This window comes from Dipteris shenzhenensis, chromosome 31, assembly GCF_047967505.1.
Source record: "Dipteris shenzhenensis isolate YYH24624 ecotype China chromosome 31, Dip_SZ_1.0, whole genome shotgun sequence".
NCBI lineage: Eukaryota > Viridiplantae > Streptophyta > Polypodiopsida > Gleicheniales > Dipteridaceae > Dipteris > Dipteris shenzhenensis.
This window is the reverse complement of record NC_141626.1, coordinates 15,494,792-15,638,970: the sequence shown is the minus strand read 5'-3', so window position 1 is coordinate 15,638,970 and position 144,179 is coordinate 15,494,792. Positions and strand designations below refer to the sequence as shown.

Here is a 144,179-nt window from a genome sequence, read left to right as displayed (position 1 = left end):
GACATCTATGTCTGACACTATGGATTTGAGTAATCCATGCAAACGAAATATATGTCTAATAAACAAATCCGCCACTTGTGGGACACTAACAGACTCTCTAGTTGGAATGAAGTGAGCCATCTTGGTAAGACGATCAACCACCACAAGGATAGAATCATATCCATCTTGTGTCGTAGGCAGACCTACAATAAAGTCCATGGAAATGCTCTCCCACTTACTTAGTGGTATCTCCAGGGGCTGTAAAAGTCCGAGTGGCTTTACCCACTCTGCCTTACTTACCTGACACGAAAAACAACGTGTCACATATTCATGAATATGCTTTTTCATCTTTAGCCAAAAGAAATCTCGCTTTACGAGATCATATGTCTTCTCGACTCCTGGATGTCCCACACATGGGCTATCATGGCATTGTCGAATGACTCTCTGCCTGAGATCATTCTGATTAGATACTACTACCTTGCCATTTCTTTTCAGCATACCATCCCTTATGGCATATCTTGCATAAGTTTGGCCTTTCTGGATGCCAGGTCATCCTTTTCCCCGGGTTTTAATACATGAGCCTTAGGCCAAAGGCTCTGGACAAACTCGTCCATCTTTTGAGTTTCTCTAATCTCGGTCATTAGAGCACTCTCTAACACCGTAAAACTCATGTTATGCATAATGCGTGACAATGCATCAGCAACTTTATTATCCTTCCCTCTTCGGAACCGAATCGTCAAATTAAACTTTTGCATGAGTTCCGCCCACCTAGCTTGGAGGCCTCTCAAGTCAAGTTGTTTACAAAAATGTTTCAGAGTATCATGATCAACATCCACATAAAACTCTGATCCATACAAATAATGTCTCCATGTTTTCAAAGCATGGACAACAGCATACAACTCTAATTCATGAGTTGGCCAATTTCGTTGAGAGGGAGAAAGCTTCTTGCTTTCAAAGGCTACTAGCATTCCCACTTAGAGGAGGACTGCTCTTACCACAATGTCACTTGCATCGGTTTCATGGAAAAACGGTTTCTGGGGATCAACTATTTTTAATACCGGTCCTGAGACCACAGCTTGTTTTATGGTGTTAAAACTTTCCTCTTGAATCTGTCCCCATATAAAAGGTACTTTATCTGAGGTCAGATCAGTCAATGGCACTATATCCTTTGATATGCCTTCGATAAAATTGGACAAATCCCAAGAATGATTGCAAAGCGGTCAGACTCTGAGGGATTAGCCAAGTCAATATCGCAGCCACTTTCTTTGGATCCATTTCTACCCCCTTAGAAGTAATTATGAATCCTAAATATTCAAGTCTTACCATACACAGTATAGTTTTCTTTTTATTTACATAAAGACTGGCTTTCCTCAAAGTATTGAACACTATTCTTAAGTGTTCATAATGCTCAATAATATTCTTACTGAATACCAGAATATCGTTAATAAAGTGTACTACAAACTTTCTGATATACGGACATAGTAAATCGTTCATAAGCATAACGAATGTAGCTGGACCATTGGTAAGTCCAAAGGGCATTACCAAAAATTCATAATGTCCAAACCTGCTTCTAAAAGCGGTTTTATGCACATCCTCGGCTCTAATACGGATCTGATGGTAGCCACACTTAAGATCTATCTTACTGAAAATTATGGCCCCATATAATGCATCTAGCAAATCATCGATCCGAGCCATCGGATACCTGTGCTTAATAGTGATATTATTCAATGCTCTATAATCTCTATACAAAGGCGAAAAATATCATCTTTCTTCTTCTTTAATATCATTGGCGAAGCAAAAGGTGAGAAACTTCCCCAACTTGAGGTATTCTTCCACTCGTCTTCGCACCTCCGCCTCTTCAGTAAAACTCAACCTATAGGGAGGTCTATTTACAGGTTCTGCCCCCAGGATTAGTTCAATCTTATGCTGAACATTCCGCTCTGGAGGTAACCCATAAGGTAACTCATCCCTTAAACAATCAGAGAACTCCTCTGTTATTTGATCAGCCAGCTTGGCCATCTCTCCATTTTGAGCAACATCAGTGCTAGTTGAAGAATCATCAACCGGCTCTACCGATGCTGTACAAAGAAACAAAAACTCTTCTTGAGCTTTTCGGATTTCCATCACGGAAACCAACGGTCCTTGAGGTATATCCCTCTCACCTCGTAAGACATACAGCACATCATTCATCTTGAATTGATAAATGTGCTTTTTCCAATCTATGGCTGGATTCTTCCTAGAATGCCAAGCCTTACCCAGGGCTATGTCTGCATGAGCAAGCTTGGTCATTTCAAAATCAAGCTTCTCAGCATAGTCATGAATTCGAAGCTCCAACTGGGTAACCCTTTGGTCCCATACTTCAGTTGAACTTCCGTCTGCCATCCTGACTGTATATGCATAGTCAGATGGGCTAGTCTTTAGTTTCAGCCTCTTTACGAGCTTGGAGTTAATTACATTGTGCGTTGACGCTGAGTCAAACAACACAATGACATCATGATTAGCTACTTGCCCTTTCATCTTAATTAACTCCGTATCACTAAAGGCTGTATACCCCGTTGCTGCGGGCTTTGACAGGATATTATCAGGTGCACTAGTTATGAACTTAGCAATAGACACACATTAAAAAAAAGGTACTAACCTTTGAGAAGATCCCGCTAGCTGAATCTGCATCTGTTCTGCTCTCGGACTTCCCTCCATTTCCACGTCGCATTCTGAGACCATCATCTCAGCCATCCGACGATCTTTGTTCCGTGGACAATCTTTCCACTGGTGAGGCTGAAGGCAACCAAAACATAAGCATTCTCTCCTCGCTTTTTCCCTTTGCTTTGGGTTTAAAGAGGACTTCCGGGCTGCCATTGGTGTTACTTTTCTTTTCATTCCAATGGTGGTACTTGATTTAGGAGTCTCAACTAGTTTCGCCTGCTTGGCTTGACCACTAGACTGTGAGGCACTCCCTTTACTAATCCACTTCTTCTTAAACCCAGTTTTCTTCGGGTACCCATACTGATTCCCAACCTGCACAAACCCACTTGGTTTGTTTCCTTTTGCATCTTCATAGTTCAGGGCTATGGCAATTGCTTTATCTAGCGTGTTCGCATACTTAGCCCGAACTTCCATCTTTATCCGATCGTTCAATCCAAAGATAAAATCTTTTACTTGGATTGACTGAGGTAGGGGTTCATCAACCTTCATTACACTTTCTCTAAACTTATCAGTGTATTCTACCACTGACAAATTTCTCTGACGAAGGTTTCGATATTGATCCCAAGCTCGGGATGCTTCGTCAGGAGGTAGGAAGTGTTTTCTAAATTCCTTTTTAAAACCCTCCTAGGTAGTGGATGCTACTCCATCTTTCTGCTGTTTTATCCACCACCTATTTGTTGCCTGATTAAACATATGAGTGGCCTCGTAACTTTTCTTCATATCATTCTTGATTTCACAAATGACGAATACCTCGTCCCATTTGTGTAACCAGGTATCAATGATATCAGAACTAGGGTCAGACATCCGACCAGAATACTTTTCTGGCCTGTAATTGGCAATATTAGGCACCTTAGCCCTCCTAGGCTCAACCGTACGAACACTGGACTTCGGTTACTGCCCTACATTTGTTTGTAACTGCTGCGCCAAAATTTGTTGCAAGGCATCCTCTAACATTGCAATTCTGCCAGACAGTGTATGACCTACTGGGCGCAACACCTGCGGGGTCGGTCGGACTCCCGACTCTACGGGATCCGTCCTGGAAGCTTTTTCTTCTACTTCCATTCAGGTCAATGGGTGTTTTTTTTTTTTTAAATAAATAAAACACCGCTTAAAACTGGAATTACAAATCGAAAGTCCAACTTCCAACTTTACAGCTGACAAAGCATATATTACACTGTAACCAAATCCGCTTTTCCCTATACTAGGGAAACTCCTGCAATCTAAGAAACCTCAAGCCCTTAAATCCAAAAGCGTAAATCCAACTCACACACCTCAAAACTTCAGAAATTTAACCAAATAAAATAGAGGGAATAAAGAATCGAAAGCCCCCTGGTCATTCACGCAGTACAGAGAGATCATGTTGTTCTTGCTGTGGCTCAGCTACCCCCTCGTCGGATATCCAATTTGAATTTATATTCTGTCCTGCATAACTGATTTTTTTTGTGCCAAAGACCTTAAGGTCCAACGACCTTAATCAACAGGTCCTCTGTCGATCGAATTTTTCAAGCAGCCCCAATGTCAACGACCTATTGCGAACTACAAAAGACCTGATCGTTTACCACGTTCGTAGGTCTTTCACCCAGCATCGATGATCACATTGAAGGACCTCCACGTAATGCAAATATCACGGGCCAAAGTTCCCTGGCCCTAAGCTAACTGTGAACCAGCGGGTGTCAAAAACTACGTTTGCCTTCCGTCACCTGCCTACGCGAACCGTACGCTCCTGCGACAGCTAGTCCCGTGACCACCCGATAGCACAGCTGCGTCATCACCTGCGGCAACTAACCTCGTGACCACCCGATAGCACACGTCACGTGCCGTTCATCCACGCTACCCAGACTTACGTGAACCGTACCATCGTCCATCGTCAAATGCCCCATACAACCTGCTCGAATGGCACGACCTACGTCTTATCTTTGGTGCATCCTGAATTACAGACTCCCTTTCGTACGCAACTCGTATGCCAAACGTATGAATCCCATTATCCAGCCTGAGCGCTCTGATACCAAATGAAGCATTCAAATCTCTTTGCTTCTAGTTTTACGTTGAATCACGAGCGAAGGCACTTAGTCTATCCTCCCAACCAACCTCGTTGGTTACAAGCTTCTCTGTTGTAAAATCCCAAAAAGATTCGTTTCATCAAAACTCTCTGCTTGCTTAATTCCAACGAGCCCCAAACTCCATAGATGGATCTAGTATGCCACATGTCCTCAATTTAGGGTCCTTCCTTAATGCATCATTTACCCCTCTCTTGGGATATCTTTGAATTCATCTGCCCCTAGGCACATTCAATGCATTAAAGTCCCTTAGCCTTAGATCCACCTAGTCTAGTGCCATGTCACCCACACCAAGGACCTTAACCTTATTCCTTTTTGATCTTTTACATGAAGCCCAAACAAATATAATAGCAAACATTGATCCTTTAAAGGAAAATGTCGACTGACCCTTCCGAGGTCATGTTACCTCGACTTGAACGTAACAGGTCATGACTCCATTTGGGTCATAGTTGACAATCTGACAAAGATGGCTAAATTCTTACCTACTCGATCGACTATATCAGCTATTCAGTTGGCTTACGAGTTTGTTGACCAATTGTTTGAGCTATATGGTTTGCCCTCCGGCATAGTCAATGACCGGGACTCTAAGTTTACAAGTAGCTTTTGGACACTTGTTTTTGAGAAGTTGGAAATGAGAGCCTCAAATCATGCACAATCCGATAGCAGTACAAAGAAAGTTAACCAATTGGTTGAAGATATGCTTCGTGCATGTGTTTCTAAGAGAGTCTTCATGGGAAGATCATCTCCCCATGATAGAATTTGCTTATAACAGCAAGCATTCAAGTACAAGTTACAGTCCTTTTATGCTTATGTATGGGTTTCAACCTAAGTTGCCAGTTATGTTTGGGTTCAAGGGAATAAACAATGATGCTGCAAGGATATTCTTACCCAAGGAGTCTATTAGAAGTGTGCCCAAGATCGGGCCAGATTTTATGTTAATATGTTATGCTCTAGCCGAGATAGCATGACCTCGGATAGATCGGTGGGCATTTTCTCTTAGATGACCAACTTTTGTAATAATTAATGTGCGTAATTAAATGGTCAAGAGAAGTAACTGCCAAGGTCCTAGGTGAGGGCGTAATGGCATTGACTAGATAATTCTAATAGGGCTAGGGCCTAGGTGCATCTAATGTGTAAATTGCCAAGGGGCAATTGTTTTAAAAGGGAACTCCAAGATAGGGGTGAAAAAGGATGCATCCAAGTAAGGGCCTAAAATGTGACATGTGGCCAAGAACTATCTAGGGAGATTGGGGTCTCAAGGATAAGGATGAGAAAAGAATAACGAAAAAATATATATACGTAATAAGACGAATCCTATCCTGTGAGTTCGGCTGGGTGGATAATCAAATTGCCATCGCCCGTGAACGTGATGATTTAGAGTGCACAGCTTTAGTGGCAGCAAGGAGCCGCAGAGCGGGAAAGAGAGTAGATGTCTAACATTTGGTATCAGAGCTCAGGAAGGGAGAGTCGACGGGCAGCAAGGGGGAGTCGACGCGCAGCACGATAGAGGTCGACGAGTAGGAGATGCAGCCGAGTGGTAGGACTGGCTATTTGGCAGTACGTGCGTTAAAAAAATGGCGACGTGACTGCACATGAACGGAGGAATTAACCAAGAAAGGGGTTTAACATTTGGTATCGTATGGTGGCTGTACCTAGAGGATCGCCGTGACGACGGAGAGCAGTAGATTGAGTGGCGCCTTATCGCAGGGCTGCTGACCAGGATTCGTATACGCACCAGCCACTATTCGTCGTCACTCAACCAGTCACCAAGCTTTGTCTGCGTATCGTCATCTCCACGCAAGTGACGAAGACATGGAATAATCGGTAGCAGGACCTACTGTAATTCGGAGATATCTGATAAAATCGGAACTGACGAAAAGCCCAAGGAGCATCTTTTCCGTTCGTTTGAGTTTATCATTTACGCAGAGTGGAAATCGAAAAAAAAAAACTGTATATATATTTTACTTTGGAGATTGGCGTGTAGAGTTTTTTTTGAAAAAAAAAAAAAAGAAGAGACACAACCAAAAAAAAAAAAAAAAAAAAAAAAAATCCCTTTCAACAAAATGGAAGCAGAAGGGCAGAGTTCAAGGGTGAATCCTAGTGAGTCTAGAGCTCAATCAACACAACCAATGTCACATCAAGCAGCACCTACGTTGGCTGGTAGGATTTCAATATTAGAGGATGCTATACAGCAGATTATGAACCAGCAACTTCAGGCGAATGCTGGTCAAAATGAGATTAGGGAGATGGTGCAAGCCTTGTCGGCTAGACCGTCTAGGATTGATAAGGGCAAAGCTCTAGCAGAGCCAGAGCCCAGTGTACATTCCTTAGAGCGCGCAAGGGTCAAAGTACCTAATATCGCTAATTATAGACCGGAGAAGTACGCTGGTCGGATGACCGAGCGCAGCTCTGATGTGATCGAGGTTTGGTTGCACAAGTGGGAAGAAGCCTTCGCCATTTGTGAGATTAAATCCGATCTAAAGAAAATCCGCGAGGCCACACACCTGTTTATTGAGGCAGCGGACAGATGGTGGATAAAGCAACAGAAGGATCAAGTTGCTCCAACCACCTGGGAAGGGTTTAAAGCTGAATTCAAAAAACACTTTCTCCCACCTGATGAGGAATCCCGAGCTTGGGATGCTTATAGAAATCTTCGTCAGAGGAGTCTGTCAGTGGCAGAGTACACTGACAAATTCAGGGAATGTGTGATGAAAATAACAGACCCTCTCCCTATGTCGGTTCAGTTAAAAGACTATATCTATGGACTGAACGACAAGATCAAGATGGAAGTTCGGGCTAAATATGTGACTACACTAGATGAATCTATTGCAGTAGCCCTGAACTATGAGGATGCCAGAGGCAGATCTGGTGGATTTGTGCAGGCAGGGACTCAGTATGAGCACCCGAGGAAAGGGGGATTTCAGAGGAAATGGGTTTCAAAGACAAGTGTCTCCCAATCAGGTGGCCAAACCAAGCAGGTGAAGCCGGTTGAGGGACCAGTAAAGACAAGTACCACCGTTGGGGTGAAAAGGAAAATAACTCCAATGGCAGCCCGGGCTTGGTCAAAGTCCTCGTTGACCCCTGAACAAAAAGAGAAAGCTAGAAAAGAAGGATTGTGCTTCGGCTGCCTTCAGCGACATCAGTGGAAGGATTGTCCACTGAATAAAGATCGTCGCACGGCTAGTATGATAATATCTGAATGCGACGTGGAAATGCAGGAGAGTCCCAGTGCGGAGCATATGCAGATGCAACTGGCGGGACCTTCTCAGAGGTTAGTACCTTGTTTGTTATGTGTATCTGTTGCTAAGCTAGTGACGAGTGCACCTGATAACATCCTATCTAAGCCCGCAGCAACGGGGTATACAGCCTTCAATGATACGGAGTTAATCAAAATGAAAGGGCAAGTAGCCAGTCATGATGTCATTGTGTTGTTTGACTCAGCGTCAACTCACAATGTGATTAACTCCAAGCTCGTGAAGAGGCTGAAATTAAAGACAAGTCCATCTGACTATGCGTATACAGTCAGAATGGCAGATGGAAGTTCAACTGAAGTATGGGACCAGAGGGTTACCCAGTTGGAGCTTCGGATTCAGGACTATGCTGAGAAGCTTGATTTTGAAATGACCAAGCTTGCTCATGCAGATATAGCCCTGGGAATGGCGTGGCATTCTAGGAAGAATCCAGCCATTGATTGGAAAAAGCACGTATATCAATTCAAGATGAATGATGTGCTTTATGTCTTGCGAGGTGAAAAAGATATACCTCAGGGACCGTTGGTTTCCGTGATGGAAATCAGAAAGGCTCAAGTAGAGTTTTTATACCTTTGCACAGCATCGGTAGAGTCAGTGGATGAGTCTTCGGCTAGCATTGATGTTGCGCAAAGTGATGAGATGGCCAAGCTGGCTAATCTTATAACAGAGGAGTTCTCTGAGTGTTTTAGGGATGAACTACCTTATGGGTTACCTCCAGAGCGGAAAGTTCAGCATAAGATTGAACTGATCCCGGGGGCAGAACCTGTAAATAGACCTCCCTATAGAATGAGTTTTACGGAAGAAGCGGAGGTGCGTAGACAACTGGAAGAATACCTCAAGTTGGGGCAGATTCAACCAAGTTTCTCACCCTTTGCTTCACCAGTGATATTAAAGAGGAAAAAGGATGATACGTTTCGCCTCTGTATAGATTACAGAGCATTAAATAATATCACTGTTAAGCACAGGTATCCGATGGCTCGGATTGATGATTTGCTAGATGCATTACATGGAGCCGTGATTTTCAGCAAGATAGATCTTAAGTGCGGCTATCATCAGATCCGGATTAGAGCCGAGGATGTGCATAAAACCGCTTTCAGAAGCAGGTTTGGTCATTATGAGTTTTTGGTAATGCCCTTCGGACTTACCAATGCTCCAGCGACCTTCGTCATGCTTATGAACGATTTACTACGTCCGTATATCGGAAAGTTCGTAGTACATTTTATTGACGATATCTTGATATTCAGTAAAAGTGTTACTGAGCATCATGAACACTTAAGAGTAGTGTTCAGTACTTTGAGGAAAGCCAGTCTTTATGTGAATAAAAAGAAAACTATACTGTGTATGGTTAGGCTTGAGTACTTAGGGTTCATAATTACTCCACAGGGGGTAGAAATGGATCCGAAGAAAGTGGCTGCGATACTAACTTGGCCGATCCCTCAGAGTCTGACCGCGTTGCGATCATTCTTGGGATTTGTCCAGTTTTATAGAAGGCATATCAAAGGATATTCCGGAATAGTATCGCCATTGACTGATCTGACCTCAGATAAAGTACCTTTTGTTTGGGGACAGAATCAACAGGAAAGTTTTAACACCATAAAACAAGCTGTGGTCACGGGACCGGTGTTAAAAATAGTTGATCCCCAGAAACCGTTGTTCCTAGAAACCGATGCAAGTGGCATTGCGGTAGGAGCAGTTCTCCTTCAAGAGGGAAGGCCAGTAGCCTTTGAAAGCAAGAAGCTTTCTCCCTCTCAAAGGAATTGGCCAACTCATGAATTGGAGTTGTATGCTGTTATCCATGCTTTGAAAACATGGAGGCATTATCTGTATGGTTCAGAGTTTTATGTGGATGTGGATCATGATACTCTGAAACATTTTTGTAAACAGCCTGACTTGAGGGGCCGCCAAGCTAGGTGGGCAGAGCTCATGCAGGAGTTTAATCTAACGATTCGGTACCGAAGAGGAAAAGACAATAAGGTAGCTGATGCGTTGTCTCGCATTATGCACAACCTGAGTTTCACGGTATTAGAGAGTGCTCTAATGACCGAGATAAGAGAAACTCAAAAAGTGGACGAGTTTGTCCAGAGCTTGTGGCCTAAGGCTCATGTGTTAAAACCCGGGGAAAGTGAAAAGGATGACCTGGCATCCAGAAAAGGCCAAACTTATGCAAGATATACCATAAGGGATGGTATGCTAGTTAGAAATGGCAAGGTTGTAGTACCTGGTCAGAATGATCTCAGGCAGAGAGTCATTCGACAATGCCATGATAGCCCGTGTGCGGGACATCCAGGAGTCGAGAAGACATATGATCTCGTGAAGCGAGATTTCTTTTGGCCAAAGATGAAAAAACATATTCATGAATATGTGACACGGTGTTTCTCGTGTCAGGTAAGTAAGGCCGAGCGGGTGAAGCCACCCGGACTTTTACAGCCCTTGGAAATACCACTAAGTAAGTGGGAGAGCATTTCCATGGATTTTATTGTAGGACTACCTGCAACACAAGGAGGGTATAATTCTATCCTTGTGGTGGTTGATCGTCTAACCAAGATGGCTCACTTCATTCCGACTAGAGAGTCTATTAGTGCCCCGCAAGTAGCGGAGTTGTTTATTAGACATATATTCCGTCTGCATGGATTGCCTAGATCCATAGTGTCAGACAAAGATGTCAGGTTTACCGGTCACTTTTGGACAGCGGTATTTGAGACACTAAGGACTGAGTTGGGAATGAGTAGTGGGGATCATCCTGAGACGGATGGTCAGACGGAGAGAGTCAACCAGACTTTAGAAGATATGCTGAGGGCATATGTGTCATTGAGGCAGCATACATGGGACAAGTGGTTGCCATTGTTGGAGTTTGCCTACAATGATAGGAAACATTCATCTACTGGGTTCAGTCCGTTTGAGCTGAACTATGGTTATAGACCAGCCAATCCGACTATAGTTGGAGTACCTCAGAAAGTGCCTAGTGCCGCGAACTTTGTAGTTCAGATGCGGGAGATGCTAGCACTTGCGAGAGCTAATATCCGTCAGGCTATGGATAGAGCCAAGGTGTATGCGGATGAAAATCGGTCTATAAGAGTATTTGAAGAAGGAGAAAAAGTTTTTCTCAGAATTCCTTCGCACTCGAAGTCGTTGACTTCAGGAGAGTGTGCTAAGTTATCACCTCGATACTGTGGGCCGTGGTTAATTCTGAAAAGAATAGGCAGTGTAGCCTATAAATTAGAATTGCCACAGGGGTGTAAGGTGCACCCGGTTTTTCATGTTTCACGTTTAAAGAAATTTTTACATACTGGTGACTCACTAATCGAAGGTGTGGTTTTGTTTCAGGAGATAGAGGATATTGCAAAGCGCAAACCAACAAGAATCCTGGACCGAGAAACAATGCAAATACGAAATCGGAAGATACCCACGGTGTTGGTTGCATGGCATGGTTAGCCTCTATCGAAAGCTACCTGGGAATCCGTGTACCAGTTGCGGAGAGCATTCCCAGATTTCATCATCGAGGACGCTGATGCTTGAAGAGGGAAGGAATGTTATGCTCTAGCCGAGATAGCATGACCTCGGATAGATCGGTGGGCATTTTCTCTTAGATGACCAACTTTTGTAATAATTAATGTGCGTAATTAAATGGTCAAGAGAAGTAACTGCCAAGGTCCTAGGTGAGGGCGTAATGGCATTGACTAGATAATTCTAATAGGGCTAGGGCCTAGGTGCATCTAATGTGTAAATTGCCAAGGGGCAATTGTTTTAAAAGGGAACTCCAAGATAGGGGTGAAAAAGGATGCATCCAAGTAAGGGCCTAAAATGTGACATGTGGCCAAGAACTATCTAGGGAGATTGGGGTCTCAAGGATAAGGATGAGAAAAGAATAACGAAAAAATATATATACGTAATAAGACGAATCCTATCCTGTGAGTTCGGCTGGGTGGATAATCAAATTGCCATCGCCCGTGAACGTGATGATTTAGAGTGCACAGCTTTAGTGGCAGCAAGGAGCCGCAGAGCGGGAAAGAGAGTAGATGTCTAACATAATAGACATCGTTCACCTAGAGAGTTCTCTAAGGAACGATGGTATATTTGCGAATTCCCAAGGAATCCAAGAGCCTAAGTACTTGTTTGGTTCCGAAGTTATCCCCCAGATATTGTGGTCTGTTCAAGGTTATTAAAAGAATTGGACCAATTGCATATTGACTAGAATTGCCTCCTGATGTTAAAGTACCTCCAGTATTTCATGTCAGTAGACTGAAAGAAGTATTGGGTGCGGATGATTAACTTGTTTCTCCTCAAGAAATAATAGAAGTTACATATTTGACTTTTATTCCACACGAACCTGAGTGTATTCTTGAATTTCGTGAAAGACAGATTCGTAATAGAACTATCACGGAATACAAGATCAAGTGGAAGGATCGTGTTGAGGAGGATGCAACATGGGAGACATTATAGAACCTCCAGAGGACATTCCCGGGTTTTTTAGCGAACTCAGGAGTGAGTTCTTAGAGGAGGGGAAGTATGTCATGTGCACGGATTGGTATCCGACGTGTACTAGGTACACAAGACTAGCTCAGGTAGCCTCGGGAGGCTTAGAGCTAGGCGGGCTTGATTCTCGAGTTGAGTGGCAAGGGTACAAACTAGATTTAGGCCTTTGCTATCTTTGGCGCATTAGACCCGAGCCTATGAAAGGGGCCCAGAGCTTCAATCTACAGAGAGCCGATGGGAGCAAGTCTAGTTCCCTAGTGCCAGTTCTGATCCTGGATTGAGTTGCAAACGCGCGCTTGCATCTTAGCGTAGCCCAAGGCCCAGCATGGTATGGGACACCAACACTCAGCTCATGGCTCGGAGGGGACATCTCTAGATTTAGGATTGTATCCCATAGGTGTCTAGAATTGCCTCCTGATGTTAAAGTACATCCACTTTTTCATATCAGTGATTGAAAGAGTTACCGGGTGCGGATGATCAACTTGTTTCTCCTCAAGAAATAATTGAAGTTACTGATTTGACTTTTATTCCACACGAACCTGACAGTATTCTTGAATTTCGTGAAAGACAGATCCGTAATAATACTATCACCGAATATAAGATCAAGTGGAAGGATCATGTCGAGGAGGACGCAACATGGGAGACATTACCTAACCTCCAGAGAACATTCCTGGGTTTTCTTACAAACTCAGGAATGAGTTCTTAGAGGAGGGAAAGTATGTCATGTGCAGGGATTGGTATCTGACGCATATCGGGTTACACAAGACTAGCTCAGGTAGCCTGGGAAGGCTTAGGGCTAGGCGGGCTTGATTCTCGAGTTGAGTGGCAAGGGTATGAACTATATTTAGGCCTTTGCTATCTTTGGCGCATTAGACCCGAGCCTATGAAAGGGGCCCAGAGGTTCAGTCTTCAGAGAGCCGATGGGAGCAAGTCTAGTTCCCTAGTGCCAGTTCTGATCCTAGATTGAGTTGCAAACGCGCGCTTGCATCTTAGCGTAGCCCAAGGCCCAGCATGGTATGGGACACCAACACTCAGCTCATGGCTCGGAGGGGACATCTCTAGATTTAGGATTGTATCCCGTAGGTGTCATGGTTGGGTGGTGAGCAGCCTGCTCAGATTCCTCATGTTTGGTGTGTTCTTGTGTTTGCTTGCAAGTCAGAGGTTTCAAGAGTACTCGGGACATGTCAATGGAACGTGTCAAGAGTGTCGTCGTATAATGAAGGATGAGTCTGAGTCATGTCCCTCGAAAAACACCTGAGGGCTAGTGAGAGATAACCATGCCACTAATCCCCAAGTCATGAAGAAGGGTGCTCTATGAAATATGCTAAATATCCTGGCAACACCCTTCCAGATCGTCCTCGCCTGTCTGAACTCCCAAAGGCAATGCTAAACTGACTCAACTAATGTGTGGCATCAAGAACAAGTAGGGTCAACCCCGAACCTGAATCTCCACAAGTTCTTTGCAATCCCTCCATGAATAGAAAGCCAAAAGAAGAGAGTGACCTTTCTATTTTTGAGGGATTTCCAGAGCCTCCTCCAAAAGTTTTTCTGCAAACTATCCCAATGAGGAGCTCTGGAGGGCCTCCAACCTCTACTGCTAAGCTAAAATCTCCTGGCATTTATGACTGTGTAATGAAAGAAGGGGATGCTCTTCTCTCGGTGCCCTTCATCAATCCATTCCCACTCCCCTAGGTCCCACAGCAAGAAGTTGGGTTAAGGAGTCCAAGATAATGATATGGTTCTAGGACATCGATCCAAAAAAATGAGTAGTGCTCTAATGCGGATCTGGAAAAGACTTGATTCACTTTATACAAGATAATAGGGCCATTAATAGTAGAGAAGACATGTGGTCTCATAGTAGACACTGTCAGGTCATCCACGACCCTCAACCATAATCATAGCCTAGCCTCTCGAAAAGCATCACGTGGAGTAACACATGGAGAGCTCCATTATATATCATGTGCACCGAAAGCATTACATCCTATATTCTAGGAGAAGATCACATGCATGATCGTTGTACTGTGATCTATAAAGATCACTTTGTATCTTTCAATCGGTGTGCAAATTGTTCTGTTTTGCATTAGTTCTCTGTTATTGCTATCAGAGTATTCTACTGTTGTATTGCTTAGTCATTGGTATCAGAGCAGGCTAGGATGTCAACTGCTACGTCAACATCAGTCCATCGACTTGTTCCTGTGTTTGATGGAACAAGATTCAACACATGGAAGAAGATGATGATCCTATACTTGAAAGGAGAAGGATATTACTCGATTGTGTCTGGCACGGAGCAGAAGCCAACTGTTGAAGCTGAAAAGAAAGCTTGGCAGACTCAGGAGGACAAGGCTTTGGCAGCAATTGGCCTTAGCCTCAAAAGAGAAATCATTTTGGAACTACCTTGTGATACGAGCGCTGAACTCTAGGAGTGGCTCATCCAACGGTACGAGAAGCATTCGGAGATGAAGATACTCCATATCTTCCACAAGCTGGAAAATCTGCGATACACTGAAGGAAAGGACTTGCGTGCTCATGTTCGGGACATGAAGGATTTATTTGATCAGCTGGCATGTTGTGGCGATGCATGCAAGGTTCCTCTTGAGAAACAGAAGCTTAAGCCTTTCCAATCGCTTCCTAGTTCATGGCATAGCGTAAGAAGTACGTTGATGGCAAATAAAGGGCTTACTTGAAATTGCGGATGCTCTCTTTGAAGAAGACATGATGAAAGTTGACCTAGGCATGCAGTCTTCAAGCAGTGAAAGTAATCATGCACTTGTGACACAAGGTCCCCAGCCAATTCTTGGTGAAAGAACGCAGAGATCTCCCTCGAACTTCAGAAGCAATCGACGGAAAGGCAAGTGCTACTATTGCAACATAGATGGACACTTTGAATTTGAATGCAGACGAAAGCTTGCTGATTTGGAGAAACGAGTCAAGGAGCTGACTATGAATTCTTCTTCATTTGACAAACCTCGCATGCACAATGTTCAGGAGGTTCCATCTTCACGTCAGCCATCAAAGGTACAAGCAATAGAAAATCTCATTCTCGATTCTAGGGCAAATCAGCATATGACGTTTCATTCTGATTGGTTTATTTCTTTCAAGCACTGTCATTCAAAACGAACAGTTCAAATGGGTGATGACACTGAACACTATATTGAAGGAATAGGTGATGTAGAATTTCAGTTAGCCACTGGTGATGTTTTTCGACTGTGTGGAGTTCTTTATGTTCCAAAATTAAAAAGAGATCTTATTTCAATAGCAAGGTTGACAGATATGGGCATGTCAGTTGAATTCACAGCAGATGAATATCTCATTTGCCAGGAAGACACACGTGAGCTTGTAGCTAAAGGTATACGTCGTCATTCGTTGTATTTACTGACGGATACCTCTGAGATTCAAAAGGTTGTCTTCTTAGCTACAAGCACAAGCAACACTGATACATGGCACAAGCGTTTGGCTCACGTGAACTTCAAAACTATTCGTCACATGCACAAGAAACAGTTAGTCAATGGCTTAACTTGCTGAAAGTCCAAGGTTGGGAGCATGTGAATCATGTATCATCGGAAAGCATTCCAGATGCTCTTTTCATCATCATGCTCCTCGTTCTACAAATGTTCTAGATTTAGTTACATTCTGATTTATGTGGACCTATTTCAATTCTTTCTAAAGAAGGCAGCAAGTACTATATGACCTTTATTGATGATGCAAGTAGATGGACAGAAGTTTATTTTCTAAAGACAAAATTAGAAGCATTTCAATGCTTCCAACAGTACAAAAGCATGGCAGAGCTGCAAACTGGTAGAAAGCTCAAGGCATTACGATCAGATAATGGAGGGGAGTATCTTGCTCATGATTTCCAGATGTTTTGTCAACAAGAAGGCATTCAGCGCCAACTCACTATACCATATACTCCACAGCTTAATGGAGTCGCTGAAAGAAAAAATCAAACTTCCGATAATGCAGCTCGAACCATGTTGGTGGAAAGTCATCTAGATGCAAGTTTCTGCGAAGAGGCAGTTCACACAGCCATTTATGTGCAGAATCGATTACCCACTGTAGCATTATCCAATTCAACTCCCTATGAACAGTGGCATGGTTCCAAACCTGATGTCTCCACACTTCGAGTATTTGGTTGTCAGGCTTTTGCTAAGATACCGGTTTCACAATGTTCAAAGTTTGATCCTCGCAGCCACAAAGCCATATTTGTTGGGTATCTTACAAACCGATGTGGCTATAAGCTTTGGGATCCTTCTGCAGCGCGCATGATCCTAAGCACTGATGTTATATTCTCTGAAAATATTTTTCCAGGTACAATGCAAGTCTTCCCATTTTGAATTTCCAAGCGTACCTCTCGATCGTGCTATTCCATCTGGTAATGGACTTCATGACATTCAGCTCATTGGTAATGATGATCTTCCTGATCTTGCCATGAACGATGATGATGTTTTGCCTGAGGAATCTCATTCTGACACTCCTATAGCTCATGCCGAATCCTCAATTCCTGACCAGGCTTCCTCTGATGTTTCCTCTTCACTTGATTCATTTGAAGCCGCCTCCTCCATTCCATTAAGTTCAGCAACAGATTCTCCTTCCCCTATTCATGATGCTTTTAATGATGTTTACCGTGACATGGATGATCTTCTCCTGGTAGAGCCCGATGCTATACCACTTGGTCGTCTTCCTCCTTGATCACGAAAACCATCTGCTAAGGTAATCGAGAATGCCTGAAATTTTTATGCAGGAGAGTGCCCTTGGTTTCAAGCTCAAGCCTATTGTCATCTTGACAATGGACCCGAACCAGCTTCATTTGATGAAGCTATCAATGGCCCAGAAGCACAATATTGGAAACAAGCTATGGACGAAGAATATGCTTCTCTCATTCGCAACTCCACTTGGATGCTTACTGAATTACCACCTCAGAGGTCACCAATTCCTTGCAAGTGGATATACAAAAAGAAATTTCATGCAGATGGCTCTCTCTCTAAATACAAAGCTCGACTAGTGGCCAAAGGGTATTCTCAGGTTGCCGGCCTCGACTTTTTCTCCAGTTGCCAAGCTAAGTACCATTCGAGTTTTGTTTGCTTATGCTACACAAGAGGACCTTCATATCCATCAGATGGATGTAAAAACGGCATTCCTGCATGGTGACATTCAGGAAGAAATTTGCATGCTTCAAGTACCGGGCTATGAGGACTCTTCTCGTCCACAGCATGTTTATCGTCTTCTCAAGTCTCTTTATGGACTGAAGCAAGCATCACGTTCTTGGTTTCAGAAAATTGACACTTATCTCCACACTCATGGATTCATCTCCTCTGCAGATTCCAATCTTTACATTTTTCATGAATCCTCTGCTATTGTACTGCTCACTCTATATGTGGATGACATTATTCTCTTTGCCAACGATGTCATTACTTTGGCACAAGTTAAAGATAGTCTCCATACTCATTTTGACATGGTTGATCTCGGCGAGATTGGTTATTGCTTGGGCATGGAAATTTTTCAAGATTGTGATGCTGGTATCCTCCACCTCTCTCAACATAAATATGTTCGTGATTTGCTGTCCAAGTATAACATGGCTCAATGTAATTCAGCTTCTATTCCAATGGATCCTAGTGCCATCTCTATCTTCAAAGCTGCTGCTCCCACTTCTGGTCAAGCTTCTCCTCAATTTCCCTTTCGCAGCTTACTTGGAAGCCTTCTCTATACTATGGTTTGCTGCATACCTGATATAGCATTTGCTGTCATCTCTCTTTCTCAATATAGTTCCAATCCATCTCCCATTCATTGGCAGTTGCTCAAGCGTATTCTACGATACCTTTGTGGTACTCAAGCTTTTGGTCTCACTTTCCGACGCCAGCCCTCCTCTTCATTTGAACTACATGCATATTCAGATGCCAATTGGGGTACAAATGTTCATACTGGCCGATCTGTCACTGGATGCTGTTTTCTTATCAATGGGACTGCAATCAGTTGGTTCAGCAAACCTCAGAAAGTGGTTGCAATGTCTTCTACTGAGGCAGAATACATTGCAGCCTCTGCTGCATCCAGGGAGATCATTTGGCTTCGTCAACTACTTGAGGACCTTTCTAAACTTCCAGATTCCACTCCCACACCTCTTTGGTGTGATAATCAAAGCACCCTAAAAATCCAGTATTGCATTCACGTACAAAGCATTTCCATTTGCACTATCATTACATCCGAGATCAAGTACGTGATTAAATTCTGATGGTCCATTATCTACTTACATCTGATATGCCAGCAGACATTCTCACTAAGCCTCTTCCCCGACCACGTTTCCAACTGGTCCAATCTTCTCTCGGTGTATCAAGCATTCCTTAGCAAGGTTTCACATAAACGAATCAACTCAAACCTGTTTTCACCATCCCATGACTCAAGGGTCGTGTTTGAAGGGGGGTATGTCAGGTCATCCACGACCCTCAACCATAATCATAGCCTAGCATCTCGGAAAGCATCACGTGGAGTAACACATGGAGAGCTCCATTATATATCATGTGCACTGAAAGCATTAGATCCTATATTCTAGGAGAAGATCACATGCGTGATCGTTGTACTGTGATCTATAAAGATCACCTTGTATCTTTCAATCGGTGTGCAATTGTTCTGTTTTGCATTAGTTCTCTGTTATTGCTATCAGAGTATTCTACTGTTGTATTGCTTAGTCAGACAGGTGATCTCCGACCCGGAGTAGACATAAAGAGCGGCCCGGTTCATCCAGTGTCCGGTTGAGAGCAGACACGTCCCAAATAGTGAACAAGCAGTAGACACATGGACCCAGATCCGGACCCAAACTAGATTAGATGTAACGGAGGCCAAGTTTGGACCAAATTAACCCTAACCTTCATTACATCAGACACGGACGACAAGCTGGTTCATACATCCGAGACCACATTTTGGTTCGTTTCGTACACTCAAACCCAAAGTAGATACGTTGTCCCAAACAAACCTGTACCTAGACCCGAAGCAGGCACATCCCAAACACGTGGACCTGCAGCGCGAATGTGGTCTTGAACCTGGAGACAGAGAAGGCAACCCTATTTTATGTGGGACTTGGGTCGATTTGAATAGGACATCCATATTTTTATCCCGGATTAGGTGTTAGCTCATATTATATGTGTTGTTGTCCAAAAGTTGGTGTTATCCCAGATCCGTATTGTCAGCCCTGGGACAATGTGCCCACTTTCGTTTTAGTGATGTTGTACATCCTTTTACTCATTTGATTGCTATAAAGCTGCATTATTCCCTTGTTATTTTTTGACATAATGGGTTGACGCACAGACATATTCGCATGCTTATAATGCTTCAACACCTTTATACACACATGATGCACAAAGATATTCTCATGCTTGTATAAACACCTTTTCGCGAAAGCTCGCCATTTATGGAGATTTCAAAAAAGCTTGCACCAGAAAGATTATAGGAAAATAAACTCCATAACAAAGACTAAGAGAGAGAGTGAGAGCATGTGTGTGAAGAAGTGATAATGTGTGGAGAAAGAGTGCATGGAATGTGTAAACGAGAGGAGGGGAGCATCAATGAAAGGGAGTGAAGGGTGAATATGCAGGAAAGTCTTGAATGCATTTGCAGAAATTGGGAAGCACATGGAAGTGGCTTTGCCTGAATGTTGATGAGATTGTAGGTGAGTGAATCAGGGAGTATACGGTGAATAAATGTGTAATAAAGGGCAAAAAGGATCGACTCCGTTGTTGTGATGAGATTTCTAGGTGATGTGAGTCAATGTGTGCATGCCTGAGTGAACAGTGAAGGAGTGATGAATGTGAGAATGTAATATAAAAGAATGAATGAGGGAGTGGTGAATTAAAATGTCTAAAAAGCAAATCTTAAATAACTCATAGAGGGGAAGGGGCGGATGAAAGAATGAACAAAAAAAGGAACAAAATCAAAGAGGTTGAAAGAGCTAAACACTAAATTAAAACTAAGAGAAACAAAACGAAACCAAGCTAAAGAATAGTAATGAAAGAGAATAAACTGACAAAATTCCTTGCACCACAGCGCAACTCTCAGGTGCTAATTAGGGGCGAAATGAATGCAGAGCTTCCCTCCATCCTATGAATAGACTGGAGGCAGAGCTGAAGTGGAAGAAAAGCCATGAAGAAGGGGCTGCATTGAGTAGAGAAGAGGTGGTGGGGAAGGAGATCTTGTGGGGGTTAAAGGCCACTGCACCTTAACCCCGGTTATGTACAAAACTCAAACACATATATACATGGATGACATAGAAGATTAGGGTGTTCTCCATCCACCAAAACTTGTGTGACTCTATCTTCTGACTCTCCCTCTCTCTCACCTTCTTCCATTCCGCTTCCGTTGTTGAGATCTCTCAACTGATATCAGAGCACGGGTGTTCTAACTGAGCCCGAGTGTGAGCCTGGAGCTCAAAGTCTGGTGCTACAGCTCTATGGGAGGAAGGAGAAGCTCCGATGGATGTCTTTATCTACATCCTGATGTGCAGAAACCTTGTAGAAACCTTTGAAAGGTTCTCTGAGTGGTTTTTGCAAGCCAGCAGGTGATTTTGGAGGCAAAAAGACACGCTATTTTAAACATGAGAGTCTTGTGATAAAGATATATTTTTCTAAAAGCTAAATCTTGCCCTGAGATCTAAAGCAAAGTTGTAGAAGACTTTGAGTACTTTGTTTTTCGTTTTGACATCTCTATCATCCGAGCTTTCAGTCAAAAGTTACAGCTCCTGCAAAAAGTGACGAAATTCAATTTTCTACGCGGATTTTGTATGTTGGATCTCCATATCCACGCCACCATTTGTAGTTCAGACACTCCGAGTGGATTTAGAGCAATCCAAAACTTCTATCTGTGAAGCTACTTCCCATTCCGTGAAGTTATGAAGCTGTAGTGAAGCTTTGTCTACTCCAACGTCTTCATTCCGTGATTTCATGTGTGAGTGGAAACTCAACATCCAGGCCTCCATTTGCAGAGCTGTTTGTACCGTTGGATCCGGGACTGCCTCAAACATATGTTTATAAGCTACTTTGCCATTCCGTGAAGAATCGAGGGAGTTGTGATTCTCTGTGTTTTTCCGTCGTCTCTTTGAAGGAAATTTCTCAAAGTTTCCAAGACCTTCTCATTGATTGCCATGTGGCATTTTGGCTAAGGTTAAGTTTCCTAAGATTCATTTTTACAAAGAAATGCAAAGGTTGACTCGCTCTTACTCAATCCTTGGATGAGATTTTGGAGTTGTGGCAGAAGAGAGATATTTGCAGATTGTCTTGCTGAGTTCGATTATGCAGTGACGCCCATGTTTTGAGATATCCCAGGTTCTATTTTCACTAGCGGTCATTACCGTGGGGCCGTGATTTCTTGGATATACCTTATGCAAATCACTCTGGTTGCAGTCTGAGCCGTGTGCGCTCATTTGTGGTTTGCATTGGGTTGCAGTGGATGCTTTACAGTCCATTTGGAGATCCTTGTTGGATGCGCTGATAGGCCCAGATTGCCTTGTGGGATGCTTTATTGATGGACGTTTAGCACACAGATGCTATTTTATGCTAAGGGACAGCTTTGACATATTGCACTGGATGCACAGGTCGTGCTATGATCTCTTGGATGAGACATAATTGATGCTTATGCCCATGGACGGTGTTTATGCTTGAGGCATTTGGCTCTTATTGGCATTATATTCGTCATTGTTTCATCATTGTGGGTTGACATTTTCTTTTGGGCCAGACTTGCTCATATGGATGCATAGTATATGCACATGAGTCAGATGCATTTTGATGCTTTGAGCCTTGAGTTTTGGTGACACTATCCTTCATTAAGGCAGACATATTGGGTGTGCCTAGTAGTTGATGTGATTTCTCTCTTGCACGTACTAGCATTTGGGATTTTGTTTCATTTGCATCATGACATCGTCTTCCATGTCTTAAAAATGTATTAAAAAGTTTGATGGGACAAACTTTTCTTTATAAAAAGAACAGATAAAGGATATACTTATTCAAAAGAAGTAGATTAAACCCTTGGCAAGGATTGAAGCTAAGCCTACAGATATGTCTGAGGATGATTGAAATGAGCTGCATGCATTAGCAAAGTCTACTGTAAGACTTCATCTTGCAGAGTCAGTTTATTTCACGATAGTAAATGAGCAGACTACTAAAGATTTGTGGAAGAAATTATGTGTCACTTATGAGAAAGAAATTGCCTCTAATAAAGTTTACCTAATGAAGAGATTGTTTGAGCTGCAGATAAAGAAAGGGGTCTCTTGAATGAATTCAATATTATTATCAACCAGCTTCAGGCCCAAAAGATGAATTTTGATGTGGAGACTAAGGCAATATTTCTCTTTTGTTCATTGCCATCCTCATGGGATACCTTCCGTACAGCTGTCACTAACTCTACACTTGGTAGAGTACTAAAGTTTGATGATGTTGTGGGTAGCTTGTTGGCCAAGGAGATTAGACGGAAGTCTATGGATGGCAACAAGAAGGATGCAGCCTTAAATGTGCAAAGGGACAGATCACAATTTAGGGGGAAGTCCCAAGAAAGAGGAAAGTCTCGTAGCAAATCCAGAACACGAAACAATGAGTATTACCACTGTGGCAAGAAGGACTACACATGAAAAAGAATTGCTACAAGCTAAAAAGGGAGCAAAAGAATGAGAAAAATAATGCAAATTGAGGTGCAAATAAGAAGGAACAGAGTTCAAGGGAGAACAAAGGAAAAATGAAGATCGAGGAGATTAATGCAGTCACTGATGATAGTGACAATGAAATTCTCTTCGTGTCTAGTCTACCTGCAGACTTACTTACCACTTCAGATGATGCATATTCCTAGGATTGGATTTTGGATTCTGGTGCTTCATTCCATGTTACTCCCCATAGGAACGGTTTTCTACTTATAACAGTGGAAAGACAAGTTGTGTGCATCTTCAAAATAACTATGCATGTGACATAGTGGAAGCAAGTGACATAAAGTTTTCTTTTGCAAATGGGTCTGCATTTATTTTGAATAATGTGAGATATGTACCTAAGCTGACCAAGAGTCTCATTTCAACGGATCAACTAGATGATGCTAGTTTTCAGACCACTTTTGACTTTCAGAGTTGAAAAATTCAACAGGGGCTCTATGGTTTTGACTAGGGGTGCCAAGTGTGGGACTTTGTATCCCTTACATATATCAGGGGTGTCTAATCATGTTGTTACAATAACCGAGCAGCCAGGTACTTCTTTATGGCATTGCAGGTTAGGGCACATGAACCAGAAACTCTTATACCGTTTGGGTTATGTACCGCATTTGAGTTTTTCTGACTTTGAATTTTGTGAGCATTGTCTCTATGGGAAGCAAACTAAATCAGCCCATAAAATAAGAGGAAAGAAAGAGCTTGAAAAGCTTGATCCAGTGCATTCAGATGTATGTGGTCCCACAGTCATTAGGCGGGGCTGAATACTATGTGACATTCATCGATGATGCAACTAGGAAAGTGAGGACTTATGCTATAGCTTGGAAAAGTGATGTGTTCTAGGTATTTCAAAAATGGTTGGCTTTGGCTGAAAATCAGTCACGTAGAACGCTTAAATGCCTACGGACTGATAATGGTGGAGAATATATCTCTCATGACTTTCAGCATTTCTATGATACACGTGGCATCAAGAGGGAGCTCATGTCCCCTCGTACTCCAGAGCAAAATCCATTTGCAGAGCAGATGAACCGCACCATTCAGGAAAGGTTGTAATGTATGCTTTCCCATGCAAGTCTTTCTGGTGGTTTTTGGGTTGCGGCAATGAAGACTGCAGTGCATGTGATCAATAGATCACCTAGCAAGAGTTTGGATGGGTATTCCTGAAGAGGCATGGAGTGGCAAGAAGCCCTCTTACTCTCATTTGCGTATATTTGGATGTGAAGCATATGCACATGTGCCAAAAGAGCTTCGGAAGAAGCTAGATCCTAAGTCTAAGAAATGCATCTTTCTAGGTTATGGTGAAAGTGGAAAGATGGACTATCATCTCTAGGATCCAGAAGCAAAGAAAATCATACGAAGCCATGATGTGGTCTTCAATGAGAAGAAGATGCATAGGACAACCATTAAGGATGTGAAAATGAGGAGAATCACTTTACAGGATGTGAATCCACCAGCATATGTTGATAGACAGCAAGCTGTCCATGCACCGAATGTGAAGGAAATGGTGCCACCAGGTACTCCCACAGAGGGCAGATGATGGATCATCTATTGGTGGCAATAATGAGCCAAATTTGGCTGATATGCAGGCAAGACAACAAGCTGAAATGCCCTTGAGAAGAACATCTAGAGTGTCTAGACCGCTTGAGAGATTTGTTTCAAAGGTAGACTATGTGATGCTTACTGATTGCGGGGAGCCTTCTTGCTACAGAGAGGCTATGATGCGCGAGGATTAGCGCAAGTGGGAGTATGCTATGCAATCAGAGATGAGTTCACTCATAAAGAATAAGACTCGGGACTTGGTTTCTTTGCCACATGGAAACAAAGCATTGCCATGTAAATGGGTCTCCAAGATGAAGATCACAGGTGATGATGTGCCTAAGTACAACGCCCGTTTGGTTGCTAAAGGGTTCAAGCAAGAGAAGGGTGTGGACTTTGATGAGATTTGATGAGATATTCTCTCCAGTTGTAAAGATGACCACACTTAGATGTGCACTTGGACTTGTGGCAACAAAGGATATGGAACTTATGCAGATGGTCTACAAGATAAAGGCCACAGGTGATGATGTGCCTAAGTACATGGCCCGTTTGATTGCTAAAGGATTTAAGCAAGAGAAGGATGTGGACTTTGATGAGATATTCTCTCCAGTTGTGAAGATGACCACACTTAGATGTGCACTTGGACTTGTGGCAATACAGGATATGGAGCTTATGCAGATGGATGTCAAGACAGCTTTCTTGCATGGGGATTTGCATGAGGAAATTTACATGATACAGCCGAAAGGATTTGAAGAAAATGGCAAAGAGCATTTGGTTTGCAAGCTGAAAAAGAGTCTCTATGGTGTTAAGCAAGCGCCTAGAGAATGGTATCACAAGTTTGATGCTTTCATTCGGTCCCAGGGTTCAGAAGAAGTGAGATTAATCACAACCTCTACACTAAAAGGGCTAAGAATAACAACCTGATACTACTGGCACTTTATGTGGATAATATGCTATTGGCCAGCAAGAACACTTATGAGCTTGATGCATTGAAGGCCAAGTTGCATGAGGGCTTTAACATGAAGGATTTGGGACCTGCAGGTCATATTCTTGGTATGCGCATCACGCGTGACCAGAGTAGGAAACTCCTTTGGCTTTCACAGAAGGAGTATCTTACAAAAGTATTGCTTACAAAAGTATTGCAGCGTTTCAATATAGAAGGGGGGAAGACAATAAGTACTCCATTGCCTCCATATGTGGAACTAAGTCAGGCAGATAGTCCCAAATCAGATAAGGAGAGAGTCATGATGACCAAGGTTCCTTATGCATCAGCGGTTGGGAGTCTTATGTATGCTATGATAGCTACTTGATCGGAGATTAGTGGGAGTTGTTAGCCGGTATATGACTAATCCAGGAAAGAGGCAGTTTAAGTGCATCATGAGGTACATGAAGGGTACCAAGGAGGTGTGTATCTGCTTTGGAGAGGAGAGATGCGTGTATTTGGGTACACCGATTCAGACTATGTAGAGCATGTGGATAGCAGGAGATCCACTTCTGGTTATGTGTTCACCTTTGCAAGTGGTGCAGTGTCGTGGATGTCTCGCACACAGAAGTGCATTGCTTTGTCTACTACAAAGGCCGAGTATGTTGCAGCCACATAGGGTTGCAAGGAGGCTATATGGCTTGATCGCCTAGTAAGAGATTTGGGGATTCATACAGGTGTACTGACATTGCATAGTGATTCCAGGTGGTGCAGTGTCGTGGATGTCTCGTGCATAGAAGTGCGTTGCTTTGTCTACTATAGAGGCCGAGTATGTTGCAGCAACCACAGAGGGTTGCAAGGAGGCTATATGGCTTGATCGGCTAGTGAGAGATTTGGGGATTCATACAGGTGTACCGACATTGCATAGTAATTCCATGAGTGCTATTCAGCTAGCACGGAATCCGGTCTTTCATGCGAAGACTAAACACATTGAGGTCAAGTACCATTAGATCAGGGAGGTACTTGAGGACAAGCGCATAGAACTTGTCAAGGTTCATACAGATGATAACCCTGCAGATATGCTGACAAAGAGTCTACCTAGTCAGCAGTTTGAGTATCGTCATGTTTTGATAAGCATTGGATAGTATGCTTATTGGTTGTTCTTCTTTAAAAGCACATTGGCCTTTAAGTGGGAGGTTGTGGGGGTTAAAGGCCACTGTACCTTAACCCCGGTTATATACAATATTAAACACACATATATATGGATGACATAAAAGATTAGGGTGTTCTGCACCTACCAAAACTTGTGTGACTCTATCTTCTGGCTCTCCCTCTCTCTCACCTTCTTCCATTTCGCTTCCGTTGTTGAGATCTCTCAGATCTAGTGCCGAAAGAAAACCGAGAAAATCCTGGTACCACAGCACCTCTGATCTTCCATCCAGCCTGTGAACAAAACTGAAGTGGAAGAAATACAGACCAGGAGGGGCTGCATTGAGCAGAGAAGAGGTGATGGTGTAGGACATCTAGTGGTGGGGATGCATAAGGCAGAAGACCAAGTCTGTGGACAGGAACTGACATGTATTTAGAGGGTGTGATAAGCAGTGAACTTATTGAGCTTGCTCTGCGGTTTTATTCATACTTAATGAAGTACTTTTCTTGAAAAAAAAGAAAGTGGACTTATTGAGAAGCAAAGGGGTTCGTTACAAATAGGGATAGAATGTGCAGTTTTCTATCCACTGTAGTCTAGTGCATGCTACCCCAAAACAAGACAATAAACATAATCTCAGCAAGTTCTTAAAGTGTAATAAATTGTTCAGCATTTCTATCCACCATGCATTTTCAGAGTGTCTATCTACCATGCATTTTTATATACGGTATGGTGCATGCTATCACAAAGACAATACAATGAACCATAAACTCAGCGGTTTTTTGAATGCAATAAAACGTTCAGAGTGTCTAAGATGGTGTGCTTTTTGAGGGAATTTTTCTGCCTTATGTTACTTAGGAGAGAAACGCACAAAAGCTAACAAATCTCTTTCCCTACATTAAATGCAATACTAACAGTACATTTTCGGTTAAACATTTGCATGGTAAAACATATATCCTCAAGCAAACACTATGGGATGACTGCATCGATCCTTACATTTTTCTCCCACTCGTCATCAACCTTGAAGTAGGGTGCCAAGTAGCTTTCCAAATCAGACTCATCTTTGAAGTACACAAACTCTCCATCCTCTTTCATCAACTTCATGCACCAGAAAGTATCGCATACTCAAAAAGGTTAGTGTGACATGTCAATAAAGTACACTGGATTTTCTTCCACATCCTCACTTTAATATTAAGAGAAACATAAGCATTATTATTAAAATTATGCCATTTGTTTTTGCTATGAAAGTAAAAATACTCACTAAAAAAAGGAGTTCCATCCCCCCCCCCCTCTCTCTCTCTCTCTCTCTCTCTCTCTTTCAGCTTGTTTGCTCTCGTCAGCTCCCATCATCCTCGTCCCTCCCTCTCCGTCCCTTTTGTCCCTCGTATCTCCTGCGCTAGCAAATGGTAGCGAGGAGCGCCGCCAACAAAAGGAGGGCGCTGCTGATGGGCTTTTTTTGTGCAACTGATATCTTTTTGTACAAGAAGGAAAATGCTATGTATGTCATGTATAAGAGCACTCATGCATAGGAGGAACTAGCACTGATAGGTACACATGTAGCTAAGCATGGATAGGGTAGTCTTCTATTTTTTTGAAAACGATGTTTGGTATTAACTATATATTTAATAAATAAAAGTGCTTGTATGGAGAACCCTGATTGCAGGAAATGATGACATGAACTTTGTGGCCAATTTGGTGATTGGATGCCATTGGGAGCTTGGATATAGACCTTGGAACCTCGGCATCAACGGGCTCAAAATACGAGAAAAATCCTCTAGGGAGCACTAGCAATTGAAGGGGCAATGAAATGGGAAAAAATGTGGTCACTGAGGAAGCCAAAGGAGAACCCATGCTTTTTCGGAAAGACTGTAGATAAGAAGTACTTCGTCCTCAGGTGTTTTTCAAGGGACATGATCCAAATCCAGCTCTCATTGTACGGCGACACTCAGTGGAGTCTTGCCCCCAGGATGTTCCCTTCACTCCTTTCAGAGCTGCTCATGCCTCAGTAGACACGTCGTGGGAGATTCTAGCTAGCATTGCAGATTTGGAGAGCCAGGTGTACAGAGGCGATGGAGGGTATTCAGGTTCACCCTTCCCAGGTTATGGCCAGTATTTGAACTGACACAGTACACACTCTAATGGCCATATGGGCAAGCATGCAGGGATCCTCCAGAGCAGCTATCGCCAAGAGAGTTACTTTTTCCAGAGTTTGGAGAGGATCTCCTTTCTTCTCTGAGTCTCCCTCAAGGTTGGGGTGGCATTTTCAGCCTCCGCCTTGGTTTTTTATTAGCACATTTTGAGCTGTTTTTTTCCCTCATGCATTGCATGATGTACTTCCGCATTTGAGCTTGCTCTCACGGTTTTCATTCATACTTAATGAAGAAATTTTCTTGAAAAAAAAGTACTTCGCATGTCTACAACAAAGGGTAGAGGACCACTAAAAGAGTGGAAAAGTGAAGTAAACAGAGAGACTCTCATTGGTGGAAAAAAAGGAGCCAATCGATGGCCAAGGATTTGCATGAAAAAGGAGGGATGTGGATTAGTGGAACTACTGGTTCGATCTCTATAAGAGGGGTGGACGGACCAGTTTAGGTTCATCTTCTTGCTCGTCTCACGTTGAAGAGGGCAGCTGATCATGGTTTCATGAGCTTATGCTCGTTTCAGAGGGGTTTATGGTAGAAGCAAAGGACTTTCCTCCCTGCAGTGGACCATGGGCTTTGGACTAGTGTTGCGCCGGAAGCAAAGAAAGCTGTTGTTTTCATCTTGGATTCTTGGAAGCCTCTTGTTGGCTCCAATTGATGATGGACGGCTTTTCTCAATTCGCTATGGAAGTTCTGTAGGAGGGCGAATCTTAGTGCGTGAGCAACCTTTTGCTCATATCGAAGAGATATAGGGTGGAAGACTTCACTTCACAGGCAATTGCTCTTTAAGGAAAGTCGCAGGTGACAATAGGAAGCCGGTTTGGTTGTGGGAGCCGCCTTCTTGTGCCATCTATAGTTCCTAAAGTTCGTGGACTTCATACTTGACGAGCAGATACAGGTTGTCGGCAGTGCTGGGTTTTGAGTATGCGTGAAGCCTTGGAAGGCGCATCCAAACCAATTGCGACCTCATGAGAACATGCTTGAAGAAAGCAGACAATTCTGATCGTTGATGCCGCCAAGGAGTATCGGTGAATGGTGAAGCCTGGTCTCAAGGTTGTTTTCTAGACAGCTCAAAAGCCACAGCAGCACAAAACAAAGGAGTTTGGTGATCAAGGAGGCATGAAGGTGGTTAGCCATGCTCTCAACAGCATATAGTTGCTTGTAATGAGCCAGGGATTGGGACCCATATGGTGATGTGTTGAAAACTAGCTTCTTGGCAATAGCAAAAAAAGTAAGTGGTGAATTTTTTGAAGAGGGTTCCTTTGGTTGTCTCTAGAGGAAAAAGGCAGCTTAAACATTGGAAGCAAGGTCCAAGGTTCCGTCCAAGCTTCTTGGCATTCAATCGATCTTATTGGCAGCAAAGTTCTATCTAAGCCTACACGGGGTTTTCCTTATGAGTCCGTGTTTTCTAAAAGTTCATGATTGCCATATGCTCCAGTGATTATTGTCTTTTCTGATATACAGTGGTTGGTAGTTCTTGGTGCATGGTGTTTTCCGGTTTGGTGATTTGATGTTATGATGGGATTATGTTTCTTCTCGATCTGGTTGTAAACGTGGCTGTGGCTGTGGCTATAAAGGCATTTCAGGGTACCGGTCTCATCACGTTTTTGGTGCCTCAACGGAGGATCGGTCTTTGGCCGGACCTTTAGTTTACAAGACCGAAATCATTGGTGGTTGATTATAGGAATCATGGCTCAAGATTTTCCTTTGTTTCACAGGACACCTTGTGAGGATGCTGAAAAGTCCATGGAGCAATTGGAGATCACTTGTTTAATTAAGAATCAACAGGATCCAATATTTATGCTGAGGATTTTTACACACTGTGTACAAGATGAGGCTAGGAGATGGTTCCATGCTTATGAGGCCACTCAGGCAACAGTAGAGGTGACCTTTGATTTGGCAATGAGCGTGTCCCATCAAGGAATAGCCCCCTTCTTTTATAGCCAAGAGAGGGGGTCTCTCCCAATAAATGCATCCCCCCACAAAGAAAATTTTACCCCTACTTTAACCCCTTGTAATTCATTTGTTTGGGACCCAAACTAGACCCCGTTTGAACCCAGATTTCACACACGGAAACACCACGCCATGGGGTATTTTTCCAGCCCATTGCACACCATTTTGGCAGCCCTTAGTCTCGCTCATTTGCACCCCCGTGTGGCCCTCCCCTTGTTTTTGGTTTCATAGAGTCTGCGCTAGCGCAGACTTTGGGGGCTGCTGAGCCCCCCCCTTTTTTTTGGTTTCATAGAGTCTACGCTAGCGCAGACTCTGGGGGGCTGCATAAACCACAGTTGATGAAGATTGGCTGTCTTGCCTTTTTACAACATTACAAGAGGGTAGAAGACCCGGACAAATTATGGCATGAGATCCAGAATTTTGTGCAAAAGGGTTCCCTTGATTCTTACATCCAGGAGTTCAGTCGCTTGTGGGATCGATGGTACATGGCATTAGGGAATGAGCAACCACCTTCCATGCTAAGAAAATGAGAAGTTCATAGCTCGACTCTCTACGAATGAAATTGGAATTGAAGCCTGTAGCCACTTTCCAGGAAGCAGTTGACTTGGCAAAGGCAAAAGAATGGAAAATTATCAGAATGGAGCAGCTGGCCATGGGAGTTCAACAAATGCCTAGGAGAGAGGAGCAGCATTCTATGAAGAAATTTGTATTAACTATATATTTCATAATGGGAGGCGGAGAGAGAGAGAGAGAGAGAGAGAGAGAGAGAGAGATGTCTTTGGGAGGCCTAGCGGGCCTATGAGACAAGGTACAATGAGAAAAAAGTAACTCATATAAGCTACTATGGGCTAAGGCAAAAGGCTCGCTAAGGCACTTGCTGAGTACTATACTAAGAATCTCAAAACTAGTACTCGAAACAACTCAAAACTAGTACTCGAAACACAAAAACACAAAACTCAAAAATCTTGAGATGACAAGAGATAGGATCAGGTGTCATCTATGATCTTGATGCCATGGTGACTCTCTGATTGGATGCAAAGATATTGTGTAGCTGAGATGGGCTGGACTTCCATCATGCATGCTTTGGTCACCTTGTGCATCGTGTGTGGTCTCTGTGTCTTGCTCCACAGCTCTGCTCGCCTCATCTCGCTGATCCTTTGCCCTCATATTAGCTAGCTCCTCCTCCTTCACTCCACTATGTCATGGGCCTGTGTAGAAGTCTATGACATGTCGCCGTGCTTGGCCTATCTCTGTCTCTTAGGGCACTACCACCTCCTGCTATTTGATCTATCTCAGTAAGGTCTCTCTGTGTTGCCACATCTCAATCATGTAGAGGGAGAGGACAAGCATGTTCAAAGAAACCTCAGTACAGACTGGTTGGAAGACCTGAACAGGGCGGAACAAAGGCAGCTCTGTTGCAGACAGAAAAGATAGGAAACGTTATGGAGGCCTAGGGGCTGGGAATTGAGGCTGATGATGGGCAGGCCTGTTTGGGCCAGTGGCAGCCTGCCATGTGGCCAGGCAAGGCCAGCCAAAAGTCTGCAAGTGAGCCGCCGGCTGATCCAGTCGTCTACTGGGCCTGTGGATCAGTTTTGAGGTAGAGGCAGCCCCTTAGGTGGCGAGGATGGCGCAAGAGGCGCCCATGTTGACGCAAGGTGGCAGGGGTGATGCAAGGGGCACCGATGGCCCTCGTAGCAGTGGAGGAGGCTGGTGCAGCAGCCAGCAGCCCGATGAGACAGCACACAGCCCGCACGAGAGCTTGGAGAGCCCGCGGGGCTGGAAGAAGGTAGGCCCGGGGGGGGGGGGACAGCCGGTAGGGCTGGGCAAGGGAGGGCGGGCTGGGCGGAGGGGGCTAGGGGGGGGGAGAGAAAAAAAGAAAGAAGGAAGTTTATTAGAGTCTTCGGAAGACCGATGGGTCTATAAGACTGAAAGAAAACCTGATACAAATCACAGTAAGGGTGAAGCTACTAAAACGAGCATCATCACCCGTGCTGAATCCTAAGTCTGATCATACATAATCAAATACATCTGGGTGTGACAATGAAAAGAAAACTGGAGCGGTGGAGCAGAATCCTCCGTATGTCATGTCGCCCTGGCTGGTGCATAGCCGGTGGTGGGACGCTAGCGTCCGTCAAGGGGTGCCATGCGTCTCATTCTCCTGGAGGAGGCTCGACGCAAGACCAGAGCCACCATGACTCCCATGGGACGTATCCTGGGTCTAAACAATGACGGGAGGTCCCCCAAAGCGATCTGTGTGTCCCCTCGATGTCTCGTGTGTCGCGCTGCAGTCGTCAAGTCGGGGTCTCTATCACGTCTGCGGCTAGAGTTGGACGATCAATGTCACTCAATGGGAAGAACTCTGTGATCCTGCTCTGAGAGGTGTCTGATGGTGTGGCCAAGCCCCGTCGCCTGAGTAAGTACTCTCTGTGTTGGACCCCCTCGTGAATGAAGGCCGCGAGGCATCTCTAATCTGGGTAGGCAAGGAATCTGGAAAGGAGCCTGGAGCCGTCTCTAAAGAGACAGTGGTAACGACCTCGGATCTCGTAGTACACTGGGCACCTGAAAATAAAATGCTCCTCCGACTCAACCTCCTGATAGTCGCACAATATGCATATGTGATGCTCCCTAGGGATCCCCTCTGCTCTGTCGCTCTCTATGCGGAGGTGGTGTGATGATACCCGAAACTATCCGATGGAGATTCATAGTGAGTGAGGCATATGAAGCTCCGTGTACCCCGGTGGTGTGATGAACCCCTCCTCCGAAATACGAAGACAATAATCTCTGTAGAAACTCAACTTCACTCGAAGCTCCCTTGGCTCCAACCATGTCCTAAAGGTGTGTAGCTGCAGGAGATCCTCTCGAATGACCAAGTTGGTATGTGGCCCGGTCGGGATGGTGGGTGGGAGTACGGAGGGGCATCTAAACTGTACTGAAAAGGAGGTATCCTATCGATGTGAAACCCTAGTCTCACAAACAATCTGTGAGTCTATGCATACCAGCATCGCTCGTCTCCCTCTGCTGCCAACCTCATGGAGGAATCGAGAGCCAACCATGGCAACCTCTGTCTCCCTAATGTGCAATCCCCATATGATCTAACCCAGTGTAGATATGTGATGGTCTGAAAGGCTGCATCTAGCTGAGTGGAAAAGCACCAAACTCGGCCTGAATGATGTGATGTGGTACAGATGGTTTCCCCCGAATCATCCATGAGAGCATGAGGATCTGCAAGCGCTCCACCCGTATCCACTCTATCTCTAGGTTCCCTACAAGGGCTGCCATACATACCGACTGGTCGGACCAAGGAGTCGAAGAGAAGAGCCTTGGTCCGAGGGTCCTAGAAGTGGGAGTGGAAGCACTGTCTCTCTAGCCGAGACAGTGAGGCGTATCCCCTACTCAGTCTAGCCTGCATCGATGGTCTCATCGTGAAGATCGGGCTGGAGAAGATGACCCCCAAGTAAGTGTATGAGGATACGATCTCAACTGGTGACCCACCGAAAGTGAACTCCATGTTTACTCGAGAGGTGTTAAAGATCATGACCTTGGTCTTGCCAACGTTGACCTCCAAATTGGGGATAAACAAAAAGCCTACAGTGCATCCAGGTGTCGTTGGAGCCCCTCCGGTGTAGACGACAAGAGTGCCACATCATCTGCATAAGGAAGAATCCTGATGATGATCCCGGCAAGTGAGCAACCGGTCCCTCCGGAAGCCCCCATGAAAGTCTCAAGCTCATCGATGTAGAGGCCAAACAGGGTTGGTGATAAGGGACAACCCTGTTTGATCCCTATGGTACTCAAGATCTCATCTGTCCAACCTGCACCTTTCCAAACTCAGCCTAAGACTCTCTCATAAAGTGCCATGACTGCCCAGATGATCTCCTGATCAAATCCCAGTGTCTGTAGGCATGTGATGAGACGAGCTCGAGATACTGTGTCAAAGGCTTTGCAAAAATCCACAAAGCAGCAATATACCCTCTCCTTCCGTGATCTGGCCTCCTCAATGACACTCCTAAGTGTGAGTATGTGATCCATAGTCCCATGGTCTCGCCTGAAACCAGCCTGACCCTTTGCTCTAAGCCCTCTCATCTCTGCGAACACAATGACCGACGCATCCAATACTGCTGCATAGATCTTGGATATCACATGTCCAATCATGATAGTCCTGTAGTTACTCGGGTCCATGGGATCCCTTGCCTTGTGGATGGGGATGATGGTGTTGAGTGTCCAAGTGCAGGGGAAGCCAAGGCAAACAGTGTCATTGAATAGCTTTGCTAGGATCGGGGCTAACGTGTCGATCCCATATGTGATAAACTCAGTGCATAGCCCCCTCATGATCCTTAGCTCGACCACTGTGTAGTTTCAATGTCGCATTCTTGACTCCCCTCTGGTAGACAACGTGCAAATGGTGGGACGAGGGGTGTGTGAGATCTGGAGTAGGCTGGTGTGGGACATCATAAAGATGGTGTGCATACGTGTGCCAAACTCTCGTGTCGGTGAGAGGTGATGGAGACCTACACTCAAGGAATCTCCGTCAAAAATCCTTAGAGTTCTTGCTATACAAGATGTTCAACAGCTCCTCATTTCGACGAAGAAATGCCTGCTTCTTCCGACGTACGAGACGTCGGTACTTGCGTACCGTGTCTAGTGTGTTGGAGAGGTGACATCTGGTTTCAAGTTGGAGTTGTCAGCGATAAGCCTTGCACTCTGCATCGTACCAATTGTTGCAGGGTACAGAACCAAGAGGTAATGGTCTAGTGGACCGTGTGGTGTGGGGAAAGATTTGGAGGGCAGCCTCGTGGAGTGTGCGACTAATCAGGGCAGCACGGTCCGAGGGAGCGGAGAGGCTAGCGGGGAGGCACACGCGCGCGAGAAAGAGAGAGAGAGCTACTAAACGAGCATCCACACCAATGCAAATGCAAAAAATGCAGAATGGCAGTACTAAGTCCAAAGTACAACATAGTCATGTCGGTAGTTGACTATCTCATCATCGTCATCATCATCAGGACATCAGGGTGGATGAGGCAGTGGGGGCATGAAATCGGCGATAGAGTGCTGTCGGCCACTCAAAGGTGCAGCCCTGGCACGTCTCTTGGTCATAGCTCTACGTCTAACCAGGGATACTGTGACCCCCATCGGTTGGGATCCGACTCTAAACAGGGAGGGGATGTCCCCAAGTGTGATCTATGTGTCAACCCTCTGTCTGAGCTGTCGGGTCACAGGAGAGAGAGAGGGAGAGAGAGAGAGAGAGAGAGAGATGCGTGCACCCGAGCACACACACACACATGCACATATCTTGATGTATGACACACGCATACATCTTGATGTATAACAAAAAACATAACATTTTACCTCTCTTTCTGGAGTACTCCCTTTGACACCTTCTCTCTCACATTGAGAGTCCTCCAATTTGGATATTGTTATACTTCCCTCGCCATTTTCTGTGTCGTTTGATCGTCCCAAAAATTTGTCAAAGTAGATATCAAAATCCATGATCGACTCGAACACTACAAATTGTTGCCCATGTTCTTCAATTAGCTACACACCCAAGAAACATCTTTCACTATGTTGCTGAGATTAGGAAACCATATGAGCATGATGTAAACATCCAATCCTAGTCTCGATTCCAATTCTAATAGGAAAACATGAGGCATCCGCAAATTAGCATCAATCACACAATAAGGTATACCTTAAATGGTTCACACTGAGAATTTTTTGATGTTTGTAGAGACTGGGTACTGCTTGACTTCGGATTTGCAGACAAAGGAACACATTTCCCAATTTCGTCAACATATTTTTCTGCTTCGGAGCGGGTTGAGAAAGCTTTACACTGCTTTCCTGGGAAACCCATTACCTGCAGCATCCGTATGCACTCATTAACCTGCCCAAAAGACTAAACTTCCATAACAACAATAAAGTTTTGACCAAGATTCTATACATGTAGTAAGCCAATTGCTTAACTTCTCTTTCAATAACAAGCCCTCACAAGTTCTATTTAGAACTAGCATTCAGATTAATGGAGTGGCTGGTAGTATGGGAATCCTTGATTCCTTTGACAGGACGGCTTTTTTCCATTCACTTCAAACAGACCTATGATGACTAGAACGATTATTTCCATCTAGCTGTGATCAAAAGATACAAGCCCAATCAAAGTGTCCTCAAAAAAACATGATAGATGGGATTATAAACTAGCTCAAAGTTGCAAAAAACATCGCATTGGTCTTGTCCCTGAGAGAGAGATAAGTCAATGCAATTGTGAACAATAAGGTATACCTTAAATGGTTCACACCGATAAATTTTTGATGTTTGTAGAGACTGGCTACTGCTTCAATCACACAATAAGGTATACCTTAAATGGTTCACACTGAGAAATGTTTGATGTTTGTAGAGACTGCCTACTGCTTGACTTCGTGTTTGCAGACAAAGGAAGACATTTCCCAATTTCATCAACATATTTTTCTGCTTCTGAGCGGGTTGAGAAAGCTTTATACTGGTTTCCTGGGAAACCCATTACCTGCAGCATCCATATGCACTCATTAACCTGTCCAAAATACTAAACTTTCCATAGCAACAAGAAAAGTTTTAACTGAGGTTCTATAGCTTTCTTTCCACAATTGTCGAATCTCATGCTAACTGCCCCAAGTCAAATATATATCTAGATAAATCCAAGAACATGCCCAAAATCATCGTCTAAAAACACAACACAGCTTGCAGTTTCAGTCTCATGACAGGCACTCACAAGATTGAAAACCATAAACTCCATCACGCATGGCAGGGAGAACATTGGGTATAGCCCATAGTTTAATACATATCCACATACCCAACACATACTTGAGCATTCATTATACAGAGGTCTTCGTCTTGAATCTCTGTCAGCACTCCAAAGGTGAAGGGCAGCCTGAGCTGTGACAAAGGCTAGCACTAAACAAGAAGGCTACTCAAAAAGTACTCCACGTTCTCTTCATTCAAGTTGAGATTGCTTGTGAAGACTAAACGATTTCATTTTAGTCTCTCCCAATTTCCAAATGAGCATTCTAAGCAACAAATGCTCAGACAATCTAGCTGATAGGGACCACACCACTTAAGATAGAATTTATCATAATATCAAGAAGCCACGACATTGATGAAACTTCACAAGGTGAAATTTGCATGTCTAATGAGACTACGGGAACATATATCTACACGAATACAAGAACATGCCCAAACTCAACCTCTAAAACCACAACACATTGTGCACTTCAATCTCGTGATAGTCACTCACGAGATTTAAAACCATAAACTCCATCCTGCATAGCCGACACTAGCTACTATGACATCCCCACCGACGTCATCAGCTCCCAAAGGTGAGTTAAGACCATAATATAAGCATATGCTCTCACACATGCATGCACACATAGTTGAGCATCCATTTATACAAAGGTCTTCGTCCTAAGTTTCTATTCAGCACTCTAGAGGTGAAGGGGAGACTCAGCCATGACAAGACTAGCACTAAAGGAGAAGACAAAAAGCTTAGACAATCATCGGCAAAGCACCACTTAAGATAGAAAGAATTTATCGCCCAAGTCGAAACACAATGGCTTTTGTGACCTATCTTCCACATTTGCCACAATGGAGTCGTCTTCAGTCTTTTTTTTTACTGGATAACCTGCAATTCTGTCCACTCTTTGTTTCCTACAGGGCTTCCTACAGTTCAGCAGGTAATAGCTTTTAGAGTACACTGTGGAGACATTTTGACAAGAAAGCTAACTAGGCGATGAATCCAAGGTTTCTAGCTACGTTGAAATAGCATCTCGAGATAAAAAGCATCCAAATATGGCATGCATTTTTAAGTTCGTAAGTCTCCGTCTGAAAGCTGCTAAAGAGGCCTTCGGTCTTGTACTAGTTAATTACCTCCGATTCATTAATACCATGCTACGATACGCCATCGCTAGCATGAAGGGGTTCCAAAGATAAAAGTGCGTTGGAACTCTCGTTTACCTGGCGCTTGCAATCTTCCCAATTCTCGTACACTCCTGTATTGTGGCCAACCCTCACACCATAAAAGTTATTATTCTTTCTCTTGGGCATCATAGAAACCTCAGAGCGAGAAAACAAAGGCCTCTCTTTTGAAGTGTACCGAGAGTTTTTTGTTTTGGCCACACTACGAATTAACCTATGCTCATGTTAGTCTTATTGCTCTTCCAAAAAAAAGAGGAACTTTAACTTAAGACTTGAGTTTATGTAAGGGATTGAGAAAGCCGCAATGGTATATGCAAGTGATTGAGGAAGACGCAGCAGAGCCGAGGCAGCCCAATGATAGGGCTGCCTGGCGGCGGCACTGGGTAGCTCAGTGGCGGTAGCCCTCATTAGATCCCCAAGGGGGGTAGAGGCACGACAGGTGCCCCTAGATAGAGTGGGTGATTGTGTTTTTTTTTTCTTTTTACGGTAGGCAGCCTATGGGGAATTTTGGGTTTCTTGGCCTCTCCTTAGCCACATGTTCTAATATAAGCCTTGGATTTAATTTTGATCTAAAGGCCTACAACACTTGATGAAAAGTATGCTTTTGGATGAAAAGCTCTGGATTGAAGGCATGAGCGTTTTTGAAGGCCTCTAAATCTATATATTTCGCACACTTCAACTCTTTGGATCGTCTAGCTGATGTTGGCTATGTCGCCCTCTCTCTCCAACATCGCTCACATCGAGAAACTACTTCGGAGGTAGAGCCAGGATTTCCACGACAAATGACAAAAGAAATCATGACAAGAATTTGGTCGATGATCGAGTTGGAATACAGATACACTCATTGAGATTTAGGTAATATGCCATTCTCTTACATATTCACAATACTCAATCTCGACACTAATATTCTCGGCGATTACAACCTCAACGCACGGGGAAGGGCCCGTTCCCTCGGATTATAACTATTTGGGGAAGGAAGAGCGCTGCCTCCCTACCCACACTATGTGTGGTTATATAAAATATATACATATCTATATATATATATATATGTTTTCCATATCAAGTTTTGTGTTTTCTTTTGCTTTTGCATATTCTAAATTCTTCTTTTTCTATTTGTGTGCCAAGGTGTTCGCAAGAAGGGAACGCTTAAACACATACGCCATTTGGTCGGGCCTGTTATTGTAAGCTTAGTTTATAGTCAAGTATGATCCAGCTTCTGCAATCCTTTTTGAGGACGACTTAGTCATGAAATACTATCGTGCACATGATGCCTACCCTCCTCAATAAACTCGAGTTGGGAGATTTTTGCTAGCCTTCATATATGGCACATATGGAGATCTAAATGCATAGAGGCTACGGATCACCACTTGGTGTGGGAACTAAGGCTCCTCACACACTCTTATTACAATAGGACATTCAAAGAATTTTCAATATATTGTTTGAAATGTATATTTAGGTGGCTATTAAGCATGATTAGTTGGCCGCACTACCAATTAACCTATTAGGTGGTTATTCCAAAGGTACCATGCTTGAACTTTAAATAGTGCCTATTAAGCATGATTCATGAATTCTTCATTGAGGCACTATTTAAAGTTCAAGCATGGAACTTTTGAATTTTCAACCATCTTTCTTCCAAAACATTTACCTCAGGATATGCGAACTTATGTTAAAAGAGACATATCTAGAAAGTGTGCAATTTCAAAAGATGGTGCGCTTTACATAATATGTGTAGACTAGGTTTTATAAAGGTGTGTTCTTCCACATAAAGTGCAGCATATCTTTAAAATTATCAAAGGATGACACTAAAAAAGAATCGTGATACGAAGAAATTTCCAAAGTAGGATTTCGATAACCAGATTTGTTTGGACTTGCAACTAAAGTCAAGAAATATGATCGTTATTAGTAGCAAATGGGAAGACCCTTATCAACAATTTCAAGATCATCGTGGTTTGAGTGAGTGATGCAACAATACTAAAAGTAAAAAAGTTAAGAAGCTACTCAACTTAGTACATAATGCAATTAAAAGAGTCAAACCTTCTATTACTTCAAGGTTAGTAGCAAATGTGGATTTAAAAAGTAATAAAATTGCTCATTGGTAAAAATGACACCCATATACCAATGTACTCAACACACTCAAACATCTCCATTAAACAAGGGGAATTTTATATTCAAACTTCTTGCACAATACTAGCATTGTTATTAGTCAAAACACTAGTGATGGTGCAATAAAGTCCCATAACAAGAATACAAAGTAAAAAATGAAAGCTACTGAGGGTTGCTCTAAAGGATAGATGATCAAAAACAAACAAGCTAGAGACCTCACCCCTCATATCATGGGGGAATTATATGGGTCATTGAATGACAAGCACTTGTACATAGATCAACTTATTAGATTATGTGCATAAATCTCTTTAGCAGCGTTGTCTTGTAACTTGTAGGACACCACTCAACTACCTAGCTAGAACTCCTCCTCTCATAATGCTAGGGATAACATGCTAACAAGGCTATAAGACAATAAGAGGATGGAGTAGACACACAATAAAGGAACTAATAAAGTTTTAAAGACCATTAGACAAGTCTATCAAATCAATTTAAATCTCTCAAACTACTAAAGAAAGAAAACTAAGTAAGAAAACCAATTCTTAATCTCATTGGAGATGAAAGACTCAAAGTTAGGGTGTAAAGCAACATTGTAAATTACCAACAACTAAGACATTGTAGCAACCAATTCTAGTAAACCAAATTAAAATTATAGAGCTTCCCCGTTATGAAAATAGTAGCATCCATTGATCCAATGTTTTTCTTATTATTAAAGAAAGCCATAAGCCTTGGCCCCATCAATCTTGAACTCATTTGATAACTTTTAGCAAAGTGATAGCTTCAACTATGGTATCAAACTATAATAATAATTAAGGTAAATGTCAATGCAACGTAGGTGATTATGCTAGATGCTGATAAATCCCCTCATCTCTTTGAGAAAAAGGAGAAAATTTTGCGCAATCTATCGAAGCTAGTAGTTGGAAAGGAAAAGCAAAAGAACAAGCTTGACCATAAGAAGGAGAATAAATAGCTCAAGTAAGTAAAGCCACACTCTACCATGAAAAGACAAGGGAAAGAAAATACTTGTATAAGTGTTTTATACGTATTGTTTTCCCAAGAACACGTTTTGGGAAGGGTAGCAAAAGCCAAGAATTGTGTACATTTGTAAAAGTCATATCTAAGTGAGGGTTGTGAGGGAGGAAGGGAAAGAAATGGAATTAAAGGAGAACATAAAATACTATAGAACTTAAGTAAACAATAGCCACAATTACCAATGCTACTGCTACTTCATGTAGTTACGAATGCAATCAAAACAATTAAAATTTTGCTTAATGGTGAAGATAATGCCATAAGCATATTTACCAAGGGAAAAGACTTGCTCAGACTTCTTGAAAAATCCACTTTTGAGACTAATCAAATGGCTAGAAAATGATTGTGTAATAAAGACCTAAACAAGAATATAAAGTCAACTTTTGAACAAGGGCTATAGAAAAAACAATTCAAGGTTATGAGTGTGACTACAAAGGATAGATGGTGATACTAGACAACAATGATCACAACCAAGCATATTGGGTAGGAAATTGACTCTTTCTTCACATGACACAAATATGAGTGGGTAATGCATCTAGATATTTTTTGTAACTTTGTCCTAATAACTTGGGGTGGTAAGCCGACAATCTAAGGAACCATCCATGTTTAATTGTTCCCCTTATACCACTAGTCATTGAGCAAGTAGTATACTAATTGATAGTAAAGGAGCCAACAAAAATGTAGAGATCATAAGATAAGTCCATCAAATAGACTAATAAACTAGTAAATGAGCTCTTGATGAGTCTAACCAAGGGGTTACATGGAAGAAAAGTAAGTAGACATAAATATTGAGAAAACCTAAAGACAATCTCTCATTGAGGATAAAAGATGTTACAATACAAGTATCGTATATCAAGGCTCATTGAACACACCATTTGTTAACAATATATAGGAAATCAAAAGCCATTTGTGCAATTTTGATAATTGGATATAGGTAGCTAAAAAGTGGCATATAGGAGTTTTACATATAGGAGTAAAACCATAGCAATATCCCTAGGAGATCATTGAAAGAGTAGCACCCAAGCTATCCAAAGCTGCCTAATTGATGTGGAAGAGACAAAGATCTTGGCCATCCATTATGAGCATATAAACAACTTTTGGCAAAGCAATTTCTTAGACAACAATAGTAGGCAAGTTATGCAACTATGCTATGTGCTAACTCCCATCATCTCCATAAGGAAAATTAAAACTAATCATGCCATATATCAACCAAGCGACCAATTACACCATCAAGAGCTTCTAGAGACATGCATTTGTGAACTAGAGAAGGTCTTAAGAAGTACTAATTCACATTAATGGAAAGAAAAAGGACAACTTCAAGTGGATTTAAACCAAGATTCTCCTCTTTGTCCATTGATGAGACCCCTCTAAATAGATATAAATAAACTTATGTCTTGCTTGAAATGAGGACTAAAAAGAATCAATTTCTCATGTAAAGCCACACTTCCCTTATCCCTCCATTGTGCAAAGAGGAGGCAAAATTAAACATGATTAAAAGTTTTGCTCTATGTTGTTTCGTTGCATAGAATTTGGCTATGGATGTTGAAATTGAGCCTAAAACATTTGAGGATGGACATGGTCATCCCTTATGGTAAAAAGCCATGAAATATGAAATTAGGTCCATTAAAACAAATGCCACTTGGTATTTGGTTGATCCTTCCATTGGGAAGAATGTTGTGGGCACCAAATGAATCTATTAGATTATCATTCATATGGAACAGTGCAAAAATACAAAGGTAAATGACTACCATTTGTTGTTTCATTTCTTAACCTACATATCATGAGTTGGTTCATTAGATGGTTGTTAAAACTAGATGGATGCTAACACTACCTTTTTGAAACAGATATCAAAAGGAGATCTATGTGCAATCTCCCCAAGGATTTGACTTACTATGATAGTCAAAGTTGCATTGGTATTGCTAGCAATCTCATCTTTCATGCTCACCTGAAGCACATTGATCATCATGCCTACATATGGGGTTGTATCAACAACTATGGATTTGTTGATGTCATGTATTGTCCATTTGAGGATAATGTGGTGGGAATCTTCACTAAAGTCCTTTCCACCAATACATATATACACCTTTGGGAAGGGTTGGGGAAGAGATCTACAAACAATGTTAAGGGGATTGTAAAATGACATGTACTCCCATAGGTTGCTATATCCTTATGGATGAATTTGTGCAACCATAGTACTTTAAGGTCCACTAGGTATCATAATCAATAGATGGTATTGAAATAAAAAATTTCATCGAGTCTGGAACATACCATATATCATGTATATATTGATCCTTGCCATTGGCCAAAAGAATAGCAACATTTCCCATCTCCATGATATCTTATGAAGCATCGTTTACACATGTAACTTGTCTACCATAAGTAGGTTTGGCATTACCAAAAACACTCTTTGTGAGGAGTCACATTCTTGGAAGTACCACAATCTACCTAAGAACCAAGTATTGGGAACTAAAAACAAAGCATCTTGTCTAGAAGTTGCATCTATAGACTGTGCATGCAAATCCCTGTTAGGAGAGACCTATCAAATTTCCTTTGGTCCTTTGTGAAGGGGAGGGGGGGGGTCTGAACTTATAGATGAGGCTTGACTACTTTACAGGGTTCCATGCTAGCAACAATTAGATCAAGAGGCCTTACTTCATCCCCTAAAACAATATCCCACTAGTCTTTGCCAACCAAGATATTCTTAAGCATGAAAGGGCATAGGGAATTGTCAAAGCCATCCAACTTGTCACCTTTGGTCAATGTACCTCATTTATCTGAAAGAAACTTGTATGATTTGTGCACCAAACCCAAATGAATGAAGAAATGCCTTTCATTACAAATCCATAAACTCAAATGCACTCTACTTCACTAGCAAAATTATCCACGAATTAATTGCCGCAAGTGTGCAATATGCTCAACACAAAATGGGTAGCAATGCTTACTTTAGACATGTGATTCAAGTGCACAAATTCAACAAATTGGCTCAAATCTAAAGGCATACCTCCAAATAAAGAGGAAACCAAGTTAAGGATTGAACATGAGGTGGATCAGCCACAACCTTGGAAAACAAACCCTTAAAAGTGAAGGAACTACCAAAAATGGTAAAAAATGAGATATAATTGCCATGAGTGTGGAATGGGAAACCACAAATAGTAGATATTAGCAATGCATATCCATAAGCTAATTTCATCTCTATCTAGATAAAAACAAAGCCTTGGTCTTGGTTAGACAATGTGCATGACCTCAGGCATGAATGGCCACAAATGAATACACAAAATGTGTATGCAAGCTGGGCAAGGTAGGTGCATAGACTAATTAGTGCAGCAGCTAGGAGAAAGAGAAAATTTGTGCTCTAATACCAATTGTTGGAGAGTCACAAATTGGAAAGAAACACATGAGAGTGTATTCTATAAGAGAGCTCAACGGGAAAGATCCACTAAAGACATGCATAGTTTCTTTTATCATTTTGATTGCTTTTTAAAACATCCTTTGATATGTGGCTTGGTCTAATTTAGCCTCTTCATATAGTTATTTGGAATAAATTTATTCTCACTTTGTTGAAAAAACCTTTTTTTTCATGAGTTTTCCCATATTTATGTTTTGCTAATAAATGTCTACATAAATAAAAATGAAATTTCATAGTTAATGATGTCATAAACTAATGAAAATAGTTTTGGAAACTTTTGATCATTGAACTAATGATTTCAGAGTCTTCTAGATTTGGCCACTATTAACTAAACTTTGATATCATACAAATCCTTGATATAGAGCTAGTAAGAGTTTCAGGAAGAGAAACTCATTGATGCTAAAGTGCCATTTTGTGGCCTCCAGTTGCAATGTAAAAATGATCCTTCAATGTCTTTCATGCAACTAGCTCACAACTAGTTCAATGTCTTTCATGCAACTGGTTCAAGTGCCTACACTCATGGTAATATGTGTATAAACACTTTCTAATCAAGACAAACTAATGCTTGACAATGCTTTTCCATTTTTCTCAATGCATTTCTCTAATGCTAGTGGCTCTCAAGGTCAATTTTAGGTCCAAAATCTCCCCATAACTGGTATTTGATAAGGACATTCCTCATTTGAAACTCCCATGGGACAATAGAAAATCTGCATAATATTTTACAAAACATCAAGATGTCATTATTGTTGTAGTTTTACAAACTTTGTTAAAGGTTAATTATTGTAAAGATTCATTTTTTCTTCTTCTTTTATGCCTTACATGACTTTTCAAGTAAGAGTACACAATGAAATAGGCATAGAAACTTGATCTTAGAAAGAGGAAACTATGGTTCAAATCAACTAGGATTTGGGTATAAATAGAAAACCACATAGATTCCATTCTTACAAATTATTCCATATATAAAACTATATGTAGGAAGGCTAAGAGTATGAGTTACAAGCAGTATGATTAAATCGTGAAGAACGTGAAGAAGGGAAATGTAAAGAACCTTGTATCCTCAATAGCTATTACATGCCTGTCTATGCATCTATTTTCATGTTCTCAACCATCTTTGTCATAGATTTCAACTTTGTATGGATGAGGGATCATAGTTGACCCATTTCACCCACTTGCACCTTATAATACTGAACATGCCTCGGGTCTTTCAAGGTCCTTAGCTTACTACCATGCTTTCTCTAAGATCTTGTCTACTATTAACAGTGCATATTCCTTGTTAGCTATGGCAACATTTGTAAGATGAATTCTTTTGAACCATCGTACCTGGATTGATTCTCCATAAGCCAAACAAAATAAACTCACAATTTCTCTTTTTCAAGATGAAACAAACTTCTTATAACAAAAAAGCTCTCAATTTTTAAAGGCAAGACACTGGAGTGGAACAAAGACTTACTTGAACCTAATTATCTAATAACAACACTAAGGCAAAAAAAGACGCAGATAGAATAAATACTGAAATACGTTAATTCTTGCAGCTCTATGAACTACACAAGGGAGAATGTTACGTTAAGGTGCTTTTATAGGAATCCTTGAAATAAAGGTCTTCATCAAAAGTAACTATTTCAATCTTTTAGCCACCTATTTTTCTAGTGTACTCCACCACTCTTTTTATCACCCTTCTATCCTCCTCTAAAGGCTTCCACCATTTCTTTTCTAACACTTTTTCCACAGGAATCCCTCAATACAATAAACTACTCTCATTACAAAATGTTCTCTATAATTCAATCATATGAAGTTTCACTTTCCCAACTTTTAGGGATTCGTTAGTCTTGTACCCTAACACATTCATCTTTTGAAAAATGGAAAAGAGGAGGTGCACTTCAAGAGGTCCAAAAATGCATCTTGTCAATGGATGAATGAAGGAATATCAACGTGAATGTTCTAGGGCATATGTTATGGCTTGGATACATTAGCCATACACCACTAATGTAAGAAAGTTATGATGGATTTTTTGTTATAATCATGATCCCAAAAAAGAAGAGCAATTGATTCTCCACATGCTTTTATTTTGATTCTAAATAGCTCACCTTTATCACCAAGCGGACAATAGAAAAATTCAAGTTGCATAAGCATAGGAAATTTGACATTAGGAAGACTACAAGTGCTTCACTACCTTTGAAACCAGTAAGTTGCAATGACAAAAGTTGGAAACTTACAAGGAAACCTTCAAAAAGCACAAGTAGTAGCATGAAGCTATGAGGTAACAAATTGAGAGAGGGGAACAATCCCAGTAGGGGTTAGGTAGGAAGAAAGTATTCTATGCATACTATACTAGCATTTTGTGACCTTAACTTGTTTTCAAACGTATTGTACGTTGAATCATTTGATCTACATGAAAATGCATGAGATTTTAGAAACGAAAGGATCATGAGTACATGTATGCATACACTCACAATGAACAAGATTTTTTTGGCACTTTAGAGAGAGTGAGATATTAATGTCTTTTTGTTTGTCAGCAATCTCACTATTAAAAATATTCCTCATGATGTTAAGGGAGTGATAGAGTGTCTTGAAACTTTTAGCAAGGCTTCTAGCTCCCTAATCAACCACTCAAAATCTAGTTAGTCCACTCTGAGTGGGGGTAAGTAGTTGCTATTAGAGCAATTAGGATGTAAATGGGTCCCTAAGGGCACAATATTCAGGCTGCTTAGAATTCCCATGGGCTTTGATTTTACAATGAAGGACAAGTGGGAATGAGTCATGGGAACATTCTACAAAAAGCTAGACAGATGGAAAAGTTTTTAGGCTAATCTTGCAGGTAGAAAGATGGTTTTAAACCATTGCCTTTACCCAATGGCTATTTTCTACCTCTCTCATTGATGTCAAAGAAAGGACTTGACAAATTTATCAACAGATGTAGAGCCTTTCTTTTGGGTGGCACTTATAGAACATCTAAGATGGTAGTAACAAGATATCCAAGGTCAGAAGGCACTAATAGAATAGCCTTTTGATGGGGTGACACTAATAGCATATCCAAGGTTAGATGGTCCTTTCGCACCATACATAAACAAGAAGGAGGGCTATGTGTCATTGATATTCAACTTGTAGCTACAAAGCTAGTAGTAACCTGGGATTTTAAGACCATATTGCATCCCACGGCCCAAATCGTTAGTAGAAACTTTACAAAAGTATGCCCTTTAAGGGCACAAGAGTGGAAGAATTACTTGGTTTTGTCTGTTGTCTACTACCCTAACCTCTAACACCAAAGAAAGGCCATTATGGAGATCAACATGGAATGCCTTCAAGTCAATCAAATACCAGCTTATTTTCATTAGGAAAAGGGGCTTTCATGAGCCTGCATCTTATTTGGGCCTCAATGATTCACAAAAGCACACCACTAGGTGATAAAGATTTCCTAACAACTGGTGCTCCTTTTAGAAAGGGTCTCCAATGTTAGTGTCAGTTGTGGCACAAGGATTAGTTAAGATGGAAGACTTGGCTTGAAGTCAAGAGGGAATTCAGATTAACCAATCAAGTATTAGAGCTTGTCTTGGAAGGGATAGGATTGTGGTTTTGAAACATTACTTGGAAAGGTGGCACTTCCCTGAATCATTCCAAATAATTCAGTAGGGTCAGCTTGTCTCACCTCATACCCATACCTACACCTTCAAGGGACATAGAAGAAATTTTTTGAGGTTTTAACTCTAGGTGGAGTCTCACTGTCAGCAAACACGTCTGGAAAGCTAGGTTTGAATAAATTTGGCTTCTCTAATGTGGCTAATTTCACGTAAAGTTGTATATAGACCAATACCATGGGGGAAAGGATTGGAAAAGGTGACGGGATGTGCAAAAATGCCTAGGACAGAGAGAGAATGTATTCCATTTGTTTGTGGCATGTCTAGCTGCTGCTAGAAAAGTGTGGAAAATTACTCAATCACAGTTAGGGGAACCAATTAGCTTAGAAAGCAATTTTGGTTGGTGAGCCTGCCAACGTCAAACACAAAGTCTAGTCTATTGACAAAGCACAGGCCTTGTAGTTCATTTAGATTGCCAAGAATGGAAATACTAATGCTGAACTTCTTTTTCTTGAATGGATTAACAGGAAAGAACAGACTTGCTAAAGCAATGATGATATATACCCAGGACCATGAAACTATTCAGAGAAATTGAAGAACATGAAATTACGTATGTGAGATCCACACATCACATATGCAAGTTCAAATATTCTACCCAAGCAAAACCAAAAGCGGGATGACCTTTCTTTACTACTAGCTGAAGCTTTTCTATTACCAAGCTTTTTCTTTACTGATGGACCCTTTTCAAACTACTATGAACTGTTTACAAGTGATCTTTTTTGTTAGATGCTAATATGTTGTACTCAGCTGAGGAGGAGTCCTTCTATATTTGATGAAATTTTGGCCATATGCATTTTCCCAAGGGGAAATTTTTGTAATGGGAACTTAGCATGTAAAATCCCTTGATAGTAATAAAAGATGCCAAATACTTTTACTACCCATCTGCAAACTATTGACTTACTATATTCTTAGCATCAGAAAGCTCAATGCCTTTTAGTGTATCCCCTCTTACTTTCATGTAGGAGCCAACCAAGGGCATCACCAACAATTGCAAAAAGAAGAGGGGCTATAGGCCAACCCTAATAGACCATTTCAAAGGGTTGAGTCATTTCACCATTAATGCAAACCATTGTTGAGGCATTAGTAAGAAGAATCCTATTGTAAGAGACAGAGACTGTTCCCAGTCCCATGTTTGCAATGATTGAATGAGGAATCCTCACTCAAATCGGTCATACGCTTTGTCAAAATCCATTTTAGAAAGCAAATGTCTTTATGAGTGTCCTAACATGTTTATATCCTTCCCATAGGTTTACTATTGCTTCAAGGAAATGTTTGCCTTTGATAACACCTTTTTGGTCCTGCAAAATCCATTTGTCCATCTTGGTTTACTAGTAAGATTTTAATTATATTGATCTTTTATGTTGATTGAAAGAATATGATGCATAAAACATGGTTGGATGAGAGTGAGTAGGGATGGTAATCCAAACAAGGACATTGATCCATGAAACCCAATTATACAACCCCTCAAAATGGAAAAAAAAAGTAATGAAAAAGAGAAGAGTGCTCCAATATTGAGTAGATTGTACTTGCATTGTTGGACAAGGATGAATTGTGGAGTCCTTGGTTAGATAGTTCTCCACAACACGTTGATAATTTCGTCAAAAAGCATGAAAATCATATACACAATAAAAAATCATATTATATCTTTGCCCCTTGGTAATGCATTCTAATACTTTATTGTATGCTCCCCTTTTGTGTAATGACAATGTATTTTCCTCCCTCATACTAATTGTTTATTGTTCTTGTCAGAAATTCTAATTGATGTGAGATTTCGATTGCAATGTTGCATTCTCAATATATACAAGTAGTTTTTATGATTAAATTCTTTGTAAAGCTAGGGGGCCATTACCATTGTATGCTTATGGGGCTGCCACCCATTATGTTTAGATGCTACTTTTCATCTCCATTTAGAGGCTACTATCTAGCTTCAATACTAAGTAACAACATACACTAAAAGTGAAAGAGGAGACAGTTTTTGAAATGCTCTCTCTCTCTCTCTCTCGCAATGTCTCACACACACACACACACACACAAACAAACTTTGTGTGTGTGTGTGTGTGAGACATTGCAAGAGAGAGAGAGAGAGAGAGAGAGAATGTGAAGTGGGCATATGTATGCATATATATATATGCATGCTTGCATTACATGCAAGAGTTAAAAAACAAGTAACCTCTTTGGTGATATTTTTTGGTCTAGGGAAGATTGTGGGTTCTAACAACCATTAAAATAAAAAGTCTTACATTACACCTATCACATTAAAAGTCTAGAAACTCAAATTATTAAAACTAATACGACAGAGTAAAGTACTTTCAAGCTCAATTTCTTCATTGAGACTAATTTCTATGGACTCCCCTTCTTGCCACAATTTAATTCTTTGACCATCCCTCACCTTGTGTAATGTTTGACCTTATTTAACATTCTCAAGCAAGCGCTCATTGCAAAACCTTAGGCATACATGTGCATCATATTATCACATAGACAAAATTCTTCCTCCCTTAGAATTAGCATTGCAACTACCAAGTTGGATGGTTTTCTTTTTGCAACACTATGTAGTCTCTTTACATGGGCCACATATATTTAACAAATGCAAGCTTCAAAAACTCAAGCCACAAAATATTGATTTGCAGGCCTTCATACCAATATCATGGCAAATGCATTATTGGTTAAGTAAGGTGAATGGCTTGGTTTATTGAACCCATATAGAGACTAACCAACAGGACACCAAGTGCATTGCATCCTTAAAGGTGTATAACAAAAATAGGCTCTCACAATTACAACACTTGGGATGAGCCTTATACATTTGCTTCATTAGAGCTTAGTGTTGTTTCATCAATTTGTTATCCCCCCCATCATGACTTGAATGTCAATGACCTTTCCTTGCTCTTGAATAGAGGACTGTCCTTACAAATAACTCTATAAATATAATGTTTCCTTACTTTAAGGGGCTTCCCTCTTTTCTCTCATAAAATGCTCCATGCACAACATTTTCAGGCCTCATAATACCTTTTATCCATTCCTAGGCACTTTTTACATTTTCTTACTCTCCGCCTGATTGCACATTCATGCACAAGAATCTGGTACAGCCCACATAATATTTTTCCGTGACAGTTTTTGGACAATGCTTGCAAAATAAAAAACCCATCTCCTAAAATTAATTCTCATTGTCAAATCTAATGCTATTACCAGCCGTTTTGTATAACCTTACCCTTGGGCCACCTTGTAGAGAGACCTATGGGGGCCAGAACCACTAAATTAGTTTCACATGTTCATGATTTTGAGTAATTTGACAATGAAATCTGTCATCGGCAATGGCACCATCATCTTTTCCTGTCAGCAAATCTAGATTAACCGTGTATCTCCTGTCCCAACAAAGACTGCCTAACAGTTCCAAGATAGTAGATACTTTCCAATATATTTTTTTATCTTCACAATTGTGGCTATCAAAACTAGCTACCAATGTTCTGATGTCCTCAATCTTGTCTCCACATTGACAGTCTACAAGCATGCAAATACCCGTATGTATGTAGGGGTCACTGTAATTCCTTTTATTTCTAAATGACTTTGCAGAAACTCCCCATGTTCGCCTATTATATTTGAACAGGTGGTGTGTTGTCCCAAAACACATTGCATGTATTGTAAGCATCACAGAAGCAATAGAGTATCTGATGGAATCAACAAAATACAAATTGCAGATCTGGAGAAAATAAGAGTATATTTCACCCTTTCATTAAACCAAGTAACATAGATCTCGGAATGCCCCCAACTTCTGGAATTGATGGAACCAATGTATTGCCAATCACATACATGGCCACCAGTGAAAGTGAGTATGAAAATTGAAGGCTATACACGCTTTAAAAGTAAAGGTCAAAACCCCTCATCTTGATCCCAGAAAGATTATTTTGGTGACTGTAATGCTTTTACATGCATCCACTTTCTCAATTGTGTCCATGTCACCATGAACACAACAAACAGGTCATCTGCATTGCAGAATGCCACTCTGCTTGAAGACTGCTTAGCTTAAGAATACACTGTGTACAGAAGAATTATAACTAACACTAACTTCTTAAGTAAACCTGCAATCTGCCAGTAAGGCTCTCCATGGCCAACCAACAACTCTGCAATTGCATGGAGGATATGCTATTGTTAGTAACTATTCCACCTTGGAGAAGGGACTGAGCGGGCTGTAAGTTTTGAAAAATCATCTACTTGATGTAACTCTGTAGAAGAGGTAGAGGTCTTCTGGCTTCTTCCACACATACTGACGTACAGTTGCCAAGCTCATTTCTGGGGGGAGCACCTGTTCATGGAAACAGTTCACATCAGTCAGACACTGCCTTTGGCTACACAAAATCCAATTTTGAATACTATTTGCATTTAACTCGTATCATTAAAATACCCACATGCTGATTGCAGAGTATCTCCACTTCTGGCTTAGTCTTCTGCTGCCATACCCTCATGCCAGGCCGGAAACCACCCCCATTGGCACTGTGTTGGCTGCTACTAGGAGCTGCTGATGGTGCAGGGTCTGTGCTACCCTCATCTAGTGGTTTGTCAAGTACCATCTTCTCTAATACATAATTTATCACCTGCAATAACAATAAACAAACAAAAGCCTGAATGGTAAGTGAAGGCATAAATCTTCCATCTAAATTTGCAGTTATGGAAAATGAGACAGGAGCCCACAATTCCAAAGCAGTTCCTAAAGTAATTAGTTGTGTGAATTCTCCATGCCCACAACTACTGAATGCCCACAACTATTCTTGAACCCATAAACTAACATGTTAGAATATTTCATCTTGCCTTATGCTGGTGTAGTCCACGAAAAAGGCAAAAGATAGAGCCAGACCGTGTGACACCAAATCCCACAATTGAACAGATAAGATTTAAAAACCAGTCCCCCCAGCATTAAGCTGGCTAATGCTCTTTATATTGGGATGCATGAATCATTACTGCAGAGAGAAGATAAAATGACAAATAGAGAGAGGATCTGTAAGGCAAGTACAGATTTCACATGGCTTCTTGGAACTGCATTGACTACTTAAGATCAGAGCCAGGGACTTTGCAGAGTAATAGGGAGAGAATACTTGCACACAGACACACACCAGAGCCCCAAGAAGGGGGTACCAGCAATGCATGCATACACATTCAGACAGGAAACCAGAAACAATAGAGTTGTCAGTGGCTCATGGTGTGCAAGTCGTCTTCCACATATTTGAGAGGGGTCATTACAGCACTAAAAAGGGAGAAGCATGCCCAACACACGTGGATAGCAGCGCCACACACCCTTACATAGCAGTTTATTTCTCTCGTGAGACAATACCTTTTTCGAGAAATGTTGCAACTGAGGAGCAACCCCAATACTGAGGCTTGATCTTGGACAATGTAGTGTTTCTATGCAATAGAACCTTGGAAGTTTTTCTTTTTCAATGGGTGCATTGTAAAGAAGCATCTAGGATAAATTTAATCTTCTACAATAGTTTGATGGCTTTATAATTCCATAACGCTCAGTACAGTTATAGGAATATGGGTTTTGAAGTAGCAGGCTCTTGTTTTTCATTGTTGAGGCAATCCCTGAATAGATGGACCACCCCACAATTCTTGCAAATTGATGGGAGATCCCCACCCTGTACTTGGTTTGGACAATAAATAGCTTTATGTCATCCTCCATCGTTGAAGCAACCCCTATGCTTTCTAGGCTATTCTAATTGGTGGTAAAGATAAGAGCGCCACCATATATGGGCACATGATTTTAATATGATCTCTAATATAATCAAGCATTGGTTTCGCCATTCTACTATCATCTAAAATGCCATCTACCTTACTCTCATAGTCACCCTCAGTTCCCATCATTTTAGCTATTGAGCGACTTGGTGGGTCCTTTGCCTCTGTTCCCTCCATCAAGAAATATGAATCATGCCTATGTGTCCTTGAAAATCTCCACCTGTACTTTACCCCATCCACCCAGACAGCAGCCTCCTGAAATCTACTCCATTACCCACTTCGACTACAGTCTAGAAGATATATATAATGCAAACCTCCATATTCTTTAGAAACATCTATCGACTCACATCTCTTGAAGCCAATGCTGCCTGCCTCACCAAACCATTCACAGTGTACCCTAATACACTCCCCATACACCAACACATCAGGAAAGAAGCCCCAATTAAACACCATTCTCAAAACAGATGATATGATGACGATTGCAAGGTTTTGCTGCCTACACTGCAAGCAAATCGAAGGCCTTACCAGTGCCTCCCCTCTTGCAGCAAGCTGTTCTCTTGTGCTCTATGTGGCCTTTACTCGCTTAAACTGAGGATGGCTGATCCCCGTCCACCTTCCCTGTAGTTCTTTTACCCCTTCCCCTCCCTCCCTGTCATTCATCCGCCTCTCTTGTTTTGCCAGCCATAAGCCTGTTAGGTGTGTAGCAGCCTTGTGGCTACACGATTCCCTCTCCCCCTCCATGCCATCTTTCCCTTCCTTCCTATGCTCTGATATTTGATGTATCTAAGACTAGAACTAATGCATATTGCACTATTGCAAATCCAAGCGGTGGGGAAAATTGGGCAAGCGCTGGGCCCTCTCCACCCCTCCTAGACAGGGGAGTATTCTCTATGCTCAATTGGAGGGTTTGGTTATGGAAAGGCTGATCCCAAAGAAAGGAATCGTGAGATCCAGGCGACCACCCACACAAAGCACTCCGAAAGGATGGTCCGGGTGCCCTTCTTATCAACCACGCATCCATCTATGATTAGCCACCTCCCGATAAGCAAGAGGCATTAGCTTGAGCAGTAGGTAACACATCAGGTTATCACCTTCTGTTTTTGGATTTTGATGAATCTTAGGCCACAAGAGATCTATTTCTTCTAGCTAGTGGTGCATGTTGGACTTCCCATCGGCCTTTGATTGGAAGAATGGTACCTATCATTGTTGTATGGAAACAGTTTAGAAGATGATCCCCCAACGCCTATGGAACCGTCAGTGCAAGGAATTTGATACTGCTCACTTAGGATTATCTTACGGATGAGGTGCATCACTTCAATATTCAGATGGGGGATGGTGGCATTACTGACAAAGGGAGCGCACGTCTTCCCCATAGAGATAATATCCACTACTCAGTGAGTGGGGGGACAGTCATGCTCTAGGAGATAGGCCACAACTTGGATGAAAACTTCACAAGGTGAAATTTGCATGTCTGCCAATACGGCAGAAGCATATACCTAGATGAATCCAGGAACATTCCCAAACTCATCCTCAAAACACACAACATAGTGCAGTTTCCATCTCACGATAGTCACTCATAAGATGGAAACCATAAATTCCATCACGCATAGCAGGGACTAGCTACTATGACATCCCAACTAACGTCATCAGCGCCCAACAATGGGTGTAGACCATAGTATAAAAATATGGTCTCACACATACAAATCCCACACACCCACACATACTTGAGCATCCATTTATACAAAGTCTTCGTATTGAGTTTCTGTCGGCACTCGGGAGATGAAGGGAAGACTCAACAATGATGAAGGCTAGCACTAAAGGAGAAGGCTAATCAAAAATTAGTCCAAAATCTCTTCATTCAAGCTACAATTGCTTATGAATCTAAACAATTTCATTTTAGTCTCTCCCAAACGAGCATCTAAATCTTTGCTAGTCTTAAATGATAATGCTTTCAAGCACATTTTTTAGGACTTCGCAAACAAAGCCCTTGGTCTTTCACTTACTAGCTACAATGTCATGCATGTATGGAGCCACCTTCTACGTATATACCTAAATGAATCCAGGAAATTTCCAAACTCATCCTCTAAAAACACAACATAGTGCAGTTTCAATCTCATGATAGTCACTCACAAGGTTGAAAACCATAAACTCCATCATGCATAGCAGGGACTAGCTACTATGACATCCCCACTGATGTCATCAACGCCCAACAGTGGGTGTAGACCATAGTATAAAAGTATGCTCTCACACATACAAATCCACACACCCACACATACTTGAATCCATTTATACAAAGTTTTCGTACTGACTTTCTATCGACACTCCGGAGGTGAAGGGCAGACTAAACCATGACGAAGGCTAGCACTAAAGGAGAAGGCTAATCAAAAGGTAGTCCGAAATCTCTTTAATCAAGCTACAACTGCTTGTGAAGTCTAAACGTTTTCATTTTAGTCTCTCCCCAACGAGCATCTAAATCTAAATCTAGCTGATAGGGCAACGCACCATTTAAGATAGAAAGAATTATCACAATACCAATAGGCCGCAACTTGGACGAAAACTTCACAAGGTGAAATTTGCATGTCCGCTAATACGGCAAAAGCATATACCTAGATGAATCCAGGAACATTCCCAAACTCATCCTCTAAAAACACAACATAGTGCAGTTTCAATCTCATGATAGTCACTCACAAGGTTGAAAACCATAAACTCCATCATGCATCGCAAGGACTAGCTACTATGACATCCCCACTCACATCATCAACGCCCAATAGTGGGTGTAGACCATAGTATAAAAATATGCTCTCACTTAAATAAGCATGGTTGCCTTCGTTCAACGTATGGAACGTTCCGTACGCTTTTTTTTTTTTAACTTAAAAAATATTTTTTTTCCCCTTCCCCAATTTGTTTTGTTTGTTTGTTTTTTTTTTTGTTTTTTGCGTTCGTTTGTTTTGGATGACTGGTTTTGTTATTGGTGATGGTTCTGCCAAACTGATTTTGGGCCTCCCGAATGGCAAGGTTCCATATAAACCCCCTCTCTCCTCACTATGATCTCACACTAAGCATCTACCTCCGACTCTGAGTCTCGACTCTCCCTTCTCCATCTCCAACAAGTGACGAGGCTCAAGCTGCATCAAGCATCTTCATCTCTCTCCCTCTATCTCCATCAAGCACCTATATTACATGTTTTGTACAAGCTTGTACAAGTACCTACTCCAAAACTCTAAAATCTTTGTCTTTTTTTTTGGGTATCGAACGTACCATCGGACGTACGCCTAAGATTTTTTAGTTCGTTTAGTATCGTACTAATATCGAACGGTACGCATCGTACGTGATCGTACGTGTCACCCATGCTTATATTGGAGCACTAGCAAAATCACGACACTATCAAGCATCATTCGCAGTAAGCCTTTAATCCTACAACTATCCTTAGCTTACTAAAGTGGGGATGCGTTTTCGTGTGTGTGCTAGAATTCTCGAATTGGCAAATAAATACCAACACAATCCACAAGATGGTGAGGCTTGAGGTTAAAAGGTCCTCTTAGATGACAAGGGAATGTAACACACCTACACATTTTTTTATGGACATTACTACTACACTTTATATTTTTCAGTTGATGTTATTTTTTGCAGATACTTACTAATCACACTTATGAGTGTTTTGTGTGAGTTCTTTCTTACATAATTTACACCCTTGGCCGAACATCAATGCATTGGTTGTCACCAATCAGTGATATCAATTTATCCATGGTTTTTACACCATGAGGCTTTACCATCTTAACATGGTAGTGACATCTTTCTACAAAAGATTTGGCTACAGCTGACACTTCCTATATGTACTATCACGAAATTATAGTCTTCCAAGAAATAAAGAAAGATATTTTTTTAATTAACTCCAAAAAGTTGACTTTGTTTAACTAGAGCAAGTTTACTTTCCTTTCTTTTACATTGGTTAGTGAGCACTGTGGGGATGTCCACAAAGGACTAGAATTAGTCCAAGAACCGGAATGTATGCATTTTTTTTTTTTTGAAAAAGAAGGGCTAAATATATTACTTCGAGACAAGGCATACAAGAGACTCAACAGCAATGCTGGAGCACAGGGATAACTCCCACCTGCGAAACTACAAGCCACACAGGGCCAAGCAAAAACTGTTGCAAAATGCAGTCAAACCAAAAAAACCCTAGTCTGGTCTTCTGAAAACATGTAAACCACGAAACCAAAAAAGCTACGGATCCCTGATGAAGTGAATCCTGGAAGTACTAGAAAGTCTTCGAGACAGTGAATCATCAACTGATATGACTCCTCTGAGTCAACATCCAACAATCGAGGCCGACCAATAATCCCTGATGAAGTGAATCCTGGAGATACTCGAGATCCTAGCATGTATGGATCCCTCCTCCGCTGAGTTCCCGTCCATCGTGCCCGCCCGAGGATGCCAATAGGAAGAGACCTGCCAGCGTGAGCAACCACCACCTGACGGGGGGCGAGTCCGCACTCCAGTAGCCCGCTCCACGCACCTGCAGGCCTCAACCCACATGGGGAGCCTCCTGGTACGACAAGAAGAAGTAGAGCCAAAGGAGAAGGGATCCCTGAGGAAGGAGTCGAGGGCCGCCGCCCTGTGGAAAAAGAATCTTCGAGAAAAACTCTAAGTCTTGAGAAGCTTGGAGACCCAAGCAAGGAAGCCACCAGCCGACGCGACCCCTCTGGGTTGTTGTCCAAGGGCCAGGTACATCCAGCTCCAGTGCACCACTCGCGGCCAGGAGATGCTGATGGGACGAGGGCAGCACAACCACCACCACGGGAAGGGACGAACTGGACTGCTGGGGGATGGCCATGGCCGATGTCGCCAGGGCAAAGCTGCGAGGAGAACTCCAACTTCGGAAGAGCAGGAGAGTGCAGGGCAAACCTCCTTCCGCCAAAGAAATGCCACCGGAAAGGGAGAGACGCTTCCTGAAAGATGAACCTACTGCTGCTGTGAAGGTGCAAATGTGGAGGACCGCCAGGGCAAGGGAGACAGCTGAAGCCGAAGATACTCCCCTCCGAAGAAGTGCAAGGCCCCATGCCACAAGTGGCTCGACACCTCCAAAAGCCCGAACACCCCCGACCCAGACGCGTTCTACTCCACGGAGAGGGAGAAGGGTGCAAAAGACCAGCCTGGAAGACCACACTGCCACGGGAAGGGAGCCACCAACAAGCAGGCCAAGGCTGGGGATGTGCCATCCTGGAGAGGCTCACGGCTGGACCGGAGCAGGGGGGCAGCCAGTCAGCAGGGGGAGCACTCAGCCAGCGGAGGGGGCGCGCAGCAAGGCGAGCAGGGCGGCGACCAAGGTGCGAGGGGAGGGCGCGGGGAGAGAAGAGTGGGAGTGGCAGGGCGGAGCCTAGGCAACGCGCGAGGCGAGGGCAGCAGTGGGCGGGGTGAAGGTCGCGTCTTTCCTTCCTCGAATGGACTCATGCCAATAGAGAGGTGTTTGGTGCTGTTGTCCGGAATGTATGCATTGACTAACCATTAATGGATGTAACGGTTGGCTATTGTTTTGCTTGTGACAGAACTTTGGAGAGTGTCGAAATTCCCACTTTTTAAGGGAAAAAGCAACACAACATGTCGTGCACAACTTTTAGAGGGTGCACCAGAGAAAAGCTCAGGGATTGCCTACTTTTTGGAGAAAGCTCTAAAAGCCCGGCTTTTGGCAAAGCTCGCCTATTCTAGGCTAAGAGCACACTCCAACTTTTAGAAAGCACACGCTTTTAGGCCACCAGCCCCAAGCTATAAATCTAGAGCCTTTGTGCTCTCTTGTACAAATTTGAGTACAGTCAATGTTCTTGCTTCCCTGTGAGCCAACTTTGTATCAAGTTTCTTATTTCAACAAAGATCTTCGGAGGAAAACAGCCCTTATTTCTGGCTTCTAGTGCGTGTGCCCTTATTTCAACACCTCTAGGGCGGCTACACACAGAGAGCAGTTTACTTTTGATGGGGCACCAATTGAGATAATTTTATCAAACACATACTTGCGGGTTCTATTTTCTGGACCTATCTTCATGATGAGACCAGCGATGCGGGCACGCCTGAGTAAGGTAAGACCTCCCTAGCCTGACTAGAGAGAGAGTGCTTCCGCTCACATTTTTACGACCCGCGAACCAAGGTTCTTCTTTTCGACTCCTTGGTCTGACTTGCGGGCATGTATGGTAGCACCTGTTGGAAACCAGACCTCTCCGACACAGAGTGGAATCGAGTGGAGAGATTACAAGTTCTCCTACTCTCGCGGATGATATGCAGCAAGCCCTCTGTCCCTGATCAGATCATTCAGGCTGACTTCGGGGCATCCCCACTGCAGTTAGATGCGGCATTCCAAACTATCATTTACCTCTACCGCGTGCGCGCATATGGCTCATGTACCACAGGGCGACGCAAGCCACCTTGGTTGGCACTAGCATCTTCTATGGCATTGGCAACTCAGGGTGATGAGAGATGTTGGGACGCACGCACATGCAGGTGGTTTGAGAGACCGGATTTTCATACAGATAGGCTGCCACCCTTCCAGTACAGCATTGACGCTCCATTTGTCCCGTTCCGGGGCAACAAATTCAACCCAATCATACGAGAGGATCTCCTACAGCTACACACATTCAGGACCTGGCTAGCACAGGCAGAGCTCCTTGTTAAGCTCAGTTTCTATCGGAACCATTGCTTGCACATTTCAATGGAGGAGTTCATCATCCCACTAGGGTACACCCAAATCCATCTACCATATTCACTCAGGATTGCCCTTGGACAGTTACGTGTGTCATCGCGCCGACACCGTATCAAGAGCGGGCGAGCAGAGGGAATACACAAGGAGAGTTGTATCTGCACATTGTGTGAGCGCCATGAGGTGGAGTCAGAGGAGCACTTTTTCTTCCGTTGCCATGTCTACTATGAGATTCGTGGACGATACCATAGCCTTTTCAGAGACAGATTCGAGTGCCTCTCCAAAATCCTATACCCAGATCAAAGATGCCTCGCATATTTTGTTCACGAGGCAGTTTAGCATAGAGATCGTCTCATCAGGTTGATGAGACAAGAGCAGAGGACCGTGCTTGGCCCATCACAGAGTAAGATCACAGAGTTCTTCTAGGCAAAGCAGGTTGCTGTCCCAGACACGATTAGCAGGAGAGGCAGAGACCCTGAAATCGAGAAGCGGCATACCTTACACAGGATAGACGCACAGATCCCACTCACTGACATCTCCTCTATTTTCAGCCCTAGGGTACAATCAAACGGGGTTACAGTGGCACTTGTCATGTGTATGATTATGGTGGACATGTACGATGATACCATTGACTATGTCTACACAGTTTTCTAGCATGCTCACTGAGTAGCTCCACCCTTTTATTCATTATATCAGGGTTTTCTTAAGTCTCATAGACCCATCGGTCTTTCGCAAACTTTAATAAACTCTCTCTCTCTCTCTCTCTCTCTCTCTCTCTCTCTCTGTGTATATATATATATATCCCCCCAGTACAACCTCAGCAGCCCACCTTCATTCCAACCCCTCTCGAGATCCAGTTCCCACCCAAACCAGGATATCTTAGGCCCCCACCAAATGCTTAAGACTCCCTATTGGCTGAGATACACAACATCCGAGCCCGTCAGGCAAATCTAACACATTACACTCAGGAGCAAGCCCGATACACCCAAGAGCAGGCCCGCATTATACACGAGCAGGGCACCCTTACCTAAGGGCTCAGACACGACATCACAGCTCCGAGAGGAACTTGGGACCCTGAGAGCAACGCCTGGAGGAACCGCAGTCACAGAGATCGAGGCACAAATAGCCATGATTTAGTCAGCTATAGCAAAGACGACTAGATGGGTGGACGTGGCGAAACAAGGGCCCGCAAAGGCAACCGTTTCAGCCGCCATACAGAAACAGCAGCAGAGGGCTTCAAAGGCCCTCAACATCCGGATACGAGAGATCATGTGAGACAGCACCAGCACCACGATGACGCCCATGGAGGAGGCGATCACCTTTGTGACCACCACCATGGGGGTCCCCGACCACGGCGTAGAGGGGGCATGGCGTGGTGGGAGAGACCCCAACCGAGAACAGCCCCTAGTCATCCGCTTCAAAGATTCACATACTCGACTAGCGACACTCCGACGTCGAGCCACTCTACGAGAGCGTCCCACCCTGTCCATTGATGAGGATTTGACACCACTACAAATTGAGGAGCGCCGAGTTCTTCTCCAGAAGTGGGATGTTGTCCGCAAGGAGGAAAAATGGACCGTGGTCTGAGACGGTAGGTTGTTGACCAGTACTCGTTGGGCTCCCACCCGTCCCCCCTAGCACCCGTCCCCCTAGGGGGGACGAGGGCTATGAGACTCAAGTTTCCGAGACCCTAGCTTGCACCATTTGGAATTGTAATGGTACCTTATCGTCAGACCCAAGGAACTTCTCGGAATCTTACACAGGACAAGACATAGTCTTTTACACTGAGACACACCAGAGCCCAGAGCATCCACTACCGATAGTCAGTGGCTACACATGGGAGTTAGCCTTCAGGGATGAGACGAGGGATACAGGAGGAGTTCGAGGATTAGGCGGGGTCGCAGTATTGTATAGGTCTTCCCTCGTTGGAGCCATCTCTGTTGAGAGGAAGGACGCACACTCCCGATTCATGTGAATCTGGATCCGACGCACGGCCACTCGTGACCTTTTCATAGCAATAGGCTACTTCCCGCCACACGCTGACTGACGCATCCAATACTGTTGCATAGATCTTGGACATCACATGTCCAATCATGATAGTCCTGTAGTTACTCGGGTCCATGGGATCCCCTGCCTTGTGGATGGGGGTGATGGTGTTGAGTGTCCAAGTGCGGGGGAAGCCAAGGCAAGCAGCGTCATTGAATAGCTTTGCTGAGATCGGGGCTAACGTGTCGATCCCATATGCGATAAACTCAGTGCATAGCCCCTCGTGGTCCATAGCTCGGCCATTGTGTAGTTTCAATCTCGTGTCCTTGACTCCCCCTCTAGTGAACAACGTGCAAGTGGTGGGGCAAGGTGTGTGTATGAGATCTGGAGTAGGCTGGTGTGGGACATCATAAAGATGGCGTGCATACGTGTGCCAAACTCTCGTGTCGGTGAGGGGTGATGGACACCTACGCTCAAGGAATCTCTGCCAAAATTCCTGAGAGGAGTTGTTGTAAAAGATGTTCAGCAGCTCCTCATTTCGACGAAGAAATTCCTGCTTCTTTCGATGTACGAGACGTCGATACTTGCGTATCCTGTCTAGTGTGTTCGGGAGGTGACACTTGGTGTCAAGTTGGAGTTGTCGGCAAAAAGCCTTGCACTCCGCATTGTACCAGTTGTTGCAAGGTACAGAACCAAGAGGTACGGTACCGTATGGAACGTTCCGTACGTTGAACGAGGGCAACCATGGTCCATACAAACAAAGAGCCTGCGTAAGCAAGAAAGATCTCTTGCAGTGTTCTCTCTCTCTCTCTCTCTCTTCCTCCCTCACACACTTTTTTTTTTTAGTGAAATCTTTTATTTCTGTGTGGGAAACCCGGTGGTCTAGTAGACCGTGTGGTGTGGAGAAAGACTTGGAGGACAGCCTCGTGGAGTGTGCGACTAATCAGGGCAGCACGATCCTCTATGAGTGGTATGTGATCGATGTAGGTTAGAAGTTTATTTAGGCATCCAGAGTAGGCAAGGGAGAGGTTGTGATCAAAGTGTATGTCGTGGTAGCTACCGTGCATCATATGTGGTGTGTGTGGTGTGGCTAAGCGTGAGGTGGCGATAGTGGGAGAAGATATGTGTGATCAGCTCCTGGAGGGAGTGGTGCTACGGTGAAGTCAGTTATACGTGAGGTGAAGGTAGGGGATCCCATGATGTAATCTACTACACTAGTGCCCCCCCCATGTGGGAAACAAGTAAAACCACCTAAGGAGGGCCATAGATCAAGCCCGTTGTAGATGATGAGATCATGCATCTTGCCCACGTCAAGGAGCGCGTTGTAGATGATGAGATCATGCATCCTGCCCATATGGTGTAACAGGCTCGTGTCAGTCCGATGAGATCCTGGTCATGCCTGCTCCGTCTAGGTCCATGTCTAGTAGCATGATAAAGTCGTCTCGAAAGTCCAAGAGTGGTGCTTGGCACATGCTCGTCTTGGGGTTGAAGTCCCCAACAAGGAGAACTTTCCCGCAAGAAAGGTCCAGGATATCCGGATGTAAGGGTGCATATGGCGATGTCTCACCCTCCTCTCGCGCAACTCTGGCGAAGTGGGATGAGGGCTCAGAGCAGAGGATCAGGCCGGTTTCAGGCGAGACCATGGGACTATGGATCACATACTCACACTCAGGAGTGTCATAGAGGAGGCCAGATCATAGAAGGAGAGGGTATATTGCTGCTTTGTGGATTTCCGCAAAGCCTTTCACAAAGTGCCTCGAGCTCGACTCATCACATGCCTACAGGCACTAGGATTTGACCAAGAGATCATCCATCGAACAGTTTCGGATATTGTCACACCGCCTCCACATAGAGAGCGGTAGAGCAGAGGGGATTCCTAGGGAGCATCGCATATGCACATTGTGCGACTGCCAGGAGGTTGAGTCAGAGGAGCATTTTATTTTCAGATGCCCAGTGTACTACGAGATCCAAGGTCGCTACCACTCTCTCTTCAAAGACGGCTTCGGGCTCCTTTCCATATTCCTCACCTACCCAAATCAGAGATGCCTAGCGGACTTCATTCACGAGAGGTCCGACACAAAGAGTACTTACTCAGGCGACAAGGCTTGGCCACACCACCAGACACCTCTTTCTCAAAACAGGATCACAGAGTTCTTCCCATCGAGTGATATTGATCATCCAATCTCTAGACGCAGACGTGACAGAGACCCTGACCCGATGACCGTAGCACGACACACGAGGCATCGAGGGGACACACAGATCACTCTAGGGGACCTCCCGTCATTGTTTAGACCCAGGGTACACCCCACAGTAGTCATGGTGGCTTTGGTCTTGCGTCGAGCCTCCTCCAGGAAACCGAGACGCACGGCACCCCTCGACAAACACCAACGTCCCATCACCGGCTATGCACCAACCAAGGTGACATGACATGCGGAGGATTCCGGCATAGCAGGAAACTAGAGATCAGCGAATGAATTGGCAATCACTTGGGAGTATTATTCCTAGATTGTGAAGCAACAACCAGCCCCTGTGTGCTGGTGAAACGATCCAGTTGAGGAGCTGCTAATAGAATGAGATCCTCAACGGAAGCTTTCCCAGTCCAAACAACCCGACCAGATCTCAAAAGCAATTCAAAGAAAAGGTGCCCTGGACGAACAAGCAAAGAAGCAGTGAATTCAGTTCCAAACTCTTGGCAGATAAATTGACTAGCGAATTTCTTGGATTTGAGGGCAAGAATTTTCTTCCATCTTGCCCGAAGTCTCATTCAAATTTGGCTTACAATAGCGATGGTTTTGGAAGAGTAGACCGCAGCTTACAGTTTCCTGTGTGCCAAAGTAAAGATTGGCACAAAATTAGCTGAATCTTTTGAGAGTTACAGGCAGCAAACAGGACAGCCTGATCCAGCAATCCTGTCCATGAATTTTCTGTCAGAAGAACTGTACCGAGATTCTTTGGCCCAAAGATGGTTGCTTCTACAGAGCTTGGAAGTTCAACCACTAGAAGACTCCCCGAGAAGAGAACTGAAATCCCAGATGACGATCTCGACGAGAAGTCACCGAGTACGAAGACACGGTTCACCATTATTGAGTTTGGCACACAAGGTTTCCCATGAATTGGGAAGGGGTCCAAAACCCTTAAAAGCAGTCGTAAAGGCTTCATCTAAGAATGAAGAGTATGATCTATCCGTGAAAAATTGTAGCTCAAAAGAACACAGGTATGGAAGGGCTCAATTATATGGAGATCCTTCAATGCTTTGGGGATGTGTACAGACAAATTATTTTTCAAGAACCAGTCACAAAAGGCGCAATTGAAAGACTTCAAGAAGCAATTTGCCAATATCAAAAGGCTAAGTACATGTATTCATTTAGATTAGTCTCTTTTTTATCCTAATCCTTGTATCTTAATACAAGGAAAATAGTGTGTTATTTTCCTTATTGTCTCAGGGACAAAGAATATTTACAGTCTAAACATGGCTTGAAGAGTTCATTTGGCAATTTGCTGAGAAAGTTTGAGGGAACTTCAAGGCCAGACCCCAGTAAAAGGGTGTGTTCACTGAGCTTTGAAATTAGTTTTCACACAGCTAATTAATCAAAGTTATATTATCTCAGTTCTGGAGGATAATGTATTCCCAGTCATATTGTTTCTATTTTGGAACCAGTTTCTCTTATCTGGTCAAGATTATGGATTCACAGTTTTTCCATTCCAAAGGAGTACGGATATGCCGCATGGATATTGGGGAATACACAATGCGAATGATCCGCGGTCCCAAAGATTGGTCTCACAGCTGATTCCAAAGCAATCAGTTTGTATAATTTAAAGTGGATATCAAACTTTCTCAATATTATCCATGAGTGTTATATCCTTTTCAGAAAGCATGAAAGTGTGGGGTAGAGCCTCAAATAAAAAGTGTCTAGTTCTAAGTTCTATTGCAAGCTTCCCAACTAGATGAGAAATAGCAACAAGGTTTATTGCATGCGTTCCATATCCAAGATTGACTAAGAGAGAGATCTATCATAGAAAGTGAGCTTCTTTTCAAGATTGAGAGTGGAAAGACAGTAACTTTTGCAAGGTTCTGAAGAAGGCTTGCATCATCGGCCATGTTAACAACATCCAATGTAAAGTATCTCTGTAAAGTAATGCAAGGAGAAGAATGAATGTTTCTTGAAATTGTTTCAGGGACACATTCGTCATGAATTAGTCTATAAAGCATGATATGCTCAAGTATTCATACAAGTGATCCAAGTGTTTCTGTGATTTTATGGCTCCCTTTTGTTTGGATTTGAAGACAGTTGCAGCTAAAGAAGCCATGGGGAAATATCATGAGCTTTTATGCTTCAGTATCCCAAGGCTCAGAAAAGAGTGGATTTTTGGGTATGGTTGTAAGCCACAAAGGACCCATGTGGTATTGTCTAAGTCAAAAAAATTATCCTCCCTAGTATTGGAGGATGATTAGGACCAGAATCAACATTATGTACACGGAAAAAGGGGGGCCTTATGACTGCCCAGTGGTCTGAGAGACTCACAGGTTTTAAAGGGCAAGAAAAGTCAGAGCTTAAGACAAGAAAAAAAAGCCAGAACTTAAGACACAAGCAAAAAGCCACAAGACCAACGAAGGCCAATGGTCGGAAGTATACTCGATATCAGGGACCTGAGCCCACCGAACCAGTTCCAGAAAGGCCACCTAAGGTGGAAGAAATGGAGGGGATCCTCCAACCAGAACAGACTGTGTATCACACAGAGAAGAAAGGGCCCAAAGGCAAGGTTACCAGCAGGTACCTTGTCGAGTTCAAGAACTACTAGGCACTAGACACCGAATGGGTGGATGAGAAGATTTTCTCAGAGTGTCAACAAGAACCTTTTCAGTTGAGGACAACTGATTAAAAGCCAAGGATTATGTTGATACAAAAAGAGAGAGTGAGAGAGCACGAAGCAAGAGAGCTAAACGTAGTGCTTGCAATAGAAGAAGTGACTAATACAAGAAGTGGGATAGGTTTTGTCTAAGTGACAAAACCTTATCCTTCACTAACCGTAGTTATTACATTGGTCACTGCTGAATTATAATAATAATTCTAGCAACCCCCCTCCAGTGCCAATGTCATGTACAAGGAAATGATCAATCACCAAAAGGAGATAAGTTCAGGGCACTGCGAAATGCCTCAAACTTTTCGCGTGGAAGTGCTTTGGTGAAGATGTCTGCAACATTGTCATGTGTTGACACATAGATCATACTAATCTCTCCTGCATGCAACTTCTCTCTGACATAGTGATAGTGAACCTCAATGTGCTTCGTGCGAGCATGAAACACAGGATTCTTTGCCACTGCTATAGCACTCTGACTATCAGTGAGAATTGGAGAAGGACCCTCCAATGAAAGATGAAGATCAGCAAATAAACGACGCAGCCAAACACATTCAACTGTCGCTGTGAAAGCTGCCCTGTACTCAGCTTCAGATGAGGAGGTAGCCACTGTAGACTGTTTCTTGCTCAACCAAGAAATGCAAGCATGTCCTAGAAAGAAACAATTCCCACTAGTGGACTGCCTAGTATCATAGTCTCCAGCCCAGCCCAAGTAGTCAGTGTAAGCATGCATCTGCAAGTCACCCCCCCTGGGAAACATCAAGCCAAAAGACTTTGTAGCTTGCAAGTAACGGAAGATGCATTTTACAGCTTGCCAATGCATAATCTTTGGGCTATGCATATACCTGCTCACCTGAGAAACTGAAAACTGAATATTAGGTCGTGTATTGCAAAGATAAATGAGGCATCCAACAACCTGACTATAGAGTGTGACATCAATTGATTCACCCGAATCATGCATTGTAAGCTTCAGCCCCGGCTCCATCGGAGTGGACATAGGCTTGCAATCATGCATGTTGAATCTATCCAATAGCTTTTGAACATACTTGAACTGAGACATAACAATGCCATGTTTCTCTTGAATAAACTAAATCCCCAAAAAGAAATCTAACAAGCCCAAGTCTGACATATCAAATGTAGCTTTCAATTGGGCCTTGAAATCTGCAATAACTTTCTCATTTGATCCAATGAGCAACATGTCATCTACATAAAGAATCATGACCAGAATATCCCCCTCATCCTTCTTGATGTAGAGGGTGCTCTCAATTGGACTATTATGCAGCCCCTTGCTGGTTAGAAAGGCATCAATTTTGGCATACCATGCACGTGGGGCTTGTTTCAGCCCATACAAAGCTTTATTCAGCTTGCATACCTGAAGTGCATTTCCTAAAATTTGAAAGCCCGGAGGTTGTTTGACATGAACCTCTTCCAAACAAGTCTCCATTAAGGAAAGCTGTTTTAATGTCCAACTGATGAACATTCCATTCAAAATTTACAACCATGATTATAACTGACTTGATGGTTGTCATCTTGGATGAGCAAAAGTCTCCTCATAATCTATGTTCTTTTTCTGAGCATATCCTTTTGCAACCAGCCTTGCCTTGTACCGATCAATGGACCCATCTGGCTTTCTTTTGACTTTGAAAACCCACCGTGTACCTATGGCATTCTTACCTGGTGGCAAATCCACAACGTCCTGATTTTTATGAATGGACTGCAACTCATCGTACATGGCATTCATCCAACGCACATTATCTTTTGCTTCTTCAAATGTCTCAGGCACCTCCTCATCAAGAAGAGTGCCTGCATAAGCTGCTTCAACTGAATGAGCTCCCTCCATGTACCTTACTGCACTACGAGTTCTGCCAGGCAATGGACCTTCAAGCCTACTCTCCCTGGGAGTTTGAAGCAACGTTTTGGCTGCATGTATCTCTTGAATTTCTTGCCTGACAACTTCATCCACACCCTGAGGTTGTACCCCCTCAAACACATCATCTGAAGTCCGGAATCTGAAATTCAGCATTTGTATCTGCAGAATTTTCAGAGAATATGACATCTCTACTGACAAAAATCTTACATGTAGCAGGATTGTAGAGACGATAGCCTTTGCTTTGTGAACTATATCCCACAAAAATGCATTTGAGTGCCTTATCTAACAACTTGTGTCTGAACTCCACAGGCACGTGGGCATATGCAACACAACCAAAAACTCTGAAGTGGTCTCATAGGGAGTGATTGTCTTCAAAGCCTTTGTAGGAGCCCGAGTTAAAATATGGTTTGCACACATGAGGCCTTCCAGCCAAAACCTGTGAGGCAACTTCTTACTTGTGAGCATGCATCTATCCATTTCCATGGGGGTGCAATTCTTCCGCTCAGCTTTGCCATTCTGTTGAGGTGTAAACCTCACTGTAAGCTGATGCATAATGCCTTTTCTTTCAGAAATGTCTCAAATTCATGAGACATGTATTCCTCCCCTCGATCTGTGCGAAGTGTCTGCACCTTCAGTCCTGTCTCATTTTCAACCATAGCCACAAAGTGTTTAAAATGCATAAACACTTCTGATTTTGCCTTGAGACCATAGACCCAAGTGTAGTTGGTAAAGTCATCTATGAATGTAACAAAATAGAGATAACCCCCAAAAGCAGGTGTCCTCATCGGACCGCAGACATCACTGTGAATAAGCTGCAATTTTCTTGTAGCTTTCACTGCACCATCCTTCTTGAAGGGAAGCCTATGCATTTTGCCAAGAATGCAACCTTTACATGCATGAGGAGGAGGCAACTCCAAAGGAGGTAATGCATCAACCATATCATGCCTCTAAAGTGTCATTAAGCTGCCATAGCTCATGTGCCCATACCTGGCATGCCATAACTCCACATTGTGCATTGCAGCACTGGGAGTGCTAACTGATAATGCAAGATGGGATCTTTTTTCATATAAATCGAGCTGATTTTTGCTACTTGTTTGTATCACCCTGTGCCTTATAAGAAGGCTGTCCAGAATCAGCTTTATGCTGATGTGTGGGTTGATGGGCATGTGGCTTATGCTGCCCTTTACCCTTGGGCTTGAACTTAGAGAGCATAGCATGCTTGCCAGCCCGGGTTGCCATATTTTTGCGTGTTTGTTCCTGCTGCAACAGAAGTCCTACCAACTCGTGAAAGGAGAGAGGATTGCTGCCCCCCCTCAATGACAAATTCAGCGAGGTGTGGAAACCGAGATAGGACTCAGGAAGAGAGTTCAGAGTTGTGGAGATCATCTCTGAATCCGGAATGACTTCATCAATGTTAAACAATTGTTGCTTGAGATCCTGAAGCTTCGTGAGGTGAGAATTCAGGAATCTCCCTCCTCCTTATGTGTATAAGAAAGTTCTCGCTTCAGAAAGGAAACCCTGGCATCGTTCCTTGCTGCAAACATACTCTCTAGTATTACCCAAGCTGCCATAGATGTCTTGCATTACCGAATATGAGGTATAATGAACCTCTTGACAGAAAGAGAAATTACTGAAAGAGCTTGTGCATCTCTAGAGTCCCATCTTTTTTGCTCTGCTATGGGAGCTCATGGAGCGGCTGCTCCGATTACCTGTGCTGTATTTGTACCTCTACCCCTGCCTCCAGCTGTAGGAGTGACAGGTATAGGCGTTGTATCTAGTCTTTCTTCATCTCCATTGACATAATCCCAAAGATTTCTGCCAACTAAGATATTTCGAACCATGAAACTCCATAAGGAGTAGTTGGTGCCATCCAACTTATTCTTCTGTGTGAGAATCCCGAACACCTCATTTGACTTGTTCTGTGCCATTTTTGCCAGATAAACTCAGAAATACAGCGAACTGAACAAGTAAAGTCCCTTCCTGGGATGTAAGATGGACAAATAAAATCTACAAAGAAAAATATGCCCACAATGACAAATACTATCACAGCCTGTCAAAGGCTCAAAATGCACCACAATGCTCTGCTCAATGCCTTAAAATCTGCAAATAGAATCTGGAAAAGGTGGCAAAAGTCTGCAATTTGACTTGTACTGAGTCCAAAACTGTTTGCAGACTTCCAAAATGCTCTTTACCTGCAAAATTGCAACCCAAATGCAAAAGCCCCAAATTTTTTGTGGGAAATTGCATACAAAAGAGGGCAAATGGTCTAAAAGCCCCTAATGTTGCACAAATTGCGTCCTGCAAAAGCCCCAAATTTCACAGCAAAATTGCAGTGTGATAGCAAAAGCCCCAAATTTTGGACAACCTCCAACCCAAATGCAATGTTTGCCCACAAATACAGCATGCCCCAAATTCTCTGCAAGATCTAAGCCAAACAATGGCTATCTGCAAACAATTCCTGCCAAAAAACCAACTGCTAGAGTACCTGCAAGAATAAAACTTGCACAGAAGGCCTTGCAACAAGAGTGTACGGACGCTTTGAACTTGTATGGAACTGACACTACGGAACTGTTAGTACGAATTCCATACAAGATACAGATTGAGTACTGCCTCGTTGTACGGACGACCAATTGTATAGAGTACGGACGACACGTGTACGGACATACGACCGGTGTGTACCGAGTGTACTGAATCTGTACGCCGACTGTACGAAAGGTACGACGGTATGGACATCAGATGTACAGACGAGTGTACGACAGATGTGCGAATTACTTTGTACGACTTGTACAAACAGCAATGCAGGAGCAGTGTACCGATGAGTACAGAAGAAATGACACCTGCAGTACGTACGTTGTACGGATGGAAAACTATACGGACGACGAGCTGTACGGACAATCGGCACAGATCTGTATGGAACAAGTAGTACGACGCAGGTACAGTACGAACAGCAGGAGCATGAGCTTTGTGAATTGAAGCATGGGTTGTACGGTTGTAAGGGGTTGTTGAGCAGGGAGCTAGGCAGGAAGTTAGGACTAGGAAGCTTGCGGGCTAGGAAGCAAAAGAGCAGAACCCCTGCTCTGATACCAAATGATACAAAAAGAGAGAGTGAGAGAGCAAGAAGCAAGAGAGCTGAACGTAGTGCTTGCAATAGAGGAAGTGACTAATACAAGAAGTGGGATGGGTTTTGTCTAAGTGACAAAACCTTATCCTTCTCTAACCGTAGTTAGTGAACTAACTGTGGTTAGGGGGAAAAACCTCTAAATGAGGGAAAAGTGCCCCTAACCTACTTATTACATCACTTTGGTCACTGCTGAATTATAATAATAATTCTAGCATATGTCCTAAAATTGTGCTTCTTCCAAGATATGAAGAGAAATCTTTTTATTATTGACTCTAGTAAATGAAAGTTAACTTTTGTTAACTAGAGCAAGAACTTACTTTCCTTTGTTTTAAATTGGTTAGTGAGCACCGTAAAGATGCCCACAAGGGACTAGTATTAGTCGAAGAACTAGAATGCATGCATTGGCTAACCATTAATGGGTGTAATGGTTGGCTATTGTTTTGATTTTGTAGACTATGCCTACCAGTAACTAGAGTCCCCACACAGCATGACACACCTATAGTGCCAACCTCAAAAATTCCCCATCATGCAACGTTTGGATCCACCTTCCGAGAAGAATAAAGAATAGATAGGCAGCAAAGAATGTACTAAGGATGGGCTAAGATGACAACAGGCTAAGACCTCCACTGATATGACTCCACAGTGCTACCAAGCCAAGAGCAGAGAGCAAAAGAGTCATCCAAGAGCTCCACCTTGTCATCAATCCTTGCTACATAGGAGGGCCTCCTTATATTGGCCACCTGAGCACGTATCCAAATATTGAGGCTAAGATGGAGACCAATTGATCTTGCTGGTGCAACAATAGCACAGCCCCCTCCCCTCGCTCTCACGAGAGAGGCATTAATACTTCAAGTAAAAAGCCTAGCTAGCACCACCGTCCCTGGGAAACCTCCCTAGAAACATTCCTCCCTCATGGCACTCCTTGTCTAACATGTCACATCCCCAACCTACCCCCTCAGGTCCTCTGTGTCACCCCATCCTGGCTCGAGGATGTCTGGGGACACATTGCTCATACCCTACCCAAGTGTTCTCATATGCATGATCCACCACAAAGGAGGGCCCCAGTTTTCCACCCATAGACAACTTCTATGTCCTTGACTCCTCTACATAGAGTGGAGTCCAAGCCTGAGTGGAGTCCAAGCCTACTCAAGTAAAGTGCTCCCAATCGATTCAGGCGTTGGAGATTCCAAAGAATTAGCCCACCCTTTGGAGATTACACCGATCTTGCTAAGGAGGTACAATGGGGGCTTTGGGTAGCTTGTTTCATCCATTTTGCCATTTGAATTTTGAGGCTTTTGGAGCAAAGCAATGTACCTCATTGCTCTTGATACCAAGGTGACAAACATGGTCAAGTCATTGGCCCGCAAGACAAGCCATGCTCTTCGGGACAAATATGAAAGCGAAATTGGGTACAAGTCACTTTCGCTCTTGATAAACTTACGATTGGCATGCTTCTAGTTTCGAAGCGCCTGGACTCAATTTTTGATCATACTAGCCCTTCAGACCAAATAGTACAAGGTGGAAACCTCTTTGCTGGCATTGATGGCTTCGATCTCCAAGGTGGTAGTGATGCCTCTAGCATGCCACTGCATTGACTTGGAGTACTTGCCCTCTAAGCCCTTGCAAAGTCTTTTAGAGCAAAATCTTCCAAATGATTCCCATAGTGCCTCATATTAGTGAGCTGGAATGTGGATGAATTGCATGACTATGCGAGAAGTAGCGCTAGAGGCTGATTCTTCATCATGCATTTTAGCTGGCCTTGGTTGACAACTCGATGGATCCAATTATGCATTAGAAGCTGTTGGGGTAAAGGCACTATGGCCACCCAAGTACAGTTAGTACACTTAGTACTTTATTTGTTAAGTACACTAAGTACACCGTACTTAGTGTTGTAACCTTATCCTTTCATATAAAAAGGTTGACTGTGTGCTAGGGGAGGTACACACATACATTTTATCCCCACACTTCTTGTTGCTTATCCTGCTTGTGTGTGTGTGTGTGTTCTCACACTCTCCCTTCCACAACTGGTATCAGAGCCTTGCATCCAATCCTCACAAGCCCACTCAAAGTGGTGGAGGAGGAGGATCAGCTTGGGCTGTCCCGTGCCCCCCCCCCCTACCAACTTCGTCGATCCATCTCCAACAGTCGTTTCATCAGACTCTGCTGGTATGTGATCGCTGTGTTTTTCTCACGTACCCTGGCTGTTGCGGCTCCCCAGTGACGCAAGCAGACTTCGCAACGATGGAAGGTGCCCATTTAATGATATCAACGATGTCGTGCGTGAACTCTGCTCCTGCTCTCCTATCAACCCCGTCAGACAGCGCCATCGACGCCTTCAGCTGCTAGCGCTACGCTAGCAGCTCTTTGAGGCCGTGCGCCAGCCAGGGCCAAGGGCCACTGGCCACGCGGCGCCAGCCAGGGCCAAGGGCCACCAGCCACCGGCGCCAGTGGCCAACAGGCCACCACCAGCCAGCGGCGCCATCGGTGCCACCAGCAGCCACCGACGGCCAGCGGCCAACAGCCAGCCAGCGACGCCATTGGCGCCAGCCCGGGTCAAGGCTCCCAGCAAACTCGCCGTTAGAGCCATACGTGGCCACAGGTTCAGGTCATCACCATCTCCATCGCCGGAGAGCTCGGGGACAGGTTGTTTTGGTTCACGATCGTACAGAAGCCCGCTTCACCTATTTTTTTTTTTTTGGTTCCTTCTGTTGTCAGTGAGGTAGATCTGCAGATCTACACCTCCAATGTGAGAGAAATTCTCATTTCTGAACTATGGAATCAAAGGGCTTTTGCAGCCACAGCCAAGCATTGGCTTCTACACGCACTTATTTGCGTATATCCTCCTGATTGGAGTTGATTTGTGCAAGGATTTGATGCATTTTTATGACTTACGGGACTATGGCAGATGCATATGAATTGGGGCTTTTGACATTGTGATGCATATCAGTGTTGGGGGAAACACCTGGATGCTTTATGTGATCAGTGGAGCTTTGGGAAAGCTGTGTATGCACTAAAATCCTCAAAATTGGCTTCTAGTCAAGGGGCTTTTGACTCATTCAAGTTCTAAACTGTGTAACACAGTTATAGATACAAGAGAGAGTCTAATTCTGACAGTTTTTGGACAGTTATACAGTCAATTTCTGTTGTTGTACTAGAAAGTACAGTCTGGTACTGTCCGGAGTCAATTTTTTGGACTGTAAACAGTCACTTTACTGAAGTTTAAAAGTGCATAAAACAGTGCTGTTTTCACTGTTACAGCAGGGACATACATTGTGTCAAATCAAGGTACTGCTGTACTGTACTACAGAGCCTCAATTAATGCATTAAGTATTATTTTTCTGGATCAGCAGCTGGCAGGAAACAAACAGTATTTACTGTTAAGTGGGAGAAAATTGCAGGAATTAACTTTTGAGCACAACTACAAGTGCATCTGTGCACTTAGTTTGCAGGGAGTCAGGCACCCAAGTGTGGGTTATATATTTCTTGCTGATTGTAATGGCTTCATCCTCGGAATCTTCTCTTCTCAATATTAAAAAGTTACAGGGTGCTGCTAACTACCCAATGTGGAAAAAGATGGTCCTGAATGTTCTAATTCTCAGGCAGTTTCATGCTCCTATTATACACAAAGGTGTGAAGCCCACTGGCACATCTGATGATGCTTGGGCACTAGCTGATCTGTCAGCAAAGTCCATAATTGAATTGTCACTCCATGAGAGTGTTGTTTGGAATGTGGATGGTGAGAAAACAGCCTGGGGTGTGTGGAAAAAGCTACAGGACACATATGAGCAGCAGAGTGTAGCTACAAAGATATATTGGCTGCGCAAGTTCTTCAATCTGAAGATGAAGGAAGGGACCTCCATGGATGCACATCTCAATGAGTTTAATTCAATTGTCACCCAACTTGCAAATCAAAAATATGTGGTGGATGAGGAAACCAAGGGTATGGCACTCTTGATTTCTCTTCCTGAAAGTTGGGATACATTCACCACAGCTGTAACAAATGCAAACACTTTAATAAGTTTTTCAGATATCACAGGCTGATTTTGCAAGAAGAGCAGAAGCTGAAAGCTCAAGATGCAGTAAAGCCTAACAATGCCTTAAATGCAAGGGGGAGAAGTCAGCAAAGAGGCAAATCTCAGGAAAGGGGAAAAGGTAGGAGCAAGTCCCGCTCCAACAAAGATGTTGAGTGCTACTACTGTGGCAAAAAGGGACATACTAAAAAGCAGTGCTTTAAACTGAAAAATGATAAGAGAGACAAAGCCAAAAACACTGATGCGTCAAATGCAAAAGCAATTGTACCAGTAAGCAATTGTGAAGATTGAAGAGCTTCATTCTACACACGGTTATGACAGTGAGGGAGAGGTTCTATTTCTCTCTACTTTGGATGCTCATTCTCTCCATGCAGGAGATTTTGCAGACATGCACTCTTGGATCATTGACTCAGGTGCCTCATTCCATGTTACACCTTACAAAGAATTGTTTGTAAGATATGCAGCAGGCAGTAATGGAGTCGTTTTTCTAGGGGATAATCATGCATGCAGTATTGTTGGTATTGGAGATGTCAGGCTTGTATTTGCTGATGGTACTCAGCTTATGCTTCACAATGTCAGGCATGTACCCGAAGTCAAGAAAAATCTGATTTCTACTGGCATGTTGGATGATGAAGGTTTTGTGACCAGCTTTGGTCATGGTTTCTGGAAGGTCACCAAAGGTGCCCTGGTTGTTGCCAGAGGCTCTAAGGTAGACACAATGTATACTCTTCATGCTAAAGTATGTAATCATGCTGATATTCATGCCACCGAGCTGCCGAATATTTCTATGTGGCATAGCCGGATGGGACATATGAGCATAAGTGGAATGGAGCAATTGGCTCGCCTTGGCTACTTACCGTCTCTTAAATTTTCTGATTTAAAGTTTTGTGAGCACTGCATATATGGTAGACAGTTACAGTGTCCTCATAAAAGGAGATTAGGACATAAAGATGCTCAACTTGAGCTTGTGCATACAGATGTGTGTGAGATGCCTAGTCCTTCACTTGGAGGTGCACGGTACTTTGTCACATTTATAGATGATTCCACAAGGAAGGTGTGGTTGTATCCTCTTCGATTGAAGAGTGATGTCTTTCCAGTGTTCCAGAAATGGCTTGCTATGGTTGAGAACCAAACAAGCAGAACACTGAAGGCTTTGCGGTCAGATAACGGTGGGGAGTATATGTCTAATGCATTCAATGCATTTTGTGATGCTAGAGGTATTAAAAGAGAACTCACTGCTCCCTACAGTCCAGCGCAAAATGGCACTGCAGAGCATATGAATAGAACCATACAGGAAAAGTCTCGCTCTATGATGTCACATGCTGCTTTACCTCATGGATTTTGGGCTGAAGCTGTAAAAACAGCGATACACCCCATCAATAGGTCACCAAATAAAAGACTAGATGGCAGAGTGCCAAAGGAGCTTTGGACAGGAAAACCTCCTTCCTATAAGCACTTGAGGGTCTTTGGCTGCACTACGTACGTGCATATACGCAGAGAAAATCGCAGCAAGCTTGAACCTAAGTCTCTTAAATGCATTTTTCTTGGATATGGTGACAGTGGTGAGATGGGTCACCGCCTATGGGATCCTGTGAATAAGAAGCTAATACGCAGTAATGATGTCTTATTTGATGAGTCATGTATGTTTAAGGCAGCAGATAAGCCTTCTGATGCTTCAGAGGTTGACATTGATGACTCGGGACATCCTGTACAGTTCAGGCAGGCTGCAAATCAGCCACAACAGCAGCGTAATCAGCCAATGCATGATGCTGCAGCAGGTCCAAATGGACAGCCCGCAGTGGCGGAAGATGTACTACGGGACATGCCACCTTTGGAAGACCTCCCAGGCATAATTCTGCAGCCTGATCTACTAGAACAGCAACCTGTTTTAGGTGAGCAGCAAGTTGGACAGCAAGACCAATGGGTCCGAAGGTCCACTAGACAAATGAAACCGCCAGACAGATTTGTTCCAAGAGCAGATTTTATTATGCTTACAGATTGTGGAGAACCTTCCTGTTACAAGGAAGCCGTGCAAATGCATGATAAAAGGCTATGGGAACTAGCCATGAAGTCTGAAATGGACAGTCTCCATAAAAATGGTACTTGGGAATTGGTGCAGTTGCCTAAGGGCATGAAAGTACTACCATGCAAGTGGGTGTATAGATTGAAAGTCACACTTGGAGCTAAGCCAGGTTAGTTGCCAAGGGCTTTAAACAGGAGTATGGTGTTGATTTTGATGAGATCTTTTCTCCAGTGGTTAAGATGACCACACTCAGGATTGTACTTGCTTTGGTTGCATGTGAGAATTTGGAATTATGCCAAATGGATGTGAAGACAGCCTTTCTTCACGGTGATCTTCATGAGGAGATCTACATGCAGCAGCCAGAAGGATTTGCAGTCAAGGGCAAGGAGTCACTTGTATGGAAGCTTAACAAGAGCCTTTACGGGCTGAAACAGGCACCAAGGGAATGGTATAAGAAATTTGATACCTTCATGAAATCCCAAGGCTTCAGGAGAAGTGATGACGATCACTGCTTATATACCAAAAGGGCTGCAAATGGCAGCTTAATCATTCTCATTTTATATGTGGATGACATGCTTATTGTTGGTAAAGCTCGTAAGGAGCTTGATGACCTTAAGAAAAGATTGCATGAGGCCTTTGATATGAAGGACCTTGGTGATGCAAATCACATACTGGGAATGCGGATACGGAGAGACAGGGGACAGCGTTTGTTGTATTTGTCTCAGACCGAATATATTGGCAAAGTATTGCACACGTTTCATATGGAGGGGGGGAAGACCCTTAGTTCTCCATTGCCTCCGTATGTGAAACTCAGTGCAATGGACAGCCCACACTCAGATGCTGATAGGGCTGAAATGGCCAAGATTCCGTATGCTTTAGCTTGTGGCAGTCTCATGTATGCCATGGTTGCAACCAGACCTGATATTGCGTTTGTAGTGGGAGTGGTTAGCAGGTATATGGCAAATCCAGGCAAGAAGCATTGGAATGCAGTGAAAGGTATCATGAGATACCTGAAGGGCACACAGGAGTTGTGCATATGCTTTGGCAAGCGAGATGCAAAGGTGCATGGTTATGTGGATTCAGATTTTGCTGGTCATCCCGATAACCGGAAGTCTACTACCGGTTATGTTTATACATTCACTGGAGGTGCAGTGTCATGGATGTCAAGGATGCAGCAGTGCATAGCCTTGTCTACCACGGAAGCTGAATATATTGCAGCCATAGAGGCATGCAAGGAGGCCTTATGGTTATCTCGGCTAGTGGGAGATTTGGGCATTGCAGGTGATATTCCATTGTTGCATTGTGACAGTCAGAGTGCTATTCAGTTGGCACACAATCCTGTCTTTCATGCAAAGACAAAGCACATTGATGTGAAGTATCACTTCATCAGGGAGGTAATAGATGATAAGCTGATTCAGCTTGTCAAGATTCACACAGATGATAATCCAGCAGATCTGTTGACAAAAGGCTTGCCTGCAGAGCGGTTTGCACATTGCCGACAGTTGATGGGTATAGGTTGAGCCTCATTTATTTTACTTGAGGGCATATTGCCTTTAAGTGGGAGGTTGTTGGGGTAAAGGCACTATGGCCACCCAAGTACAGTTAGTACACTTAGTACTTTATTTGTTAAGTACACTAAGTACACCGTACTTAGTGTTGTAACCTTATCCTTTCATATAAAAAGGTTGACTGTGTGCTAGGGGAGGTACACACATACCTTTTATCCCCACACTTCTTGTTGCTTATCCTGCTTGTGTGTGTGTGTGTTCTCACACTCTCCCTTCTACAGAAGCAGTCGTTTTCAATGGCGGCAAGCATTTATAAGTGTGCCCACTTGCCCCCCACACGATCATTGGTAGTGGGGCAGTTTGCATGTTGCTTGGCCAGCCTCTAGCTTTGATGTGTCTAGACTTGTTGGTGGGTGTGTGGGTAGCGTGAATAGAATAGCGTTGGGAGCCCTCAAGATTTGCATCTTCAATGTGTATGTCCCAACATGTCAACAATAGAGGGGACCTTTTTGACGCAACCTTATGGGCTGCTTGCCTGATGTTGATTCTCCCATGCAGACCAAGCATTGTGGTTAGCTAGGTATTGTTTGGTATGTTGCATGCTATGGTGCTTCCACTAGGAGCGTCACCTTCCTACGTACCTAACAAACTAAGAAAGCTATAGTCCTTCAGAACAAGGTTCAAACCCAAAATGGAAGAGCATAAAAAACGATAGGCATCTAAAGAGCACACTATCATTAGCAGCAAGTTGATAATCAACAAAATCTATTGTAAACTTCCTTTGATATAAAAGCTCTTGCTATTTCAGGACAAAAAAGGGCCCAAAAAAGCTTGTACTATGACTAGTTATAGGGGTATGCTAGATGTAGTAGTCTGAAAGGGATTTTTGATTCAACTTGGGGAACTTGGGGACTCCTTGTAATAATTGGTGGCACATATCTGGAACACGGGTGGCACATATATGGCATAACCTCCTCTATAATACACCACGTTATGTGCTTTATTATTTATACAGCATCTCCATGCTAAATCTTTATTTGTCATGGCACCTTCAAAGTGCGCGCACGTGTGTGTGTGTCATCCCTAGACAGGAATTTGATCTATTTTTTGTTTGGGTTCGCTACTGCGCAATCTGGACTCTATGGAAGGATCGAAATCATAGAGTCTTTGGTGATCCAACCTTTTCACTTTTTTCTTTCTTTAGGCACTCTCTACAGCAATATTTCTATGATTGCTTGCAAACTAAGTACATAGATCATGATATGTATTTGTCTTATACTGAGATCTTCTTGTGATGTATTTTTCCACATCCCATTTTTGGGATAGTTCTTCTGTAATATAAAGCTACAAAATTTTCACCCAAAAAAAAAATTGTGTGTGTGTGTGTGTGTGTGTGTGTGTGTGTGTGTGTGAGAGAGAGAGAGAGAGAGAGAGGCACCATGTTAAGGAGAGTCATCCAAGAAAGTATACCTTTTGGATTCGTAATATGCGTGGCGCGCTTAATTTGCCTTGTGTAAGCACCTGAACAGTGGTTCCCTCAAATGGATGTAGATAAAAGCTGCACCTATTATGTCATTAGGCAAGAAATTAGACTGTTCTTTACAATTTTTATTAAGACTAACTGTTTTAAGAAAGAAAAATTCAGAGACCTTGGATTCAAAATTCGAAAGCAAAGAATATCAGCAATCCTGCACTCTCACATCAGGTATAACTCGTTATCAAGAACAAACCATAGCAGGCATTCCCTAGACTACAGACATGTGTCTGGGGACCTAAAACATTCAACATTAGCGAACTCAAACCATACAATAGAAAGAAAAGAGTATGCACCCCCAAGCAGAGTAAAATATGTTGAGATTTAGGCATATTGTGATGTCAAATTTGCCTTAGATGTGGTTGATGTTGTTCAATTCCATGTTTCCAGAGGATTGAAGCACATAAAAATAGTTTTTTTTCAAAACACAAGCCTTCAATCAATATATGACATCATAGACGGCACTTGGCCAAGACAGACCAGGAAGAGTTGTGATCTTGACAACCCTAATTCAACTTGGGTGGAGCGTCTCCAGGTTCTCATGTTATCACAGATGATTCGGCGTAAGCCATCGATTCCCCACCAAATCATTCAGGCTGAGTTTGGAACATCTCTAGTACAGCTTGATACAAGATTCCAGGTCATCACGTATCTATACCATGTTAGAGGGTACGGGGACTGCACTTCAAGATGCCGTGGACTACCGTGGCTAGCACTATCCTCCTCTATGGCCCTAGTAGCCGAGGGTAACCACAGATGCTGGTACACCCACACAGGCAAGTGGTTCGAGAGATTGGGGCTCCACATTGATAGACTTGCCCCTTCAAGTACAAGCATTGACGCACCGTTCCTCCCACTTAGCTACCACAAGATCAACTAGGTAATACGGGAGGACCTACCATAGCTACACACATCCAGGACTGGTTGGAACCGAGTGAGCTCTCGATGAAGCTTGGCATCTACAGAGATCACTACCTAAAAATCTTTTACAAGGATTTTATTCATCCTCCTGGATATACTCAGATTCACCTCCCCCATTCACTAAGGATCTCTATTGGGCACTTTCGAGTTTCTTCACAGCGACTCCGCATTGAGACTAGACGAGTTGAAGGAGTACCCAGGGAGAGGCGCCTATGTACCTTGTGTGAGCTACAGGAGATCGAGTCAGAGGAGCATTTCATCTTCAAATGCCCAGGCCACTTTTATTGTCCCTTCACAACTGCTCTCCCGCTTCCTTGCCTTCCTAGAGCAGAGATGCCTAGCCGCCTTCATACTTGAGTCAGTTAGACATTGAGAGCACCTACTCAGATCACAAAGGGGGGTACGGGACGGCTCTGACAAACTCTTCTCAAAGCATGATCACAGAGTTTTGCAGCCAAACCACACAGAGCCAGCAACGTGACACAACCGACAGAGGATGGACACGCAAATTATACTTGGAGACATCCCCTCCATGTTCAGGGTTGGGACACAACCAATAGGGGTTACAATATCCCCAGTCCAACACAGAGCCTCTGCCCACAGATAGTTTGATGGCACTCTACTTCTGACTTTATACTACCACTGCCTCACCGGTTACTTAGTCCTCCATGACATTGGGCTGGATTTGCTTCGTACTTTGATGACAAATGATGATAGTGATGATTGGGAGGGTCATATTGACATTGTGCTATGACTCTATAAATTGATAAGAATCCAATGTTTCATGCTCAAGACAAGCATATCAAGGTATAGTACTTCAGGAAGAAGATCTTGAGCGTGGACATCAGTATACTATTTAACCAAGGGGTATGCAATCAACATCTTCACAAAGGGGTTCAGTTCAGTACTGTGGAAAGTTGGAACTGAATGCCCTATCCTCTCAACACCTAGTTAGTCCTTAGTTGCTCAAACATGTAAGGCTCCCATACGAGGAGAAGCTTATTTCTAAGTTGCTCAAACATGTAAGGCTCCCATATGAGGAGAAGCTATCGAGCATGGCTTTGCCCATGCAAAGGGGCCCACATAAAACCCAAGAACCCTTGGCTGCAAGTCAGCCAGATCAGCCACATGGCAAATTGGCCAAGTCAGGCCGTGTGGCAGGTCTGTCTGTGGTTGGCCCTAGTGGCTACTCAGTATGTCAACCCATGTAAAGAGCTATATAAAGTGAGGAATTGCACCCAACTCTCAATCAACGTGTTCCATCTCCTCTCTAACACTTGGGAGGAGCTTAGGATGGATCCTGACCTTGAATTGGAAAGCGTGGCCTGCGAGGGCATTGCTTATACCTCTTTTGAGGAACATCTTGTATATCTCCTTTGTTCAACTTCTTCATTTGCCTCCTTGTAAATCAGTCTTGAGTTCTAATGCTCCCACTTTGTGGATATGTGCCTGGTGAATTTCTCACATTAGCCCCTTTGGCCCTCACAAAGCTTCAGAATTGGCTAGACTATGCTAGTACAATCTTATCTGTCACCCATGAAGAGAGGATGTCACACAGTGCACATTACAGAAAAACATGCAGTAATATGGTAATGTCTTCTTATATCATATACCTAGATGTGTCCAGGAACATGCCCAAACTCATCCTCTAAAAACACAACATAGTGCAGTTTCAATCTCATGATAGCCACTCATAAGGTTGAAAACCATAAACTCCATCACACATAGCAAGGAGTAGCTACTATGACATCCCCACTGACGTCATCAACGCCCAACAGTGGGTGGAGGCCATAGTATAAACATATGCTCTCACACATACAAATCTACACATCCACACATACTTGGGCATCCATTTATGCAAAGTCTTCAAACAAAGTTTCCGTCGGCACTCCGGAGGTGAAGGGCAAACTCAGCCATGACGAAGGCTAGCACTAAAGGAGAAGGCTAATCAAAAGGTCGTCCAAAATCTCTTCATTCAAGCTACAACTGCTTGTGAAGACTAAACGATTCATTTTAGTCTCTCCCAAACGAGCATCTAAATCTAGCTAATAGGGCAACACAAAGCTATTCTTATACCATAGCTATTTTCAGTGTTGTCAGCAAAGTATTGTTCAGTTTTACATATCAACAAGACAAAAACAGAATATCTTCTGATAACTTCAAGTACTCCCATTTTTCTTCAACTTTTCAGTCTCAAATTATGTACTGTAATATGACAGGAAAATAACTTTGCATCAACCAACACGAGATTTAAAATATTGTATGAGAAAATAGATCCATGCAAGACAGCCAGTAAAAAAGGTTTCTATCGTAGGAGAAATACTTTGCGTTTTCCCTCGGAGGGAGTCTTCCATGCAGCAAGCAGTCTAAACACCACGATGGAAGGTCTTTTTCGTCCTCCGTTCCATCCAGCTCGGATATCTTTTTGCGCCATGGACCGCCCTGAGAACCCTCAGTGATGATGGACGGCGGAGAAGAAATCGAGAACTCGAAGGCTGGGTAGATTGGCAAATTATGGTTTTCTGCACCCAAATAAGCATCAGAATTTGACCCTCTTCCACCAACATGATTACCATGTCCACCAGTTTCACGACCAGTGAGCAAATCCCCATTTGCAATTGGTGCTACTACCGCTGCTTTCTGTCGCCTGCGAGCAAGCCACTGGGAAAACAGTCCGCGTAGAGTCTCTTGACCCAAGTTCATCTGCAAAATTGTGACAAAAGCATTCCTTTAATAAGGGTAAAATCTGAGGTGCATTTGTGATTATATGCATAAAGACACCCTGCTTCAGAGTGTAAGGAAAATAAGGCCACAAAGTCCAAATTCAAACCAATAATATCACCCACAAAGCTAAGTATTGAATACTATTAATAATAGAGCTGGTAAATACCAATGTAAAGAGCTTTGGCATAATGAAAATGACAAGATTTTTACAGACATCAAGCTATATTGCACATTGCCTGATACTTCTGTTCAACCTACATTAAGCTCTAGCATCAAGTACATACAAAACCACTCTTCACCAGAAGTATGCAAGCATAAGGCAATTACTAAACACACACAAGTTGTGGGATAAGAGTTCCATATTAGATCTTCTAAGTACTGGAACAAAACTTTCGTCCCACCTTACTACAGGTTATTTTAACCATACAGACAGAGTGCATTAAGATAACCTGAAGATAGGACTAGACTCTAACCCCTATGCGTACTGCTGAAAGATCAGGATAAGTAACTATAAGGGACCAAAAGTAATTCACGCTCTAGTAGAGCTGCGCTTGGGCTCTCTCAGGATCCTGGCCAAGGTGTGGAGGATAGGTCGGGTTGTCACCTGTGGGATGGTGGCTTGGTTCATGGAGGGGATGCACACTTTCTCATCATCGAGATGACCTTGGCGGCCTTTCTCATTGACAGAGTGAGCAGGTAACTAGTCAGGACATCCTTGAAACCTCCCCTCCAACTTGATGGTGCCTATAGCCCTCGCCAAGGGACAGCAGTTGGGAGAACACAGCTTGGCACATCTCGGTAGCCCGATGCATGTGCCTGCAAGTAGTTTTATATTCTCACGGGTTGAGGTATCTGGTTTTATACCCCTCCCACCTCACTGTTGGTGTACTCTTCCGGGGTACAGTTGGCAGTGAACTCAGAGCCTAAGAGGTGGGTTTCATTTCAAAGCCTCATGGATGGGTGAACTTATATTTTCTTAAATCTTCTAATATGGTTCGTTTTCTGACTAAGAGGTGGATTTCATTTCAAAGCCTCATGGATGGGTGAATTTATATTTTCTTGAATCTTCTAATAGATGGTTCTTTTTCCGACCAGCAGTTGTTTGGGGAACAAGAGCTGCACTTTGTAGCAAGAAGCTGAAAAAACAAGAACGAGAGTAAGTTCAACAAAGTATCAAATACAAGATCCCATGTAGATCAACTGAAATTAGTTTAACATGTACAGTCTACCACTCAATAGGAACATCTGACGTATGCATAAAACATCACAGCAAGAAGATCAGATTTCGGAGAAGCAAACGGAGAATAAACATGAGGACAGCCGAAAAGCAAATTACCACCCAGCCAATGCTAGCTTAAGAAAATTATGAGACTATCAAAGATTTGCACTACCTCAAATCCATGCTGCTGCCTTCACATGCTTATATAGCAAACCTCCAATTTCATACACCCATCATAGCTTGTTACCCCCATAAGGCATACCCAGTGCTTGCAATGTTGACGCTCATTGAGCCTAACCCTATGCTCCTAGGTGCTAGTCACCTTTCTTGGAGGTGTTCATGGCAGGGCTGCACATGTTCACTGCTTGCATCAGTGCGACCCTGAGTGGTTGGATATCGGCCCCCATCCAAAATTCTTGTGAATGGCTGATGTGGCCTCCATGCTACTCTCCGCCTGTTGTCCCAAGAATGCCCCATTCCAGGCGATGGTACCTATCGAAGAAAGTCAAGAGGGCTTGCTTGGCTGGTTTTGTGGAGATTATGTCCTTGGAACTCCCGAATCTGCGAGGATAAGGACCTTCTGCCCAGCGATCTAGCCATAGAACTGGAACATAGTGGGAAATGTCCAAAGTTACCACTTCTGCTGATCATCAATCTCCTTGATGACCATGAATATTGTATTCATGAGAGGTGAAGTACTGAAGTAGTAGTTGTTTCTGTCCAGAGCTTTTTGAAGTGCAGGCAATCCTGCTTGTTGTGGCCCTACACATGACAATAGAAACAACAATTCTCCTTGGCAAATGTTGCTCAGGTCGCTAAATCCAGCAAGCTGCCATAGCCATTGCTATCTTTTGTCATCAATTCTTCTCCGACTGTCCGTTCCAAGGCTTTGTCTCCGAGAGAGTTGGAGTCGTAGTACTTTTTTTTGAAGGCAACCTTGGGTCAGTGACCCTTGCTCATGAGCTCAAAATTCGAGGCCATGTCATAAGCACTTTCCTAATGTTGGGGACTGCCAGTCTGCCAGTGAATATGTGAGCACAACCCATGGAAAGACTTACTCAGCTTGCCATGCTCCGCCTGCATGTGTGTGAATCTGAGGTTGGGTTGGGTAATAGCTGCCCCGCCCAAAGACAGAATTTCCGTAATATATCTACCTAAAAGGCTACATACAAACCTGTAGATGGAAGATGGCAATGGTGATGATCTAACACACTGTGCCCTATTCCCTACTGCTCAATCAAAACCCAGGGCACAATGCACTGGAGGCACCTGCTGCTGAGGGGGTTCTGGACTAATTCCGGAGACAGACTGATGCCCAAAATCAAGGGACCAGGTTGATCAAAAGTCAATGCATTGACTTTATTGTAAGTCAACTCTGCGTTTTTTGACTTGCTTTGTCTTCTGCTGACTTCTGCACTGCTGGATCTGTCCCTACTGGAGTAGTAGGGTGAAAGACCCACCTGCCTTGGACAAATATATTTTGATGTTTCTACATCTCTCTTTAGCAATGTTCATTTACTGTCTGCACATCGACAGTAGTACACACTAAGGAATGAAATTGGATTTGAATTTACCACTGTGAGATTCCTGTACACAATACTCTTTGGTTAGCTTCCGCTGCTGGGAGCGTTGGCCTTAGTAAGCAACCCCTCCCACTCTTTTCTGACAGTCCCTGCATCTACTGTCTGTTGTGGGGCTACCAACAAGGGAGATATGCCATGGCTGCAGATGCCCTTGATCTCGCAAGGGCAGCCATAGCTGACGCTTTTTACGGTGCTCATCCAATCAACGTGGGTGACAATGTTGAAAGCTGGTGCATGAAGTGGATTCCACGAAGAAGGGAACTATTTCAGCCCATAGGGCTCTTTCGGCTTGATGGATCACCCTCATAGATAATCAACATACCATACGAGAATGAGATTCTTGGCACATCCTACAAGGTACAGAAGCCACTAGGGTTTTTACACCCTTTAGTTAGTTCCTAACACCTTCATACTGGACCTTGGGGTAAGCCTTGGTGTGTTAGCCAATGATGCTTGAGTAGCAAGGTAAGAATGGCAATACTTAGTTTATTTTCTGAGAGGCCGATGTAATCTCCGGAACCATTTATCTTTTGAATTTCTACATGCTTACCTTAACCACACATGCATATTAGTTATTGCGCATAGGCCTAAACCCTAGGTTCTAGTTTGGGTTAAATCTGAGCTGCCTAGCATGGGTTATGGGCCATGTCCTTTATAAGCCTAGGATAAATGCTTGTTTTAGCCCAAAATGTTTAATTTAAATGTGTGCATGGGTAGAGGAGTCGTGAGGAAGAAAGAGGTCTAGCTTTTAATTAATTGAATTATTATTATTTATCCCCTAGTTATTTTAGTAATTATTTAAAACAAAATAAAATATTAAAGAGTAAAAGCCCAAAAAAACTGTACTTAATTTTTAATGCTTTTCATAGCTTTTCTTGATTTTTCTGGTTTAGAACAGATAACCACTTGTTTCTTGTTCATCCTTGCATGTCAGTTGATGGGATCTTGCACTCTCCTGCTCTCTCTAGCACAACCGGCCACACACTCTTTTGTTCCCTTGCTGGTGCATGCTTGCTACCACCGTCAGCTCTCACATCAATTGCGGTTTTTGCTCCTAGCCTCCTACTCCAAATCCACTTGCCTATATTGCTAGCTACATGCACACCTCTAATCCAGATGTCAACCCTTCTTCCCTAATTGCAATTTGACCTAGAGCATGTTAGCAAACACAGGGTACACACAGCGGAAGACTAATAGAGCCTAGGAACTCACACAGTGGTGTTAGAAATGTGGAATCCAAAAACTTATTTCCTTATGTATACTTAGTGTAGCAGAGTGCAGCAAGTAAATGAGTAATGTACAGGAGAGATGTAGAACCAACAAAACTATTAAATCTGTCCACAACTGACACAATACAAAAGTGATGCCCAGTGTGACACCTTCTAGTAGGAAAATGCTATCTAGATGTGTACCCCTGTAAACAAACAAAAACAGTTCTCCTACTTCCGTGGCACTCTCAAAACACTCGGCCAACATGCTCTCCCTGAACTTAGGTGGGCCTTGTTGTCGAGCCCCACAAACACACCTTCATGCTGATCCTCCCAGACAGCCACAGGTAAGGTAGTGCTTGACCTCCTTGCTGCTCCCGAATGCAGCCAATGGTGGAACCCAAGCTCCCCCTTTGATACTTTCTGCCCTGAATGTCAGCCTAGGATGACGACTCCTGAGATCTCTGTCTGCAGCATCAGCAACTTCCCTTGCAGGTCCTGGTCCTCCTAGATGATTACCCAAAGTGTGCTGGTCTGCTGCTCCAATCTGCTCTGGAAGTGTCTCCTCAAATGGATGATGAATGAGCCTAAAGTGGCTCCCTGTTATAGGGCTAGGAGCCCTCTAGATCCCCGGACCTGCATAGCCAACCCCTCAGACAGTGGGGCCAGCTTTGTTTGGCTGGATCTGGCCAGCGTTTGATGGCCTGCTGGCCCTGCCAGGCCACGTGGCAAACACCCACTGGCCCGGGCTATTATTGCAGCCCCCAGCCCGGCCTCTTTCTGCCTCTTTCTGCCCTGACCTGGTCCATAACCCCTGCCAAACAGCTGCCTGTCAGTCCGCCTCTGTCCTGGCCCTGTCCAGGCTCTAGATGCCCTGCTACGATTCTGTACAGCCCCCTACAGTCTCCCGTACAGCTTCTCCTACAGGTGCCAAAAGTCCCAGGCAATTCCTGGACACTCTCCTGCCCTGGAACCTCTGCCCTAGACCCATACACCTCATGCAAATAGTCTGTACCAGAGGATCCCTTGTTCTGTACTGATGATGTCAAATTCCACGCTGGATACCTGCACAGACCTGCTCCAACCAGTCCCTCCAGTCACGTGACTGTTCCGTACAGGTCCTGTCCACCAGGGAGGCTACTTCACTGCGAGGTACTTCTCATGTGCTGCCCACATGGCAGCCTATGTGCTGCCCATGTGGCAGCCCCATCCTATCATGGTCCACCTCCCCCATGCTCTCCTCATATGGGTTCTTACAAATGGGAGGTGACCAGCTAAACTCCAACAGAGCATGTTCCTGCTATCCAAACACCTGATCCTCACATCTTGCTGCTCATACTTGAATGATCGTTCTCTTGCAAATCAGCATCTGACACCTGATTCGCATGCAATGTGCTAATTTTTTACTTTTCTAAGGCTCTACACTTGCCTCTTTATTTTGCAGGAGCTCTCTGCATTAGTCCTACTCCCCTAGCTACCATATTCCTGTTTGTTTGCAGTTCTATTAAGAACACTGATAGTTTGGGTTAGCATCTGCATTAGTCCTACTCCCCTAGCTACCATATTCCTGTTTGTTTGCAGTTCTATTATGAACACTGATGGTTTGGGTTAGCATCTGCTGTAGAGATTTACATCTTGCAATGTGGGTCGACATTTGCACATTGGGAGTGTAATTTGCAGATTGTGATTTCCCAGGAAGCATCATCTGCCAATTGTGATTTCATGGGTAGCATGCTTATGGGCTTATTGTGGAGTTCTCACTTCTCTGGTTTTCCCAGTCATCATTTTGGAGTTCTGGAGCTGTTCCAGAGTGGATGCGTATCTGCTTGAGTTGGATACTTGTTGAGTTTCCACACTGATTGATTGCTTGCTTTGGAGTTAAATCTCAGTTTTGGTTTAAAGATACTTACATTCTAACAGGTCAAGTGCTTGCAGTAGTGTCTTCAAGGAAGAGCTGTACCAATTCCTTGAGCATCTGTGTTTCAGTCACTCTCTTCTGCTGTGTTTTGATATTTGGCACAGTTTCTACTCCTTGGATTCACCAAGGAACTTAGTCTTGACTGAGGACTGTTTTTGCTACTCTAGAGACTATTTAGTAGTACTTTCATATTTTGATTCTTGACTACTTCAGTACTTTTATATTTTGCTATGTACTCTTCTTTTATATTTTCCAGCAACACCAGAGTATCTATTTAGTATTAGCATTATTTCAGCTTTGAAAATGGAACCTCTTGTGACTTGTCATGACTCATGTGATACACTGATATGATTCATGAATCATGATTCATGATCCATGATTCATCATTTATGTATCTTTTCCAATTCTGAAGTATGATCATGTCACGGTTCACCATTGCCACTTGAATGTACAATGATGTGTGATTCATTTACAGAATTACTAAATTGTAATATGTTTCAACTTTCAAGAATCGAATTTCAAGTTCTAACTTCTAAGTTCTCAAGAGTCAAAAGTCAGGAGTCAGAACTCAATGACATATCCAATGTCTATGGCATATGCACTATGTTTCATGAGTTTTTTTCAAGTATTGGAGCTCTAGTGGTAATAATCTAGAATGTTTTGATTTTTTTGGGAAAAAAAAAAATTTTTAATACCCTATTATGGACGAAACGTTTTTACAGACGTTTCAGTTTGCCCCGAAACGTTTCCGAAACCTGCGGTTTCGAAACTCCAAGCCCACTATGATCCACTGATTCACCTGCATCATACATAGTAAGCTTCAGCCCTAGCTCCATGGGAGTGGCTATAGGCTTACAATGATGCATGTGGAACCTATCCAAGAGCTTTTGCACATACTTGGATTGAGACACAACGATGCACGCTCAAATAAAAATTTAACATGCCCAAATCTGTCATGTCAAATTTAGCTTTCAACTCAGCTTTGAAATCTGGAATTATTTCCTCATTTGACCCTGCGAACAGCATGTCATCTACATAAAGAACGATGACCAAAATATCCCCCCCCCTCCTTCTTGATGTAGAGGGTGCTTTCCATGGGACTATTATGTAGCCCCTTACTTGACAAGAATGCATCAATCTTGGCATACCATGCACGTGGGGCTTGTTTCAGCCCATATAAAGCTTTGTTTAGCTTGCAAACCTGAAGTGCATTGCCAGAAAGTTCAAATCCAGGAGGTTGTTTGACATAAACCTCTTCCTGCAAGTCCCCATTAAGGAAAACTGTTTTTATGTCCAACTGATGGACATTCCATACAAAATTTGCAGCCATGGCAATAACTGACCTTATGGTGGTCATCCGAGATATAGGAGCAAAAGTCTCCTCATAATCTATGCCCTTTTTCTGTGCATAGCCTCTGGCAACTAGCGTTGCCTTGTACCTATCAATGGACCCATCTGGCTTCCTTTTTACTTTGAAAACCCACTTGGTACCAATGGCATGCTTACCTGGTGGCAAATCCATAACATCCCAAGTCTGATTTTTCTCAATGGACTGCAATTCATTGTCCATGACATGCATCTAATGCACATTATCCTTTGCTTCTTCAAAAGAGTCAGGTTCTTCTTCATCAAGAAGAGTACCTGCATAAGCTGTCAGTTTTAAGCTATCTCAACTGAAAGAGCCCCCCTTGCGTGCCTTACTGCACTACGAGTCCTGCTAGGCAAAGGTGCCTTAAGCCTACTCTCCCTGAGAGTCTGTAGCAACCAATTCGGGACTGTTTTGGCTGCATGTATGTCTCAAATCTCTTGCCTGACAACTTCATCCACACCAGGTGGAGGTACAAAATCAGCATGTGGCTGAATCAGGGCATGTGGATGAGGAGGAGGTTGCTGTAAATTCTGATTTTCAGCATGAGCCTCCGGTGGGGAACCAAATGCTATAGGAAGCATCCCCTCAAAATGTGAGGACAATGGAGAGCAAGAGTGAGAGTGAGCAAACATAAGTGTATTGAATAGTGGAGTAGAATGAAGTGAGTACAAAGAAGAAGTGAGGGGTTTTGTCTAAGTGACAAAACCCTATCCTATCCACTAACCCTAGTTAGGGATTGGATTGTGGTTAGGGGGAAAAACCTCAATGAGGGAAAACTGCCCCTAACCTACTTATTACAATATATTGGCCACTGCCTAGAATATGATAATAATTCTAACACATACATGGCAATCAGTCGCACTAGCGTATTGGAAAGCCAGCACTTCGCCGGTGGATCCTGAAAGTGTGCCTGGAAACACTGCCTCTCCAATCAGGCCAGAGCATCCCATCCCCTTGTGAGTCATGCCTGGGCTGCATGTGTCATAGTGAAAAGGGGCCATGTGAAGACTACTCCCAAATATGTGCAGGACTGCGCTATCTCCACTGGCTCGGCTCAATAAGTAAACTGAGTCGACGGATCACTGCATGTGAGGTGTTGAAGACCATAACCTTGGTCTTCCCAAGGTTGATTGTCAAGTCTCTCTCTCTACGGAACACCTTTAGGGCCTCCGAGTGTCGATGCAGTCCCTCCACTGAGGATGAGATAAGGACTATGTCATCAGCGTATAGCAATATCTGTATCATGAGATCAGCCACTAGTGATCCTTGGCCTCCTAGGCGGTCTATGAAAGAGGTGATCTCATCAATGTACAGCCCGAAGAGAGTCGGTGAGAGAGCGTAGCTCTGCTTCACTCCGATCGTACTCTCGACCCAATCCGATAGGCCACCTAGGGCATGAACTTTGCCTCTGACTAACTCATATAGGCTCATCACCCCCCATATCTGTGTCCCTAGAATCTGTAGCTCATGTTACATGCTGATCATGCGGGATTGTGGGACAATGTCAAAAGCCTTCCGAAAGTCTACAAAGCATGTGTAGACTTTTTGGTGTCTAGACCTCGCCTCCTCAATGATAGCCCTTAAAGTGAAGATGTAATCTAGGGTATAGTGTTGTCTCCGGAATCCTGCATGTCCTAATACCGCTGCCCTCCAGCCTCTGTGTGACTGTGATGGGTTCCCAAGTTCCCTCTCTAAAACTGATCCATAAATCTTGGCTAGAGTGTGACCAATCACAAGGGTATGATAGTTCCTTGTCTCCATAGGGTCCCCAACTTTGTGTATCATCACAATAGTGGTGGTCCTCCAAGCTGGTGGAAAACCACGACATCCGGTTGAACATCTATGCTAGGATCGGGGCTAGGAATTCCTGTCCATGTGCAAAGTGCTCAGTCAAGAGGCCCTCGTGGTCCTGCGCTCTCCGATTGTGTCGGCGGCGAAGTGCAGCCCGTACATTCTATATGGTGAGCAGATGACAAGTGGTGGGATCTAGGCATGGAGGACATATCTGGTGGTGTTTGCATCTGGGCATCATCGAGGGAGCATGCATACGTGTGCCACACATCTGGGAGAGGTGGCTTCCCCTCTGATAGAAATCCCCATCCAGTGACTGGGTCTCCTCCTCAGAAAGATATATAAGTGGTCTCAATTGTGATCTGAAAAGGGCAGCCACTCCGCAGGAGGCTCGGACTCCATTATCTCTTCTCAACTCTCTTCAGTGAGCTGACACCCATATGTATCCAGTCACTGTGGGCAGCCCTCGCTCCGGACTCTCGTGTGTTTCGGTATAGAAAATAATATCTCTATCATTACATGTCTCCAAGAAACCTCCTGGGTCAGACCATAATGTGCCATTACATTTTTTTGCTCCGGTATGTGCACACATCCTATGAGCTTGACACCATCACAATTCTCCCTCTTCCTTCTCTTCTTTATCCTCCTGAGAGACTGAGAGAGAGAGAGAGAGACGCCGGGGGGGGGGGGGGGGGCGGGCGGGGGGGGGGATCCACTGACCTAAAAGAAATTGAAATGCATCAAATTTTGCAAACTGTTAGCAGATGAAGAGAGTACAACCCAAATTCAATAGCATAATCCAATGCCTCTCTTATGTTTGAAGAAGACCAGTGGTTGAAACTAGGAGTAGCATAGTGCATGTGTTGTGAGACAGGAAGGCATGCATTGTGTACAAAGCAACTCATCCTATCCTAGCTACTCAAATATGAAGCAGTCAACAAATTGTTCTACTTGCTGTGTTCTTTTCTTTAAAATATCAGTCTGTTACCAGCTTTTTGTCAAAATTCTATTCAGCAAAAGAAATATTTAAAGCATTAAAGATTAAAGGTATACAGGCTTCAAGATCCCACGCAGAAGCAATTAATATCAATTGCCCTCTTAACATCTAGGACTTCATTGTGAAAAAGAGCTTGATAAAAAAATTGAGCTTCTTCAATTTACCTTTTGCTCTTCTGTAGCCCCAGGAACCTGAAGGTCAACAGAATACATTTCTGCTGAGAAGCATTGAGGTGTGTCAAGATGAACAGAAATGCTCCCCAGCCTAGTATCCATGGTAAACCAGGCAGGTACACTGACCTGTGACACCAAACCAGCAACACATATTCAACAAAACACACCCAGATTCTGCCTTGTATTAACCACTACTCATGTGATCTCAGCCGATCCTGAAAGTTAGAAATGCTGCAGAAGGCAAAGATGGCACATACCATCTCAAACAACTCTTTCTCCTTCTCTTCAAAGGAAACCTGAGTCAGGCAGCAAGTTCATGCATACTTATATGTCAAAACAGGAAAAGAAAAACTTAATAATCCTCAAAAATATCATAATTGTGTTTACTAGCCTCATCATATCACTTTCAGCATGAGCAAGGTTACATTACCTTGCCAAAGTCAGCAATTACCGCTCCCCGTGTGATTTCCCAGAGTTTGACAACTCCTGCAGCATCCTAAACAAAAATAAAGAGAGGAGCCTAAAACTTCAGCCTCTCAGCACGGATGGAAGTGCTGCCTGGTATTGCATTCATGGAAAAACTCTACAGTTGAACATATTGCTCACTTGCATGTAATTTACTCCCAAGAGTCATTGCCTCATAACTTTCACAAGTACTTAAGCAGAGTCCCCAAATATACCATTAAAAAAAGCATACCTTGGTCAAGACATGTCGCCTATCATTTAGAATTGCATGCCGAACAATGCCTGGAGTTCCTGGAATGATAACTGCTGGCTCCATATTCAATGGAACCTGCAAAAGATTTTATCCAGCTAGCTTAAGTCCTGTATGTTCTCACATACCTTTGTAAGACTAGAATAAGTCCGATCATACAAATTTAGATTTTTTGTTGTTCTAAAGACCAAAAATCTACACAGAAAATAAAAGGGAAAATGAAAGAGAAGAAAAAAGAGGTAAACAAAAACTTTTATGAAAAACAAAAGGAAGACATACTTAGCAAGCAAAGCAACACTTATGTCGTCATCAATGCCCAAGCATAAGCGGGTTTCTAAAGACCCGCGGAGTCTCTTGGGCAAAGATACAAGAAATTATCATATTCAAAAGATAGCTAAACAAACTCAAACAAATGAGAACGTAAGCAGAATTTGCACAAGCTGTAAGTATTATCAAATCACAAATAAACCCAAAAGCTGAAGAAAACCAAAGGTCCGAGCATTAGATTTAGTAAACTGGAGCTACAGATTCAAATATTAGGTGCAGAGGGCAAAAAGAAAACAAAGGGTGTGATGGATCAAATTCAAGCCCAACTTTTTCAAAATGAAATGAAATGAAACAAGCTTCATAAGTTGTCCAATGGAGAGTTAAAGACCGGCGTCGATCTATGGGACGAACAAAATACAAGCACAACGTTTGGAATATACAGCTCTAAGTAAGCTGTAAGGTGAACAATTCTTAACACTTGATAAACACTCCAGTAGATGTAGTCACATTAAACATGTGACATCACCAGTGTCCAATCCTCCTGTAATCTATGGCGCCTTTTCTTTAGCTGGCCACTTTTCCCCCTGGCTCTGCAAGCAAAAAGAGTTACTCCTGCTTCTCTCAGACAAATAAAACAGTCACAATATAGCTGTGTGTCCGAATCGTTCTCGCCCTTGCATAGCTTGCAGCTTTTGTAGGCCCTCTGGACTCCCGTACACATTTCTAAGACCATGTGACCTTAATCTCAATCTATGAATAACCTTATTATTGTATTTTGATATGTCATTTCAACTAGTCTTGTTCCATGCTCCCCATCATTGGGTTATTCAGCTTCCAGAAAGTTTTCATAGTCTCTCTATGGTTCTTCCATACAGTATCTACCATGCTAGTTTATACCAGTGTCCTGTCTGAAAGAAGTTAAATCAGTCCTTAAGAGCTTCACTGAGCACTAGTTACCACCCATTTCTCGAATTGTCAAAGTGAGGCAACACCAAGCCATGCTCCATCAGCAACACATTTATACGTACAGATATCTGTCCACTTTCATATGCATTCCCCAAATTAATAGCAAAGAAAACTGTGAGTACTCTCTCTATGGCCTACGCCATTTGCACCTTATCCTTAAATCCTACATAGCACACACAATGGTTACATAATTGAGCAAGTACGACCTTACTTCACATGGCAAAATCCTCATAGCCAAGGATAAAGAAACCTTTATCATTCAATCCAAAGGGAACCTAATATACTGGCAGAGTCCCTCAGCATCTGCTACAACCTTCTGGGATGAGCTGAAAAGAGAAGGAATACAACACAGGCTGCCTTTTAGAAACAATTTTGCTTTTGCACATGAATGGACATGCATGGCAGGTAAAAAGCAGGATCGTGGCCAGCAGGGATAAATTTGCAGAAAACCGTCAGGTTTGAAACGGGGGAAAAGTGAGCACAAAGGGGGTTTTAAAGGTGAGAGGTGCCAAATAGGGTCAAGGCCTGTCCATGCAACAATACTCACAGACCGTTTTAACTAGATGGTTTCATACACCGGAATTACAAATATCATGAAAAGGAACAAAAAAAAGAAGTAAATGCTTCCAAATGGTCATGGCAAAAAGCGTGGCCTTGTACACTAGATAGAATGCAGCCAGTCCAGACAGAAGTGAAGGTAGTCATATCAACCATTTTACAAATGAGGTAACAGCTTTGACAAGGATGCGATTTTACCTGGTCTATATTGGTCAAAACAAAACAATAGATCCAATAGATGGGCTTGTCGAAGCTCTATTGTCCCTTCCTAATTCCTCCTTGGCATGAAGGCATGGTAGCCTTTTTTTGGCATTGCCAACTTCACGACAACAATAACATTAGTGAATCTTTATGATTTTCTGCAACTTGCACCACAAAGCTCTGCTCAATGCCCAAAAATCTGCAAATAGAAAAAAAAGTGGCAAAAGTCTGCAATTTCACTCGTACTGAGTCCAAAACTATTTGCAAACTTCCACAATTCTCTTTTAGCTGCAAAATTGCAACTCAAATGCAAAAGCCCCAATTTCTTGTGGGAGATTGCATACAAAAGAGGGCAAATGGTCTGAAAGCCCCAATTGTTGCACAAATTTCACTCCGCCTGCAAAAGCCCCAAATTTCACTGCAAAATTGCAGTGTAATTGCAAAAGCCCCAATTTCTTGGACAACCTGCAATCCAACTGTAATGTCTGTCCACAAATACGGAATGCCCCAAATTTTTGCAAGATCTAAGCCAAAAAATGGCTATCTGCAAACAATGCCTGCCAAGAAACAAAATTGCTAGAGTACCTCCAAGGATAGAGGTTGCACATAAGGTTATGCAACAGAAGTGTACGGAAGGTACATGCTCTGCACTCTACGGATCCCACAAAACTTGTACGGATGTACTGAAGAACTGTACGGAAGGAGTACGAAAGTACATACAAGACTGTACGAAAGTACGGACGACGTGTGTAAGGATGTATGGACGACATGTGTGCGGATGTACGGACGACGTGTGTACGGAGTGTACGGAACCTATACGGTGAATGTACGAAAGGTACGAAATCTGTACAGAGCTCGATGTACGGAATGTGCAGAACGTATGACTGTACAGACAGCAGATGAACGGTCGATGTACAGAACAGTCCTTACGACTTGTACAAACAGCAGCATAGGAGCAGCGTGCCGACGAGTACGGAAGAAGTAACGCCTGCAGTACGTACGTTGTACAGATGGAGAACTGTACGGACGACGAGCTGCTGACGACGAGCAGGAAGAGCAGGGAGCTTGCGGGCAAGGAAGCTAGGAGCAAGGTGCAGGTCCGGGAAGCAGTGTCTGCTCTGATACCAAATGTTAGAAAAAGAGAGAGAGCTAGAGAGCTGAACGTTGTGCTTGCAATAGATGAAGTGAGTAGTACAAGAAGTGGGATAGGTTTTGTCTAAGTGACAAAACCTTATCCTTCACTAACCGTAGTTAGTGAACTAACTGTGGTTAGGGGGAAAAACCTCTAAAAATGAGGGAAAAGTGCCCCTAACCTACTTATTACATTACATTGGTCACTGCTAGAATATAATAATAATTCTAACAACTGTTTGGGTACTCTTCTGTGTGCAGATCACAATCAGGGTGAGTAGCTGGGCTCCCGTGAGCAGCTACTGAATCCTAACAGGAGGCACGAGGCAAACTACAGAGGGTGCAGCATACGTGGCTCGTGATGGTGCCTTACCTCAGCGGAGTTTGCTGCAAATGTCAGTACACCTTTGGACCTCTTTTTTGAATGGATTTCTATATCTATTTATGAGATTTATTGGGCTGTACATCTGAGCATTCTCTGATCTGGAAGCGTTTTCTATTTTCTTGTACATGCTCAAGTCGTGAAGCAAGATATACCATGGCATACCTTCCACACTAGATGTCCTGCACCCTTGAAGGACATTAATCTATCTACACGTTGTATTAGCTATGCTATGCTACAGAGGCAAGCGTAGGTTTGCTTGCCAACACCTAATGAGTAAATTAACTAACATGCAGAGCAAGATTAAGATTTCTCCACCTATCATGGAACATCCATGTCCACACTTACAATGTTTTGCAAGGCTCTAGGACCATTCACAGCAGCCTAAAATCAGAACTAGCAGAAGAAGCATGTCATTGATAAAAACATGTTGGTAGGCTGCGCCAAGTTACTCTAGTTTCTACATCTGATAACCCATCTTAAACCAGATCAAGAGTTCAATTCATAGACACCAGCCATGTAGACTAGATGATCAAGACAGAATTATCCACCACATGTATTGACCACAATCCATATATTCTAGATTTAGAGCTAAGAGAACATATTGATCATTCATCTTGCTTCAGAGAATACTAACCATATTGAGGGATGCTTACATGCAGCATCTCCTTGAAAATCTCATGACAAAGGAATCGAAGCACATTCTTTCCATTGCTCATAAGGCACATAGCCTTGGGATGCCTCATGTAACCATTTGAGATGATCTTGAGCCTGGAAATAGCTAACAACTCTAAAGCCAGGGTAAAAAAAGGAGAAACATACAAGTGTATTCTGTGACACCCTTCCCCTCCCCAATAAAAAATAAAAAATAAAAGGGTATTTATATGCAGCTTATATGAATCATTGAAGTGGGCACTAAGTCTCTTGGACACATGTAGGTGAGAAAGCATATCAAGCCTATTGAAATAACTCGTAGTTCATTGGTTTTCCAAACACTTGAGAATGTATGGATCCAAAGCTTTTTGCTTTCAAGAAAAACAGGCTATTCAGCTCCCTGCTTTTTGTTTTCAGCTTATTGGTTGCAGCCACCTTCCAAGTTTGATATACAGAATATCAACGTGTCGTGTGTATTAAAAATTTATATGATCGCACCTTTAGGGGAAGAAAACAATGCTTATACACATGATGAGCGCCATTGGTATGCCCAGACTTTCCAAGAAAAATGAGAAAATTAGAAGAATCTTTCCACACTAAAAAATTATAGTCCAAAGACATCATCAATTTGTATCAGATAAGATCTCTCAACACTGAGAGCTTGATGAACTTAAAGGATATCACAGCAGTTGATCTACGAAATTTTTCACACTGCAAACGTTAGCCTATCTCAATATCAGAAGCCCCTCTAATCATTGTCACACATTTAAATGAATTGCTTTCTTCTACTTGATTTGACCATAAACATTTAGATTTCTATTATTATCAAATCTTGCAGCCTTTTTTAAACACTACAGGGGGAAACCACCATACTGAACAAAAAATGTCCTGAAAAAGAAGAATATATGTACTCACAGGTGGTGAGCTTTCAAGACATGCCCTTGCCCGGGCAAAAGGTAGAGTACCGGCCACAAACGAGCTTGCCCTTTGCAAGTTTTTGACAGGGCTCCGTTCTTTTGTAGGCCATTTATGAAGTGAAGAATCTGAGGTTGCAACCCACAGCCAGTCGTCACCCTGCAATGCTAAACACAAGACAGGATGCTGTTCTGGACAAACCAGCATGCTTTCTCGGGACGACAAATCCGTAAAGTAGACCTGTACCCAATAATCCAAGTGAATGACAGAAACATTTACTACAACTGGTTAATAGCTGCAAAGGAAACAAACAAATTAGTTTTTGGGACATTTCATGTTTCCGACACTTAGTTGACAGCTGCAAGAACAACATATAAAATTCCGTATGGGACTTACCGAGAGATCCCGCCCACCACTGTAAACATGATTAAATGAAGGAGTGGTTGCAAGGGCCCAGACAGAGTCTGTATGAACAGCATAGGAATGCACACATCGTTGTTGTCCCAAATCCCACAGCCTGTTTCATGACCCAAAGCCCATTTAGAGACTGCTGGATCAGAAAAGGACTGACAGTGAAGACAAAGAATTCTGCATTAGCAATTGAGTTGCTTCAGCAGTATTTCATTTGCAAAATATGGAAAACTAGAATTTGTCGCAACAGCTTTGACCTTGTGTGACGTGCCAAATATTGCAAAAAATACAAGAACAAAAGACATTTATTGACAGTCATGAACCATAGTCAGGTAGAGTGAGAATGAATCACCAAGGCTTTCTACAAGTTCAGGTCAACATTCAAGATTTTCAACTAAGTTACATCATCGTGAACTAAGATTCAGGAAAAGGTTCACTCGACCACAAGTACATGCAGTCTGCTACAAGTGAATCCATTTTCCAAAGAAGCAATGCTCACGTATATTAGTATGGGCCAGCAATTTATTACATTGCCTTCATATGCACTAGAAAAGCACAAGCCGCCATAGAAAGCACAGATCAAAAGCTCTTGCAATCGGCAATGCTTTGACAAGTCAAGATAGTCGTTCACCCAGGATTGCTTCACTGAAGAAAACTGAAGTGGATAGCCACTCAGATCAATTGTGTGGCCAAAATGCACGATTTTAGTTCTGATTTCCACACAGTCAGCCTTTGAAGTTGATCAGATAGGTCATAAGAGTGAACCATTTTAGACAAAAAGAAGTGATAAGTTGAAGGCATGAATGCATCTATTTACTTTTAAATCATTAACTTAAGGGCAGGTTAGTGCTTTAAGTAATTAACAAATTTGTAAATGTCTACTAGAGAAACACAAATGCAACCAATCTAAATTTGTAGGACTTTGACTTCACTTGTCGGTCATAAAGGAAAGGCTTCTCAAGCGTGCACACTTACCTGATCATTGAATCTGAAGACCCAGACAGGCAAAACCTGAAATAAACAATCCATCAAAGTCAATAGCAATAATAACAAATAAAGAGGCACTCCTTTGTATTTCTTAACATAAGGATATGCAAGAAGTTATCATTTCGCCAAAAAATACTCGTTCATATCTACTCGGATCATAAACACCAAAAGTTCTACCTGCCAGTGGGATCTAGTAAGAGAGCTCGTATGTTGTCCGTGTGACCCTTCAGCTTCATCCTCTTTGTCCCACTTCTTGGATCCCAAACCCTAACTGCCTGCAACATGAAAACGACAACCGTTTCAAGAAAAAGCTGAATGCAGGATATTCTTGAGGTACAATGGCCACAACTCGACTCATGGAAGTATAATCCCTTCTCAACCTTTTCAGTGCCTCCAGACACAAGTACAGTGCCAGCATCGTCCATAGCCACTGCATATACAGATTCCTTATGACCCTTGGCTGGAATGGGTGAGTAGCCTTGTATGGGTGCCATATTTGAAACAGCAGTATTGTAGCTGGCAGGGTTAGAGCGATCGCTCCCACTAATTGGCGTTCCTGAGCCAATACTCCCATCATATTCAGCTTCATCCATGCCATCGTTAGCTGCTTTTGATACCGGTATACTTGCTGCTTCTAGATCCCAGACAAAAACTTCACCACCAAGACCTGCCGACGCAATAATGTTGCTCTACAGATGCACCAGGGAAGATCACATCAGAACACCTGTGGAAAAATGGAGATAGAGATAATGTCCCTAACATCATGCCGAGGAAATAATGTTCTCTACAAGATGAATCAAAATAACCTCAAAGCCACGTGCCACTCTAGAAACAAGCAACATTAGTGTCAAGTTCTTTACAGATTTGATAATGAACTTACATGCTTTGCAGCTGCAAGGGAAATGACATAGTCAGAATGTTGCCGAAAAGTTCTTGTACAAGACCCATCAGAAAAAGCTCGCCAGGCCTAAAATGAACAAACATCAAATTAAGCCCCGAGGCTTTTTGTTTGTGGATTTTACATGCAGTCTCTCTTTACAAACAAATTAATGAGAAGTCAATAAATACAAACAACTAGCCTTGCCCTTACAATGATCTACCCCAAAGATTTGAACTATTAAGCATCAGATTTATTATTGATGTTAAGTCACTCCTGCTCTTACCAGCACAGTAATATACATATATTCATGAGTAGTCCAACTTGCCAATATCTATCTTCTCTCCGAGTAAATTAAAACTGAATCGTACCTTGATAGTGGTGTCTGACGAGCATGAAACTAGCGTCTCACCAGTCAAAACAGTATCATTGACCTGTTGGAATGAGCTGAAAATGATGCTCAGTGACCCTAATTAAATAACTCACAAAATAGACACCTAAAGATACAGAATGAATGTACAAAGCTAAACCACCAATATGCTTAAATACGGCACAAGCAAGAAATCGAAAACCTACCCAGTCAACATGCGATTCAAACGTTGCACAGCAGGTGGCAGAGTCATCAGTCACCTCCCACCTTTTCAAAGTCCCATCACGACTGCCACTGAACAGAACATCATTGCCTCTACCATCACGTGCAGGCAAAGGGGATACTAGCAGACAGTTTATTCCTGAACAATGCTGCAGAACGGGTTCATTACATCCAAGTTAACAATTCCAGTGTTCAGAAGCAGCAGCCTGAATGTCATGTTGGTTTCAGGAAAACTGCTAAGAGTAACAACGATTATCTTGTATTCAGTATGAAAAAGTTTACAAGGGCGCAGGAAGAACCTTTGAATCGTTAGAATCACTTAAAACATAGGTCAAGCGGCGTTCTTTGCGAGGACGGGCTGCATTTGCTGCATTTCCAGTGCTGCTTACACGATGCATACCGACCATCTTGATCCAAGGAAGAACGTGTTAGAGATAATATACTTCCTAGGTTCACACTTCCAGGTTTCCAAAAAAAGCATGCAGCTTCCAATGCATGTCCAAGAAAAGTAAAATCACTCGTACAAAATTATACATTAAATTAGTCCTTACTGAATGAAACATTTTGTAGACAATGCGAAGACAGAATCTCTCACCTTTGAAATTATTATTTCAGCATAACTTGGCCGACCGTAATGCCTCAAAAGCTTACAAAAAAATAACTCAAAAACGTGGGCAAGCCATAGCTATCATATAAGCCAAAGTGTTTTAGACATTTGAAATCTAAAAGTGTGACATACGTCCAGTATCTGAGCATGAGCTAATATCAATTCCAACAGACTGCTACAATCCCTTGGTTCACCCACGGCCTAATGAGGATAGTTGGAAAACAGTCAATAGAGACAAGGAAGGGAAGAAGATGATAATGAAAATGGTAGAAAAGAAAGGAACTCGGCAAATGCAGCTTCAGAATGTCTCTAAGCCTACTCCTTTTGAGCAACAAGCCCCCTCTCCTCTCACCGACACCAAACTTTGGCACTCTTATGCACGCACACTTTACACACCAACCGCCACCTGACCTCTCACAAGGAATAGGTATGCACCGGTTTTCCCCGCACCTGGACCCTTAACACCTCCAAAAAATAAAGTTGTGTCATGTGCAAACTCGTCCAGCTACTCATCGTCCTGTTGGATTGGGAGTTGCATGCCTGAAAGATCAGCAACCTGAGAGTGTAGAAAATTGCACAACCTCCACCACAGAGGAAAAGGAAGGGGGCAAGAGGGCAACCCTGTCAAACCAAACGAGATAAAGGGAATGCCTCTCCTGTGTGGCCACCCATGTCCCAGCATAAAGTGCTAAGACCCCTCGAATCCATCTCTCTAAAAAGCACAGTTTTCTCATCATGTCCTCGAGGAAGGACCATTCCACCCTATCATATGCCTTCTCAAAATCCAAGAGAAGGATAGCAAGAGGCTGAGCCTCCTCTTTAGCCCAATCGACACTCGCATCCACAAGGCACGGGTCTCATGATGGGACCCACAAAACTAGAGGACCGTGATGGTTCGCCTACGCCTCAATGGTCAATGCACAGTTACCCACTTTGCAAAGATCCAAGGACTCAAAGTTGATGGACAGGCACGCTTCCGCGTTGATCATGCGACTCTAGATGGCATCCTCACACTCCAAGGTGTCATTGAGGAGGCCAGAGCAAGGAGACATAGGGTTTACTGCTGCTTTGCGGATTTCCGCAAGGATTTTGATACATTGCTGAGAGCCCGCCTCATTAGACACTTGCCAGACTTGGGATACAGTCAAGAGGTCTCATTTGGGCAGTCATGGCACACTTTATAAGGTCTCAAGCAAGGGTTCGAACAGCTACCATGTGGACAATGGAGATCCTAAGCACTATTGGTCCAACAGGGTTGTCCATGATCACCAACTCCATTTGGCCTCTAAATCGACGAGCTTGAGACCTTTCATTGGGCAGACTCATCTCTTGCCAGCTCCTTGATTCAGATTCTCCACTATATACAGACGATGATGTCTTACTCTCCTCTTCAACTAAGCCCTCAGTGACACCTGCATGCACTCCACACCTTCTGTGAGACACATGATCTAAAGGTTGATCTTGGTACAACCAAGGTTATGATCTTCAAGTTTCAACACATCCAAGGTAGTCATGCATAGAGAGTACTTCACCCTTGATAGGTTAAGATCGTCTAATCCTACACATATCTGGGAGTACTTTTCTCTGGCCTGATTTCTACGATGAGACTAGCGATGCAGGCCCGACTGAGCAAGGGATATGCTGCGCATGCCAAGCTTGAGCTACAGTGCTTTTACCCTCAAGTCTCTTCTCTTTGATTCTTTGGTCCACCCAGCGGACAAGTATCCTAGTGGCATCAGCTGTCAGATCCTCCATATTCTTGTATTGGCACAAACGATCCACAGTAGGCCAATTATTTTGGCTTGATTCGAGAACAACCCCCACCAGGTCTGGTCAACCCTAGACCCTGATGGGGTATCCACGTCAGCTCCCCATCAACCCTCTGCTCCTCCTCCTCCTCCTCTCCTTCCCCGCTCCAGCTTGCTAACGCCTCAATCAGCTTCTACTCCTTTGCTCCAGCTCTTTTCACCTCTTATTCAGCTCCTAGTCCAACCCACAGCTCTTCCCCTCTACAAATGGGCTCCCGCCCGGGCCCAATCTAGGGGCTAGCTTCAGTTGAAACGGGAGAAAGAAGAAGGCAGCTAGATAAAGATGCAGACCTGAGCATCCTCTAAGTCATCCTCGATGCCAAGGGGGCCAACCCCCACTGGCAGTCCACATAGACTGATAGTACACATAAATCGTATGCAGCTGTAACAGCACTCAAATTGCTCAGCCTCTTCCTGCAATCACGTAAGCACAATGTGAGCCTACTTGATATGCAGGAATAATTATTTTCAGTTCTGTAATCATATAAGCACAATGTGAGTCTACTTGATATGCAGGAATAGTTACTTTCAGTTCAGCAAGAGATTGAAGACCTCAAAACCCATCAGGAACAAATGGAGAAGAATTTGGGAGAGACGAATACTCTGGTTAGAAAAGAAGGGGTCCATGAAGTGATCCAAGAATGTATTTCCCCTCCCACACCCCAAGTTATGTGCACTTTGCGTGAGTTAGTCAACTCAAATCCAAGGGAACGTAGTAAAAGAAGTTCATGAAAAATTTATTGAAACGACTCACAAGGACATGTGAGCGCAAATACACAAGGAAATTAAGGAAGATGCAGAGAGGATGAAAAAAACACTCAACATTCCAAAGGATGACTGGTACCATGAGGGCTACTTGGATGGTAAGGCTTGATTAGAACTTAGGGATGCAATATGCACCTCTAGTTCCCCACTAAGGGGATGGTGATATCACAATGTCCTCTCGATAAAGCTCAGTCCCATCTCAACAATCACCCGGGTCTTTCGTTTTGCCACCCCCCTTTGTTGGATGTCCTCACTAGTTGCCTATTTCATCCCGGTATGCTTGTAGTACCTATCAAATTCCATCGGCATAAACTTGCCCCCTCTGTCCGTTCAAAGGATCTTCAGGTTCTTCCCAATCTCATGTTATACCTTTGCCCTCCATTCCTTGAACTTGTCAAAGGCCTAAGACTTCTTTGACAGATTGTATACCCGCTCATCCAACTGAAGTAGTTGATGAACATGAGAAAGTACTTGGTCCTAGTATGAGATTTCATGGGCATCGGCACACAGATACCTTAGAGAACCAGTTTCAGGGGTTTCCTTGACCGAGTCTTGTCCACTGCCAGGAATGAACCCTAGTGCTTCTTGCCGTCCATGCAAGCCTACTCACATACGAATTGTGGAAGTTTATCCACCATTTGGGATTTGTTTTTTGTGCCCAAAACTGAGGCATAAATAACTTCGAGGCATCCTTATCGTCCTGAACCAGCATAGAACCGTGCACGTATCCTATAGATGTCTTCCTCTCTCCCCTCTAGAATCACCCCTCCTATGGCTTTGGATTGAATCACAACATCATCTTCGTCGAAGACCACACTTATCCCATTTCTTGCAAGGTAGCTAATGGACAATGTGTACAGCCCTAAGAACCATGTGCTTGTCTTGAATGGCACCATTCTGATTCCCTTTAAGGGACACCTTCGGTTGTCAACCACAATGACACTTATCCGAAACCCACTCCGGTGATGGGTTTGAAATCATCCCCAAGTCTTTGGCATGTGCTTCGATGCAACCTGGGCAGCGAATAGGCCACCCTTGATGACATTTGCCAATTCTTTCTTCATGTTGGCTGGCTTTGCCTTCGCGTTGGCCATCGTTGGCTTCATGAAATTTGATTTGGCTTTTCTGGAGACGTTGGAGCTTAAACCCACCTTCTTGCTTCGGCAATCTCTAGCAAAATGTCCAATTTGCCACAGTTAAAGCCGTTTTGTGCTTCCCATCAAATCATGTCTTTATAGACCTCCAACCCTCATCCAAGATTGCTCGTCACGTTTCCCTTTGCCATTCCCTTTTGCCAAAAAGGCCTTGTCTCTGGATTCCATGGTTGTCACGAACCCTTTCTAGCTTCGAGGAAGCATGCCTAGTACCAATCTGGCAATGCAAGACCATTCGATTTTCTAACCAATTCTCGGCAAGTTGATCTCTAACCAATTTCACCTTTGTGATGTAGTCTTGCATTGAATCTCCCTCATCCATCTTCATATTGTAAATATAGATCTAGAGATATTCATGCTCCTTGTTCACCTCAAACATCCTTTTGAGCACCTTCCACGCCTCCACAGAAGTTTCGATCAGCTGTGTGTGTGGAAGGAAAATCCCCAATTGTACCGAAGACGCGATCGCCAAGGAATGTGCCTCTTGCGCTATCCAATCTTGGTCTGCAATAGGATCTACTACAATGGTTGCCACTCTGACAACGTTCTTGATGTCCTTTGATCTCAACTCTCTTCCGGTGGTGATTTACTTGACACCTCTGACAACAAAATGACTCTAGAGCTTCATCTTCCACATCATATTGTTGGACCCGTTGAGCTCCTCAAAGTGGGAGATAGCATCCGACTAGCCATCTCGAGGTAAACCTTTTGTGACTCGGTGAACTTTGGAGCTTCATTGAGCACTGAGTTTCCTCAACTTCACGGGAACTCCTTTGTTCAAAGTCAATACACCTTTCGAAAGCTCTCAAGTACTTATTGAAGAATTCATGTTGCAATGAGGATTTGATACCATGTTGGAAAAACATGATGATGAGAGCATGTTGGAAGATATGTGGTTCGATGTCTAAACCCACAACCAACTTGCCTCCCTCAAATTAAGTGCAGTGGAAACTCATTATCACTTCAAGGGATGACTCACAAGACAAAAACTACTTGAATTACAATCCTACTTCAACCAATTATCAAATACACCAGAAGGACAACACGATCTCGATGAATTCATAAATGCATATCACACAAAAAATGCTTCTTGATTGCACACACCTATCAAGGAGATTCAAATCATGTTCAACCATTGTCAAACTATTATAGCAACACTTAGGCAACGCCAATGCAGAGATGGTGTGGATCCGTTCATGCCTCGATTGATGGCTCCTTGAGCTCACTCATCTTGCAGCTCACGGCTGGTCCAACTCACCTTGCAAGTTGTGACTCTTCTGACTCACTCATAGCTTATGACTCTCTCAGTTCACTTCACTACTCACTCCCTATAAGTTCGCTCAATAGAATCCCATAATTCATTATGCAAGTGAGTGCTTGAGCTCCCGGAGTTCCAACATACAACTTGTGACTCCCTGAATTCTCTATGAATGCACTATGCAACTCTCTGTGTGAGGAATGCAAAACATCCCCTGACTATACATAGGGCAAGATCCCTTCCCTGCCGATCATGAAGCGGTGCGGCAATTTTGCCGATCCCTGACTAGTGCCACAATTTCCTATAGAGGTCAAAGTAATGCACCCCGAACTCTTGCCCGAAATGGCTCCTGACTCATCACCATGAATGTTTGCACGTCAACCTATCTTTCGAATCCAATTCTGGACTCCTACTTTCTAGAATGGATTTTGGGAATTGGAATCCTGTACATCGCTTGACATTTGTTCCATGGTGGCTCGATAGATGCATTGTTCGTTCAAACCTTGTTCAGCAAACACACCGAATTGATGATGTGGCAAGTGTTGCCAATCAAACACAATTCGATGACTTGTCAACAATTGCCGATCCAACCATGTTCAATGATTATGCAATCGTTGGGCCAGATTCGATGACATGGCAGAATTCAACAGTCGAGTTCGATTCCATGCCTTGTCAATCACCGCTCAACGATAGAAACTCAAATGGCGATTGAATGAAAAATGAAACAAAGATATTCAAGAAGGTCCCCCACGTTCAAGACAAAATTAACCCGCGGCAAGTTGCACTCTAGATAAGTGCAAAGTTCTGAACTTAAGAAGCCCATTGATACTCTAATCTACAATGTATCGACTCCTGACACGACCCCGCAGGATCTGACCCTATCACTAACCTAGAATCTCGTCCTCAATCCAACCAAAATCATAGAGCAGGTGCCTCGATCCTTCCAACCACTCTCGAGCACGTGGGCTACAGCTCGACTCATCCATAGGCCCGTATCTAACCCAGGCGTCCCATACCACCTGAGCCCATCCAAAGGACCTTCGATACACCACCTATAATCCGCCATGTAGATGGCTAGAGTCCCGGCCTGGGTCCAAGCCCCATCCATCAGTTGAGGAGCGCTCAACTGATTTACACAATAGCACTGGCCCTCCCTCTATATAGAAGGAAACCACCTTCGATACACCACCTATAATCCGCCATGTAGATGGCCAGAGTCCCGGCCTCGGTCCAAGCCCCATCCATCAATTGAGGAGCACTCAACAATAGCACTGGCCCTCCCTCTATATAGAAGGAAACCTATAGATAGCATAATGCTATGAATAGCTCCCTCCATATAAAGCGAGCACTATATATGAGTCAATTTATATATATAGCAATCTCGGCTAAAAATAGCCATCCAGCCCTATGCTATCCCGTAACCCACGTTAACCTACTATCCAACCCTAGGTACACCATGCACATGACATACTCCCCTTCCTCTAAGAACTCACTCTTGAGTTCACCAGAAAGCCCGAGAACTCTCTGTGAAGATGAGTCAATGCCAATAACTATACTCTGACTATCAGTTTGAGTGTGCTATACTTTCCATGAGATTCCAATCAAAGAGAATCTAAGGCCAAAGCCACAATCTTTGATAACCAACCCAAGGAAAGTAAATCTCTCAATCTAAACAAGGTTACGTATCATCGAGTGTTCTCCACGAGAAATCAAGTAACGCTTGAATCCACAGAGTTAGTTCCGTTGACATATCCATACACAAGCATGGTAAAATCCGTACCTGAAGGTAAATGATTCTATCAACCTTATCTATTGAGTATCCTTGAACTCAAAATCTTAGGTTGAGATCGAAAAATTAACGCCATCAATTGAACCCCTCAAAGCCAATTTTTGGGTTGCAATTTTCTATCAACCCTAATTCTTGAATTACTTAGTATTCAAAAAATCCCTCAACGGAACACCCTTGTAATTCAAATTCTTGGGTTGAAATACATGACAGACTTTCCATCGCAGAACAATTAGGTGTCAGTTCATAACTCATGATGGAAGAATCTTCATGGAAGTATCAATGGGCAAAATCCTGACCAAAGATATGGTCCCCTTGATCTATCCTCGAAATGCCCCTACATGAGGATAATCAGTAAAAATTCAGTTGGCTATATCCAGTCAATGGTACTGTTCTAGACATATATATAGTCAACCATCATAGGAATAACATCCTATGTGATCCAAAGACTACGGAAACATACAATCCGAAATCTCTTAGAACAAGATCCACTATCGAATATCCTGTATAAACTTGTGCACAACAAAACCGCTCCAATCACAGGATCATCCAGTTCTTAGGACCTCTTATCTAGGAACATCAAGTTCCAAACAAGGCACTGACATACCATCATCAGAAGATATGCGGTAACCCTCCCTGAGATTGAGTCTAGACTATGGAGCTCCAGGGTTGAACCCAAAAAATACATGGCTTCTCTCATGGCAAAGAATCTTAGTCAGCCCTCGTAAAAAAATGTCACCACAATGTAAATATCCTAAGTCAAAGTACAGTTGACCATTTATTTGATCATAATTAAAGAGTTTTATATGTGTTAATTATGGTCAAAGAGTTCTTTTAATGGTCAAAGGATTGACTACGGTCAAAGATACTTGACTCTAGTCAAGTAAACCTGACTTCGATCGGGGAGACTTGGTTTATTACCAAGAGAGTTAACTATGGTTAACCAGAGAACTACAGAGCTGACTACGGTCAGAGAGTGTTGACTTCGATCAACGAGACTTGGCATGCGCCAAGAGGGTTAACCACAGTTAACCAAGATGTGCCAACTTTGGTTGGAGAGTTGTGCCAACTTCGGTTGGAGAGACTTGGCTATAATTAAGGCGCCTTGACCCTTGGTCAAAGCTCCTTAATTATGATCAAGAGCGTTGACTTTGGTCAACCAGAGAATAAATATATATTTTTATATTTGTTATGTGTGCACATGTATTCAGTGGGGATGCCCACCGTGACTAGAATTAGTCCACAGTGTGTTATTTGCATGCAAAGCGCTAACAATTAATGGGTGCCATGGTGGTACGCTTTAATTAATTGTTGCAGGTACTAGGAAGAGTTATTTTCCTAAGCGCTATGGGAGCCTAACAAGCATCTAGGAGGCGGTTCGTGTGACCAAGTGCTTTGAAGACTCCAGCGTGACCCTCAGTGGCATGTAATAGGACTTAGTCTAGATGTTAGGCAAGTGGCATGTTGCCAATTTGAAATGAGCTTGAAGCTCTTGTAATCATTCATTCACGTTGGATTTTGTATCAGAGAGCTCTACGCTGAACTCTTGTAACAGATTCTCTCTTCAAGAAATAAAATACCTTCGAGGGGGGGTCCAACCCGACATGTTGTCCTGGGCCCTAGCAGTGTGTAGAGAGAGAGAGAGAGAGCTCTTATGAGTATTTCTGCAGTAAATTCTGAGCGTGAGGATCTGTAGAGAGAGAGCTAGTGATTGCATTGGTATCAGAGCACAACTATACTCTCTTTTTAGACAGTGACGATCCAAGGAATTAGTATTCCGATGCGTGATGATAAGGGCACACGATATTTGAGCCTGCACAATAAGATTGGCATAAATAAACCTCCATAAAACAAATACACACGGTGCAAGTGTTACCACTTAAAGGTACTAAAAAGTACACAGAGGTAGAGGTTTATCAAGAGGACAGAACCCACATGTGCTATCTATCATTGGTAATGTTGCAGCCCAATTTTGGTCCTCATGACTTACCTTGGTCCAGTTAATCTGGCCTAACCAGATCAGTTTGGTTGGTGTAACCAGTCCAGTTAGTCTAGTTGCAGACTAACCAGACTAGAGCCAGTTAGTCTGGTTAGAGTAACCAGTCAGTTACTTCATCTGGTTAATGTTCTCCAAAAAAAAAAAAAAAAGGACAGTTGCAGCGACTGTTAGCAGATTTCACCTATCTGTCAGACTTTTACCGTCAGAAAAGCAGAGAAATCAGAGATTGGCAGAAAAAGAGTATGCATGCCTTTGAGCAGTGAAAAGAGGGAAAAACAGATGCTTTTTGAAGCCATCTGCAGCAGCCAGAAAAGGGGCAATATAGTTATTGATGCTTTGGCAACTGTGTGGGTATATGCCTTGATTTGACAGCCAGTACTGGCATAGATTGTGAATGCAAGACACCTCTTGTTGAGGTAAATTTTCTCTTTGAAAAGCGAAGGCAGCGTGCATCAGTTGCATACACAGTGTGTGTGAGAGAAATTTGCAGATCTCAGACAGTTGTAAGAAAATGGCTCAATCACCTATCCAGTGGGATTCACAAGATAGGGATGCGCATCCAAATCAGAGAAGTGTGCAACAAACTCAGCAAGAATTTGAGCAGATGGTACGCACTCGTATACAAGAGATGGAAAATCTCAAAAAGGATCCAAGGGCTTAGCATTTGTTTCACGCAGAAGCTATGCCTAATGCAATATATGACGTGCCAATGCCAGAGGCACATTCTCGTGTACAGCCAGAGAAAGAGAGATCTCATAGGGGACGATCTCATAGCAGGAAGAGATCGAGGCATCATCACCGATCTCCTAGTCCATCACCGTCTACCTTGAGTTCGACTTCTGTATCTTCTTCTTTATCAAATAAACCATCCAGGAAAAGAAGGAAACACAAGAAGTCCAAGAAGAGTAAGTCTTCCAGAGAGACCAAGGAATTCAAAGAGGGAGGTAAATCTATCAAGTTTATGACCTACAATGGACAGCATGGTCATACAGACAAAGCATTGCAGTTCATCAGGCAATTTGATGCTGCATTCGGTACAGAAAAGTTTTCAGAATCCTCCAAGTTAAGAATTGTTAGTTTGCACTTGACAGGGACAGCTAGTGCATGGTGGAGTGCACAGACCATAGATGGGTCAGCCCCAAAGAAGTGGAAGGACTTCAAGAAATCCTTCTACCAGCAGTTTATGCCTAAACAGTTTAGAGACCATGATCTTCAAGATTGGGACAGTTTGCATATGGATGCAAGAGATACAGTGGATGTGTACAACCAAAAGTTTTGGGATGCTTATTTGCAGGTTGCACCTTTCAAAAAGATCTCCAAAGGAACCCAAATGAGAAAGTACAGAGCAGGTCTCAGTCCAAGAATCCAGGTAGTAGTAAATGCTTTGGGGGCAAAGAACATTCAAGACCTTGTGCATTCAGCTTCAGTAGCTAGTCTTGTGCTGTTACAAGATCCATCTACAGTATTATCCTTCCATGCAGGACGTGCTAAAAGAAAAAAAACTGATTTTTCAAAATCAGAAAAGAAAGAGTATCCCAAGGTTGAAAAGAAAGGGTTTCAGCCTCAGAAGCCGAGGGGTACTCAGTTTTCAAAGACTTATAAAGCAAATCTCCATTCACCCCTGAACAGATAGCTGAATTCCGTAGAGATGGGAAATGCTTCAAATGCGGCAAAGAGGGGCATGTGGCTGCCCAGTGCCCGGAAAAGCCTTCAACTTCAAAGGGAAAAGTCAGGGAATGATGGGATTTGGACTATCATTGATAGATTCAGCAAGCAAGCTCATTTCATTCCGGTTCGCAAAACCATAAAGGCAGATCATATGGCTAAGCTTTTCATGGCACAGATCTTTAAGCACCATGGTATGCCTAAGTCCATTGTCAGTGATCGAGATCCCCAAATGACCAGTCTATTCTGGAGAGCTTTATTTGATAACATGGGGACGAATTTGAATTTTTCTTCTTCTTTCCATCCCCAGACAGATGGTCAAAGTGAAGTGGCAAATTCTACAGCATTGGATATGCTGAAATGCTACGTGGGTGACCAAGGTTCAGACTAGGAAAAGTACCTACCACTGGCAGAGTTTGCTTACAATAATACAGTACACAGCTCTACAGGGAAAGCCCCTTTTGAAGGTGATTTTGCCACCTATCCTGAGGACCAAGGATGAAATATTTGCAACTGATCAGTTTGTGAGAGACCTCCAGACAGCTTACAGCCAAGTCCGGACAGCAATCGAAAGGTCTCAAGAGAAACATAAAAGAGCTGCAGATAAGCGTAGGAGACAGTTAGATCTCAAGGAAGGGAATTGGGTACGTTTGAAGTTTGAAAAAGCTAGGCTCCGCAAGTTTAAAGACAAACAGAAAGTGTATGCAAAGTTATCTCCCAGATACTATGGCCCTTTCAGGGTTACAGAAAGAATAAATGAGGTTGCATACAGGTTAGCATTGCCAGAGCATTGGAGGATTCACAATACATTCCATGTGAGTCTTCTAAAGAAATTTCAAGGGCCAGAGCCTACAGAACCAGTATCAGAGGATCCACTAGAAGTGGATGAGCTGGAGGAGGTCCTTCAGCCAGAACAGATTGTGTACCATACTGTACGCAAAGGCCCTTAGGGCAAGGAGTTTTACAGGTATCTTGTAAAATTCAAGAATTATACGGCATTAGATGCCAAGTGGATGGACGAAGACATGTTATCCGATCATCCACAGCTTTTGGATGTTTACAAGGAAGCTTTTCAGTTGAGGTCGACTGAATAGAAGCCGAGGGGATGTCACCACAATGTAAATATCCTAAGTCAAAGTACAATTGACCATTTATTTGATCATAATTAAAGAGTTTTATATGTGTTAATTATGGTCAAAGAGTTCTTTTAATGGTCAAAGGATTGACTACGGTCAAAGATACTTGACTCTAGTCAAGTAAACCTGACTTCGGTCGGGGAGACTTGGTTTATTACCAAGAGGGTTAACTACGGTTAACCAGAGAACTACAGAGCTGACTACGGTCAGAGAGTGTTGACTTCGGTCAATGAGACTTGGCATGCGCCAAGAGGGTTAACCACGGTTAACCAAGATGTGCCAACTTCAGTTATGTGCCAACTTCAGTTGGAGAGACTTGGCTATAATTAAGGCACCTCGACCCTTGGTCAAAGCTCCTTAATTATGATCAAAAGCGTTGACTTCGGTCAAATAGAGATTTTTTTTTTTTTTGGGTTATGTATGCACATGTATTCAGTGGGGACGCCCACCATGACTAGAATTAGTTCATAGTGTGTTATTTGCATGCAAAGCGCTAACAATTAATGGGTGCCATGGTGATACACTTTAATTAATTGTTGCAGGTACTAGGAAGAGTTATTTTCCTAACAAGCATCTAGGAGGCGGTTCGTGTGACCAAGTGCTTTGAAGACTCCAGAGTGGCCCTTAGTGGCATGTAATAGGACTTAGTCTAGATTTTAGACAAGTGGCATGTTGCCAATTTGAAATGAGCTTGAAGCTCTTGTAATCATTCATTCACGTTGGATTTTGTATCAGAGAGCTCTACGCTGAACTCTTGTAACAGATTCTCTCTTCAAGAAATAAAATACCTTCGGGGGGGGGTCCAGCCCGACATGTTGTCTTGGGCCCTAGCAGTGTGTAGAGAGAGAGAAAGAAAGAAAGAAAGAAAGTTTATTAAAGTCTTCGGGATTCCGTGAAGGTCTATGAGACTAAAGATAACTGATACAATGAGCATAACGGTGGCGGTCTCAAAACGGGCCAGCCAACCGTTTCTACAAAAAAGAGGTTATGAAGGACGGTGTGTCTAGTCCTGATACAAAAATATGTGTCTACCTCCAGATGATACAAAAAAGAAGGGAGAGAGAGAGAGAGAGAGAGAGAGAGAGAGAGAGAGAGCTCTTATGAGTATTTCTGCAGTAAATTCTGAGCGTGAGAATCTGTAGAGAGAGAGCTAGCGATTGCAAAAAAAATCTAATCAGGTTGCCCCCAATTCAATTCAGCCTAATTGTACTTCACCCTAGAGGTCCTTGGGTATTATTTCACGCTAGATTATACTACCACATTAGAGAATCTTAAATGTAACATACCTTAGTATCCCATACCACCAAAGTATACTGCAAATAAAAAAACTCGGTGGACAATATGAGTGAATCAAGTAGCCAATCCCTCTTCAACTTAGATGATCCCAGATTGAGTCAGGGTGGCAAATCCGTTCTCAATCCTTTTCTTAATGTGATTATATCACCCCCTTGTGTTACAATACCCCAACCAATAGGTCAAAGAAGAAAACCAGTAGGTAGCATCCCTAACAACTCTTGAATCCTGACTATCCCTGACCTCGGGCTAAAAGAGTGAGAATCAGAATGACCTCGCCTTTGGACATGATTCAAAGAAGGTATCCATCAAGACTCATCCTGGTCAATCAATAAGAACCTTCATATGTCCAAATGGTGACTCGAAGGAACGCCATAACTCACAATCACATCGAGATCAAAACTTCAAATAGAAACCAAACAGGAATCTGCGCACCAAGATTCGAGAAAGGGAATCCAATTGTCTTAGTTAAGTCCAGTTTAAGATGTAACAAAGTCTCAGGCATCCTCAATGTACCATATATCTAAAAAACTGCAAGATATATGGAACAAAAGTACACGTTATATAATTTGAAAAAACCAATCAAATTATAAATGCCACTTAGTTACAAATCAAATCCAAATTAACCAAATCCTGGTCAATTTAATAACAAGACAATTTAGAACATAATTCATACAAAATTGGGGAGCTTCTTGAACCAAGAGTGGTTCAAAAGATCCAGTCAAGCAAAAAATAATTAGGTGTCGGTCAAAACTGAGGATTTCAACCTCTTCATCGCTTCTCAATAGCGGTATAAAGACTCTAAAACAAGCTGTCTACATTTAGAACAGCATGAGCCTTCTTCAATATATTTCTAGTACTAAGGGGTTTTATAGTAGTGAAGAGCTGCCCAGAGTTCATCCATCAAGAAATCCATCTCTCGTAGCAGGTCATGAGGTCTACAAGGATTAATCTCTGATGTAGCCTCATCCTCCATCTCAATAAAACAGTAATCCAACGTAGGTGTCTTATTACTTTGATGTCCTTCCATGGCTGGAAAACATCTCGCACGGGAGAAGGACTAGAAGAAAAACAACTGCGTCCAAACGCGTGCTCTTCACACTAACAAAAAGAGAATCTGGGGCTGCGTGGAATCAAGGAAGAAGGCGAGTAGAGGACAGCAAGAAAGATGGCAAAATCTGATAGGCTGATCTCAGACGGAAAGAGGGTGGGAAATTCGCCTTCATGCGCTGAAGTGCTGAAGTGAGAAAGAGAGAGGAATCCCAGGTATATAAATAGCCAAGAAGGGCCATCAAAAGCTAGGCGAATTTAGGGTGGGTGCTTGATTTAGAGCAAGTGCTTTCCTTGCTAGAGAAAAACAAAAAAGCAACCTGCTTTTTAACCAAAAAACAGTCTCGCTTTTAATAGATCCTGTCCCACTTTTCTCCAGCCAGCCAAAAATAGCGAAAACGCGCTAAAATCAGGCCATACGCTCCTTCCCAAAGCCAAGCGCCTGCCCCCAATCATATCGCCCCTATCTCTGATGCCTGAATCTCCTAGACAAGCCGCTTTCTAGGCTTATGAATGCTCTCTCTTTCCTCCTACTTCTCAACTGCAGCAAATCTAGGTCTCTAGGGTAGGAATCTCATCCTTGAGAACCTAGAGCGAATTCTTTCCCTAACCAGCCTACTGTCATGCGTCCCCACACAGCCAATCACATCGACAACCCAAGCGTAGGAAGTTATATGTCAGAAACAATCCATCCTCATATCTCTTGCTGAAAGCATCGAGTCTTCTCATCGCCTGCCCTTCACGATTTCCAAACACGTAGTGACCGAGAGAGCACACAGCCTATGGACTTCTATTTCTTCCACAACTCTCCCAATCATGAGTGCACATCATCAGCCAACAATTCAGCCCATACATGAGCAAAAATTCAGTTTTGCAAGAGCAATCTTAAAAAGCATACCTGGAAGACATCTTTTCTGCATACCTCGCGTTGAATTCAATTGTGATAGGACGGCTCTGATACCAGATGACACGACCCCGCAAGATCTGACCCTATCACTGACCTAGAATCTCCTCCTCAATCCAACCAGAATCATAGAGCAGGTGCCTCGATCCTCTCGACCACCCCCGAGCATGTGGGCTATAGCTCGACTCATCCATAGGCCCGTATCTAACCCAGGCGTCCCATACCACCTGAGCCCGTCCAGAGGACCTTCGATACACCACCTATAATCCGTCCCGGCTTGGGTCCAAGCCCCATCCATCAGTTGAGGAGCGCTCAACAATAGCATTGGCCCTCCCTCTATATAGAAGGAAACCCGCTATAAATAGCATAATGCTATGAATAGCTCCCTCCATATAAAGCGAGCACTATATATGAGTCAATCTATATATATAGCAATCTCGGCTAAAAATAGCCATCCAGCCCTATGCTATCCCGTAACCCACGTTAACCTGCTATCCAACCCTAGGTACACCATGCACATGACAACTCCTCTTTCCAAAAGCATTATATATCACACGCATCTCGTATAGCATCTCCATCCCCTGGCCCCATGTCTGGATTTCACAAAAAGTGTTCCGTTTGTCATTCCAATCTGAAGCTGAAAATCATAGTATATCTACAATCCCTAAAACTCCAGGAGGCAACAACTGCAAAGTTTTGTACCAGTTCAGCAGTCTTTTGCTCAATACATACTTCAGAGAATGTGACATCCACAATAACCTGATCCCCTCATCCTTGCACTTCTGCTAAAACTGGACAGCATGTCCTGATGAGCTATCATTAAACAAGAATGATCACACAACTCGTATGGGACAGGAATGGATAAAATAAAGAACGCTAAGTGCCATGTATACACAGCACAGCTTGTGGCCTGTAATCGGTTTAAATTAGCACTCTACATAACAAAATTCGCAACCAAAGGAGCTGATGAAGCAATCATCTCCTTATCACACAAAACCAAACAAACCGCAAAACCTCTTTGTTTCATCTCCTGCCATTGAAAGCCAAACAAATCACAAAAACCACTTACTTATGGTTCTTGCTGTGGTGATTGAAGTACTTTGTCATTTTTTAATTCGCTTTTTTGGCTGATCAATTGTTCATGACTGAGGACAAATTAAATGACGGTTCTTGCTGTACTGATTGTCGTTTTCCAATTTGGAACGATTAAATTAACTGACGGCAACTTGAGAAGGAAGTAAAAAGGATTCTGGGACTTAAAATTAGGCTGAGAAGAGGGAAATGAGATATAAGCTTCACAAAAGCTCTAACTTGTTGAAAAAATCAATATACACCTGCCCTATCCATCAAAGCTCTCTTAGCAATTTGTTCTTGCAGAAGTTAGACAGAAACCGCCTTCTAATTCAATGCATTTTCAAAAAAATTGCAAAAACACAAAATTACCCAGATCATTGTTGCTCCCTGCATCGTGTATTTCCTTATAAAAGCCCCATTTTTATATCACCTCAGCAAATGCACACATAGCAATGTACACCCACACCTTTTCATGTGCTTTAAAGAGTTGGTTGCCAGCTATACATGACAGGCCTTACTTTACTAGAGCAAGTGTCAATCAATACTAGTTCCTCGAGCTGTTTTTTCATCAATTAGCCCCTTCTTGAGGGAGACAAGCCTAGTACACAAAAACCTTAGATTATGAAACTGCAAACAACCCCTGGCTTGATTGGGCCTGATCATCATTACTGTTTTGTCCCACTAGTTTTTCTCTTTCCATGTAAAAATGTGCAGGTTCACTAGCTCGCTACACGATGCAGAAGTACAGCTGCCCCCTGAAACCTGCCCAACGGAGAATGGCCTTGGGAATCGCATGATTTCATTTGACCGCATTGCAAAATATCATACCAAAAGTCGTTCGGTTGATGGACAAAGTCAACCTAGAAGTGGAAGCATTGTTGTGCCCAGTAACATAATGCACGATTTTGAATGGCATTAAATCACAGGACTTCGATCGCAAATTTCAAGATTAGGTCGGATATAGGATCAAGCCCATTTGCAATAATGGTACAGCGCGCTTCACAATTCACAACCCTCATAGGTCCGTGCAAAAAGCGACTAAGGAACAGCGGGAATACATATAAAACAAAATAATTAGCATGCAGTTTTGTAGATGAGAGTGTAGACCCGCTGGAAAGGAGGGGTGGACAACAAAAGTGTACTGAATTCAATAAGGAGAGCTCCCTCCAAAACAGATCAGAGAAGGATATTAAGCAAAGAGATTACTCAAAAGCTGAAGTCCGCAATGGCGTGCGTCTCCAACAAGCTCAATGAAAGTGCCGACGCGACCGGATGCAAGGCGTGCATCGCTAGCTAGGGAGAGGTGGCCACAGGACGGGGTCAGCGGGGCGAGCTGGGGGAGGATGGGAAGGGAAAACTGGCCCAAAAGGCAGGGGAGGGGAGCAGATGGTGAAGGAGGGAGAGGAAGGTCGGGGGAGGTGGAAGCATGGCGGAAAATGAGGGAGGAGGAGGGAGGAGCGATCAATTGGAGCGATGGAGGGCTCGATCGAAAGAGGAGGAAGAGGAGAAGATAGCTGGGGGGAAGGGGAGCTACAAGGAATGAGGGGGAAGGCAAGGGGAGTGAAGGAAAAGCTTGGAAAGGAGGTGGCTGTAGTAGCTGGCGATGGCTATGGCGATGGCGAGGGGTTGAAAATGCAAAAGGCGATGATGAAAACAAAGAACAGGGATCTAGGCCTCCTGCCACCTCGGATCCCAGTCATCGTCTACGTGGCTGCCACCTCGGCTTCAGACATGGACGCCACGTCAGCTTTCTTTTGCTATGTTCAAAGCTCAAACATTGTGTGTGTCTCTGTCATTCCTTCGACTCTTGCCTTGCTGCCCCCTAGCTCGCATCGATGTTAACCCGACCCAACTCCTTAGGGTCTCCCTAGTCCCTCCCCAACTCCCCCATGCATACGCACGTGCACGCACGTGCACACACACACACATGCACCACACACCAGGCACACGCACACGTACACATGACGCTGACAAGCATCAAGGAGCTTCCTGAGTCTCGCCCCATCTTTTGTCGTCATTCTTAATGACCTGTGGCATCGCCTCCCCTGTGTCGCAAGCCTTCTTGAATGCTGCCTCAACTCCATTATAGGTTTACCTGGTATCCACCTTGGCTTCGCTCCACACTCCATCCACATAGGCATCGTTACTCAAACTAGCATTGCCATCGCAATGCTAGAGCATCTTTTCACTCCTCTATCATCTCAATGCTTTATATACGCCTAATGTCTTGCACAACCCCATTGGACTCATTGATTTCAACTTACAGCGACCCAAAGCTCAAAGTGCACATCCTCGTGTGTTGGTAACTAACACTAAACCCCTTGCCATTGAGCTTGCTTTTGTGAGCCCACGTTTATATGATCAGCGTTGTCTTTTCTTAAACCCTGTGAAGACATAGGGCCTAAAAGAAAGGCCAAGTATAATGAAAAGGAGGCATATTCTTTAGGATGGAGGAGATGCTTCTTATGCTGCATTACACACTAATAAAACCCATATTTGATCTCCTTTATATTAGCTGCTCAAAGAAATGGTACGTCTTCTTCTACAAAAGTACACTTAAACTTGGGTTTTCACCTTACATCAAATTCCAAAATATATTATGTGCTTCCAACTCCTTGCACCGATGCATAAGTTGTGATGTGTTGTAGCTTTATGGAGATGGCTTCAATGCATGTTTGGGAGGAAGTTGCAAAAAGCTTGAATTTGGTATCTTGAGAAAGCCTACTCCGTACAATATAAAAATACGAAAATCTCATATTTTAAATTGGCTCAATGCACAATTTTGGATTTCAATTTTAAAAAAGATAACCACGTACTTTAAGGAAATGTTCCATCAATCTCAATAGGAAGATGTCCCTATGTCCACACTGGTCTAATGGACATGTTTTGGGCTATTCCATGAATACCCTTAACACTACTATTTTAATACCATTTTTAAAAAAAGTCAAATCGTTTGCCCATTTTTAAAATTTTATATTGGATAATAAGATCACATACAAGTAATTTGACTTTCATGGTTGATCAATAAATGACATAATATAACAATGGCCACTTTGTGTGTAGCCACAAAGATATCCTAACGTGCTTAAATGTAGCAAGATGGCAAAAAGTCATTCCCCTATGATATTTGTTCATTTGGCCATTTTCCATAATGATAAGTAACGTTTCAATGCAATGCTATTGTCATCATTTATCATCACAAAGATCATTGGAGTTAGTGTATGGAGCAATTCACATCTTACATGTCAAGTGTGGCACAATTCCAACACTCCCTATCATTCAAAACTAGCACATGATGGGTTATCATCTTCTATCATCGGGGGGCTCTCATGAGCAAGTGCCTAGTTGCCATAGTCATATGGGTTTTCGATAAGTTTATACTAAATCAATAGAAGGTTTTTCATCTACCATGGAGCTAGTGGAAACAATGTCTTCTTTGAAATTGCCATACCAAGAATCTATATAGCCACCTCTTATAAGGGGATTTTACCCCTTTAACAACGTTCCAAATTTGTGTTATTAGGCCTATGATTCAAACTAGCACATGATGGGGTATTGTAATCTTCTACAATGGAGCTCTCATGAGTAGGTGTCTAGTTGCAATTGTCATATGGTTTATTAGAACTACAATATACAGGTCCGTACTAAGTCGATAGAACATTGTCCTTCCACCATGGAGCTAGTGGAAACCAATTGTTTGTGGAAATTGCCATGTCCCCCTTTTTCTTTAATACAAAGAATATGTATACCCTTTTCCTATAAGGACATTTTCCCTCTTCAATAAAGGTCCAAGTGTCAAATCAATGGGTTTGTGTTAGTGGGGCAATGCTTTGAAATATAAGTGGATCTCTCTCTCTCTCTCTCTCTCACGCACACACACACACACACACACACAAACACACACACACACACATGTGTTGGTGTGTGTTTTCATGCATCCACGATAGACTATTAGCAAGATGAGTAACTTCACCTATTGTCCATACATTGCCATGTTTTAGGTGAATATTTCCTCACATGATGTAAAGAAATATGGTAAATGGACAAATGACTTCCCAAGGGCTAAGAGGATAAAGTTATTTGAAAATATTTGAGCAACTAGGAAAAATAGAGAAGCATCCAGCATGACAAGGCATGTGAATGTTAATGGAACCTAGAAAATAAGACCTACTATAAAGAATATTCTAGAAAATAAGACCTACTCTAAAGAATATTAATGGAATCTAGAAAATAAGACCTACTCTGAAGAATACAAAACCCATAAAATGTTGTCTATAATTTTTTCCGCCTTAGGTTTGAGCCACTAAAGTTTAAAGTAACGACAGAGAAGTCGAAATAGTATTGAAATCATTAGCCTAAGTATTTTAACCAACGAGGGGAGGCACCATCCCTTAGGCCAACAAGATATAATGGCACATAGTACTAACACTTAGCCATGGTTAGAGCATGACCCCTAAAGACATGGCCCCTCTTTGAGTGATAGGCACTATCATCATCATCATCACAGTTGATCACCACCATCTACTTTGGAGCATCACTTTTATGAATAGAAACCTCCTCATTCGTCACTCTCATAAGGCAAGCATCTAGACTTACCACTAGCAAATTATATCATATGATGTTAGGTACAATAAAGAGAGAGAATAAGGGTCCCCAGACTCTCTCTTTTTTCTAATAAAGTGGTTAATTCTATTCAAAGGGAAGGCGGGGAATGTAAGCAGCACACTACTAAAAATAAATGGTACAACCCCCAATATACCATGTTCATCTTGTTGAGAGATAAAAGGCTTCTAACATTGAGGTGATCACACCTCTTGTGCCACAATGTACTCAAATAAACCATCTCGATTCTAATGATGAGTTGCTAGGGCTCTTTGGATCAGAATGGTAGAAGACGCTTTAACATTCTTCCAATCTTGACACTCTAAGCAATGATGGATCCGAGATTCTTAAGTCCCTCATAGTGCATCCATACTTGTTAAATATGACTTCCATATCACTCTCAATCATCTGTCCAATAGAGGGAAGGTTCTATGCCTTTGTGGGGACATAGAATGCATCTCCAATACTTTGTATGGTGTCTACATTACTGTGCAAGGGCATGTTGCCGATCCCTTTGATTTGGTGAGGTGTGTCATCCCCCATCACAACATTCTCTCTCAGGTTCGTGTTGGGACAAAGATCAGAGAACCATTTTTTCTCAAGTGTCATGTGGTTGCTCGTGCCAGAGTCAAACCATCATGTGGTTGCTCGTGCCAGAGTCAAACCATCATGTGTCTTCATCCTTCTGTGTCTAAGTTGTGGACTTCTTAGGTTGACACACTATGATATGAGAACTTTGTAGGCATATTTGGTGGAGTACCGCTGATTATTGTTGCCTTGACAAGAGTTGTGAGACTTGTTTGACTGGCTTGCATTGGCTAACTCCCTTTATTTCTTTTTGCATTCTAGTTCCCAATGGCCTAGGATGCCACAATAGTTGTAGTTTTAATCTCATTTAGGAGTACTTCCTTGGTTTCCTCCCTTTCTAGAGTTGCCTCTACCTCTGGAATTCCATGTGCCCCTCTTCGCAAGAGGACCATGATTTTGAGTCGATGACAATAGAGCCTATCTTCCCTAATACTAACCTTTGCCTTGGTTGCTAGGGCGTTCCAAATTCTTGCATCTTCCTCTCTTTCTCCTTCTCTTGTTGTGAAGGCGGTGTCATGATTCTTCGAATCTATTTTGAGACTGCATCTCAATTGCTCCTACATGAGCATGTCTGACATGAGTTGAAATAATGGAGGTGTATCTTGAGTGACTAATGCTGTCACAAACTGCCCATAGTCTAGTCTAGGCTAGTCTCTCTTCTTTGACCTCTTGTCATAGTGAGGTGATATCTTTAGGTCAACCGCATCCAATTGATAAAGATCTACTTTCCGTGTCAACTCCTTACTTTGATGTAACTCTTGCAAAGCCTGCGCTTTATCAATTTCTAGATGTGTCACCCTCTCTCTTGCATCCCTTAGATCATCCTCCACTTCCCATTTCTCTTGTTTTAATTCCTTGCAGAGTTCCTGAAGTCCTTTCTCCCTGAGACTTATATCCATGTCAGTCATAGCCTCCTCCATGGGAGTATCTCTCCATCCCCCTAAGGAGTTAAATGAGACTAGATCGTTGGTCATTTCGCCAACTGTCAAAAGAGTTCACTTCCCTTGTAATATTTAGTATTCCTTTCTCTCTCTCTTGGGCAACACCTACTCCTTTATTTCGACCAAATTCTTCCACCTCTTTTCCACTAATCTTTTCAAATGCTTCCACCATGTGACAATCCAGCGTCCACTCTTCGGATGTGCTCGTGATTGATTGAGCACCCATATCATCAAGGGGCTTCGTACTCCCATCTATTAGACATGATCTTAATTATAGACCATCAACGCTTCTTTGAGCTCCAAAAATGATTTCTCACATTAGTTAGTCCATTCATACGTCACCCCTCCCTTAAGCAACTTTGTTAGAGGTGCCACTTGCTTGGTTGTATACCCTATATATCGGTAATAGGATGTAATGCGTCCCAAGAAGGACCGGAGTGCAATGACATGAGTCGGTGGATCTAGGTCTGAACCTCAATGAGTTCCATATCATAGTCATAATCAATCTTTGGTCCCTCTCTTGGAGAAGACTTTCCATTATGTCACGTAGAACCTTTTGGCATATGCGCTAAAGAACGAGAGTCTGGAGGAGATTCATATTGTCTGTGTGATCCCCTTAGACTAGTCATTTGTGAGTGACTGGGCAACAAATGTCTATGGCTTTTACAATAACTACATGAGGGTATAGAGGTGGACACAGTGTGTATGTGAGGACCTAATTTCTCCCTATGTCCACTCTCATGAAAATGGCCACCACTTGCATACTTCCTACTAGAGCAAGTAGGGGTTTAGTTGTTCTTCAAGGTCATACCATCCTTCTCAACATGCATACTTGCCTTCACTATTTCCACCATGGAACAATCAATGGTCCATTTTGTAGATGTAGACATCCAATCAGTGATGTTACTATCAGAATAATTCCCTGAGGAGTAGTGTATATTATACTCTCCCAACCCACTTGATATAACTGCCATCGAATCTCCCATAGGTGACATGTCTTGGCACATATCCTCTAATAAATCATGAATAAGGTCGTTCATGTTCGAATCTCCCATCCTCACTTGCACTTGACATTTCTTCCTTAGAAACATCATCTGTATAATAAGAAATGTCATCCCCATCAGCCTCTTTAGCCACTCCTTTGGTACCACTCTAATCTTCACGAGGTCATCCTTAGGGCCAAGAGTAATCATCCCTTTATGCCAACTTTGATCTCATCATGCTTGTAATAGCCATGGTCTTCCTAATAACATTGGATAGGATAAAGTGTAAAATGTGGTTGGAACCACCAAAAAGCTTGTCTTAAATTCCAGTCCTGCAACCGTAATGTTCACAGCACATAGGACTCCCACTGGTTTGACCTTACGTTGATCTGCTAATCGAAGAACTATGTTTGTGGTCTCAATGCCCTTTAAACCGAACCCCTCCATGGTTTGTTGTATGATTAAATTCACCGCTGCACCCATATCTAATTGTACTCCTGCTACACATAAGTTGCCTATGGCCACATCAAGAATAGGAGCACCTGGGTCTGAGAAAAGATCCACTATTTTTACTTCTCTCGTACTTCTCCCTTGTGATTTTATTCTTCCCCCCCCACTCTAAATTGTCGCACTCTTCTCCTGACTAACTTTTGGTAAAGTTGTCACCTACAGCTAGGTGAGCTGTCTACTAATAATTTTCTCAAGTTAACATGTAAAGGGATCCTTTCTGACTCAGCCCATAATTCAAATGTGTTAACCCCTTTAGTCGTCCTATTTCCTCTTCTTTCTCTCTTTCCTTAACTACTAGCCTCTCCGAAAAACGTGCTACCCCAATTTGGATAGGTGGACTTTGTAACAAAATTGGCATCATGGGATGGTCTGACGAATGCCTTGGAGAATCTAACACGAGTGCTTCAATGTTATGTGCTCCATCCTCCCCCACACTTATCTTCTTAGGTTCATCAGTCAAATGAGATGTTTTCACTCTAATGCTTTTGAGGTTGATTGAGAATGGGTGATTACACTAATCATTGGCTCTGCGGCAAAGGTCACATTTCATGGGGTGAACTTTGATTGGGGGACTGACCCTGTATCCTCACTTTCTATTTCCACAAGATTAGCAAATGATACTTTTGGTGTCAACGTACTAGGGCCTTCTTCAACCACTTGTTTTCCCTTGTCTCAACCATTCATTGGATCTTTCATCGGACAATCTCTCTCATAATTTCCCTCGCCATTGCATTTTTGACATAAGGGGGTGAATGTCTAATGTTTCATCTCATTTGGGCAATAAGCGACGATATATCCCTCCTGCTCACATCGATAAAACAAATGATTGGCCCTTGAGGCCTCAAACGGTTTCCTCCCATACCATTATTGCCAAAATTCCTCATAAAATGGGAAGTTCCTCTTGGCCGCCCCCTATTGTCAGAATATGACCTTGGCAAAGGGGGTTGACCTTGTGTTGGGTAAACCTCGTTGCATAAATTGTTGAGGTGGAGGCCCTATCTCATGTGTTATGTTCGATTAGTCAAGAAAGTTGTAATTGGTATTCATCCCTTGGGCTTGCCTTTGTTGATGGTTTTGTTTAGTAAAACATTGATCCATGGTGTGATTGTTTTTCAAACAATAAGTGCAAAATAAGCCCCTAGGCTCTGATCTGGAATGATCCTTGAAGTAGTGGGACACTCTGTTGTGGGATGGCCCCATCCATGGCATTTCCCACACCAAATATTCGATCTTGGTTTACTTGGGGTGCTAACCATAGTTTGTGGTACCATTTCTTCTTTAAATTTGGCCAAGGTAGTGGCCACCATTTCAGCCCCTTTAGCCTCCTTCAAGGGTGCTTGGGGGGTTCTCATCTGCACCATATATGGAGATGCTGTCATATAGGGATGTGGAGGCACATAAGCCATTAGATTTGGACTTCTAACCATAGATTCAATGCATCGACACTAAGCAAGGGTGCCCTACCATCGGTTTGAGGCATCTCAGTTGGGGTCTTGTGGACATCCGGGGTATCGATTCTAGAGTCTTAAGGTTCTGAAATAACTCCCTCCTACATTATCGACTTAATTGCACTACCTCCCAATACCTTGCCTCTTCCTTAGCCACCCCCAAGGCAAGATGCCCCTAAGTCAAGGGGCGTCTAGGTCTCACATGAGTTTGAGCCTCTACTTCGTGCAATCGATCAATAAATCTCCTCTTTTTGGTTTCATCATTTGGGGCATTTGCTCCCATCCTCCTAATGATCATCTCCATATGCTCAATATAGTGATCTATGCTCTCATTAATGCCTCGGTGCAAATACTCAAGCTGCTCTGCAAGGCGCTCTTGGAAACCTTGCCTCCTAAACTTTGTTAGGAAGGCTTGGGATATTAATGCATACATTGCCTTGGTGGCAGCATCTACATTTCCGTACCAACTAGCATCCTCATCCTTTAGAGTCACTGGGAATATATGCAATTTTTGGTCGTCATCCACTATCTCATTGCCCACACAAGTGACCTCGAACCTTTGTGTATGTGCATCTGGGTCCTCATCCCACTGCCCACTATATTGTGTAAAGTCGATCAGTTGGGACCGTAGCTCTAAGCACTGCCATTCCCTCTGCAAAAAGAAAATTTAATCCAAAGTCCGGCTCTTGGAAGAAATATAGAGCCTTAGCTTTTGGTAATCTACATTGTCTTTGATGCTTGTTATCCTCCTTGTATTGAATGTCTTTATCATCCTTGCTAGCACTTGATGGAGTACTTCCAATAACCTGCCCCTCTCTGAGGTTGCTTAATCCCTCCTCTATAAGTCTATTCAAGACCACCTCTCTACGAGTCTCTCGCTCTTCTTTTCACTCCTACACTTATAGCAATCGTCTCTCTCTCTCTCTCTCTCTATCTATTTCTTGCTTCTAGGCTACTTTCTGCATTCATCCATACTAGCATCAATGCTCTACTTCTCTTCACTAATCAAGATGCTTCGATGTGACCCCTAATCACCCCATTTGTCATCAATCACTAAAGGTGTCCTCATCTACATGCCCACGTGCATCTCTCTCCCAAATGGTCTTAATCTCCTCTATCTCCAACTTTGTATATGCACATAACTCCATCTTCACTCCACTACACAATCCAAAGTATTTCTTGAAATCCTCAAAGCACATAGACTCAAGTATTCTAGTAGTAGGTCTAGGGCCTCTCCAATAACATCTATAACTATTGAATGAATGGTTTGTAAGAAAACTTTGTTTACCAATTTCTAACAAGTAGCCAATTGAATTGCCAACAAGTGCTTGTCATAGTTTTCAACATATTCTTGTTCCATGTAAAGAACCCGTTCAAAGCTATCTTCCTCAAGCACTACACTTGATAAAGTGGATGCTTCTTCTATTGCCCTTGGAAGATTTCTAAACCTTAAGAAGTCAACACTATATGATTGAAATAAATCTTCCACTATCAAGACCTTTATATTACAAGGGAGATTGTTCGCCCAAAAGGGGAACTCACTCATACTTCAAATCCCCTTTTCCCAGTGCTGTTAGTCTCCCGGCGGCAGATGCACCAAAATGGAGACCCCTAAAGGTATCCACAAGTACGGGTATCTGACTAGCCAAGTATTAGGATATTGCACTAAGAAAAGGGTAAAATGCGGCTTGGGGAAACTCTAGATAACACTAATGTAGTCCATTATTCACTCAACACATTGCCTTCCAAGACTTAACCATCTCACCTCATGCTCGTTAATCTATGTATCTATCAAGTTTGAACCAAAACACCTTTAAAAACCATTCCAATATTTCTTTAAACACTTGGAACTTGAAATACTCATAAAAACACAGAAATTTCCTCTTTACATCCTCTCGTTTCAACTCATGATTTTGCAAAGATATGATCAAAACAACATTCTTTTCAATGCACCTCAAATAGACATTTTAGTCATAGACCTCTGTGCAAATGAATCCTTTCTAAAATGTAGTTCAATATTCTAAATTTCCACAAAAAATAAACAACACTTTGATTTTACACCATTGCATTTTGACACACCAATCTAAAGATATGACCCAATATATTCTTTTTAATTAGGGCCCAAAATGACAAGTTTACAAAAAGCAAGTCCTTTATCTTTTCTTAGAAAACACTATCTCACCACACAAAATTATTTTGAAAAGGGTAAAATGTGCATAGGGAAACTCTAGATAACACTAATGTAGTCCATTATTCACTCAACACATTGCCTTCCAAGACTTAACCATCTCACCTCATGCTCGTTAATCTATGTATCTATCACAAGTTTGAACCAAAGCACCTCTAAAAACCATTCAAATATTTCTTTAAACACTTGGAACTTGAAATACTCATAAAAACATAGAAATTTCCTCTTTACATCCTCTCATTTCAACTCATGATTGCAAAGATATGATCAAAACAACATTCTTTTCAATGCACCTCAAATAGCCATCTTAGTCATAGACCACTGTGCAAATGAATCCTTTCTAAAATGTAGTTCAATATTCTGAATTTTCATGGAAAATAAATAGCACTTTGCTTTTACACGATTGCATTTCGACACACCAATCTAAAGATATGACCCAATACATTCTTTTTAATTAGGGCAAAAAATGACAAGTTTACAAAAAGCAAGTCCTTTATCTTTTCTCAGAAAACACACTCTCACCACACAACATTCCTTGAAATAGAAAATAAAGGGAAGTTTCTCTTTATTTCACCTCAAACTAATACACACATCATAAGATATTGATTAATTATGGTTTCTGCAACTAAGGGTTTAATAATGAACCAAGTGAAGCTAGGGCTTATGAAATTCAAATGTGTCATATGACCAATCAAAATCTATGTATTCAGACTACTTAGAAACATTTTAGTTTTGTGTTTTCCATTCAGACATCATTAGTATAAAATATTCCTAAAAATAACATTTTCACGACTAAATATTCAAAATACAGCTCTGTTTTGCTTATGTCTCATGGATCAGCAACTAAACCAGTAAACAATCAAGCATAATGAATCTCAAAATACAACTCTATTTTGTTTATGTCTATGAATTAACAACTAAACCAATAAACAATCAAGCATATTTTGACGATGAAATAAATTCAATTCCAACCCCCATTCATTCAGATACATTCAGACTTGTATAGACTCACAAATATTGTAGAAAGTTAAAGCCTTCTAGTTCATTTTTACTGGAAAATGGAAGAATATGTGTTAAAAAGTTGATCATCCTACAATTTTCCTCAAAGAAAATGATGATTCAGTGTTATAAGGCCATCGCCTGAGTATTTACAGGTTCTATTCACTTGCAGCATGCACAAAAGAGGTTGCCTACCTCTTGAGAAGCTCCCACAATGGCTGAACCAAAAATTTTGACATATATCCTCCCCAAGAAAGTTTCAAAAAGCTAGAAACACAGCTCCCTTGCTTCAGTTCTTCAGAATGCTCCTGAGATGAGCAGCAAATCTCGCATTAGGCTGCTACCACAACCAAGTCTCTCCATGAGAAAATGACGCAGTTCTTCTTCTTGACGTTTTTTGGATAAGGGATGACCATCCCCTCTTCATTCTCTTGTGCAAACTTCTCTTCTAGGCTAGGCAGAGTCTGGAAAGCATGGGCAATTCCTTTCAAAGCCAAGATCAAGAACAACATGGACAAGCTTCTTCTCTCTTCCCCTCGAATCGGTGTCACGTAACCTCCTATGCATTTTTTTCATTCAACCACCTTAACCTCTTAGCTTAAATAACCACCATTGGATTTTCACCCTTGGATGGATGATACTTGTCACCCCCTCACACCCCTTCAATTCTCCCCTTTCTACCACTCTCAAATCACCAATTAAATTGTGCTTTTTCCTCATATTTGTGAACTTCATACCTCTCTAGCTGTAGCTTGAAATGCAATGCTGTAAAAATCAAAGTTGTTCAGCTCAGTGAGTTCTACTTAGCTATAGCAACATCGCTGAAATATGAATAGTATTTTTGCACCATTTTCAATGGCTAAATACCATGAAAAACAAATTGCTGTGCCCACATTAAATGACATCATCCTTGCATAGGACATGGAATTGTGAAATGTACATGCTTTTTAAGACCCAAAATGACATGTTATCAGTCTTGAGTTAGGAATTATGTTTCCTTTTGGAAGTAGTATTTGAAGTAACATCCATTCAATGAATTCAAAGCCATGTAAATTGAAAGTACATGCAATGAGACACTAGTTGAAGTACATCAAAACTCTTACCAAAATATTGGATGAAATGCTAGTGTCTGACCATCCATAGGTTGCTTGTAAATTTAAGATCAGAAGAACTGTTGCAAGACAAGATTTTCTTGCCCCTTCATATAACGTGGTGCTTGCAAGCTTCACGTCATAAGCTTTCCTCTTTAGGGCTCATGTTATCCTCCTTGATCTCTTGGACATCTTCATCTCTTTCATCTTGGGGTGAAGGAGTATCAAAGTAAGCATTTATCATTTCTTGCATAATTTCATCCTCATTCAGTGCATCATCTTCAATGCTTGTCCCGATCCTCCCTTTGAGCATTTTGATATCCTTGGGTCAACCTTGTCTCATGAGGATGATTATGCCAATGAGTGTGCTCTCAAACTTCCTTCCACAGTTCATCTCCCTACATGTACCAAATTTAGAGAATTAGTTGAAAAACTCACATAAAAGAATGGAGCTATAGTACATGAAAATAGTTTAGATAATTTAGTGAGCTCGCCACCAATAAAGGAACTTGTACATCATCATTGTACTCAACCTCAGGTAAAGGTTGGAGGTGATCAAATCTCTTTATGTGTGTGATTGATACGGTGCATAATCTCCTTATCTATCCTTTGAATCGTGCACAATCACACAATACCAGTTGATAAAGACTTGCTCTACTAGTCTCTTCTTTCAATTTCGATGAGCTTGAAGACATCTATACAAAGAACACTTGTCTATTACATCTCTACTTTATTACATAGTCCATGAATGATGACAAGAAATGCAAAAGAGGCATGCATAATGGCAAAAGTCCCTCCAATGCTCTATTTTGTCAATATTTCCATCAATAAGATGTCCGGAAAATGTCACGGAGTCGATATTTCTGTCAATAAAGGCATCGATATTAACGTAAAAAAAATACATGTCTATCAAACAACACAAGCATGCTTTGATGATCAAAGAAATGTTAATCTACCTCATAAAATTGATAGAGGGAACATAAAATTTATACTCACAAAGTTTTATGTAAATCAGAAACCATTTGATGTGAATCGAAGTCGACAAATCAGAGTCGATATCTCCTTGATTTTCACCATGGGACATGCATGGGTGTTAAAAAAATGCATGGTCATGATTATACCCATGGACTTCATACCCAATGGCCATGATACTTTTCATGGGCCTCAAACTAGGTGATTTTGAGGCTTGTGCAAAGTATCATGGCCTTCAAGTCTCGTCTACATGGTCAAGAATGAGCATTTCCATGTTTTTAAACATGTTTTCTCTATGATGGTACAAAAAAATGCCTCGAAGGTATTCTCACCATGCAAATGAGACCTGATGGCCATGATACTTTACACCATGGAAACGGGACCCGATGGCCGTGATACTTTGCACAAGCCTCAAACTAGGTGAGTTTGAGACCCATGCAAAGTATCATGGCCACCATCAGGTCTTGTTTGCATGGTGAGAATACCTTCGAGGCATGTTTTTGTACCATCATAGAGGAAGCATGGGAAAAAAGATGGAAATGTTCATTCTTGACCATGCAGATGGGACGTGATGGTTATGCAAACGGGACCTGATGACCATTCTTAACCGTGCAGACGGGACTTGATGGCCATGATACTTTGCACGGGCCTCAAACTCACCTAGTTTGAGGCTCGTACAAAGTATCATGGCCATTGGGTCCCATTTACATGGTGAGAATACTTTCAAGGCATGTTTTTATACCATCATAGAGGAAGCATTCTCACCATTTACATGGTGAGAATACCTTCAAGGCATGTTTGGTACCATCATAGAGGAAGATTGAGAAAAAACATGAAAATGTTCATTCTTGACCATGAAAATAGGACCCGATGGCCATGATACTTTGCACAGGCCTCACACTCACCTAGTTTGAGGTCTATGCAAAGAATCATGGCCATCGGGTCCCATGTGCATGGTGAGAATACCTTCGAGGCATGTTTTTGTACCATCATAGAGAACCATGGAAAAAAACATGGAAATGTTCATTCTTAACCATGCAAATGGGACTCGATAGCCATGATACTTTGCAAAGGCCTCATACACACCTAGTTTGAGGCCCATGCAAAGAATTATGGCCATCAGTCCCATTTGCATGATGAGAATACCTTCGAGGCATGTTTTTGTACCATCATATAGGAAGCAAGGGAAAAAACATGGAAATGTTCATTCTTGACCATGCAAATGGGACCCCATGGCCATAATACTTTGCATAGGCCTCAAACTAGATGAGTTTGAGGCCCATGCAAAGTATCATGGCGACTAGGTCCCGTTTGCATGGTGAGAATACCTTCGAGGCATGTTTTTGTACCATCGTAGAGGAAGCATGGTCAAAAACATGGAAATGTTCATTCTTGACCTTGCAAACGGGATCCAATGGCCATGGTACTTTACACAGGCCTGAAACTCACCTAGTTTGAGGTCTGTGCAAAGTATCATGGCCGTTGAGTCCCATTTGCATGGTAAGAATACCTTTTAGGCATGTTTTTGTACCATCATAGAGGAAACATGATCAAAAACATGGAAATGTTCATTCTTGACCATGCAAATGGGACCCAATGGCCATGATACTTTGCATGGGCCTCAAAATCACCTATTTTGAGGCTTGTGAAAAGTATAACGGCCATCGGGTCCCATTTTCATGGTGAGAATACCTTTGAGGCATGTTTTTGTATCATCATAGAGGAAGCATGGGCAAAAACATGGAAATGTTCATTCTTTCCCATGAAAATGGGACCCGATGGCCATGATACTTTGCATAAGTCTCAAACTCACTTATCTTGAGGCCCATGCAAAGTTTCATGGCCATTACATCCATTTTCATGGTGAGAATACCTTCGAGGCATGTTTTTGTACCATCATAGAGAAAGCATGGGCAAAAACATGGAGATGTTCATTCTCAAACAGGACCCGATGGCCATGATACTTTGCACGGGTCTTAAATGCTTCTATTTTGAGGCTTGTGCAAAGTATCATGGCCATCAGGTCCCATTTTCATGGTGAGAATACCTTCAAGGCATGTTTTTGTACCATCATAGAGGAAGCATGGGCAAAAATATGGAAATGTTCATTCTTGACTATGCAAATGGAACCTGATGGCCATAATACTTTGCATAGCCCTTAAAATCATCTAGTTTGAGGACTGTACAAAGTGTCATGCCTATTGGGTCCCGGTTTCATGGTGAGAATACCTTTGAGGCATGCTTTTGTACCATCATAGAGGAAGCTTTGGCAAAAATATGAAAATGTTCTTTCTTGACCATGCAAATGGGACCCAATGGCCATGATACTTTTCATGGGCCTCAAAATAACATATTTTGAGGCTTGTGAAAAGTATGACGATGATCGGGTCCCATTTTCATGGTGAGAATACCTTTGAGGCATGTTTTTGTACCATCATCGAGAAAGCATGGGCAAAAACATGGAAATGTTCATTCTTTCCCATGAAAATGGAACTCGATGGCCATGATACTTTGCACAAGTCTCAAACTCACTTATCTTGAGGCCCATGCAAAGTTTCATGGCCATCACATCCCATTTTCATGGTGAGAATACCTTTGAGGCATGTTTTTGTACCATCATAGAGGAAGCATGGGCAAAAACATGGAGATGTTCATCCTCAAATGGGACCCGATGGCCATGATACTTTGCACGAGTCTTAAATGCAGCTATTTTGAGGCTTGTGCAAAGTATCATGGCCATCAGGTCCCATTTTCATGGTGAGAATACCTTCAAGGCATGTTTTTGTACCATCATAGAGGAAGCATGGGCAAAAACATGGAAATGTTCATTCTTGACCATGCAAATGGGACCTGATGGCCATAATACTTTGCATAGCCCTTAAAATCATCTAGTTTGAGGATTGTACAAACTGTCATGGCTATTGGGTCCCATTTTCATGGTGAGAATACCTTTAAGGAATGCTTTTATACCATCATAGAGGAAGTGTTGGCAAAAATATGAAAATGTTCCTTCTTGACCATGCAAACGGGACCCAATGGCCATGATACTTTGCATGGGCCTTAAACTCACCTAGTTTGAGGTTTGTGGAAAGAATCATGGCCATAGGGTCCCATTTTCATGATGAGAATACCTTCTAGGCATCATAGAGGAAGCATAGGCAAAAACATGTTTTTATACCATCATAGAGGAAGCATAGGCAAAAACATAGAAATTTTCATTCTTGACCATGCAAACGAGACCCAATGGCCATGATACTTTGCACAGGTGTTAAAAATCACCTAGTTTGAGGCCCGTTCAAAGTATCATGGCCATTAGATCCCATTTTCATGGAGGCATGTTTTTGTACCATCATAGAGGAAGCATGGGCAAAAACATGGAAATGCTCATTCTTGACCATGCAAATAGGATACGATGGCCATAATACTTTACACGAGTCTCAAAATCACCACTCTTGAGGCTTGTGAAAAATATCATGGCCATTGGGTCCCATTTTCATGGTGAGAATACCTTTGAGGCTTTTTTTTTTACCATCATAGAGGAAGCAAGGGGAAAACATGGAAATTTTCATTCTTAACCATGCAAACAGGACCCGATGGCCATGATACTTTTCATAGGCCTTAAACTCACCTATTTTAAGGTGCATGAAAAGTATCATGGACATCCAACATCAGTTGACCCATTTGCAAAGCTCAACTCCTTGTTTTTTTAGTCTAAGGAGCATTACTCACTTATAAAAACAAGGGTTTGGGGTTTGCAAATGGGAAAAATGAGGTTGGATGGCCATAATAATTTACATGGGCCTTAAACTCACCTATTTTGAGGCCCACACAAAGTATCATGGCCATACAACATCATTTACCCCATTTGCAAAGCCCAAATCCTTTTTTGTAAGTTTAAGGAGCATTATGCAGTTATAAAAACAAGGGTTTGGGGGTTGAAAATTGGGAAAATGATGTTTAATGGCCATGATAAATTTCATGGGTCTTAAAATCACCTATTTTGAGGCCCCTACAAAGTATCATGGCCATCCAACATCATTTGCCTCATTTGCAAAGCCCAACTCTTTGTTTTTTAGTCTAAGGAGCATTACACACTTATTAAAACAAGGGTTTGGGGTTTGTAAATGGGGAAAATAACATTGTATGGTCATGATACTTTGCATGGGACTTAACTCACCTATTTTAAGTCCCGTACAAAGTGTCATAGCCATGAAACATCATTTGACCCAACCCTAAACCCTAAACCCTAAACTATTGTGCACACCTAACTGTATTCACACTGACATGCACCCTAAAAGAAAGCATCACGATGATCCAAATGGAATAAGACCTTGCTACAATATTTGCACCATTATTATGTAAAGTATTGTCAAGTTTGGTTCCATGACGACCATTAGTGCCCAACTTTTCCATGATGGGGCATTGATTGAAACCGCATAATATTTTATATTTGTTGAAGGTGTGATTAAAAAATAGTACAAGCGCCCACACTCAAAGACCCCCTACATCCCAAAATTACTTTTACCCACACTTGATTATCCCCTTTACCACTTTCTCATGAACTATAACTAAATCAAACACAAAGCTAATTTAAAAAAAAGAAAAGGTTATGGTAGATATTTGTTTTTAAAATGTAATTAGTATTTTTGACGCTTATATTGATGTTAATATTGATGCTGTCGGGACCAAAAACACCTAATCCCCCTATTCCATATCGATTTTCTCACTCAAAGAACAAGCTTTCCTCACACTCTCTCATCTTTAGACTTTGCAACCACCTCCCTTACACTTCTTGCATTAGAGGCATTGTGGGTAGCAAGGAGAAATGCAAGAGGCTCTTCAAAGAACATACATTTCTAGTTCTAGGAATGATTGTACATGTTTTCTCTCCTCCTTTAAAATCTTGTTTTCTGTGGGTTTTTTGCTTGTTTTCTACATGTAGGAGGAAAAGAAGGGGAGGAGAAGGGCATGGGGAAGAGAGGGGCTTGGGATAGAAAATGAAATTCCCTCCTTCTCCCCTTCCTCTCCCTTTGCCCTCTCTCCCCTTTCCTCCGTCTTTCCCCTTTCCTCCCTCTTTCCCCTTCCTCTCTTCCCCTTCCAAGCTCTTCCCTTTCCTCCCTTTTGTCTCTTTCTCTACATCTCCTCCTCCCTTTCCTCTACGTCTCTCCCCTTTCCTCTTCTCATGGGTTCTTTTGTTGATTGATCTGTGCAGGCTTGCTTTTGAATGCGGTTCACAGATAGAGCCCCACCTAACTTTTGAGGCAAGTGTCCCTTTCCCCTTTCCCCTTCCCCTTCCCTTTTTCCCTTTCCCGTTCCCCTACCCCTTTCCATTTCATGTGTCTAGAGGTGGATGTTTATAATGAGGAGACTTGTGTGCAATTTTTTGAAGGGTGGGGTGAAGCTTGACAAACCTCTAAAGCATATGCACACAAGTCTTCTTCTCATTGTAAACATTCACCTCTAAAGCATATGCACAAACCTCTCCTTCTCTCCCTTTCCCACCTTTTCCCTACTTTTTTCCTCCTTCCCTACTATTTCCCTATTATTTTCCTACTCTTCTTGCATCTCTCGGTTCCCTTCTTTTCTACTCTTTCCTTATTTTTTCCCTAATCCTTCCCTACCTTTCCATCTCCTCTTCCTCTCTTTCCCCTCTTTTTCATGCTTAAAAATCTCTTCTACCTCTATGAAGGATGGCAAGTGGAGGATCCACTGGAGGAAGTAGTCGAAAGAGAGGGACTGATGATACTACCACTAGTAGTAGCAAGGAGAAGGCATGCAAACTGCTCACATGTCTTGATTTGGAGGATATGAACCGAATTCTTCGGGAGTTCGAAGAGGAGAGGCAGTGAGTGTTGGGTCCACCAAATTCTATTGAGATCTCCTAGGATACCACTCAAGGAGGTACTCGGTAGAAACTCCTCATCGGCATCATTCCCTTTGCCTCTTGCCTCTCTAGCTTCGACATCCTCTCGGCGAGCTTGTTGCAAGTACTCATCTCCATCTTCTTGTTCAAGAAACACACTTGTCAGAGGTTGAAATTGAGCATTTGAAGAGAAATGGGTGTAGTACCTTCTTACATTCAAAAAGGGGGAAAATTCCTTGCTCGCTTCAAAATAGTATATTTTCCTCACTTGTGCTCACATTTACTATGTTCAATGGCATTTTTCAATTCATCACATGTCTTGCATTTTGACATCCTTTGCTTTGATGGTGTCTTGACATGGAAAAACTATCCACGCCAAATTTTATACAAGGTTGCCCTTGATATCATGCTCTCTTCTCTACCTTGTAAATTTTTATTAACTGTTTCTAGCACAACCTTCTTTGTCATTCCCAAAGGAAGATGATGTTGGCATTCACACTTCCATCCGGCATTGTTTGTGGAAGATGAGGTTGTGGTAATGCATGATCGTCAAGGATTTGCTTTAATGTTGCAGTTGCATTTCTAGTGCTTCTTTTTCCTTTAAGCTTGTGGGCATTTCCATGAATTTTGTGAACCACTTTGTCTTTTACCTCTGCCCAGATGGTCCAATATGTACCATGTGATAGTCCAGTTAACCATTGATATCCTCGATTACATATAGATGTCCCATGAACCATGGGTTTCAATTTGGGTTTACAGTGTCTTGTCCTTGATGAAGAAAACAAGAAAACTCTTGAAGAAGATAGTTATGTCTATTAGTCCCCGCCTTACTCCAAATGTTGATGCACATGGCTTCACAATCATCTTTTGCAACTTTTCTTATGCAAAGATTCCTACAACAAACGCACATAAGAGTCCTTTCTATATTCTCCTCAGATAACATTACATGTCTCTTGGGTTCTAGAATTGGTGCCATGATTCATCGCCTCTTAACACTCACATACTTTCTTTTTGTGAATAGTGTCTTGCGTTTCTGAGTTGTGGTCCATTATCTAGCATTGAATGTATTGTTCTTGAATCTTCATCTCTAAAATCAGATGCAGAGTGTCCTTGGGAATTATTTGATGTCACTTTATAATATCTTGGAATTGGCAATCTAGTAGACAACTTGTTCATTAAAGTCAACCTATTGCCAATGCCTCTTGAATATTTGGTTGAACTGTTTCTCCTTCACAATTAGATTTTCTGCCATCCATATGCTCCATGCTAGTAAGAACATTAGGACCATCACAAGTCTTAGATGTTCTACCATCTCTATCCTCCATTCCAATGAAAACACCATGACATGATCATTAACATCCACAACTCCAGTGAACATATTTGAGTCGCTTGTAATACAAGGCAAGTCTTCCATACCCATGAGCTTGTTTGAATCGCTTGTAATACAAGACAAGTCTTCTATACTAGTGAGCATGTTTGGGTCACTTGCAACACCAGACAAGTCTTCTATACCAGTGAGCATGGTCGAGTCAATTGCAACACAAGACACGTCCTCTATACCAAAGAGCATATTGGAGTCACTTGCAACCTCTCTTGCATCAACATCACTTATTATAATCTCCTCAATACCTAAAAGCATGCCACCATGGTAGTCTTTAGAGCTACCATGATTTCTTAATTTCGAGCCCATTTGTGCAGGTCTTTTCTGCTAGTAATACTTTCCTATATCTTCCACCACATTGAAGGAAACTTTCTTGATAGTTAGATTTGATTTCAAGAAAGCTAACCCCCCTTTGAAAATGTTATGAACCTGAAGATGAGATGTACCTCTAGATGTGACATATAATCCATTGCATTTTGAATGACTCCTTCACTAGTGAGCTTAATCACCTCCACCATACAAAGAAGATTCTAAGCATAGCCCTTAAATATGCCAAGTGCTAACACTTCTCCTGAGCAAGACAACATCTCAACTCTTTTCCCCTCAAAGACAATTCTCTTGATATCTTGAAAGCATATCTTAGGAATGATTTCATCTCGGTCCCAAAGAGTTCTATGTGCTTGCATATCAAAAATGGCACATTGTAAGATATCACCCAATGTTTCAAAGTCTCCATGTGAATATTTCAAATGCACCATAGGATTTAGCACTTTGGTGATTATCACTACACATCTTCTCTCACCACAATGTTGAAAATGACACACATTCATAGGATCAAGACTATGTATTTGTCCAAAGCCTACAACTTCATTCTTAGTCTCACACTTGAAATCAAAATACAAAATATATTGATGTGCACCCCAACCTAAACCCTGAACCCTAAATCCTAACCCTAAACCCTAAACCCTATCCCCTAAACCCTAACCCTAAACTCTAAACCTAAACTCCAAACCCAAAATCATAAATGTACCTCCAACCTGTTGCATATGCAATAGGATGGTGGGTGCACCCACCTCCAGTTGCACAAATAACTAAAATTTGGTGATTTGTAGGAAGTGGGAGAGAAGTAAGGAGTCTCACTTGCAACTTTCTCACATACACAATGGGGGAATATACATAAAGGTAGAGGCTGAAAACAGTTTTTCTCTTCTTAGTTGTGAAAGCCAAAATAACTCTCTCTTTTAGTACAAAAGAATAGGTGAACCCTATATGTGGGTCTCAAACCAAACTCAGCTAAC

The 144,179-nt window shown here is 42.6% G+C and overlaps 2 protein-coding genes across 5 annotated transcripts in view; both read right to left on the bottom strand.

Annotated features, from left to right (window-relative positions):
• The window catches only part of LOC147881091 (uncharacterized), a 47,028-nt gene extending 8,041 nt beyond the window's left edge, over positions 1 to 38,987 (bottom strand). For all 4 annotated transcript variants that reach the window (XM_087369751.1, XM_087369752.1, XM_087369754.1 and 1 more), the window contains exons 1-5: positions 38,794 to 38,987; positions 37,166 to 37,330; positions 36,506 to 36,670; positions 36,169 to 36,354; positions 27,725 to 27,826 (exon numbers count right to left, since the gene is read on the bottom strand). In XM_087369751.1, coding sequence (XP_087225877.1) covers positions 27,725 to 27,826; positions 36,169 to 36,354; positions 36,506 to 36,670; positions 37,166 to 37,330; positions 38,794 to 38,886 — 711 coding nt within the window. In that variant the 5' untranslated portion in view covers positions 38,887 to 38,987. The remainder of the gene's footprint in view (positions 1 to 27,724; positions 27,827 to 36,168; positions 36,355 to 36,505; positions 36,671 to 37,165; positions 37,331 to 38,793) is intronic.
• Positions 38,988 to 52,574: 13,587 nt separating this feature from the next.
• LRS1 (Transducin/WD40 repeat-like superfamily protein) lies at positions 52,575 to 122,940 on the bottom strand. The gene is made up of 18 exons (XM_087402298.1): positions 122,522 to 122,940; positions 105,116 to 105,223; positions 104,801 to 104,965; positions 104,596 to 104,658; positions 104,228 to 104,314; positions 103,728 to 104,036; positions 103,525 to 103,622; positions 103,336 to 103,371; positions 102,346 to 102,466; positions 101,950 to 102,189; positions 96,858 to 96,953; positions 96,591 to 96,656; positions 96,418 to 96,456; positions 96,152 to 96,286; positions 85,502 to 85,881; positions 82,194 to 82,287; positions 53,322 to 53,507; positions 52,575 to 53,218 (listed from the first exon to the last, which is right to left on the bottom strand). Exons 2-18 carry the CDS (start codon positions 105,221 to 105,223, stop codon positions 53,120 to 53,122), a joined length of 2,322 nt encoding a protein of 773 aa, XP_087258424.1. The 5' UTR covers positions 122,522 to 122,940; the 3' UTR covers positions 52,575 to 53,119.
• Between the last annotated feature and the right edge of the window lie 21,239 nt (positions 122,941 to 144,179).

Coding starts and splice junctions, on each gene's coding strand:
- LRS1 (XM_087402298.1), bottom strand. CDS start 105,223: ATGGTCGGTATGCATCGTGTAAGCAGCACTGGAAATGCAGCAAATGCA. Junction 104,966..105,115: donor GTGATTCTAACGATTCAAAG/GTTCTTCCTGCG, acceptor CCCGTTCTGCAG/CATTGTTCAGGAATAAACTG. Junction 96,287..96,417: donor AGAAAGAGTTGTTTGAGATG/GTATGTGCCATC, acceptor TTGGTGTCACAG/GTCAGTGTACCTGCCTGGTT.